We start from the raw sequence: 144179 nt of genomic DNA on the forward strand, positions 1-144179 counted from the left end.
AAACCCAATAAGCATGTATCGTCAAACAAGTTGCCACTCTGCCAGCTAAAGCTTATCTCTAAACTCTGGGGAATAAGTTAAAACACATAATCAGAGTTACTCTGACAAAGGGACAAGGGAGCTGGGGTACCTATACACCAACCTCCATCAGTCATTTGTTGTAGGCTCCTCTGAGAGGTGAGAGTGGGAGATTAAGTCCCCACCACCCATAGGCAGCCCCACAAACAAGCAAAGCAGCTTCAGAGAAAGCCCACTGGGAAAGAGTCACAGGAGCTGGTATCTGAAGGTCAAGTTGGCAACTAGGGAAATGGCATGTGAGGAGGGGAGATGGGCAGGGCACCAACAGCATCTCTAAACCTACTTAAATCCCTCCAGTAGCTTGCTCTTGAGTTTCGAATGAAATCCAAACTCTCAATCACGGTCTCCTAGGCTCTGTGTGATCTGACACTTGCTCGTCCTGGTCTCACCATGTGCCATTCCTTCCAGCATGGTCTCCCACCCAGGGTCAACTTTGGTTCTTTGCTCTTCGCCTGCTGGAACAACCCACCTAAATCTGTTGGCCAACTAGTCTTTGGAGCTGGAGTAAGAGGACTTTCAACCACCTCCAGACATATTACCCTCCTGTCTTCCTTTTTAAAACAAATATTCTTCTTCTGGAACCCCTGAAAACAAACTTGAGTCCACGTCTGTCTCTCACTGCCTCCGATATCGCCAGTGAGAGGCCTGCAGGAGAAGATGACACCTTTTGGCACGGAGCTGCGTATGTGGCTGGCCGATGACTCAAAAAAGTTGAAGGAAGAGATCTGGTGGGCATTGCAGGAGCTGTGATCCCAGATGCTGCCCAACGTTGAAGAAGCGAGCCAGCAGATCACTGAAAATGTGGGCAAGATGCAGCAGTGCCTGTTGTCCTAAGTGGAAATAGCTCCTGCTTCACTTCCATCTCTGCGTCTTTCAAATCCTCGATGATAACACTTATTCCTCCAAGATTCCTTCAGGTGGGTGGTATGGTTTTGGTTTACTATTTTGGTAGGTAGAAGCAGTCCTAGTAGCTTCTACTTGGTCTTTCCTACCTTAGTAACAAAGATAATTATGAACTCCAATGGAGACAAAAAGTTGTGAAAGAAAAGAATAACAATCATATACTATATATGGCTCAGTTGTTAACGTTTACATAGTCATTACAGCGAAAATGCTGGGGACGGATCTTTCAGAAGTACAATATAACTAAACTGGGGGGTGTCAGGACGTTGGGAGAAGTGGAAGGAGAGGATGTGTGAGAAAAAAGCTAAACTTTCACCTTCCATGGTAGGGAGTAAACTATTAATGCCTACAATGAAAAAATAAAATACCAATATAAGTATTTCAACCAGAGTTACGCAGTATATAGCAAAAGAATTGGTTAAAAGATTTGAATGTGCCTCTGGGCAAAAGAAATATGGATGGTCCAGCTGTAGGGGAGCTGCAATTTTTTATAATAAGCCCTATGGAACCACATATCTTACTCTTAACAAATGATTCCCATTTTATTGGTGTAAGGTCGGCACCGGGCATCAATATTTTTAAGTGGTTTTAATGTGCAGGTGGCTTTATAGATGGAGGTCTAGCTTAGGTAAAAATGAAAGGGTTTTTAAATAAATCAATTCCCTGGAGTTAGACTTGGATATTCTATAGGAATAGATATTTAGGGGAAACTTGTAAGTTACCTTTGAAGGAATTGCCTTAGTAGGAAGATTGCATCTGAATGCAGAGTCCTGAAGTGTGTCCTGTGCCCATACATGTGAAAAGTCTGAGCCCGGCACTAAGGGCAAACAACAATGATGATGATACACGCTCTGCCCTGCCAGGCTGACGCTCTTAAACAAAATGAGACATATTCAGAAAGAGCCACAGCACTTCTTGATAGGGAGGCATGCCTTAAGAGGTGTGCTGATAGAGGGTTCTGTGATAATTGAGAGGGGAAAAGATCAATACCTATTTCTCGGAGAATTCAGAAAGCTTCCCCCCAGACAGTAACCTTTTGCCAGTAATATTAAACAGTGTAAGTAACATCGAAATATGCTGAAGTGGGGGAAGAGAGAGATGACAATAGAGGAAGAACTTGCACAAGAAAGGGTAGCAAAGGTACTAACTTGGGAAAACAGACTGACAAGTGTGGATCCTCAGTAATAAAACTTGACACACAATTAGATTAATGGGGCAGGAGGAGGGGTAACAGCTGGGTTAAAACCAACTAAAAGAGCCCCTCTTTTAATTTTTCCATAAGGTTGATCCTTATGGATCAACATACAATTTGGCAACATTGTCAACTTTCCAAATTTTACGTTAGGAATTTATATGGTAAGATTTTGGTAATATTTTAACAGTATACCTAAATGATATTTGACCATGACTGATATGCCTCTCTCTTTGAATATTTTAGATGCTGGTTGAGAAAAACATGGCCCTTGCCTTTAAGAAAAATGTTCTAAAATATCTTAAGGTCATACTGAAAAAGAACTTATTTGAAAAAGGATTTTTTTCCTTCCATGACACAGACTTAATTAAGTGATGCTATAAATTCCTGCTCACACGTGTGCTTCATTTTCAGAGAACAGATTTGGAAATGAAGAGCCTTCTAGGCCCGGAAGCACTCTGGCAGCATTCTCTGGGAGTCACACTTGGGAAGAGCCTCTCCTAGGGGCTCAATCTGAGTCCTGCTGCCAAGTACTCAAGGCCTGGCAGACCTCAGGAGCACATGGTCCCCCCCTGTCCTACCGTGAAGAAAATATCACTATTGGGCCTAAATGTGATTTTAAGGAAACCTGTTGAGACGCCCTTCTCTTCCTTTGCTTCCAATCCTAGTATGTGATCAACCACCAGTGGACATTAATATTTCTTTAGGACTTAAATTTTTTCACATGGAGAGACAGAAAAGGAATAAAAGTTAATCCAGATGTTCCCAAACTTGGGGGAAAATTAGTATCACCTGGAAGAATGTTTTTAAAATGTAGATTGTTGAGCCCCTTTCTGACTCCGCTGAGAATCAGAATCTCTGTGGCCGCATGGGGCTGGGAGGAGAGCAGCAACTTATATTTTAGCAAGCTCCCCAGCTGACTCAGATGTCACCTGCTCAGCACCTATCCTCAGAATACTTGAAAACCACAATTCCTCCCATGTACATACTAGGAAACCGAGGCAAAAGGCTTTCAGGGTATGCCCTAAGCTTCCTTGTTTTTCAACAGCACCTTGAAATAGTTTTTAAACTTTTTTTAAATAAAGGAGAAATAAAAATCTGATGGAGAAAGAGCTAGTAAAAATTTGAGTGAAAAGTAAACTTGAAGATGAGGCTACTAAAGCAGGGATAAGAGATGTAAACAGAAGCGACCTGTGTATCGGTTCCGCGCAGAGCTGAGTTTCTCCAGATCAGAACTTCTCAAAGGAAGTGGTTTGGTTTGGTTTTGGTTTTGATTAAAGCCTTGGCGCCCTCTAGCGGGTAAACGGAGTAGACCAGAGACTACCGTGAAGCGTGTTCTCCGGAACTGTGCTCCCGCTTTGGAATCAAGATTGTTTCCGTTTCCCTTCATATGTTTTGGGCACCGCGGTTTCTTTTTCACTATGCTTTTTCTATCACCTCTGCTTTCAAGGCACAAACTCTTTATCTCTGTAAGTAAAGTCACGAGCTCTGCAAGAGTGAGGACAGTTACGCGTAAGATACTTTTGTTTCAGTTTAGTCCCGGACAGTTAGGAAAACATTTCAGATTTCTTAAGTTTATCCTAAGAAATGTACATTTTACACCAGAGCGGTTGATCTGGCATTTAAATAAACTTCAATTTAAGAAGTAATTCAAATGGTTTATATTGGTTCCCGTTGCCCAAAGGAACTTAAAAGATTCCTTAGAATTTACTTCCACTGGTCTGAAAAAAAAAAAAAATCACTGGTTAAGAGTTCTGATTATAATAGTAGTGGAAATAGGGGGCTGGTGGCCAAACAACAGCCTTATGAAATCCTCTATTCCAACTGCATCAAGGTAGAGTGTGGTTGTATATGAGTAAACAATCTGTTGAAGAGCTCTGGGCTGAGAGCTAAACATCTAATGTCTGTGAAGTCGGCGCACCAATTACATGCTCTGCTTCGCTTCAGTTCTCAGAATACACCAAGGCAGAGGGCAACACATGAACCCAGAGTTTTGTTATGTGAAGACGCTTTGAAAATCCTGACAGTCACAGACACCAATTAAAGCGGTCAGCTAATTAATAAGGGGAAGTGGAGCTGGCGTTTGTGTATTCAGGAAGAGCCTTCATCTTCTGATTTAAGGTCTGGGCATGATAAAAGAGGCCACTATCATTGCTTTAAAAAAGAAAAATGGGGGCTTCCCTGGTGGCGCAGTGGTTGAGAATCCGCCTGCCGATGCAGGCGACACGGGTCCGTGCCCCGGTCCGGGAAGATCCCACATGCCGCGGAGCGGCTGGGCCCGTGAGCCATGGCCGCTGAGCCTGCGCGTCCGGAGCCTGTGCTCCGCAACGGGAGGGGCCACAACAGTGAGAGGCCTGCGTACCGCAAAGAAAAGAAAAGAAAAGAAAAGAAAAATGGGCAAAAGATTGAGCATTTGGGAGTGAGAAAGAAAAAAATTCTAATAGTTATGTTTGAGAATAAGAAAGGAAAAGCGATCGCAAATCAAAGCCTACTTTCTCCAGCAACATAGGAAAATAAAGGGTTACGACCATTTCCTTTTGAAGCTGAAGAGGAAAAGGGAAATTGGCCGCTGGGCTCTTCCTGCCGCGCACCTCTCCCCGCTCCCCCGCGGCGGGCGCGGCGAAGTTCAGCACCTCGGAAAGCGCCCCCTCTCACGGCGCGGGGGTTACGCAGGCTCCTTGGGGGCCCGCGGCCTCGGTTTGGCGGGTGGGGATGCAACTCGCGGGAACGCTGCTGGCAATTCCCCGGGAGCTGACAACAGCGGAGAGACGGAGACGCGAAGCCGCGAGCGCAGCATCGAAAGCCCTGCAGAGAGTCAGAGCGAGGTAGGCAGAACTCTGTTCAGAAGCCTCGTCCACGCAACTGCGGAGGAAACCGACAAAGGTATTTAAAAGAGAAGGAGAGGGCCCCCAATAGCGGCCTTGAGCAGCAGGGCGGGTATGCGCTAGCGACCAAGTGACAGCGGGAAACGCAGGGGGCAAAGTCTGACTCTTACAGTAGGGACCCGGAGACTGCCACCTTGGCCGGAGAACCTCTAGACGCCGACCGCTCGCCTTAGATGCTGTGCTCCTAGGCTCTCGAATTCCCCTTCAGAACAGACGCTCCGCGCAACTCCCGCGCCCAAGGCCAAGCTCCGCTCCCCGGGGACGCGCCTGGCGCCCTGGTCCTAGGCGCTCTCTTCCGCGGCTGCTTTGAAAACCCCCAGGCACGCCGGAACCCCGGGAGAGCTGGACTCCCTTAGGGCTTATCTCCCGAAACCTGACCTAGAGGCACCTGCGCAGGCAGGTGGCCGCTGCAGCCGCGAAAGCCACCATGAATAAGGTGGCTGGCGGGGACGGGCTCGCAGAACTCTTCAGTCTGATGCCGGACCTTCCGCAGGCGACCAACACTAGCGGCAACGCGTCGCTGCAGCTCCAGGACTTGTCGTGGGAGCTGGGGCTAGAGTTGCCAGCCGGCGCGGCGCCAGGGCATCCCCCGGGCGGCGGCGGGGCAGAGAGCGCGGACACCCAGGCGCGGGTGAGGATCCTCATCAGCGTGGTGCACTGGGCGGTTTGCGCGTTGGGGCTGACGGGCAACCTCCTGGTGCTCTACCTGATGAAGAGTAAGCAGGGCTGGCGCAAGTCCTCCATCAACCTCTTCGTCACCAAGCTGGTGCTGACGGACATGCAGTTCGTGCTCACCCTGCCCTTCTGAGCTGTGGAAAACTCCCTCGACTTCAGATGGCCTTTTGGCAAGGCAACGTGGAAGATCGTCTCCACAGTGACGTCCATGAACATGTACGCCAGCGTCTTCTTTCTCACCTCCACGAGCGTGGCGCGCTACCACTCGGTGGCCTTGGCTCTTAAGAGCCACCGGACCCTAGGGCACGGCCGGGGTGACTGCTGCGGCCGGAGCCTGGGGGACAGCTGCCGCTTCTCCGCCAAAGCACTGCGCGTGTTGATCTGCGCTGGCCTCGCTGCCCAAAGCCATCTTCTCCACCACGATCAAGGTGATGCGCGAGGAGTTGTGCCTGGTGCGCTTCCCGGACAAGTTGCTAGGCCGCGACAGGCAGTCCTAGCTGGGCCTCTACCACTTGCAGAAGGTGCTGCTGGGCTTCTTGCCGCCGCTGGGCATCATCAGCCTGCGCTGTCTGCTGCTGGTGCGCTTCATCTCCGACCACCGCGTGGCAGGGACCGAAGTAGGAGCCGCAGCAGCCGGGGGAGGCCTGGCCAGAGCCAGCGCCCGGAGACGCTCCAAGGCCACCAAATCAGTGACCGTCGTGGTCCTATCCTTCTTCCTGTGCTGGTTGCCTAACCAGGCACTCACCACCTGGAACATCCTCATCAAGTTCAACGCGGTGCCCTTCAGCCAAGAGTACTTCCTGTGCCAGGTGTACGCGCTCCCGGTGAGCGTGTGCCTGGCGCACTCCAACAGCTGCCTCAAGCCCATCCTCTACTGCCTCGTGCGCCGCGAGTTCCGCAATGCGCTCGAGAATCTACTGCGGCGCCTCGCGTCGCCTTCTCTCACTAGCATGCGCCCGTTCGCAGCCGCCACCAAGCCGGAGCCCGGGGACCAGGCCGGCAGGCCCTGGCGCCTCTCCACCAGGCCGCGGAGCCCGACATGCTCTACTCTCCGCCCGGCGTGGTGGTCTACAGCGAGGAGCGCTACGACCTGCTGCCCAGCAGCTCCGCCTACTGACGCAGGCTGAGGCCCGGGGTACGCAGGAACTGCCAAGTGGCCTTCCCTCGGCGGAAAGGAGTAGAGCGGATTAGGGGATGCTGGGGGCCCCCGGATCAAGAGGTAGGAGGGACGAGGAGAGAGAGAAACACAAAAGAGCAGCCTACGAAGTGGCCAGGGGACCTTCTCCGGAGAGGGGAGGCTGCGAACCCAGGTGGAGAGAGGAAGGTGGCAAAGTGGCCGAGACCAGCCTCAATGGACCAAGCCACCAGCCTCCGTCCCCCTTGTCTCCACACACACCCCTTCCTCTCCTTATGCTGTCACCGCTGGGCTGTGTGGGGCGCCCAGAAGCCGAGAAAGGCATCAGGAATGTAAAGCAGTTCGGGGACAAGGAAGAGGGCCTCAGCCAAGTGGTGCGCAGACAACTGAGCGCACTTATTCCAGCGACTACCCACCCCCGCCCCAGCTTTTGAAAGGGTCCTCAAGGTGCATCCAGTCGGGTAAGCCACTCACAAAACCTTTGCACCTTGGCTCCGGGACTGCCCGGGCGCGAAGGCCTGATTTGCTGCTTGGCTGAGCGGAGAGCCTAGAGTATGGGACCAAGAAACTTCTTCGGAGTTAGAAGAAGGAGTGACAATCTTGTTCCGCCCTCAGGAGAAATGCACCGCGAGAGAGCCACCTCCCGTGATGCGTATGGTTTGTCACTTGGGATGGGGAGAGCGGACACACGCGGAGCCCGACTGAGACCCTGCATGGCCTCTGCGCTCATAGGTCGCCGAGACCAAAACCCTCCGGCGTGCGTGTGAGAGCCCCTTCGCGGGGGAGTGGAGTCTCTGCGGGAGGGAGCGGACGCAGTGTAGTTCGAGGGGCTGAATAGAGAGACCTCTTCAGGCTACGACCCCTAAAGGAGACAGGGGGCTCTCTGGGTCCCCCAGCAGCGACTGCGCCGCGCGCTGGAAGCTGGGCGTCTGGGTTCCCCTGAGAGCCGTGTGGGTACCTGGAGACACTCCTTGCGTTCGGATCTGCGCGCTGCAAGTGAGCTGTGCCCAGGAGCAACTTGAACAGGTCTGAGTAGACAGGCTACTGGGACTGGGGACTCCTCTGCAGCCTCTCCCCCTTCACTCTTTGGCAATCGGAATGCCGGTTTGATTGAGGCTCTGGGCCAGCGAGTAGGGGGATCTTTCGGCCGCGTTTTTCGTTGGCTTAGATGGAAGATTAAGAGATGCTGTAGAAATGTGGTTCCTGAAACCCAAATTCCTGGAAGCTGGAGTCTGATCTTTCAAGGGGGAGTTGTGGGGTGGGAAGGGGAATGGGAGACTCTGGTAAAATCTGTCCTTAAGGGAAAAGAGTGCCGAGAGTCTGTTTTGAGGGGATCGCCAGGATTTCAGGTGTGGGGTTTCTTATTGTTCATAACATTGAGGAGAGAAGGCAGGGAATCAGAATCCCCATAGGACTCTACCTTAACCAAGTTCCATTCATTCTAAGGAGTGCTCAGCACGTTGACATGCGTGATGAATCCTTCCTTAAGCCCCAGTGTATGGGACCATCTGAAGGGTGACACATTTCTCATAACAATTCTGTTCTGGTCACGGTACAGTAGTCCTTTCTTGAGGCTGCTCAGAGTGGGGATCGAACAATCTACCCATCCAGCTGCCAGTTTTGACCGAGGTGCTACGGTTGTTCTCTTTGGCGACCTAGTTTGGGATCAAAAAACAGGTAATGTAGGCATCTACCGGTGTGCTTATTTTAATACCATAAATAATCATTATACAAACATGTCTGCTTAAATAGCCTCTGGAACTGTCAATCGTTTTGTGATTTTGTTGGAAATTCCCAGTAGCGTCTGAGATTTAAGGCTCCAAATGGGAACTGCACGGCCCCAGCGTCCCTGGCCCTGCTTTCTGTTAACACACACAGTGCAAACACTCAGGCCTTGCCACAAAAACCAAAGCTGCCTAACGTCCTCAATCTTGAGTAGCCTTGAGGAGTTACCTTTTTCAGAAAACAGAAAAATGCTTTTCTTTAAAAGTAGTCAAATCAGTCTCTCTTTGCCCTTTAGAAAGAAAACTTACTGATATTGATATTGAGGACCAATGGGCTAATAAAAACTGAACTGTAAGCCCTCCTTGTCTCCAAAATACAAAATAAATGAACAAGTAAACACCCACAAAGAACAAAGAGTAGCATGGTAGTGTATCTATGTGTAACGCTGGTATTAGACATTTACAGAGAGATTCTCTTTATTAAAGCAACTTGCCTTTTCAATTTTGACGATAAAATAATGTGTGGGTAGCCCAGGATTTTGGGGGAAATATGTTGAAGTGTGTGCCTCTGGGCACCAGAAAAACAGAAGGGGCTGGGGGCAAGGACTTCGTGAAAAAACTCTATGAAACGAGTCACCTCGTCCCCACCCAAACCCGAGGACTCCTGAGAACACGGCTAGAGGGAGCAAAGACCAAGATTTCTGTCTGTCACAAGGACAAAAGCATCAACAAGGAAATGGTCAAATCCAGTGGACATCAGCAATTTATTTTTTGAATGCGTGTTGTGTGCCTAGCTCTATCCTGAGCGCTGGGATCACAAACACATTCCTGACATTTAGAAGGGGACAGCGCCATGTACACAAGGCAAATGAGTCATGGGACAGTGAGTTGAATGTCATAGTAAGGACTAAAAGAAAGTGCTATCTATAGGAACACAGGGATGGAAAGCTTGATTCTCCTGGGGGATCAGAGACTTCCTGGCCAAAGCAGTATTTGAGATGGACCTAGGAATATAGGTACACTTTAGATGGGCAGATCTGGCAGGTGAGACGGGGGAGTGGGCACATAGAGAGGGTGTCTGAGGCTGAGGAAATGCAGTGATGGAAGGCTTTGAGGTTGGAATGCCAGGTGCATGGTGGGGGAGGGAAGCAAAGCCGTGTGGCTTCCCTTTCTCCTGCAGGGTTTCCTAGGATTTCTGTGAAGAATGTAGATATCCCTATACTTGCTTTATTTGTCTGGGAATGAGACATTTTTGTCTCAGAGAGGATATGTCATTGGTACACTAAGAACAAGTACTTAGGTTCCCAAAGGTGGTTAAAGGCTTTTGAAACTGGATTCTATTCACTCATTCAAACTTCAATGAAGTTAAGGGAGTAAAGTATTTGAACATTTGAGTGTGACTCTGTGTGTGTGTGTGTGTGTGTGTGTGTGAGAGAGAGAGAGAGAGAGAGAGAGGCTGTGTGCTCTAGCTCCCTTCTTCATCCCATAACCCATCCAGTGTTCCATCTGAAAAGAGCTTCCCCTGTAATAAAGACCAGGCCCTGATGCCCTGTGGTTGGTCAGAGATGACCACTCTTGACTTCTTGGGGGTCCAGGTAAGAGGACCCTCAGCTGTAGGTCACCCTCCCAGCTCACCCAGTCATTCATTTCAAAATCTTTAATCACCTGAGCAGTCCTTGGAGAAATGATCAGGAAATAAACACTGAACTCAGCACATAATTCCATTTCCACAGCTTGCAGAGGTCAAGAAGAGGTAGGTGAAGCAGGAGAGGCGGCTGGGTGCTGTTTCTTTCGTAATGCTGGGTGCTGTGTCACGTGGGGTCCTGGAAGCCCTGGCTTCACCCACACTGTGGGGTTGGGTGCAGGTGTTCTCCCCGGTCACTCCTCTAAGTCAGTCATGACCCTGCTGTGCTCAGATGGATAACGTGAGGCGGAGAGGGAGGAAGGAAGACTGGGGAAGATGGAATATTTTTGCATGTGAATGTGGTAACTTCATTTGGGAGCGAATACACTAGTAGAAGGCAGGGGGACCCGACTGGGGGCCAGAAAATAAGTCCCGCTGCGGAGAGGAGGAAAGCAGGGCTCAGAGGTTGATAAGTGAAGCAACAGCACGGTCAGCTCTGAGGAGAAAGCTCAGCCCGGTCTGGAAAAAATTAATCTGGAGAAAACGGGATGAACTGTGGGAGCCCAGAGAGCCTGCTGCCGGATAAGCAAGCTGCGTGTTTTGCAGGAGGCAGGAAGGGGCGACCGCTGCGGTGTAAGTCGCTGCCTTCCTTCCCCCCCCACCCACCCCCACACACGAACCAGAAGTGCCCAGATCCACAGGGGTGCCCCCGATGTGCCGCCCCACACACGCTAGCACTGCCCCAGCCACGACCCAAGAGCAGCAGAGATCAGGTTCGTAAAACAAAACGGAGGCAACCAAGAGAACTGCAGCAGCCTGGAAGCCCACAGGTGGTGAAAGGAGAGTGAATGTGAGAAATTACAGCCCCAGCCTGAGACCACTGCAGCAACTGGGAAGGAGAGGGGGGCTGCCACGCGGTGACAGTGGATCTGGCCCCGCCCTTCGGCTGGTACTCTTTGGTACTCCCCTCAGACCCGGGCAGCCAGGACCCCTGCCCTGGCTCTGATTATTAGAGGGCACTGCTCTGTCCTCCCCTCCCACCTGTACCCCTTCCCACATGGCAAGGAATCCAGAGCCGCCTGGAGCCTGAACTCCACACCCACACCTTCTAGATTATGCTCCGGTACCCAAGACGTCAGAATTCCCCATCTGAGTGGCCCTGAGTCTACAAGGGCTCCGGGGGTCCTGTCCTTCGGAAGGTGAACGACACCGCTGAGCCTCTGCACACTTAGGTGCGAGGGGAGGCTGAGGGCGGCTGTTTGCAGGTGTGGTAGAGGCTGGAGGGGTTGGGAAGGCTGTGGGTGTGCAGCTGCCCAGGTGCACACAAGGGCCCTCACAGTGCTGGGTGGGGCTAAGGGTGGGGGGAGGAGGGATGGGCCTTCATCAGCGTTCTCACCCCGGGCCCCGGAAAGCAGAAGTTGGGAGTGGGCCTGCGCCCCTTGTGCCCCCAGCAGTTTTGCGAAAGAGAACCCAAAGAACCCCCAGCGCACGGTTCCTCTTCTCGGAACCCCTACCCCCAAATGAGCTGACACTGCAGGGGCCTGGCCACTCTACCAAACCATCCATCCTGCTACACAGGAGAAAAACCAGAGAACAGCCCAAATCCCCACGTTCCTGTCCTCAGAGCAGCTCGTTTCCTTTCTCCAAATACCCTTCGAACATGGGAGGTTTTGATAAGCTAGAAATTCACCTGAGGCAACGACTACGCTATCAGACTCTAAGATGAGGCAGGAGGAAGAACCACAAACATTTTTTTTAACTTGTAAAAACATGGGGGCAAATCATTCCGCACCACTCAGGCACATCCGGTGTTATTCAGACAAACACTTATGAAAGGCTGGGGATGGAAGGATCGAGGTCTGGGAGAGCAGGACGGTGAGCCTTCAAAAATAGTGACAATGGCTGTCATTTTTCTAGTGCAGAGACCAACTGTCAGCCCAAGCGCTGCTCTTACCGGAAACAGCAGAGCCGGAGTGCCTGGGGTCGAGGCCCAGCTCTGCCACTTAGGAGTTGTGTAGCTTCAGACGAGTTCTGTAATGCCTCTCTGCCTCAGTTTCCTCATCTGTAAAATGGAGATCAGTAACAGCAGCCTCTCTCAAGATTGCTGTGTTAACACAGGTTAAACGCTGAGAATGGTGGTAAGCACTCCGTAAGTGTTAACGTATTACAAATGGTCGCAACTCTCTGGGGTAGGAATTATTACCCCAAATGTGCAGATGAACGAGTGTGGCTTGGGTGGGTCTGTAGTTTGATGGGGAGCAGCAAAGCCAGGATCCCAAACCAGCCCGGCTCTAAAGCTCATGGTCTCTCTATTAAACCATGCTGACCTCTGGCTGAGAAAACGGCTTCACTTGGAGAAGAGAAATGGAAGGCAGTTCTTTGAAAGGCTTCCATAGAGACTCCAGCGGCTGGAACAAAAGTGCAGACTGGAGAGAAAGATTTTTACTGTGTCAATAAGATGAGCTGTTTCAAAAGTAGTAAATCCTCCAGCATGAGATGTTCAAGCAGACTTGTCAGGGATATTATAAATTAGCATGAATTAATTATGAGCGAGTTAAATATGAATTAAAGATGAGTGAATTAATATCTTTAAATAAATCATTGGCAATATTTTGAGTTACAGTGAATTTGACGAAAAATATTATTCCCCCCCGCCAACTATACATGGACACCAGGTTTTAAAAAAAATCACATCACAGCATAAATCCCAGCATCACAGGGACGTGCTAGTCTGCTTCTCAGGTTTCATCAAGGCCTGAAATGCCCTGTGGAAAACAGACCCTGCCTCTCCATTCCGCTGCACTGAGACGGAGGGAGAAAGGCCCGGGGAGGTGCCGTCACCCACACTTGCCATTTGCCCCCAGTGAATGGAGGCATAGCCCAGTCTCTCCTAAGACAAATGATGCCTGAAATAGGGAACCGGATGTGCAGAGGGCTGGCTGAGAGCGAGGAGCGGGCAGATCACCGCAGCGGAAGTCGTAACACGCGGCATCCAATGGGCAGATACAAACAGTGCAGAGCTAAGGAAAAGATCCATCTCCTGCCGTGCGCTCCACTGTGTCTGGGGTTAGGAACGATGTCTCTTTATTGACCTAATCCATATATCTAACAAAGAGAGCCACAAAACAACAGCCGATCAGTGACACCGCAGAGGCTGTGATCACCACGACGATGACGCTCCCGGCCATGTTGACCAGAAGGCCCAGGCCGCCTCCAACCAGGATCTGAGCCAGCTGCACCATGCAGGTGAGGGCGGCGCAGTCCACGCCCTGCCCTCTCACGCTGCCGTCCGGGCCCCCGCACCGGGCCTGCTGCCTCTGCAAGGGAAGCACAGGAACAGCGTTTGATCTGCACCGACTGTCCTTCAGCGCAGAAGGCAGCAAGCAAACTTCTTCTATAAAAAGCCAGGTAATAAATACTTGCAGCTTGTGGGCTGTCGATCTCAGTTGCAGTGCAAAAGCAGCCGCAGAACGTAAACAAGGTGGCCTTCCAACAGAATTCTATGACACGGGTATTTGAATCTCATGTAAGTTTCCCCTGTCACAAATATTATCCTTCCACTGATGTTTTAAAAATCATTTTAAAATTGTCAGAGAATTCCTAGAATTCCTGTCGTGCCTGTACACGACAGACTGTACAGAAAAGCAGGTGGCAGACCACGTTCGGCCAAGAAGACAGTTTATCAACTCCTGATTCAAGCTCCACCCCCCTTCCTGCACCGCTCTTCCCCACCTGCCACAAAGTCTTAAATTCCACCGTTCACACCCATGGGAGTTCAATGGTTAAGAACGCAAAATTATCTCTTCAATAAATCAATAAGTCAATAAATACAATGCAGTAGAAGCTCAGTAAATCTCCCATTCCTTCTCTTCCCTAGTGGTTACAGTTCAAACATTTTTAGAAGGATGTTGAATCACAGATATGTGTAGGGGTAGCAACATAAAAAAGCAATTCAACCTTTCAAAATATGGTTGCTTCTTGCTTAGTAGATTAAGATTAGTTTAATATTAAGATTAGTTTGATATTTGGTCGGAACTGGTTGATAACATTGCCATTTATTGGGTATCATATATGTGCGAGGCCTTGTGCAAGGCTCTTTCACATACCTTACTTCATTCCGTTCTTACCACCTCCCTAGATGCACGTATCGTAATCATTGGCCCCGTGATAACAATAATGCTACCATTTTCTGAGTCTTTGCCAGGTGCCAGGTAGGCATTATGCTAGGCAGATTACCTGCACTATCTGGTTTCATTTAATTTTCCGACAGCTCTCTAAGGTGGGTGTGTCATTCCCACTTCATTGATCGGAAAACTAAGGCTCTGAGAGTTTGAATGATAATTCCTATACTATTAAATGAGAAAAAATCATCGTGCAGGAAAACGCACATTATCCTTTGAATAAGAAAGGGAAAATAAGAAAACAGATTCATAATCGCTGGATTTTCATTAAAAGATGCTGGAAAAATAGACAAAGACCTGACGAGAGTGGTTACATGTAGGAGCCCAGGGTGGGGAGGCGAGGACAGGGAAAGAGTGGAGGGAGGGGTAGGCGGGAGCTACATGATGCACACGTACACGTATATCACTGTGGCTGTTGAACCACGTGATTGTATTACCCCATCTAAACGTGAGCTCATTTTGAGTGATATTTAATAAATAAATGAATAAGATCCCCAGTGTCACATAGCTGTCAAAATCAGGGGGGCAGGATTTGAATCCAGGGTTCTCTGAGTCCCAAGCCTCTGTGTTTTGGGCCTAGTACCATCCAACTCCCTCTTGGAGGGATAGTTCTTTATGATAGCTGTCTCTTTAGCAGCAGAGCACCTGCCATGCACTGAAACATTAGTGACCATGTCTGCCAGGGAAGAGGACAGCTACAACTCTTGTTTAAAAGGTTTTAACACCTGGTGCAACTCTCTCCTGCTGTGTTTACCAGATCAAATGATGAAAAAGAAGGCCAGCGCTGCGGTCACATGGACGCGTGTTCAGCGTTTTTGCTGTTTCCTACTGTGATGCATTAAGCTAATAGCCATCTCTTTAACTTTTACAGTTAAAGAAACGTAAGCCTATTTTCAGGGGGAAAAGTTGCATATCTGGATAAGAAAACATGGTAATCTTAGAGCAGAAATACCGACCCTAGTGCTTTTTTAGCGCAGCATGGGTCTTGCCCTCTGGCTTGAGTTCCGAGATGGAGATGGGGCGGGCCTCCCTTGAGGCAGCTGGTGAGATGACCACCTGCGACCAGCTTTCCTCCCTGCACACAGGGCATGACTTACCAAAACCCGGACTTCCAAGGAAAACGTTGCTCAACCAGTAACTCCCGGAAATTGCACCAGGCACCTCTGCAGTGGTTGAGGGCCTGGGCCCTCGTTGTGGCATCCAGAAGCACTGCAGGTACGCTGGACATGTCATGAGCCCAGCGTTTCCCTCGTTTTGTCTCTGTGTGATTGTGGGCTGGTTTCTCAGCATTACCAACCTCACCTTTCCTAATCTGACTAATGGGAGTAATGGTACCTGCCCGACTGCTCCCAGGTGCACAGGGTTTCAGAGTAAGGAGGGGGTGGGCTGGGAAAGTGGTCAGGCCTTGGCTAGACCATCGTTACATCTGGCTGGACATCTTAGTGCTGCTGTTTCAAGAAGCCCTGTTCTCCAGCTCTGCTCTACATTTTCCTAGCAAGCTCCCCCAGCCTCCCGGTGAGTCTGGACGTCACTCGGTGCAGAGGTTCAACAACACACCTGCTCTTCCTGCTGCTCACGGTGGTACGCGGTGAGGAGGTTAAAAGGCACGGTGTACAGGGTGCTGGACATCACGCCAAACAAGGTGCACATGACCAGGCTGGAGTAGACATTCGGGAAGAGCCCGATGACGCCCGTCCCCAGGCCAAACAGCAAATACCCCATGAAGTAAAGACCCTTTAATCCGATGTAGGGAACCAAAGCTTTCTGAAAGTCTGTGTGTGGGGAGAAGAGAGGGAGAAATTACAGCTGGCAGTGCCTCACATCATCTCATAATTTCAGACAACCTTTCCTTTTGAAGATTCACTTTTTTTGGCCTTCCTTTAACACTGAGTCAGGAACAGAAGAACCTCCTTATCTGTGCTTGAAAACAGCTGGCTTTTGGAATAAGTTTTGAATCCTTTGTGTAAAGAAGAGCTGGAGATTGCCTTGCTGGGTCGATTTTCTTTTCTGCAGGGAAGGACCAGGCACTGTGTACTGGGGAGCTGAATAGCAACGGGATGCAAAAGAGGCGATTGAAAAGCCCGCCTTGGTTATGGGACCCTGGGGCAGCAAGCCATGGAAGAAAACCGGGTATCTTTCCGATTCACAGAGATCTAGCCTAACAAGACCAAAATGACAATCCAGGTCTCTATTAGCCCCACAGCCCAAAGTCAGGCTGGAGGAAATTAACACAACCAGATTGCACAGAATGATCCAGCTCGTTCAGTTTCTTTGCCCCACCTGAATGCCATCTGCACAACCTGAGAAGGAAGTAAAGAACATACATCACCTGTAGATGCTCTCCCTGCCTTGCCAGCCCTTCCCAGGCTGGTCAGGGGGTCCTGCTGCACCGGACACCTCCCCCTCGCTGGCGCCTTCACCCTCTATGGGCAAGTTCCACAACTTCTCAAAACCTCAGTTTCCTCATCAGAAAATGGAACTAATAAAACCCTTCTTGGTGGTTGTTATCAGGATCAAATGAAGTAAAACGTCTAGGAAATCACCCAGCCCAGCGCCAAGCACACAGAAGACATCCAGTTAATGGTGGCTATCATTACTTCAATAAATACAGAGTTTGCTGAATATGGTTGACTTTTAACTGGGGTCCCCTCCCAGCGGGTAAACTTGGCTTGCTCATAAAGAACTCATGGTAGAGCTCATTTTTTTAAATTGGAAATTCAGCTTTAAAACATTTTACTATGTTTTCCACCACAGTAGGGAAAATCCCTAAAAAAAACCTTTATCTTCCTTTTTTAATTGGTTATTTTTTTTTTACTTTTTATTTTATATTGGAGTATAGTTGATTAACAATGTTGTGTTAGTTTCAGGTGTACAGCAAAGTGATTCAGTTATACATATACATGTATCTATTCTTTCTCAAATTATTTTCCCATTTAGGTTGTTACATAATACATGTCAATCCCAAACTCCCTAACTATCCCTCCCCCCTCCCCCTTCCCCCCCCCCCGGCAACCATAAGTTCTTTCTCTAAGTCTGTGAGTCTGTTTCCATTTTGTAAATAAGTTCATTTGTATCATTTTTTTTTTGGATTCCACATATAAGTGATATCATACGATATTTCTCTTTGTCTGACTTACTTCACTCAGTATGACAATCTCTAGGTACACCCATGTTGCTGCAAATGGCTTTTAATCCGTACTTTCCTTATCTTTCCTCTGCCCCATTCTACTGGAACACATGGACCCAGGGGATACACAAATGATAGATACTAGAAATGTGCCTATTCAAGAGTGAAATTTTCCATATCTATTCAAATAATTATTGGATTTACATTGCATAGACAAGAAACCTAATATTTATTACATTTGTATCAATTATGTATTACATTTGTATCAATTATGGAATTCTGAAAATGTTAAATGGGCAACAGTGCTTCCTCTATTAAATTCATGCCATGCTTGGAGGGCTGTTGTCAAGGTTGAGAATAAAAGCAGTATAAATTTAGGTCAGTTTCTGTTTGCTTAATGATTACATTTATGTGGAAAACGTAATCTAAGTTGTCTCAGTACCTAAAAGATAACCATCAGTATTCATTAGGGAAATGCTCTCACTAAGTGTATAGGCCCGCCAGGAAGGAGGCAAAAGAGGATAAAGAGATATTTGGAAACATAACTAACTTCACTACGAAGATGGAAAGTCTAGCAAAGAATGCTTTATTCATAAAGAGAAAGCAATAAGTTTAAGGGCCAAGTTGACTTGTCCTCTGCTGGGTCTGACGCCAACTCATACTGTACTTCTCCTTAGGATTGTAGGGAAATGATTGGTTTAAGCCCCAGCTATGGATAGTAGTGTATGATATGAACAATTGGCTATATTTCAGTACTCAGCGTGGCTATACTCATTGATCTAAGTGTGCCTGCTGTGCAAAGGAGCTTAAAAACAAGTCCCTTATCACCATTCCCCATGCCCCGCCCAGCAGCCAGATAACACTGCTAAGCTCTGTCTGGATAGAAATTCTGGGTCTGCGCCTGATGTTAGGTGATGAGTCCAGAATACAGGGTTATCTGGTGTGCTCTGGAATTGAGGGAAATGATTGATTCTACCCAGAGTGGGTTGGAGTGCAGAGGGAAAGACTTGAAAGATTGCACAGAGAGGGACATATTGGCGTTGGGTCTGGGTCGGGAGGTAGAAACAGCAGTTCAGGTGGAAGAAACCAAAAGCAAATACACAGAGGTGAGAACGTCTGTGCAGTGGGTCATTGGAGGAGTTCCTGCGTGGGAGTGACAAAGGTCCAAGTGTGAGCCCGGCCAAACTGTGAATCCCGGAGTGCCAAGATCAGGACTTTTACTCTATCTTATGGGCACGAGAGCCCCTGAAGATCCTTGGGTAGGGCTGGTTGGTATTTTATAAAGAAAATTTTAGTTCTAATTCACAGTGATAGGGATCCCATAGATTTATGCATTAATATAACTTTGGAAAATTATTCAAATAGTAGGTGTTCTTTATACACAGGGATTTTAACTGGAAAGGCTCTAAAAAATAACATGCTTTTGAATTTTCAAATGCCATGAAATTCATACAGGAACTCAGACTAGACTAATGGAAGGGTCCCTAGAAGGGATTTTTTTGAGGAAAACAAGTTAAACTTGACACAAAATTCAAATACTAATGACTTTTAGAAAAATGTTTTCCTCTTACAAGAATGAGAATAGTAGTAAATATTCCCCCCACCTCTTGAAAGCACAAAGGGATTGAGATGGATAATTTATTAAATCCTTTCAGTCTAACACTCCCTGATTCTAGGTAGTTGAAATCGTCCTCCTGGAGTTTTCTTTTCTTTTTCTTTCCTTTTAGTATATGTGCTGCCGAAGCAAGCACCCTGGAGTTTTCTTAATTCGTACACTCTAAGGGGGGGAAAATGGGTTTGCTGAGGAAATGTAAGCTTGAAGCCACCACTATTTGGTTACCATAAATTTGAAAGTAATGAGTTTTATGGTTTTATGATTATTGGGCTCATGAATATGCTTATGTTAGGTCCCCTTTTCCCAATTGTGCTATACTTTGAAGAGATTTTTCTTGATCTCGAAGCAGGTTTCCCACTGCGCTCTGGCTGAGCAAAGGGCTAAATGCCAGACTAGGGGTCATTATATATATTCAGCCTCCATCCCCACAAGAAGCACGGTTCAGTGACAGAATGATGCCCCTGAGAATGGTAACAGGGATTGTCCCCAACGCCTCCCCCCCAACCTCGGCCATACCCCTGCTGTCCCCTGGGCCTGTCCAAAGCCTGGAGGTCTGCCCTGGGGACCGGCTATTCTCCCCACAATGCTAGAGAAGCTCTCAGATTTCCACTCCAAATGGGGGACCTGCATACGTTTTATAGGCCAGAGTTTTTACTTAATTCAGTGTGTACAGCACTTGGAGACTTCCAAACAAATTAGCAAGCACAAAACAAGCCTGTGTGATGCCCTAGAGTTGGAGTACATCCGTTTGGACTTATTTAAAACCAATCCCAGAAATCCCTTTGTTTACAGTGTCCTCACAGGTAATCTTAGCCAAGGGGGGGGGGTTAATAGACTCCAGACCCCATGGAAAGCTGGCGTCTGAGAAGGTAAGCTGTTGTTCTCAATCTGGAAGAGCGGCCCTGTAACATACCCGCCCATCTGAGCTTAAGTTATTTTATATGTTCATTTTGTCACCTAGCATGTTAACCATCCCTCATTTTCTGTCAAGACTGATAAGCACATCTATGAAACGCTACCGATGCCCTTGTTCCAGCAGAACACAGACCTAGCGTTAATCAATAATCTTGGCCGTGGCTACCCCTCATCCATCCAATACTTCACCATATTGTTTACAAGATTTCCTGTTACTTTCCAAAGTATTTTGATCAGGATCCCACTGACTGCAAGTACAAAGTAATCACTGAGGAAAATGATACCCAGAATTCACTAGGGAAAGGGCTACTTGATGCGGTCCTTTCTAAGGAAATAGTTTTTCCTGACCTCCATATATATTTATCAAGAATCTGCCATCTTAGAGAGCAAACAAATAAATATGGAAATACAGATGTATAAAATCCAAGATTCCGCTAGCCCTTAGAAGACATCCTTAGGAGGAGGAGACTCACAAGAATAAAGTGAGGAAAACACAGAGTTGATGCACAAACCCCAACATCCAACCTCGACCCCTCTCTGGTAGATGAGGAACTCTGTGGAGTTGTGTGCGCTGTAGGGGTCCCCATGGTACACGATCTGCAAGAGAGATTTGGGGCCATGGAGTTACCAGTGCGGGGTGGTGAGGACCCCCTCTCACACGTTCTGCTTCTTCACCCCTTCCTGGGACTCAGACCTCATTCTCCCATGAGCACGTCACCCTTTCATCCTTTCACACCTCCATTCAAGGACCCTCAGGAGGTCTTAATGCATAAAGTCTAAACAACATCCCCCTGGATTTTTAACACCCCTCCTTCTGCCTAACAGCTGGCTCTACCCGCCATAGGCAACCCGGCCACCCATATTCTGGTACAACCAACAGGCTTCTGACTCATCTCTACACATGCCATTCCTATCCCTGCCTAGAATGTTTTCTCCTTCACCCCTCCCTCTCCAACTCCTTCTCACCTTTCAAGATCCAAATCACACTGCACCTCCTTTATTAAGCCTGCTGTGACCGCTACAGTTCACCTTGATTTTTCTTCCTTATTTGTTGTATTTGATCAAGTACTGGTCCCATCGCATAGTGTCCTCTAGTTGTGTAGGGTGTAGCAACTTCCCTCTGGAATCTGTCTGTAAGCCAGCTCCTTGAAGGTACTCTTTCCTACACCCTTACTGTGCCCATCTTAGAGGCTGGCTCAGAAGCTCCACAGGTGCTGATGGAGGGACTGGTGTGTGAGATAATGAGCGTGTGCACAGACATGCCCCTTACCTGGCCCATGAAGTCTGTGAAGAAGAGCATGTTGGACAGGAAGGCGGTCCATCCGATGAGGTGGCTGATGCAAAGGCAGCGGTAGTGGGGAGGCATGCTCAACGGCGCCCTCAGCAGTGACTTCACGGTCACTGCCCTCTGAGTCTGGAATAAAAGAGCAAACAGGTGTGACGTTCAGTGTAGACACACAGCCAGCTGTGGGAGCAAAGCATACGGCCATGTTACATATCCGTCAGTAGACTATCACACGAGGTCGCACTTCCTGGGCGCGGTGCCCAGGTTTCCGCTGAGCGTTCTCAGAAGAGGTGCTCTGTTAAGTGCGTACAGGTACTTAGCAGTTTCAGGTCAGGAACAGGGCTTTGGGGACATGAGGGTGAAGGGACTGGAAATAAAGCTTGCTTTGAGCCAAGATGTAAGACACATCTAGCTTCCTATCTTTGAACAACAGAACTACTGCCGAGGATGAAGCTCATAGATCGAAGCCAGCCCCTAGATGGTTAAATTCTTAGATTTCTTGACTCTTTTTTTTTTGGCTGCGTTGGGTCTTTGTTGCTGCGCGTGGGCTTTCTCTAGTTGCGGCGAGAGGGGGCTACTCTTCGTTGAGGTGCGCGGGCTTCTCATTGCGGTGGCTTCTCTTGTTGCGGAGCACGGGCTCTAGGCGCGCGGGCTTCAGTAGTTGTGGCGCACGGGCTTAGTTGCTCTGTGGCATGTGGGATCTTCCCGGACCAGGGATCGAACCCATGTCCCCTGCATTGGCAGGTGGATTCTTAACCACTGTACCACCAGGGAAGCCTCTTTCTTGACTCTTAAAATGTAGTAGTCTGAATTCCAAGATGGCCTCTATGATCTCCATCCTCATGATTCTGTTCCGTTACATGGCAAAAGGATTTTGCAGATATAACTAAGGTTGCGAATCAGTTGGCTTTGAGTTAATTAATAGGGAGATTACCTGGGTGACCCTTATCAAGTCACATCAGCCCTTTAAAAAACATAGAGTTTTCTCTATATTTCTCCCAGTTGGCTGGGAGCAGAAGGGGAAGCCAGAAAGTCTCAAAGCTCAAGAATTGCTGGCTGTGAAGGTGAAGGGGGCCACATGGAAAGGACCTGGGTGTGGCCTCTAGGAAATGAGAGTGATCCCTGGCCATGATCAGTTAACAAGAAAACAAGGACATCTACAACCACAAGAAGCTGGATTCTACCTGCATGAGCTCGAAGCTGATTCTTCCCCATTGGAGCCTCCAGAGGAGAAGGCAGCTTCACCAACACCTTGATTTCAGCCTTTTGAGACCCTGAGCAGAGAATGCAGCTGAGCCCACCCAGACTTCTGACCTACAGAACTGTGAGATAATAAATGGGTACGGTTTTAAGCTGCTAAATTTGTGGTAGTTTGTTATGTAGCAACAGAAAACTACCACATAGAGCCAATCAGCTCCCTGCTCTGAGCCAGGTACCTCCTCCTAATTTATTTCTCTGGATCCTGCCATCAGCCAACAGGTGTAGATGAGCCCTATGTCAAGTCAGAAGTGAGAACATTGTAGAACACACACACACACACACACACACACACACACACACACAATGACTACATATGCCCACAATTCTTTAATCTAGACTTAAATGATGTTAAAACCAGAGGCTATAATTTATTGGTATCAGTAGCCTTGAGAGAATGAAAAATTTTGAACTACTGACACAACTGTTTTGAAATACAAAAAATGGAAAGAGCCTTTAATAGCTTGTCATATGAGAGAAGAAAGAAACCTCAGGAATATTAAGCAATCACCTGCCCTGAAGACACTGAGACAATAAACATTAACCATGATGGGGCAATGGGTCTTTCTTGTCAGGTTTTTATTTATTCTGAGTCTTGACATAATGATATTGGGTCCTGGCTCATTTATTTATAAGACAGTCTCCTGAGATTTTCTCTTTTAACTATAATAGCAAATTGTTTCATAGCTCTTAACCTTATATGATAATGCTTTTTATTCTTTGATGCAGAAAATTACATTTACTCATTGTAGGTTCGTTGTACAAGTTGATTTTTTTAATTCATCAGTTTTGTAGTATTTATGACTATGCCTCAACTGATTTTTTTACACTTAATCAGTATTAAAAAGTATAGACATTACCTTGGAGTTAGGAAAAATAAACATTTTCTGCATGTAGAATATGGTATTTGTCAAAATAAATGGTGACCATAACAGAAATCCAATGAAGAACTATTACTTTTTTCCTTGACCACAGGAAGAAGCAATGAAAGGTATAGACTGGGAAACAACAGCCTGATTTTCATGCCTCAAAGTGATTTATCTTCACTTTCTTTCCTTTCTTTCCAAAAATTCAAAATTTTAAAAAGTGAATCTGACCAGCAAGTATTCAGTCTCATTCCAAACATTAATTTATGCTTCTGCCTTATACATAGTTTTCAGCCTGCTTTCATTGTTAACCTAATTTTTTTTCTTCCAAAAATAAATATGAGCTTCAAAATTGTGCCTAGTCTTTCTGTAAAAGCTGTGAATGTAAATACTTAAAGTCCCTTTGGGTATTTTAACTCAGAATGAAAACGCAGCTGGCTTCTTATTCACTGAGGCGTCATTTCCCTTTGTGAAGCCCTTGCAATGATTCTGAGCCGTTGGGAAATGTTTTACTGCATACGTTATGCACCTTTGTCAACTGGACATTGGGTGGTGATGGATTTATAAGTGAAAAAGGCACAGAGCCATCAGGGGGAGAGAGAACTGTACAAAAGTGCCACCAGAAGGAGACTAAATATTGAAGGGAGTAACTGATGGCATGGAGGAACTAGAGATGGATTTTATGGTATCCAGTTTGAACAATAAATGAAATAATTCAGGCCTCTTGCCATTAAAAAAAAAAATCCCAGTTCTCAAATTGCACAGCCACCCTCGTTTTGGAAAGTAATGACTTTGACAAACAAGATGGTCAGGGCCTCGGCCCTGACACCTCAGAGACACCCATTGCTCAGCTGGAAGCTCCCAAGATGCACTTTTGGAATAGAGGTATCAGATGCTTGGCTTTGAGCCTAAGATATGCTTCTCTTTTTTTTTTTTCTTATGTTGTTTTGCTTTTATTTTTTAAGTCACATAATAGAACCATTCAGAGCCTACAGTGTTGTGCGTGTGGCACATACTAATACAAGTTAATTACATTTGATGCATGTCTTAATGGTGTGGAGGGTTTTATGCCTTTCAAAAGACTTCTACTCACTTGATTTCATTTGATCATCACAACAGCCTCGGGGTAGAATAAGACAGCCTCTGCTGGGTGACCCTTTGAGGGCAAGTCATAATCTATCAATAGGGCAAAGAGGCAGGCATAATCTATAATAGCTACTGATCTTTAGTAAACCCTGCCTTGTTTTGTTCCTTAAACCCTGACATTATTTTTCTTTGTTTTCAAAGTAATACTTGTCTATTATAGAAATGTTGAATATACTGAAGGGTTTAGAAAAGAAAATGAAAAAAACCTGTTAGCCCATCACCCAGAGACAATAACTTCAATTAACATTTTGGGTATATATCCTTTCTATTTTTTCTCTGGATCTGCGTAGCTTTTCCCACAGTGGAGATCATTTTGTATATGTATGTGTGTTTTATCTGATATATTATGTCTTAAACAAATCTTCAAAAACACACAGATCCTTTAATGATCGAATGGGTTCCATCGTATGGCTCTTCCATGATTCCCGTGCTGCCTTGCAGAACTGCACAGCGAGGGGGCTCCATCCTAACTGAGATCAGCAGGGAGTGTGAGTGTTCTCCCCCAGGTAGCCTGGAGCCGCAAAGGTTTAAGCAGGTCTCCGGAAACCTATATTCTCATATTTTCTCTATTTACTGTGTGATCAAGATAAAATGAAGGCTTCATCCCAATAACCTCTTAGTTCCTCCAGTTCCCTACCCAGGGATGCTGTCATTTGGAATACAAATTTATAATCCTAATCTAAGAAGTGAAGATACTTCTTGTGTCCTGAGGATGATTCAAGGCTTCTCTTATGGCCTTACATTTTTCAACTGGCTTCATCTTCCCTGGTTTGACGGTCTGAAAAGAGTAAGAGACAGGAGGACTAGAAGAAAATGCACACATTTTTCTATTAGGTGCAAAGTTTTAATTCCAAGGGATAATAGCTGTTGGGGATTTGAGGATTCACAAGACTTTTCACATCAAATAAGCAAACAAAAGACAAAGAATCATTTTTAAATATCTGAACAAAAGGCAAGAACAAGAATATTTTTCCTAAGGTAATAATAAAAAAGAAGTGGCATCTTTACCTGTCCAGCAGGATTTTTGTTTTTTTCTCCCTGCAGCGCCAGCTCTGGGTGTACATAACCATTTTTAACTTTCTCAATAGACCCATACTCATACATTCTGTCTGATGACAATGCAAGGTCCTGAGGGGCTTGCTGTGGGGGAATGTCCTTGGCAACATCTCTAAGTGGGGCTTCAGGGATACTGAACAGATGGATAATAAAACACAAAGTGAGCACCGACGAGGAGAAGAAGAACATGACCTGGAATTCTGTGCCCAGCAGTCTTCCCAGTTCCAGGTGGGCCCAGTCGATGGCACCCAAAACGTAACCCAGGGCACCTCCCAAACCTGCAAAGCAAGCAAGCAAGAGCTGTATTAGTATTATTTAGAAGCATCTTCTCTTTCCATTTCCTTCCATGGGAAAGCTCCCTGAGGACAGCGTAGGCAGCCTGGTTATGATGGGAGAAGCTAAGACACCTTGGCCAGGAAGCATGGGTTCAAGGCCTGGCTCTAGCATGCACTTGCTGTGACCTTGGACTTCCTCACTTGTCATATGGGGATGATAATAAAAAAGCAACTTACTGGTAGGGTCACGACTGGAAAATGGACTAGTGCCAGACACGTAGTAAGCGCTTAGTAAATAGTACCACCATCTGAAGTCCTACAGCTTTCTAAACTGCTTAAGAACTAAAATTCCTGGCCCTAAAGGGCTCCAAAGAAAACCAGTTTCAGACTGCAATAAAATATAAGTATGTATTGTTGTTGATCTATTAATAAGCTTCTTAGGGTGACACAAGTTTGCAGAGACCTAACAGCCTTAGAATCTGTCTTCTTTCATCTATGAAAAGCTAAAGGTGTGGGTGGAGGGATAAATTAGGAGTTTGGGATTAACAGATACACACTACTGTATATAAAATAGATAACAAAGACCTACTGTACAGCACAGGGAACTATATTCAATATCTTGCAATAACTTATGAAAAAGATAAGTTAATGAAAGATAATGAAAAAGAATCTGAAAAAGTATATATACATGTATGTATAACTGAATCACTTGGCTGTGCACCTGAAACATTGTAAATCAACTATACTTCAGTAAAATAAAATAAAAAACAACAAAAAAGCTAAAGGTACTTGTTCCCAGTTGACAGACACAGAAAAATAAAAACAACAGCTTAAATATGAATTTTTTAAAATCTTATCCTCTCACAGGACCTGGACCTGAAGTCTTTCTGGTGCCTCCTTTACCTGCTTACACTTAAAGACAGTGTGACCTGAGGGAGGAAAGACTTCTCAAAATCGATCCTGCCCTTATGGTCTAATATTTGAAATTCTACCATTAGTGATTCATTCTTTTGGGTTCCTGTTTTAAAAAGCAAGTGCTCCTGGTACAGACAAGACATTGCATGTCTCAGCGCCCAAATACTAAGTGCTCCTCAGATGGTCCTTCTGGCAGCAGGCGCCAGTGATGTCTGAGAACAGCGGGCTGCAGCGGGGGTGTACCATGGGGTGGGAGGTTGTCCAGGGAAGTAAGCAGATGAGTGCCAGACACACCTTCTACCTACAGCACAAGCTTTCGTAGGGCTGATCCTCTGGCAAATACCTTTACATATCAACCTCCCATCATGCCTTAACAAAGACAAATATCTACCTAGTCAGATCAGCTTTCTGTTTGTTTTTTATTTTTCTTGTGTGAGTGAAGGCTCCATTTTATTTCCCAGATAAAGACAACATCCCCACAAATCAGAGAATCAAGGAAGAAAACAGAGCTTAAGGAATTCTCTATCTCTAACCCTAAACATTTAAACTTCCATAAACTCTGACCCCAGGAACACAGATCTGAACGCCAAATAATATGAATCCCAATTTATCCAGAATGGTGGGAGAATGGATGATTCTGGTGACTACACAGTCTGTCTAGTTGCAATTTATCATAGAGGATATTTACAGATAAACAACTGTTTAACCATTGAATTCCAAAAAGACGGCATCATTATCATGCCCTGAGTGACAAAGCATTTTAAGGTGGAATTATGGGAAATGGTGGCCAATGGGGTGCAATGAAAAAACATGTTCTCTGCCAGCAAGGAATATGTGGCCTAGTTATGGGTGATGTGCATATATATAAACAGATCAGTGGCACATACGGTGACCTGTTTGGACGGTGGGCACCCTGGTAGGCTCCGAGAACGGAAGGCCCTTGAGGGGGTCACACTGTTGCTGATTCAGAGGGGAGCTCTGGGACATATGGTGCGTCTGGATCGCCATTAGACAATGATGCTCTTTATTCAGTCATGGAGATGCCGTGGATGTCAGAGGTCGTGTGCTGAGTCAAGCACTCAACCGGAAAGAATGTACTAAAAACCCAGCATTATCTGAGGGCCTATCTAAACCAGGGTTTCTCAATCTCAGCACGACGGACATTTGGGGTTGGATAATTCTTTCTTGGAGGCTGTTCTGTGCATTGTAGGATATTTCGCAACACGTCTGGCCTCTCCCGCTAGATGCCAGTACAACTTCTCTACTGGTTTTGACGACCACAAATGTCTCTGACATTGCCCAATGTCCCTCACGGGGCTAAATGGGCCCCAGCTGAGAACCCCTGATCTTAATTAACCCTATGAAAAACTTACACATTCCATTTTCAAAACTATCATTTGTAACTAGATCAATGGTTGTCATACTGCCATTAAGTTCTCCTATCATGTATGCCTCTTTCCTTCAAACCTATTGTTCCACTGAGCAGAGAAAATATAGAACCGAAGACCCCTGCCCATTTGAAAGAATGGATGTGTGAAATAAATCCTCCACTGTGCAACAGAATGGTGGCTTTATTTTATGAATACAAACATGTGGATATAAACATAATGGATTTATATTAAATATTGACTCGAACACTTGAGTCCCACAATTGAAGGGTTTCCTAGTCTAGGTTTGCATCCACTAGTGTCGTGTACTTCAATAAATATTTACTGAGTGCTAAATATATAAGAAAACGCTACTAACTTCTGGGGATATAAAGGTAAATAAGCCACAGCAGCCCAGTCGTCTCCTCCTCAGAAGACAGTTACAAACAGAAGAAGCAGATAAGTAAACAGCTGCTTTAAAAGAAACTGTAATAAATGATGTGAGAACTGTGGGCTGGGTGCTCAAACGGTACAGAGGGGCTCTGAAGAGTTTATTTATTATTACAGAATTCTCTTAATCAGCATGAAGCTCATAAGAGTTCAACATATCAAGGAATCCAAAGATTTTAGAGGTAGAAGGATGTGTGTAGCTCGTCTAGTTGAATTAGATAAGAAAACCGCAGGCTACGGTGGGTAAGTGACAGGAGACCACAGAGAAGGAAGGGTTTGTAATTATGCTGATTTCAATTCCCACCTGTGTGTTTTCTAATCACGTGACCTTGGGCACTTCTCTGAAAATGGGGACAGTGACGCCTCCTTGTATGAGCCTTGTGAGGGTTAACATGATAATACGTGTAAAGCACCAGCACATACAGTGGCAGAACGAGGTCCCAAACCAAGTGCCCTGTTGACTTCCTACGGAAACCCTAATCCCAAAGCCTCATCCAGAAGCAGGAGAAGCTGACTGCTGCACAGAGGGTGACGATCTGCCTGGAGCTGGCTGAAAGGACTTTGTCATTCTAGGCCCAGTGACTAGAATCTGGGGCTCATTTGAGGGCTGAGACCTGGGCTAACCACTGACCTAGTGTGGCCTGTAGCAAGTATGGTGGAAAAAATATGTATCTCAAACCTGGAAAGAGAACTGTTTAAGAGCCTGATCTTTAAAAATATCGTTATAAAGCAGCACTTCTGAGACTCCACAATGTGCACATGAGCCACACAGATGTCTTGTTAAAATACAGGTTGTCTTAGTCCGTTCGGGCTGCTATAACGAACATACCATAAACTTGGTGGCTTATAAACACCAGACATGTCTTTCTCACAGTTCTGGAGGCTGCCAAGTCCAAGACCAAGGTGCCAGCAGATTTGGTGTCTGGTGAGGACCCACTTCCTCATTGACAGCCATCTTCTCACTGTAATCTCACTTGGCAGACATGGCAAGGGAACGTTCTTGGGCCACTTTTATGAGGGCACTAATTCCGTTCACGAGCCTTCACGACCTAATCACCTTCTAAAGGCCCCATCTCCTGAGAGCATCACATTAGGCATGAGGTTTTCAACATATGGATTCTGGGGGGCGCAAAAATTCAATCTGTAGCACAGGTTCTGATTTTAAACATGTAGGTATAGGCTGAGGCTCTGCATTCCTTTCACACTCCCCAGTGATACCACGGCTGCTAGTCCAAATATCACTGAGTACTCAGGTGATAGAGCAGTTTGCAAGCAAACTGCTCCACCCTCACCTGATATTCTTGGGAATGAGACTTTATTGTCATAGGATATTTGACCGACAAGCCACAATTGATAAAGCACAGTGATATGCAGTCCTGTAAAACTAAGGATAATTTGCATGTATTAATAGGTTTCTATGATTTGTAACCTGGTAGAACTATTACAGAGGAGTTATATTGCCTCATAGAAGGTTAATCAGATTTGTATCTAACCTAGTATTTTTTTTCTTTTGCTAAACACACACACATATACATTTATCCTGCAAGAACCTGGGGAAACTGTTCTTTATGTCTTCCCTGTCGGCTCCCTCACTAATCAGTGAAGTAAAACATGCTACAAGTATCTGAAAGTATTCCAATCCTCTCTTCTCTCGGGGAAGGGGGGAAAAATAAGCAAAATGATTTTGTTTGTCCCAAAGCTACTGTGAGACATAACTAAAAGTTAGAACATGCCTTGAAGGAATAGTAGGCCATTGGGGATATTATTTTACTAGGCACCATATTAAAACTCTGTATGGAAACATTTAACTTTATCTATTCACACCTTCAGTACGATGAGGGCCAGCGGAGGGCTGCGGGAACTTACTGAATGCTTTACTTTTTACTTCCTCTGCTTAAACTAAGAATTTTATCTTCAAAATAGTCTCCTGAACAAAGCCTAGTCGTCGCAGCTGCAACAGATGTCAGCATCAACTCCCACGTCTACATCCAGGTTACATTTATCTCTGCTGCCAACACCAGCCTCCCTGGGGGTCCTGGAGTCAATCTCCAGGCTACTGGCCAAATCATAAGCTGGAGCTTCCAACGGGCACCTGCTGCCACGTTAGATAACCAGCCTTTACGAGGAAGGGCCCCACAAGTGGTCCAGCCTTCTTTATAAAGAAGGCTCCTCCTTCACAGAGCCGGGCCGTGATGTCAAACTCACACCAGAGCCAACCCCATGAGAGTGAATGGCTCGGCAGACAGATATTGTATTTCATAACTAATGATACAGGTTGAACAACGGTTCCTCCTGGAAGAAGTCCAAGCGTATAGAAATATGTATTCCTTTTTCTTTTGTTCACAACTATAATAGGTAAAATAGGAAACTGGGAGAGTTTCAGGGCCAAGGAATCTAAAGAGAGTCTGTCTGAGTCAAACGCGGCACATACCACATGCCTGTAACTGCTTCCCTGCTTCAGGTGTGTGACTGAACAACCTCCACGCTGATGGAGAAAGAGCTCAAGGTGAGAGAGCTCGCAGTGTGCTGCCAGCTTCCATACCCCAGCAAGGTGACAGACGAAAGGCCTCCACATTCCCGGGAGGCTCATGAGACAGTCGTTCTCATTCTTTTCTACGTGCTCAGAAAATAGCAATGAAAGTGTCAGACTAGGTCCCTACCTACACCAAACACATACACACTAAATCCCAGAGAGCTAACATAAGTACCAGTTACTAGGTGTGTATGAGTGTGTGTGTGAGAGAGAGAAAGAGAGACCTTGACCCCATTTGTTTATCAACAGAAATTGATGGGGGACTACTCTCACCAAGAACTGTGCTGGGCACTGGAGGTACCGCAATGAACAACACAGACAGGACCTGCCCTCCTGGAGGCTGAGTGTACAAGGAAAATCAATCAAAAAGAGGGAAGACGCAAGCAGACCTGACACTCAGTTAGATTTACAAGGCAACTCGTCTCTTAAGAGATGTGAGATAATATATTTAAAGTACTGACAATGGTTTCCGTCCACCCACAACTACCCCGGTACTTCCCTGGGCCCTTCCTTCACATTCAAGCTGAGCCAGGATGCCTCATTGCTTGGGGCAAGGACATGAACGTAGAAAGCAGAGAAACAGGAATGTATCTCCTTGCTTCTGAGTTTCAAAGGCCCTCAGGCTCCAAAGGCATAGATGGTAGATTCAGTAGAAAATGTGACTGAAGGACAAGGCTTCCGCTAGGCCGAGGCAACACAGGCTCAGGAGTGACAGTGAGTCCTTCCTTCATGATGGTGGGTCTGAATGGGCATCACGGCGTCCACCGCAGCCTAACCGCTGAGCTGCTCACGTGGCCCCCTTGGAGGAGGTTCTGTGAGCAGCCCCTCCAGGGCCCCAGGAAGCTTCTCATGCTGGGATCCATCCTACATTCTGCTCAGCCTCAGCTACCAGCTCTGCTAGGCCCGGTGGATTACTGTGTGATGTGGCCCCTTCTCCGAGAAACCTAGGCCTTGTTCACCGTGACCATCTGGGGGCAAGAGTGCTGCACATGGCCATTTACCATCAAAATTGGGCAAGAGGGGACCTTGCTCCCCCATGTGGAGCAGCCCTCCCTCCTCCTGCGGACCAGAGTCAAGTGGCCCTGTCTGTGACCCAGGCATGAGAAACAAAGGGGCATCCAGAGATCTTAGGTCAACAGCACCTTTTTTTGTTTGTTTGTTTGCGGTACGCGGACCTCTCACTGTTGTGGCCTCTCCCATTGCGGAGCACAGGCTCCGGACGCACAGGCTCAGCGGCCATGGCTCACGGGCCCAGCCGCTCCGCGGCACGTGGGGTCTTCCCGGACCGGGGCACGAACCCGCGTCCCCTGCATCGGCAGGCGGACTCTCAACCACTGCGCCACCAGGGAAGCCCAACAGCACCTTTTTGTGTCACCTGAAGGAAGCTTTGGGAAACAGAACTTCTGAACCCACAGAGCCCAGAGCACCAGGGCCGGAGAGCATGAAGTCACCAGTGGTCCAGGAAACGACAAGAGGCAGAGCCGCCCAGTTCTGCCCTGTGGTCCTGGACCCATGTATTCTACCTACAGCCACACAGCACCTCATAAAGGCCTTTGACCTGCAGGCGAACTGGAGCCAGGAGGGGTGCCCACCCTCTGCTTGGTCCAGTGGGGTGGTAAGGTGTGGGACGTGACTGGCAGACCCAAGCTTGTGTTCCCATCACTGGGGATGACATGTGGCGTGGGCTCCTGTGCGGGGTCCGCGCTCCGAGCTCCTGAGGGGTGCGACTGAGGTCTGGGAGCACTGGCAACCACACCCAGGTACACGCTTCTCCTCTGGGGACAAGGGTCCAATGAAAGTAAGTTGCTTGCCGCTCTGCCCCTCACCCTGGTGTTCGGGCCACCCCTGAGTGGGCTGGAGTGCAGGCCCCATCTCCCTCACACTGAGCTGACCGATGGAGAACCGGGCTGGGAATTCTTCCTTCCCCATCACCTGGTCCCAAGGGGATGCCCCTGCAGCCCCAGGTGTGAGCCGGGGGACAGGCCTTGGGAAGCAGTGGTGGATGACACAGGGTCAGGACAAGCCGCTTGTCTGACCTGGAATGCTCCACGTCCATCCTTGAATGCATTGCTGCTGGACTAAACTGTCAACCGAAAGACAAACACACAATGCAAGAGCTGTGAGATTTGTAGGAGCCTTGTGATCCGGCCTGCTGAGCAAGCAGAAGAACAAAGAAACGCTATGCTTCCTTGAAGGCCAGGTGGCTCCAAGAAGTCTGCAATCTGCCTTCACCCTCTAATCCCAAATCTTCCCGCTTCCCCTTTTCCCTTCGCACAAAAGAAGCCCAAATTCTACCCCGAATTAAGATGGTTCTCTAGGAACCATCTTCTTGGGTTGCTGGCTTCTGAATAAAGTCACTATTTCTTCCCCATCAAAAAATAAATAAAATAATTTTTAAAAATTAAACAAAAAAAACCACAAGGCTTCCCAGGGTAGGCAGGGCATTCATTCATGATGGGTGTGCCTATATTGGCGAATCCCTAAGGCAGTGGTGGCTGTGCTCCTTCCTCCTTGGGCTTAGTTGGGGTGGGAGGATGGGAGGTGGGGAAACTCCTCAGAACCTCCTTCCTCCAGGTAGCTTGGGGGATCCAAGAGCAGAAGGGACCAATACTTTATTTCCTGGGAAGACCCCAGGGGGATATTAAGACCTCAAGAAAGAAATGGCTATGCGGTGGATGGAGATAGATGAGCTTGTGTGTCAGGCTCTGTTCTAGGTGCTTGACATTTACGACTCATACAATCCTCAGAACAACCCTTTGAGGAAGGTACTACCACTGATTCCTATTATTAGTGGTAGTTACGTTCTAGAAAGTCTCCACAAGCCCTGAATTCGTGAATAGTAAACTACTGCTCTGAGGGGAAATACAGTGTTAAGTTCCATGTGAGCCTCTAGTCTCGTTTTCATCAACTGATCAACATATAACCTTGTTTTACGTGTGTTTCTGCTTAAAGATATCTTTTTTAATATACAGCTGTTTCATTAACATGGAACCCATGGCTAACAGCACTATAACCCACACCTGAACAAAACTTATTAAACATATTTTCTCCATAAGACACATCACAACGTTCTTGCACTTATGAATCCGAGACAGTGCTGTCAGCACCACATTTAGGGCCGCTGTAAATAGTGAAATCACCAAAAAAAATGCAAAGAAAAAAATTGCCACTAAATATTCCAGTAAAGGGACATCTGTTTACAGTGTGAGAATCAAAACAAGAAGTCAGAGTGTCACCTTGATCGACCACAGCCGGGAACAAGCACATGGGATGACTCAAAAATTTTCTCCTCCACTCTGCAGATGCCTGCAGTGATCTCAAACAAGCTACAAGTATTGATTGTGACGGCAAAAATAAATTTTAGTGAGCAGATGAATTCACAAATACAGAATCCATGAATAGGGAGGATCAACTGTATTTTTATCTCTAATTTAGAGACAAGGAAATCAGAGCACGGAGAGTTTGCAGGTCACAGAGCTCCCCTCATACGGGCCGGCGTGGGAAGAGCAGAATGGCATTGGGGGTGGAGGGAGCTGAGAATCCCCGGGTTCTGAAGGGGCCCTGCAGACAAGGATGAGAGCGAATGCAACTGTGAGCAGTTGAGTCTGACCACTGAGACACCGGGGGACCAGGGACAGCCCAGTAAATGCCTGTGTGAACACACGATGCTAAAACCCAAATCCTCCCTGCCCTGAAACCTTTCTACTCTAAGCTCTCAGAATTTAGATGCAACCCCTGGGGAAAGGGGTGGGAGAATATTCCAAAGGGACTGACACTAAGTTTTCTCCATCCTGTGCCAATGGGGCTTAACACAGACGCAATTAAATTAAGTTTGGGGTTTGGGAATCACACCCATTTCAGACATGAAGATTCACCCAACATTTTCCACTACTGAGCAGCGGTTATACTGTTGGCTAAAAAATTTGCAGCAAAGCAATGCCAGAATCATATACTCCTTAATCAAACACACGCACGCAGAGAACTGGGGGAGTGTTTGCCACAGAGGGTAAGAGCACTGAGACCGCGTTTTGTGCTCCTGCGAAAGCTGCTGACATGTCTAATGCAATAATGGTTCCCATAAAAGCATTCACCTTATCTCAACATTTTCTAAAGGCAAGTTTCTTGATTTGAGTCTATGAATGACTACTGCTACCCTAATTCAGAGAAGGTTCTTGAAACTTCTCATTTTCTGACGTGACATGTAAAATCTGACTCCTGTTCTTGCTTAAAGATTAGAAATAGTCAAGTCATTAATGGGCCCGATTCTGGAGCCATTTGTGGCTTCCATGAGTTTTCTTTAAGCCTGCAGAACTAATATTTCAGTTCTGAGTTGCAACAGCTCGTTTTACTGTAAGGTAAATTGTTGAGCACTTTGCAAAATGCTTTAACTCCTACTAATGGTGACCAAACAGCACGGAGCACCTACGCTAGAGTGAGAAAGCTCAGGACTAAGTCATGAGCTGAATCAGGCAGCCCTTGTGGACACGGCAGGGCCTCTCGGTACCCCCATCCCAGTCCTTTCTCCAGCAGCCGCTGTGGTGACCAGTTCTAAGCTAGCCTTGGCCCTCTTTGCTCAGGTACCTTGCCTGAGGGAACCCACACTCAGGTGGGGCAGCACCCACACAAGGGAGGTTAAAACCCACGGGAGCACCCTTGGCCGGTGGAGACTGGAGCCAATGCATTCATCTCCCCAACTTGATCCTCCCAGCTGGAGAGTTCTGAGATGCACTTCATAAGGCTCCCTGGAGGGTCCTGGTGAGATAGAGGCAGCCACTGAGAACAAAGGCCAACTCTGTAATGCTTCCTGTATTGGCCTGCTCCACTCCCCCCGTTCTCTCAGTCTCAATCTCTGGAATCCTTTCCCCAATAAGCTATGTGCATACAGACCTTCTCTGGGGCTCAGCTTTGAGGTGAATCCAAACAAAAGCATGACCCAGGTCTCTGGTTGGCTGGCTGGCTGGCTGGTTGGCTTCTGCCCCTAGTCTAGTCTACCGCTACTCAGCTCTGTGACCTTGGGTTAGTCACTTACCTCTTGGCAACACAGCTTCCTCATAGCTAAAATGAGGATGTTAAAATAGAATATTGGTCTCATCAATATTTCTTCAGCATATTCCCAGAACTATTCTAAGCACTGGTGATACAGCAACAAACAGGAAAGATAATATTCCTGTCTTCAGAGAGCTTATATGTTGGCTATCGAGGCAGACAATAAACAACAAACAAATGAACAAATAATATATTATCAGGTAATCAGGAACACATCACTGAGGAGGGGCTATGCGACCAGATTGTAACAAAGAGTGAAAGCAAACCAAGCTGGCCAATTGGTATCTGGGGAAAGATTTCTGGCAGACAACGCAGTCAGCGGAAAAATGCCCTCAGGGGCTCCCTTCTCTAACCTGCCTTTGAGATTCTTTGAGAGGTAGGTGCTGAAATGGGAAAAGAAATGGCAGTTTGGAGGCATTAACCGTTTTGCCCTAAGTTATTCACGTCACCCTCAAAGCTGAAGTTCCTGTATCCTGGCTTCTGCTCTGCCCACATCCTTTCCAAGCTGCCTGAGTGAGGCGATATGAAAGTTCACCAGGGGCAGAAACTTCAAAGGGAACTCAGCTGATGAAAGAAATCCACTCATGCAGCAATGAGGCCTAAAGGAGAAGTTAAAACTGACTCTAACGTGAAACGTGGCTTCTTTCCACCTGTATAGGTTTGGTCAAAGGGGCCCATATCTGAAATTTATTTTTAGGACTCGTTCTGTTAGTTCTTAATTATTTCTAATCTGAGCATTTGTTTCACTAGCATTTTCATGCATACTTTGAAGTATTAAAGAAACAGAAAAAACAAAAGAAGCTGAGCCTAAGAAGTTACCCATTCTTCTTCCAAAGATGTACATGGGGCAAGTTTCTCACTGAGTCATTATATACAAATAAAACTTTCACAGGTCTGGCGGGAATGGAGGAAATCTAATACATATAAACATTTGGTGTTGAATCCTTTTAAATGGTTCCTTGCTCTGGACCTGGGACCGCTTGCCAGGATATTAATAACTAGCATTGTGTAGAGATTCACACCGCTGTGAAGAAACAAAAGTTCAGAAATACTACGGCGACTCAGCAGAGGAGGAGCCAGGATGTGACCTGGGACGGCCTTTACATGACCTGGGACGGCCATGTCTGGCCCCAGCCTCCTCTGGCGGGATGGAGCCCGCTGCTAAGGAGAGCAAGGCCTTGGGTTAATCTAGCAACACAGGCTTGGTTAGAAGCATTCTGACACAAGGGAGGAATCTCCTTCTGGTGAGTGTGGGTTCCACAGCCTCAGAGGCACCCAAAGGTGAAGGCATGGGGTGAAGGGATGAGGGTGGATCCACTAAACACAGCATATCTACCACATTTGCCAGGGATAGAGGGCAGATAGAGTTACCCTTAAACATAAGAGACAGAAGAAGCTGGAGGACTAAAATGTCCTTCTGGAAGCCAGTAGGTAGGGTCTCTTCTTAAAAAAAAAAAAAAAAAAAAATCAGAAATATGCTGGAGGGCTTCCCTGGTGGTGCAGTGGTCGAGAGTCCGCCTGCCAATGCAGGGGACACGGGTTCGTGCCCCGGTCCGGGAAGACCCCACATGCCGCGGAGCGGCTGGACCCGTGAGCCATGGCCGCTGAGCCTGCGCGTCCGGAGCCTGTGCTCCGCAACGGGAGAGGCCACAATGGTGAGAGGCCCACGTACCGCAAAAAAAAAAAGAAATATGCTGGAAAATATTTTGGCAGTGAACCCTTTGACACTTACTCACAAAGCATTTGGAATTGTTGGGCCTGGACCACAGCTCTGAAATAAATAGAAAAGAATTTCAATTTACTCGAATGATTGGATTCCTCAGGCAAATGGTATCTTGCTGATGCTGAAAACCAAAATGGGCCCTAAAACTGAACATGACTTTATTGTAAAATGCTTGCTTCAAGCAGAATGTTATAGACATCTCTTTGCCAAGTTCATGTAAATTCGGGAGGTCTGGCATGTATGCAAAGACTAAGCAAAGTGATAATGCACTGCTCATTATTTTTCTCTCCATTTTTTAATGTGGTCTACCATTCAGAGCAAGGACACCACAGTGGGGTCACACATCCATGTTTAACTCAACAGAATTCAACTATTCACACTTTTAAAAGAGGGAGAGAGAGAGCAAGAAAGATAAAAAGAACATTTTAAATAATATGGGTTATCCTATCTGTTATTCTGTTAATCGAGTCCATGTCCAGAAGTAAACACTAAAGAGGAGACGAATCTGCAGATATATTTACCTGTATCCATCACTATGCAGATCTATATACATAAAACAAGGTATACTGTATTTTAGAAATGATCTGAGAGGTGTTTTCAAATAATGTGGACTCTCTGTGATTATCACTTAAGCAGGGACTTTAGAATCTAAACTTTAAATAAGGTGAGACTTTCTGTTTTATAGGAGGAAGGTATTTTAAGTTGTTTTTTTCTAGTAGAGGATAGAACTTGCTTTGAGCCATCCGCACACCCTCGGGGATCCCCCTACAGCCAGAGACAGTTGACTGAGGTCCAGAGTTCATGCTGGTCAAGAGACAAAGCAAGGTAACTAAATGAGCATATTCATCTGATCGCTGCGATTTGTAAAACTGCCCGAAATACAAGCAGGGTTATAAAACCTAGAGTCTCTTTTTAAATAGCTAACACTTCTGAGTGTCTGCTAATGGCAAGGCAATGAGTTGGAAGCCATGGGAGTTTGCAGGTGAATCTTCATGTTTTTACAAATCTTGTAGAAGAGATGGATAAATCCACAGTGAGGAGAGAATGTGAATGTAACAAATGTGATCCGGTAAAACTGTGAATATGAGCATAACTTTAAAATGCAATTACCTCTTCATTATTCACTAAGAGACTGGGATTGGGAAGCTCTGGCTGTCACTTCCTTACAATAGTCTTGGTCTTTAATTGTTCTCATGAGGCTAATACTCAATTGTGTTTGTATTCTCTGTGGTAGCTACTAGTTTGGGCCTATTCAGTATTAATAATTACCCCTTCCTCCTGGCTAACAGAACCCCAATTTGATTCAGGGATATGCTCCCCACCCCCCAAAATACCCTCTCTTTTTTCCAACCTCCCAGGCCCCTCGGTGCTCATGTGACCTAATTCTGCCCCATGAGAAACAAGCAGAAGTCTGTGGGGTTCTAGGAAAGCTTTTGTTTTCTTCATTAAAAGACATATGTTGAAGCCCTAACCCCCAAAGTGACCACATTTGGAGACAGGGCCTTTAAGGAGGTAATTAAGGTTAAATGAGGTCATAAGAGTGGGGCCCTAATCCATAGGACTGGGGTCCTGATAAGAGGAAGAAGAGGTACCAGGAGTGCACGCACAGAGGAAAGGCTGTGTGAGACCACAGCGAGCAGATGGCCGGGAGCGAGCCAAGAAGACAGATCTCACCAGAAACCAACCCTCCTGGCACCTTGATCTTGGCCTTCCAGCCTCTAGAACTGCGAGAACATAATTTCTGTACTTTAAGCCCCCCAGTCTGTGGTATTCAGTTATGGCAGCCCAAGCAGACCACATAGGCCACAAGGGAAGTAAAATTCAGGATATGTGTATGGTGAACTGTAACCTCCACTGTCTCTTCCTGCTGGAATTATCCATTTCATTGATACCTGATGAACTTTTGTGCTTTGATTATGCTGTGGGTGGAGCCTCTGGCCAAATTAGAAATTAAGTTTGCCTGCAGTTTGGAAGAGAATGGAGGGGCCTTCTCTCCAGGAAGTGGGTAGAAGAAAGTTTCTAAGCAGCTTTGATTTCCAAAGGGAGAAGAGGGGGAAGGGAATTTCAGTGTGAGTAAAGCCCCAGAAGCTGGAAAGGAAAGGGCAGTCTCCTTGGTTTGTTCCATTAATATTCACTTTGAGTACCTACAATATGCCAAGCAGTGTGGCGGTACAGGGATACAGTGAGTAAAAGAGTCCTGGATTCTGCCCCTGGGAACACGCTGGGAAACTGCTCAGAGCACAGAGGATGTGGCGGGAGTAATGGGAAACAAAGCTTGAAGGGTAGGGTGGGGACAGATTGTGGGGAGTTTGAACCCCGTCCAGGAATTTGATCTTGATTCAGTAGACAAATGGGGAGTGATGAAATAAAATTCATATTTTATGGCAAGACGAGAAAAATTTAAACATAAAATGTTCTCTCTGCCCGTTTGGGCCTCCATCCTCCCCTTTAGTGTGCATCGTGCATCTGTATTATACATTAACCAGACCGCTGTATGAGACACAAGAATACTTGCTCGATAAGGAGCAATTTTCTCCTGGCACCAGCAAGGTAACCCCTTAGGAAATAACATTCCTTTCTTAATCCTGTAAGTGGTCACGATGACCCACTACTCACCTTGTATGTGCAGATCTGGACTATGTAAACTGTCAATATGTCATTTGATGTATAATCCTTTGTCTCAAATCTAACTGTGTTTTGACCTCTAATGGGAGGAACAGTTTTCGAGCTCTCTGAGAGACTGTCTCCTGGTTTATAATCTTCAGGTTGGCTTGACTAAAATTCTCTATTTCTTTCTTAGATTGACTGGCGATTAATTTCACAATTTGTCAGCAGGAGCCACTGCAGGTCATTGAACAGGAAAGTGCCCTGGTCATAGCTGTCTTTTAGGAATAGGAAGTGGAAGCTACGTGTTGTTTCCGTTGGAACAGGAAGAAATTAGAGACTGGAAAATCAGTTAAAGGATAAGTACGAAAGATACAGTGAAAGCCTAAACCCAGGTCACGTTTGCTTGAGACCACTATACGCTAATATCAGTAGAAAACTTCAAGACATTTTATCGAACTCAATAGAAATACTACCATGCGTTAACCTTGGAAAAGTTCCCAAAATACAGGGCTCAGTCTTCTAACACAGAGGAAGCAAAGCAGAGATTGTTTGGCCAAGACTAACACTGATGTAAGCCGGGAAGGAGTGGCCATATTGCCCAAAGTACTTAGAGCAATAAGACTGTCAATGTGTCAGGTTCAAAAGCCAAGAAGTCTCCCATGATGTTGCTGTAATTAATTTTCAGATTATGATAAAGCAGCAGGAACTGTGGGATTTCAGTTAGGAAGATGCAGTTTGAATCTCTATTCTGGGACCTTCTAGCTGTAGACAGGGGGCTCGGGGGCCCCACAGACGGGCTGGACTCCTGCTGTCTGTCTGCCCTGGAGCACGGAGGAAATACCCTCTGCTGGGCAGCCCCATCCTTCCAGGGCTCACCAACCAAATATTTGCTCTAACAACAAATTACTGAGCCAACAGCTTCCGTGCAGGTGCCGCTCTGGGCTGCAGAGACACAAACTGGACAAAACTCAAGATTTTGCTTCTCATGGGACCTACCTGGCCGTGGGAGGAGACAGAATATGTCAAAACATAAAATATATTGGCTGGGCGATGAAGACAATCAAATAGAGTCCCCACGAGTAGACACAGAAATGCTCCCAGGCCAGGATCATGTTGTCATCTTGTGCATGACACCCCAGTCCTATAAAAGTCCTAACTGGAGCTCTATAAATTCATGCATTGCTCTAAATCAAGGACCCAACAGCAACCAAAGGAAGCCAGCAATGGCCCCAAGAAACGTAGAGAGCCCCCCATATCCTCCTGGCATGGCCTTTTCCAAACCAGGAGGTTGAGGAAAGGCCAACTCTTTATACAACTAAGAAACCTCTAAGACTTGGGGCTTTTTATTTGCTTGGTTTATTTCTATTTTTGTTTTTAAATGTGATACTTGCCACAGAATCATCTGGGGTAGTCAGCAAAAATGCAAATTTCTAGGCCTCACCTCAAACCTACTGAATCAAAATAACTGGAGAAGGGGCCCAAGAAGTTGCATTTTTAACAAGCTCCTAAGTAATGCTGATGCTACATATTACTGATTCAAAAATAAAACAAAACAAAAAATAAAGTCAAGTCTACAAGGCCTCTTTTCATTTTAGTTGTAAAGGTCTCCACAAATGGCTCTTCAGAAAGCTCTTGTATAAACTTCCTTTGCAAAAACCCCACAGCCTGGTCACAAGAGAAACGCACTGGAAGACAGAGCCCGCGTGATGGGAGCAGTCCATCAATGGATCCATTCATTGAAAAAGTCTGAGTGCTGAGACACTGGATGGCTTCAGTGGAAGGGCCTCCCTATCTGGGGAGCTGAAGGATAGACTTTCTGGAATATTTCCCTACCTGTGAAGAGGGCATGGTAGTGGAGGCCCCTTTCCTTATCTCGATGGGTGCAGACATCAAATAAGTAGGCTTTGATAGGCCCATCAATGAAGTCAGCAGCAAAATCAAAGAGAACCACACCTATCATGGTGACGCTGATGGCCCAAATCAGCTTCTTCCTTGGGTCAGCAATCAAAGCTAAAAGAGAAACAAACATTGGTCTCCTAAATCCTGGTTTAGAATGATCCGCGTTTCTATTTCCACCCAGACTTCCTGTCATCAAATTATTTCCCTTTACTTTCATTTTGCTTTGCTTTTCCAAATAAGAAATAGCTCCATTATTTTCTCAAGTTTTAAAAATGATGCAGTCAATGTCCAGAAAAGGCAGCTCTCTAGAGACAGAAAGTAGACTGAGCAGTTGCCTAGGACTGTCAGGGAGAAGGAAATGGGGAGTGACTGCTAACAGTTACCAGGTTTCTTTCTGGTCTGGGGGACGAAAGTGTTGTGTAATTAGATAGTGATGGTGGTTATGCAACCTTGAGAACATATGAAAAAGCACTGAGTTGTACACTTTTAGATGGTGACTTTTATGGTATGTGAATCATCTCTTTAACTAAAGCTGTTTAAAAAATTATACATGCTGATTGTAAACCATTCCAACCATATAGAAAAGCTGGGGAGATGCTTCTAGATCCCAGCCCCTAGATCTGGTCATCCTTCAGACATCCCTTTACACACTACTGTAGAGAGGTGTGCACCTGTGCCCTTATGCAGTGCTTCTCAAACTTCAGCGTGCTTAACCACCACCTGGACGACTTGTTAAAACAGATTGTTGGGCTCCACCTTCTGTGAATCTCCTGTGAGTCATCAGTAGGTGGGTGGTGGGGCCTCTAACAGCCCCCCACTGAGGCTAATGCTGCAGGCTGGCCCCAGGGGCCGGTTCCATGGATGACAATTTTTCCACGACTGGGAGTGGGGGGTGGAGACAGTTCAGGCGGTAATGCCAGCGATGGGGAGGGATGGTTCGGGGGGTCACGGGAGCCACGGGGAGCGGCAGATGAAACTTCACTCACTGGCCCCCCTGCTCACCTCCTGCTGTGCGGCCCGGTTCTCGACAGGCCATGGACCAGTACCGGTCCGTGGCCCGGGAGTTGGGGACGGGATCGTGTTGTACATGAGCATTTCAGGTGATGAAGAGCAACTTCACAGTGTTAACAGCTAAATAATATTCATCCTATGGCTATGCCACAGTTCACTGACTCACTCACAACTATTTCCCTTGCTTTCAGTTTATTTTTTAAACCTAGTATGTAATATATGCACCTGTTATTTTTAACATCTTTATTGGAGTATAACTGCTTTACAGTGTTGTGTTAGTTTCTGCTGTACAACAAAGTGAATCAGCGTTATGCATATGTATAACCCCATATCCCCTCCCTCTTGCGTCTCCCTCCTACCCTCCCTATCCCACCCCTCTAGGTGGTCACAAAGCACCGAGCTGATCTCCCTGTATGTACCTGTTTTTAAAAATACAGTAAAAAAATAAGTGAAAAATAAGCCTACCCTCCCCCTCTCACCCCAGCCCTTTAGTACTCCTTCCCTACTGGCAACAATTCTTTTCAGGTTTTTTGTAATTTCTTCCAGAAATACCCTACATTTATAGATTTATGCCCTCTTTTAAATATACAGAAATGATAACTGATTATCCTGTCTCATTATCATCCATTCTGCTAGCCTGAGAGTTAATGCTCAAAAAATGTGTGCTATTTTTAAGTTTAACGATTCTTTTCTCAATGCAATATGTACTACCACCAATTACTGACTAATTGGTGGTGGCTGATTAACGGCTAGAAAAAGTGCTCACCGTCAGGTTTACGTCCACAATTTGCAGTGCAAAAATGTCCCCTTGAGCTACCAGGCTGATGCCCTGTACCTATTAAAAGACTCCACAGAAAGCTGTGAACATAATTAACTCTCATCTGGACACAAAGTTACATTTATTGTAAAAATTTATGGAGCCATTTGGCAGCTGGTTAATTTGAGAAAGTACTAAATAAGGTATAATGGGCACAAAAAAAAACCCATAATTGATAAACATGTAAAAATATGTAATTTAATAAAATAGGTAAAAATATAATCCTATTTTCAAATTCTCACAATTGAAAAATAATGTATCCTGATGTTTCTAAAAGTAAAGGTGCCTAACCACAGAATTTGAGTCACTCAAAGGTGAAAACTCAGTGTAACTTAGGAGAGAGAATCAGTTTTAACCGATTTCTGACTGTGGCGTAAAGAAATCTGCATTCTCCTTTCAGCGAGCTGCATAACAGGACCCTTCTCCCGGCCTGCCCACCTTGTGCTGCCCACTGACCTGATACGATAGCGTCCCCGTTAAGGTACATAGCCATGCCCAGGAGCATCACGATGCCCAGCGTGAGGATGTAGGGTCTCCGCCGTCCCCACCGGGCCCGGCAGTGGTCGCTGGCCAGTCCCACCACGGGCTGCAGCAAGAATCCCAGGACAGGGCTCAGGAGCCACACCATGCTGTAGAGACTCCTGGGCAGGCCCACGCTAAGCAGGACTGGGGTCACGTAGGCCGCCTCCACCGCGTAGCAAAACTCCCGGCCGAACATGGCCATGCTGTGCATGACCAGGCTCCCTGTGGGTCTTTTGGGCGGCTCCACAGAGCCGAAGAGGCCCTCCTCAGCGAGGGATTTGTAGGTGTGGATGCCAGGCTGCCCACTGCAGTCGCCCATGGCCACTGGGTGAGGAACCTGCCTGCGAGCCCACCACCTCTTGCGTGGCCCTGGGGTTTGCGCTCCCAGCTGGATTTGAGGTGCAGCCCGGCTGAGCGGCCAACAGAGATGGTCAGGCTGGGGGAGGGGCTCAAATTCTTTCATGCCTCTAAGATCACAAGTTATGATGAGAAGGAAGGGGGGTGGGGCCTGGAAAGCATGATGGAGATTAGCTGCTGTGAGCCCTCTGGCTCCTTAGAATGTTTTTCTAAGAGTCTTCCTTTGTACTGTTCTCTCTGCCTCTCTCTCTCTCTTTCTCTCTCTCTCTCTCTCACACACACACACAATCTGTGACACACAATCACACACAGCTTTGAGACAATAAAGCCCTATAATCCAGATGTTAAGTATGAATGAGTCGATATCTTTTTTCTAAACTTTTTCTAGGTATAAATATTCTGTCCTCTCCTGAACACAAGTTTTCTACACACACACACATATAGTCAATTAACTAGACTTAAAACAGTGGGAGGTTGCCCCTTCCCCTAAATCACTAGCTCTCTCACAGCACTGTGATAGTTTCCTTCATTGCACTTAACACACTTCAGATAGTTCGTGTTTATTCTCCTTCTCCTATGTTGGTCTTTGATCCCCTTATGAGCAGTGATCTGGTCTGTTTTGCTCATTATGGCATCTAGCATGATACCTGGCACCTAGCAGGTCCTCAATAAACATTTGCTAAAGGAATTATAGAATGAATAAAGTGTATACACAACATTTTGTAATGCCAGTCAATTGCCTGTTTGCTCAGATCCATTCTCTCCCCCTCATACTATGCTCCATACCATAAGGGACTACATTTCCCAGGTTCCCTTGCTCTCTGGCTTCTAGGTAGATTTGTCCAATCAGAGGCACTGGTGGGAAGACTCGGGGCAGGAGAAATGAAGAAATCAGGATACTTCCTCCCCTCTCTTTCTCCATCCTGAGATGTCTCTGGCAGTGGCTGCATCTCCATTGTGGGTCCAGCTGCCAACCTTAGCTTCTGGGTCCCTATAACACTATCTTTCCCATCGATCCTGCAGATATGGGAGTGAGCCTGGCTTCCTGTGGTTGCTCGTATCTGAGTTGCCTCACTGTCCCCTGGGCTTCTCATCTCTTCTATCACCAATGTAATTCTCCATAATAAATTTCCTCTGTTTTAAAGACTTCGAGTGGGTCATATTTTCCTTGTTGAACCTTGAATTCAAATGAAAATCTGAGTGGCAAGGGAAACATGATCTCATAGGAAAGGCCCTAAAAATGGTTTAACAGCAAGACTTGGAGTCAAAATATTAAAGTTTAAATTCTGGCTCTGCCTCCTTCTACCTGTATTTCCCTGAGCAAATCACTTAAAGTGGTAATTCCCAAACTGTGTGCCAAGGTGCCCCAGGGCACCACAGTGAACTCAAAGGGGTATCTCAGGAGATTTAAAAATTTAAAGAGAGTAAACTCAGAGAAACTCAACATCTTTCAGATACTACATGAAGTAAGAATGAAATAGTTCGTACTCACAACGTAAGACTGTACTACAATCCTTTCAATGACTTTAGATTTTTGTGAGGCTGGGTTTTCCACAGCCATGATAAAAGGCAAGTATTGTGGGACTTCCCTGGTGGCACTGTGGTTAAGAATCCGCCTGCCAATGCAGGAGACATGGGTTCGATCCCTGGTCCGGGAAGATCCCGCATGCCACGGAGCAACTAAGCCTGTGCACCACAACTACTGAGCCTGTGCTCTAGAGCCCGCAAGCCACAACTACTGAAGCCCACGTGCCTAGAACCCATGCTCCGTAACAAGAGAAACCACCTCAATGAGAAGCCCACGCACCATAACAAAGAGTAGTTCCTACTCACCACAGCTAAAGAAAGCCCGCACACAGCAATGAAGACCCAACGCAGCCAAAAGGAAAAAAAAAGCAAGTACTGTATGAATATCAATGTGGAACAGAAAACGAGGGTAGTGACATCCAATCTGATTCCAAGGCACGAGAAGCTGCAGTGTCCTACAGGTGCCTATGACCCATTAGTGACTAAAAATGAAGTAAGGAGGGAGATCAAGATGGTGGAGTAGGAGGATGTGGAGCTTAACTCCCCACACAAACACATCAGAAATACATCTACATGTGGAACAATGCTCACAGAAAAGCAACTGGAAACTGGCAGAAGATCTTCTATACAACCAAACCTGCAAGAAAGATCTCCATGTAACCAGGTAGAATGAAAAAAAAAAAAAAGACAAAAAGGCAGAAAGACAAAAAAAAAAAGACAAAAAAGACAGAAAGGAGAGAGAAAGAATTCCTCAGACAAGGAAAAACTAAAAGAGTTAAGTAATACTAAACCTACCCTAAAATAAATACCAGAAGTTCTTCTCTAAATAGAAAAGAAGCAAGTATCTATAGGAAAGGGGAAACACAATAGGAAAGGCAAATATATTAAAGGATTGAAGATCATTTTAAAAAGCCAGTATACAGATTAAAAAAATTTTTTTAAATTCTGTAAAAGCAATTATAACTACAATGAACAGCAAAAGGATAAACACGAAGATTAAAATAGGACATCAAAATCGTAAAATGTGGGGGAGTGGAGTAAAAAACTGTAGATCTTTTAGAATGTGTTTGCATTTGCATGACTATCAATTTAAAGCAAGTAGATATAGTTATGGGTCAATATACTTGAACTCCAGGGTAACCACCAATCAAAAACATAAAATCGATGCACAAAACCAAAAAGAAAGGAACTCAAGCATACTACAAAAGAAAACCATCAAACCACAAAAGGAGAAATAAAAAGAAATGAAGAATTCCAAAATCAATTGGGAAACAAAGTTTAAAATGGCAATAAGTACATACCTATCAATAATTACTTTAACTGTCAATGAACTAAATGCTCTGATCAAAAGACAAAGTGGCAGACTAGACTAAAAAAAACAAAAGCCCACCATGTGCTGCCTGCAAGAGACTCATTTCAGGAAGAAAGACACAGACTGAAAATGAGGGCATAGAAAAAGATATTTCATGGAAACGACAAGAAAGTGGGGTAGCAACACTCATATCAGACAAAATAGACTTTAAAACAAAGGCCATGAGGACAAAGAAGGACATTATATTATGATAAAGGGATCACTACAAGAAGAGGATATTATACTCATTAGCATATATACACCCAGTATAGGAGCATCTAAATATATAAAACAAATACTAACAGACATAAAGGGAGAAATTGACAGTAATACAATAATAGTAAGAGACTTTAACACCTCACTGACATCAAGGAACAGATCATCCAGACAGAAAATCAATACGGCAACAGAGGTCTTAAATGACACAATAGACTAGTTGGGCTTAATACAGAAAAAAAAAAAAACAGAATACACATTCTTTTCAAGCACACATGAAACATTCTCTAGGGTAGGTCACAAAACAAGCCTCAGCAAATTTAAGAGAACAGAAATTATTTCAAACATCTTTTCTGACCACAACGGTACGAAATTAGAGATCAACCACTGAAAGAAAAACGAGAAAAGAATGATTACATGGAGACTACACAATATGCTACTAAAAAGCCAATGAGTCAACAATGAAATCGAAGAAGAAATGAGAAAGTATCTCAAGACAAATGAAAATGACAACACAACCTCACAAAATCTATGGGATGCAGCAAAAGCAGTTCTAAGAGGGAAGTCAACAGAGATACAGTCCTTTCTCAAGAAACAAGAAAAATCTCAAATAAACAACCTAACCTACCACCTAAAAGAATTAGAAAAACAAGAACAAACAAAACCTAAAGTCAGCAGAAGGAAGGAAATAATAAAGCTCAGAGAGGAAATAAATAAAATAGAGATTTAGAAAACAATAGGAAAAAAACAATTAAACCTAGAGGTGGTTCTTTGAAAGGGTAAACAAAATTGACAAACCAAGAAAAGAGAGAGGACCCAAATAAAATAAGAAATGAAAGAAGAGAAATTATAACTGATATTACAGAAATACAAAAACTTATAAGAGAATACTATGAACAGTTACATGCCAACAAATTGGACAACCTAGAAGAAATGGACAAGTTTCTAGAAACATACAGCCTACCAAAACTGAGCAAGAAGAAACAGATAATTTGAACATCACTAGAAGTAAAATAGAACCTATAATTAAAAAACAAACAGACAAACAAACAAAACTCCCTGCAAATAAAAGTCTAGGACTGGACAGCTTCACTGGGAAATTCCACCAAACATACAAATAAGAACTTACACCAAATCTTCTCAAACTACTCCCCAAAATTAAAAAGGAAGGAACATTCCCAAAGTCATTCCAGGTAGTCACCATCACCCTGATACCAAAACCAGACAAAGACACTACCAAAAAAGAAAATTACAGGACAATACCTTTGATAAATATAGATGCAGAAATTCTCAATGAATATTGGCAAACCGAATCCAACAATACATAAAAAGGATCATACACCACGATAAAGTTGGATTCATTCCAGGGCTGCAAAGATGGTTCAACAAACACAAATCAATGTGATATACCACATTAACAAAAGAAATGACAAAAACCACAGGATCATCTCAATAGACACAGAAAAAGCATTTGACAAAACTCAACATCCATTCATGATAAAAACTCTCACCAAAGTGGGTATAGAGGGAACATATCTCAACATAATAAAAGCACTTAAAACAAACCCACAGCCAACATAATACTCAACAGTGAAAAGCTGAAATTTCTTTCTCGCTAAATTCAGGAACAAAACAAGGATGCACACTCTTACCACTTCTATTCAACATAGTATTGGAAGTCCTAGCCACAGCAATCAGACAAGAAAACGAAATAAAAGGTATTCAATTTGGAAGGGAAGAGGTAAAACTGTCACTATTTGGAGATAACATGATACTCTATACAGAGAACCTTAAAGACTACACAAAAACTATTAGAACTAATTAATGAATTCAGCAAGGTAGCAGGATATAGATACAGAAATCTGTTGCATTTCTTTACAGTAACAATGAAATATCAGAAAGAGAAGTTAAAAAACAATCTTGTTTAAAATTGCATTTAAAAATACCTAGGAAGGGCTTCCCTGGTGGCACAGTGGTTAAGAATCCGCCTGCCAATGCGAGAACACAGGTTCGAGCCCTGGTTCGGGAAGATCCCACATGCCACGGAGCAACTAAGCCCATACGCCACAACTACTGAGCCTGCGCTCTAGAGCCCACGAGCCACTACTACTGAGCCCACATGCCACAACTACTGAAACCCGCACGCCTAGAGGCCATGCTCCGCAACAAGAGAAGCCACCGCAATGAGAAGACTGCGCGTCGCAACGAAGAGTAGCCCCTGCTCGCTGCAACTAGAGAAAGCCCGTGCGCAGCAACAAAGACCCAATGCAGCCAAAAATAAATTAATTAATTTTTTAAAAATACCTAGCAATAAACTTAACCAAGGAGATGAAAGACCTACATGCTGCAAACTATAAAACATTGATAAAGGAAACTGAAGATGATTCAAAGAAATGGAAAGTCCATGCTCTTGGATTAGAAGAATTAACATTGTTAAAGTGGTCATAATAACCAAAGTAATCTACAGATTTAATGTGATCCCTATCAAAATAGCCATAACATTTTTCACAGAACTAGAAAAAAAGAATTCTAAAATTTATATGGAACCACAAAAGACCCAAAATTGACAAAGCAATCCTGAGGAAAAAGAACAAAGCTGGAGGCATAACCCTTCCAGACTTCAGACAATACCACAAAGCTACAGTTCTTAAAACTTCACACTATTGGCACAAAAACAGACATGTAGATGGAATAGAATAGAGAGCCCAGAAACAAACCCACACACCTACAGTCAATTAATCTACGACAAAGGAGGCAAAAATACACAACAGAGAAAAGACAGTCTCTTCAATAAGTGGTGTTGGGAAAGGTTGACAGCTACATGTAAATCAGTGAAATTAGAACACTCCCTCACACCATATACAAAAATAAACTCAAAATGGTTTAAAGACGTAAATATAAGATGTGACGCCATAAAACTCCTAGAAGAGAACACAGGTAAAACATTCTCGGACATAAATCGTAGCAATATTTTCTTAGATCAGTCTCCCAAGGTAATAGAAACAAAAGCAAAAATTAACAAATGGGGTCTAATCAAACTTATGAGCTTTTGCACAGCAAAGGAAACCATTAACAAAATGAAAAGACAACCTGCGGAATGGGAAAAAATACTTGCAAATGATGCAACCAACAAGGGCTTAAGTTCCAAAATATACAAACAGCTCATACTATTCAATAGCACAAAAACAAACAACCCAATCAAAAATGAGCAGAAGACCTAATAGACATCTCTCCAAAGAAGACATACAGATAGCCAAAAGGCACATGAAAAGACGCTCAACATCGCTAATTATTACTGAAATGGAAATTAAAACCACAATGAGGTATCACTTCACACCAGTCAGAATGGCTATTATCAAAAAGTCTTCAAATAATACTGAAGACAGTGTGGAGAAAAGGGAACCCTCCTACTGTTGGCGGCAACTTATACTGGTGCAGCCACTATGGAGGGTATGGAGGTTCCTTAAAAACCTAAAAATAGTGCTACCATGTGATCCAGCAATCCCACTTGAGTACGTATCCAGAAAACACGAAAACTCTAATTCAAAAAGATACATGCACCCCAATGTTCATAGCAGCATTATTTACAATAGCCAAGACATGGAAACAACCCAAGTGCCCATCAGCAGACAATTAGCTTAAGGAGATGTGGTATACATATACAATGGAATACTACTCAGCCATAAGAGAATGAAATGTTGTCATTTGCAGCCATATGGATGGACCTAGAGGTTATACTTAGTGAAGTAAGTCAGACAGAGAAAGACAATTATATGGTATCACTTATACATGGAATCTAAAAAATAATACAAATGAATCTATGTATAAAACAGAAGCAGACTCATAGAAAACAGATTTATGATTACCAAAGGGGGAAGGGGTGGGGGAAGGATAAATTAGGAGTATGGGATTAACAGATACAAACTACTATATATAAAATCAACAACAAGGATTTACTGCATAGCACAGGGAACTATATTCAATACCTTGTAATAACCTATAATGGAAAATAGTCTGAAAAGTATATATACATAACTGAATCACTTTGCTGTATACTAAACACAATATTGTAAATCAACTATACTTCAATTTTAAAAAAGAATGAAATAAAAAATATCTTCAATGTACATGTATTATATTTTTCAAACAGCTGATAAGTTGTCAGGACATAAATACTTCAGTTGTTGGGACCTGATTATTTATAAGTGGAATAGTTAGGTATTTCTTCTGACCTAGGGGCACCATGGAAAAATTACTAAGACACTAAGGGAGATGTGAACTAAGATGGTTTAGGACCATCTGAGGCTTGTGTCCACATCTATAAAATGGAGAAACCTGCCCTACCTTCCCCTTGTGATCACTGAAGAGCAACTGAGATACTGTATGTCACAGATGTAATATCTGTTCTCCACTCCTCCATCCTGATGGAACCTGGACTAGCTTCAGGAATCCACCCCTCCCTCAAATACCCACGTGCTTCCAGGAAGTTGAGCCCAGGGGAGCTCCAGGAGCAGGTTGGCTTCATCTAAGGACAAGCCTATCCTCTCTGCCAAAGACTGGTGCAGGACTGGCTTGTGACTTATCTAGATTCAAGGAGACACAAGACAAGGTTTGCTGAGGGCTCCTGAGACGCTCTCTTCTTCTGGATGTTGCTGTGTGTGGAAGTGAGATCCAGAACTTGCTACGTGATGTGGGAAAAAATAAAGGTGAAAAGCTGGGTAGGGAAGTTGAACAGTAGTCCAGGGAAGAGGTAACAGGGGTCTGGATGAAAGCAGCAATGGGAGATGGGCACAAGGACGGATATGGGAGCTCTGAAGGTGGAACTGACAGCACTTCACTGTTGAGTTTCATTCCTTTAATAAATATTCACAAAGTTTCCAGTCATGGGCCAGGCACTACTCTAGGAACTGGGGACTTAGCAATGAAACCTAGGAATGAAACCTACAAAGTCCTTCATAAAGCTTCCGCTCTAGCCTGCACTGGTTAAGGAATGAGGGCTGGGGTCAATCAGCATGTCAGCAGTGATACACAGTGTGAAGGAAAATGAAATAGGGTGAGGGGAGAGCGAGTGACAAGGCAGCTGCCATCCTGGACAGGGGTCAGGAAAGGACTCTCCGTAAGGGACATGTGAACAGTGGCCAAATGAGGTGAGGCGTAAGCCGTGGGGGCCTACTGGGGGCAGAGGGAGACAGCACAGGAGTGGAAGCTGGAGGCTGGTAAGAGGAGGAAAAGCCTAGTTAACACTTTCAAATGCATGATGGTGGAGTTTACTGATCAAGAGACACATTTGGATGATACCAACAGGCAGCTACACACAGGAGCGGGTCTCGATGGAGAGTTGGCAACTATCTGAAGGAAACCTCAGGACATTTTCTAAAATTCCAGTTCCAAGACACCGGCTGAATGATTTCCTTACCAAATTAAAAGGATCAGACTTTTCTATCTAAGGACATTCATTCTGGTTAACAGTAGAGACTAAAATATTTCAAGGAGTAACAAAAGGCGATTTTAGTGCTATTTAAAGAACTTTCTTGAAAGTTTTTCACAAACTTAAAAGCATGAGTAAACTTTGGGGGGAAAAAAGCTTTATTTAATAAAAAGCATTATATTAATTCACTTAAAGTATATTATAAATATATGAATATTTTAAATCAACAAATATAACCAATCAAGTAAATTGGAAGGCAGAAAAACTGCCACAATTTAGTATAGGCAAACTAAAAATATTCCTAAATCAAAAGCCATGATGTTAACCGTTTTCAGAATTCAATCATCACTTTACAATCAGCCTTGTTTCCTGATCAGAATAGTTGGACCACTGTGATATTGTTTCTTCATGTTTCCATGCATACAATTTTTTGCATTATTCTATACTGTAAATGCAATATTCAAATTTATTTGAGTTGTGGGGCTTAGAAGTTAGAGATTAGCTCTTGGTTTATTACTTTCAATAATTTTATCTGACTTAAGCTGACTGATCTCTTCCTGGCTGAAGCCAAACTCTTTGAGTATCTCTTCAGTGTGTTCTCCTACAAAAGGATCCCTTTTGGACGAAGGGAGAGCTGGGGTGTTGGACAGCTGGGGTGCAGGGCGGGGACTCACACCCTGCTCACTATCAATAATAAATGAGCCCCGATCTTTGTGGTGACCACAGTGGGTAACCTCTTCAAAAGTCAGAACAGGAGTCACGCAGGCATCTGTGCCGTCAAAGATCTGACACCACTCTGCCTTTGTCTTCTTTGCAAATATATCTGCAAATTTCTTCTTCATTTCTGGCCAATCAGTTATGCTCATCTGACTGGGAAGTTCATCAGACTTTAGCCCAAGTCCTGAGAGAAAAACACAATTTCTTAAATTAGTATGCTTTGGGTAGAGTAAATATAATCAGTGAAAATGAGTTTTGAACTCACTATAGTCACCCAAAATAGGATGTTCTATAGGGTTTCTCAAATGAGTCAAAAGAAGAAATTCAAACTCAACTTGAAGTTGGAGCCAAAGGCTGGAGAAGGTAATAGGGGTAACAGGATTCAAAACAGACTTTCCAAGTCTTTGCCAAGATTTTATTATTTACATTTCAGCCAAAATAGTCTATTTTTAATAGTCTAGTTTCCAGAAACTGACTTCTTCCTTCTGAGTAGGTTTTTAAAAAGAAATTTCCTCATGATGTTACTATCTGTCATATTGAATTAAAATAACTCCATGTGCTTCCCTGGTGGTGCAGTGGTTAAGAATTCGCCTGCCAATGCAGAGGACACAGGTTCAATCCCTGGTCCAGGAAGATCCTGCATGCCGCAATTACTGAAGCCCGCGCACCTAGAGCCCGTGCTCCGCAACAAGAGAAGCCACCGCAATGAGAAGCCCGCACACGGCAACAAAGAGTAGCCCCTGCTCGCTGCAACTAGAGAAAAGCCCACCCGCAGCAACAAAGGCCCAACGCGCAGCAACAAAGACTCAACGCAGACATAAATAAATAAAATAAGTAAGTTTATATAAAAAAAAAACCATATTTCATATAGTGCTCCCAAACCCTAAAGCTAAAATCTAAACACTTTATACAAGACTACAGGCAGACCTCGTTTTATTGTCCTTCACTTCATTGCACTTCACAGACACTGCATTTTTACAAATGGAAGGTTTGTGCCAACCCTGGGTGGAGCAAGTCTATGGGTGCCATTTTTCCCAACAGCATTTGCTCACTTCGTGTCTCTGTGTCACATTTTGGTAATTCTTGCAATATTTCAAATCCTCCACCAGCAAAAAGATTACAACTCATGCAAAGCTCAGATGATGGTTAGCATTTTTTGGCAGTAAAGTATTTTTTAATTAAGGTATGTAGGTTGTTTCTTTAGACAATGCTACTGCATACTTAATAGACTACAGTATCATGTAAACATAGCTTTTATGTGTACTGGGAAACCAAAACATTCATGTGATTTGCTTTATTCAGATAGTCCCTTTATTGCAGTGGTCTGGAACCCAACCCACAAAGTCTGTGAGGTATGCCTGTACCTCTGTTTTCAAGGAAGAAGTATAAAGATAAATGATTAAATTCAAGATTGCAATTTTATAAATAATGTTCATTTCTCTTTATTTTCGTCAAATAAAAGAGCTCTAGGAGGGCAGTGATATTTGACTCATTACTCTCTTACAGCCCTGCTGTGACCTAGGAACAAAGGACTTGTAAAGTAACCAAAGACACGTGCAAATTGTTCCCACAGCAAACAGGACAGAAAACTTTCAGCCAGCCAATCAACAGCGGGCACAGAGACTTTTTTGCTCTCTCAAGTATGAAGAACCTTGAAGGGCCCATCAACACAAGGGACAGAGAGGATGAAAGCATCCGCCAGGGGATATCACAGGAAGGATGGCTTCTCTGCCCCATGACCTGACCTGTGCTTCCTTTATTGACTACAAGCACCTACCCCTGTAGATACAACCAAACTCCCGTGCTGATTAAATTATACCCAAGGGGACACTTTGTTGGGGTTCGGTGTAACTGTCATTTTTATTCCCTCTTGTAGAAGAGGGTTTCTAAATTTAAATTACGCATAATATTTTGCATAAGTTTGGCCAAGTTAATCAAGTAATTGTCACTTTTATCATCCTTTCCTCATCTACCATGTTGAAAAACAATGACCAATTGTAAGCTGCTCTGAAGATGCAAAAGTGCCTATGGAGGTAAGAAGACATGAATTCTGCAGGCTCTTCTTAGTGTTTTGAGGGATATGAGGAGAATTCACATAGTTCTGAACAGCTGTGAAAAAACACCTGTGGGATATACAAGTACATTTTTCTCTGTAGCCACATGTCCCATTCAAAACCAGGAAAGATATGGAGCCATAGTTTCAGGTTTATCACTAAAACCTATAAGGAAATGTTTCTAAGGGTGTCTTTCACTTTGCTTTCTCTTTCCTGATAGCCCCTAACTCTGGGATTAAAAAACACATAAAACGAGCAGTTGGCCAAAAGCATTTAAGTAGACCACAGCTACTGCTGGAAACATATTTGCATGCTTTTTTAAACAGTTTTTTAAAAACAAAACATCAGAATGTGATCAGAACCATAAACTAAGTAAAATTGGAGTCAATAGGTCTCCAACAAACACTATACTTGAGATTACACAGATCATACTTTGTATACTGGAAAATACTAGAAATCAAAAGACCCCAGGCTCTACCCCTAACTCTGACACGCCAGCTCTTCCATCGTCCTATCACCCTTTCTCAGCCCACAATTTCCCAGCCAGCTCAGGACTCCTCATCAAGGCCCCAGGACGAACTACCAGTGCTTTAGAGTGGGCTGCTTCCTGTGCTGCTGACAGCCTATGCGTAACGCTGAGTCCATTTCCCCATAGAGCACAATGATCGATTGTGGCTAGTTTTTATAGTACAATCAATATTCAATTTCTGCTATTATAAGTCAAACAGACGTTCAGAGACTGACCTGGGGATTCAGACACCATTTAAAACTTGAGAAAATATGTTTTGATTTCCAAAAAACTACCTTATACGTACATGTATACACACACACACACACACACAATTATACAAAATATTTATTGTTTTAAGTACACGTCATAAACTTTCTGCTCTGTAACACAATATTAGGCACATATGAAGCAGTCAAAGCTGTATGCTGCAAGTATGCAGTGACATATGTACAAAGATTAATGCTTATTAATAAACAATAAACATTATGTGTTATAATGTAAACCTGGAAAAAACGAAAATTAACTTGAAAGGAAGTGGTTAAATAAATTTTAGTACAGGTATACCACGGAATATGATATGGCTGCTGTATAAAGAGGGTGAGGCTGAAGATCTTTGGTACTGACAAAAAAGATGTCTTTGCTATATTTTTGAATAAAAATAGCTATTAATTATAAATTTATATAATTAAATATATTATATATAAATTGTAAAAGAATTTTAATTGTGTTTGTATGTGCACAGGGAAAGTTCTTCAAGGCCACATCCCAAACTTTCCCAAAGCAGAAGGACAAGGGAGAATTTTTACCTCTTACTTTACAAATTCTGTATTGTTTACATTTTTTTCGTTAAAAAAATACATTATTTTGAATTTTTTTCATTTTTTTTTAATTGTGGTAAAATACACAAAATATAAAATTTACCATTTTAGTCACTATTAAGAATACAGGGGCTTCCCTGGCGGCGCAGTGGTTGAGAGTCCGCCTGCCGATGCAGGGGACACGGGTTCGTGCCCCGGTCTGGGAAGATCCCACATGACGTGGAGCGGCTGGGCCCGTGAGCCTGTGCTCCACAACGGGAGAGGCCACAACAGTGAGAGGCCCGCGTACCAAAAAAAAAAATTCTCTATTGCTTATCTGATTTACTACAGGAGTCTCAAGAGGTCATGAAATTCTCAGTACTTTCAGATTTCTTTGCCCTGGAAAGCAGCAGGGGCATAGCACAGAGGAGTCGGAGCCTTACAAAAACCTTGTGTATTTATGTTCAGATACTGAGAGCTAAATGAAGGTATGTTCTCAAAGATCTCAGTATATAAGGTGAAATAAATAAATTAATACTACCTCAAAAAATCATTACAGATATGGGGGTTTGTCCAGTTAGGCCTGAGAGAGAAGTAATGTGTATGGGACAAGTAAAAGTACTATTTTTGCAAATCAATACTGTAGAAGAAAGAAGATGCTGAGGCATTTCGGCATGGACTATGTAGATTAAACAAAAGCTGAACGAACTTGCTAAGTCTGCCGAAAGCACAAGCCACCTGCCAGCTAAGGATCCTTAGTGAACTTTAAAGGGAGAGAGGACATGAAAGATACCACAAAAGGCCGCGACTGCAAAACAACTGGAGGGGTTACAGAGTTTAGACTCAGAAAGAGGAAACCCGGGAGAAGATTATCACAAGTCAAGGGCTGGAGCAGTCTGCCTGCTATAAAATGAGGTGGAGTGTGGATGTTAGACATGATCAGTCTAAACATGTATGTTTTTAAGAAAACAACAAAATACATCACAGAGAGGAGTTAAATTCTGAAATGACAGAGCAAGGACCTTCAAAACTTGGCTCCTGCATGAAAGCGACAAGAACACTGGCACAAACTGTCAGAATCAACATTTTCGTTACTCTAGACATTAACTAAAAGCTTGCAACAATCTAAGGAGCATATTTAAGAAAAAAAATGACTGAACTCAGTAAGACCAGTGAGCTTTGTGGTGTTATAACTTAGGCTAATTTCATCCCTCTCTCCCCAGCTCTGTGATGGCCTTGAAAACCAACAGGCTCTCAACAATGGTAGTCGTGAAAACCAGTAGGTTAACAGCCAAGGAAGAGGAGGCAAAATGAGTTTGAAGCTCCCACAAAATCCTATCCCCAGAGAAGCGCCAATGTTTGGCCTGTCTGACAGCTCCCTGAAAATCCCCACCCTCAGGGCTTGTCTTTAGTTGATCTGACTCAGAGCTTACACTGCCCTATTCATGAGACATTTGTCAAAAAAAAAAAAAAAAAAAAAGTCAGTTGCAACTGTCATTTAGAATTGCCTGTGCATGGTGATAATAAAATTTCACTGAAGATTAATTTTATTATTATATTTAAATTCCCTATAGACAAAAACACAAGGTTTTTGTAAAGCACAGACTCCACTGTGTTATGTACCTGCTGCTTCCTAGGGCCCTGCACCCCAGGGTGGGAGTGTTGTTCCCACCACTCAGCCCCTCGTATAGCATTGTTCTGTCCAGAATTTTGAATTGACCTCTAGTCTTAGTCTTAATTTCTGGACGGAAAGGCATCCTCTATGATCTAGATAAGCCATTTTGTTCTATGGTTTCTCTAACTTATAGTTAAGTTGGTGAAGTTAATATAGTTGATCAGAGAATGCTTTCTGAGGCTAGCAAAAACAGTCATTTCAGCGATACACAAATAACTCTGAGTAGCACTGCGCATCTGAAAAGCTACCAAACACGGCGATAAAACTCCAAACTTAAAGCTGAAAGATAAATGTGCTGCAACCAGCCTGTCACACTGCTTCAGAATACATTCTGAAACTTCTTAGATACTAAATTATCTGTAAACTTTAAATTCACATTTCACAGGAACAAAGTAACTTCAGTCCAATTGTCAATTAGGGAAGAGGGGATCCCAAATTTTCCTGCTAACTTGTGGCAACATGTCAATAAGACAAGAATCTGCAAGAAAGGTAAACTACAGAAGCATCAAGTGATGGTAACATATTGCAACAAACTCTCATTCACCAAAGTCTCTCTGTGCTCTGGTGACCCCGTCACTGAAGTACCATGAGGGACATCTATCAGGGAACAAAAACTGGTAGAACCAGTAGATCATTTCTAGGGAAGAAAAGGATGTGGGCACACATGGGCAAGATAAATATCCAATACTACGGAGTATGAAATGTGATAAAAACACTGAACTACCACAAAAAGGATTATTATTTTTTTAATCTGAGCTATTTTACAGACTTGTAAATTTACTTGTCAATTTAAAAGATGGGGGAAGTGCCCCACAATATAATGATGGCTATAATTAGGTAAATTATAAAGTGGATATATAATAAAAGACATCATGAACTTCAAAAGACTCCAAAATAGTCCAAAAAACATCCACAGAAAAGAGGTGCTCACCCCTGAGCAGCAGCTCATAGAACTGGGGCTCCAATGCTCCAACAGCCATGAACCCACCGTCCGCCGTCCTGTAGGTTGCATAGAAAGGCGCTCCACCATCTAACATGTTCTGTCCACGAGGCTGTCCCCACAGTCCTGTTTGTTGGGTTTTCCACAGAAAAGAACCGAGATATGCTGTTCCTTCCACCTTTGAAGAAACAGAATACAGTATGAATCCAGACAGTTCAACTATAAAAAGCACGATTTCTACTTGAGTTTTTAAAAAATATTTGTATAAAAATGTTTATCTTAGAATATAGGAAGATTATATCTAATTATACAACTTCTTTGATATTTCAAGAAAGTGAGTTAGAGCAGGCTTATGATAGAGTGAGTTTCTGCACTATTCAGATCAGGGAATGCTGTTCAGAAAAGACTTAAAGGAATACTTTTGTTCTTCCTTTCAAATAAGATTGGCAGAATGTTGATAATTTTTGAAGCTAAGTGAGGGTACATGGAAGTTCATTATACATTCTCTTTACTTTTATATATGTTAACAACTGTCAGGGTAAAAAAGTTGAAAACAAAGCAAAAAGGTTTTTTTTAAAAATCTATCATGTGATCTCAATACCTACAAACACATACACACAGATATATGAAGCATATCACATTTTAAAGGTAAATCACATGACAGTTAAATTTAGTTTGTTCTAGTTTGACTGCAAGCCCAAGAAAACAAATTTGAGTATTTAATATATCTTAACTTTAATAATCACTAGAAAGTTACAAAATAAACATAACAGTATGGGTGGCCGGTATATGGGTTTTCAGAGTACAGACAAACTAGTTTGGGAATGCCAACTTCCCACTAGTCCTAAAGTAACGGGAATGGATTCACAAACTCAGGTATGATTATCACAAGGCTGGATGCACTGGGCTATCTAAAGAAGACTACTTCCCTATCCTTATGGCTTTCTGATCCTAATGATTCTGGCACCACAGGGAGAAGGCCATCAAAGCATCCTTGTCTCTGAGGTTACCAACGGAGGGGCCCCATTCCAACTGTGAGCATGGGACTTCTCACAGATTCTGGCTGTAATAGAACAAACACAAAATATATCTTTAGATACATCCTAGTTTTCCCGTTTAACTTGAGGAAGCTCATGCACACTTCAATTCATGGATCTGACATTTGTTGTCACCAAGTAGTGGAGTTTGTATAAGTGGCCTGTGGTGGTGCTTTTTTTTGAAATGGGGTTACAGAGATCTTAGAGTGTCCCCACATTTAGACACACACACACACATATAGACACACACATATATACATATACATATATAATCTCTTTTACACACTGGATGTACTGATGACTCTATTGAAAAAAGATGTCCTAACAGTGTTACGGGGCTGGTCTGGCTCACTCAGGATACAAACAGGCTCTAATTTAATTCCACCTTTACTTGGTGTCATAGGAGGATAGAGGACAAGAGACACAGCAGTTATAATCCTCATCTCATCATGAGGCTTCTCTTCTCCCCTCACGCACATGTAGCGTGTGCTGACACAGACCAGAGCCTTTGACACAGGGAAACTGCAGCCTCAATTTCCCAACCTTTTATATTGTTCTCATCACGTAGGCCAATGGCCTGCATGCCAACACACAGCCCCCCAGGTCAGATGAGCACTCCCAGATCAGGAGTAAACACAGTAAAACGGACTGCACATTCCACAGTTACCTTAACTCTAGTTTCTAAGGCAACAGTCTGATGAAGAGACAACTCCAGGTCATCACAGGCAGGCCTGGATCAAGGATTCTGCTGCTAAAGTCATTTGGAAACTACTGGCCCAAAAGAATAAGGTATCTGGGGACTTCCCTGGTGGCCCAGTGGTTAAGACTCCATGCTTCCAACGCAAGGGGCAAGGGTTCGATCCCTGATCTGAGAACTAATATCCCACATGCTGTGTGGCACAGCCAAGAAAATTTAAAAAAAAAAAAAAATTTAAAGAATAAGGTATCTATTTCCCCCAATCAGCCTCTTCCTTCAGCAATCCTCCCCAGAGTGCCAGGGCCACGATCCACCGGGTCTTCCAAGCGAGAGATGGGGGAGCCATTCTTGATTCCTCCCTCTCCCTTCATTGCCAATATCTCATCAAATCCCAGCAATTTTACATCTCAAATGTAAATCCTTAAATCCAGACCCATTCTACCATTAACCATTTTAGTTCTCACCTTTTCTCTCTCCATCCAATCCATTCTCCACCCTACCGCCAAAGATCTGTCCAAACGCAAAGGTATAGTGACACTGGACTGGGCTCTCATCAACTAGCTGTGAGAACTCGGGCAAATTTCTGTGCTTTAGTTTCCTCTTCATTAAAATAACAATGTATTCCAAGTGAAATTGCTGTTTGGGGGATCAGGAGAAATCACACAGGAAAAGTGCCTAGGATAACATGAGGCACGTGTATGAGGGTAAAAACACTGAAGCATCATGACACTTGAGTCTCCCCTACACAATGCAGCAGGAAGGTCTAAACTGGTCCATTTTACTTGAGCATCATTAAGAATCTTCTCTACCTGCTAAGGGAGACTTCCTGAGCCCAGTTTTGAATGAAGACTTCTTGAAAACCATATCCTAAGCACAAGAGACAGCACGGGGAAAATTGTTGAAACACAACATAGAAATCAGGTGAGTCATGAAACGTTTAGAAGACTCCACAAACAGATGATCAAAATATGACATTCTGACACATGTTCAAGATATGGAGCTATTTTAAAGAAAAGGCCATCCTTGGTAACTTGTATTCAAATTTCAAATCTCATTTATCTCATCTTGTTCAGAAGAGGATTTGAGGCAGCCATATATCGACCTCAGGAACAACTAGTAGGCTTATCATTTCCCCTAATCAACACTTACCATGTTTGCATCAACGACCTGACCTTTGCCAGAGCGTGTGCGTTCAAATAGCGCCATCAGGATGCCCAGTGCGCACATGAGGCCACCACCACCAAAATCAGCCAGGAGATTCAGCGGGGCATATGGAGCCTCACCACTTCTGCCAATTCTTGATAAAACACCTATACCATTAAAAAAAATTGGGGAACACTAACTGTAAATTTAATGCCTCTTTTAAATAAATACATGAACATCTCAGGGGGAAAACCAATCTCTCTAGTTACTGTTGTAAGTGAAAACTAGTAACTAATGCTTTTCTAAACCTAAACCTGCTCAGCATATTTATAAGAAGGCTTTCCGGGCTTCCCTGGTGGCGTGGTGGTTGAGAGTCTGCCTGCCGATGCAGGGGACACGGGTTCGTGCCCCGGTCCAGGAAGATCCCACATGCCGTGGAGTGGCTGGGCCCGTGAGCCATGGCCGCTGAGCCTGCGCGTCCGGAGCCTGTGCTCCGCAACGGGAGAGGCCACAACAGTGAGAGGCCCGCGTACCGGAAAAAAAAAAAAAAAGGCGGCTTTCCCTCTAACAAGGTTCCTTGTTTGATTTTTTTGTTTTCTCTAAAACTTTATTCCAACTAACATTTTCAGAATTCTGTTGCTAAGTTTTTATTCACTGGGTTTTGGGGGGGAAATGGTTGCTATCCACTTAGCACTTCATGGCTTAACAACAGTATAATGCACTTCCATTCTTATTAGAAAGAGATGCAAGAAAATAAACACAAGAAAAAGAAAAGAAATTAAATTTTTAAGTAGATGAGAAAAGCCAACTCTACACTCACTTTTTTCCTCAACCTTTAAATGTGTACACACAGAAAATTTGAGACTTCCTTGACTCAGCAATACAGTTCTTAGAAATCTAGAATTAGGCCATTCTATGATATGTTCTTTTTTTTTTTTTTTAATTTATTTTTGGCTGAGTTGGATCTTCGTTGCTGCATGTGGGCTTTCTCTAGTTGCAGTGAGCAGGGGCTACTCTTCATTGTGGTGCATGGGCTCTTGGCATGCGGGCTTCAGTAGTTGTGGTGCGTGGGCTCAGTAGTTGTGGCTCGTGGGCTCTAGAGCGCAGGCTCAGTAGCTGTGGTACACAGGCTTAGTTGCTCTGCAGCATGTGGGATCTTCCCAGACCAGGGATCAAACCCGTGTCCCCTACGTTGGCAGGCAGATTCTTAACCACGGAGCCACCAGGGAAGCCCTAAGATATGTTCTTACAGGCAAAAACTCTAGTAAGGTGATATTATGACCTGAAAACCATGGGCTTTTTCTAGTATTCATAGAATTTCTAAAATCATGACTCAGTCAATGATTCTCAATAAAGTGAGGGAGGAGGGGTATCAAAATCAAACTATATCTTTGCAAAATATAGAGCAACCATTTCTACTACCAACAAGTCTCTTAATTCCTAGCAGGGGCTTGCTGGAGAATTAACTTCACAAATGTAGTCAGTAAATGTTATTAGTGAACACATTACCCCTTCAATGTGTTAAGGCAGGGGGAGGATGAGAATGACTGTTCCAAGACAAACCAACCCTTTTTAAACAACCACATGCTCTTTATTGATTCCAGCAAATATTTAAATCTTCACTTTAAAAAAATTCTTTTTAATAAGTGTAACTGTAGATCTTGACTGGGAACAAAATAAAAAGTGTAGAGAAATTATTGTTTTCAACATACCTGACAAAGCCAAGTAGTTGATGTCATGTCCTGCTACCCTAGAGAATCTTCCTGATTGGCCAAATCCACTCAACCTGGCGTAGATAAGCTTTGGATTCTCCCTCTGCAGAATCTCTGGGCTGAGCTGGAGTTTTTCCATCACACCTTGAGAAAAGTTACAATTTTTTTTTTAAGAGAGCATGAATTGAGGATGGGTATAATCCCTTCTTTGTGGCAAACATAAAACAGCACTCTTGCAAGGAAAACTAGTAACATTTGTTGCAGGTTTATAGGGTATTGCCAGTAATTAAGGACCCAGAGAGTGAAGCCCCCATTTCTGGAATGTGTGGCTTCCCCCCGACGCCCAGAAAGCTATTTCCCTCCAGCACTGCCCTGCATCCCTTCAGGCATACCCAAGCATCTTCAGTCCTCAGAGTGGACATTTCATCCCTTTATTCAGGCCCTTTATAGTTCCCCAAATTCTCTCCTTAGTAATTTATTAGAAATGGTCTGTTCTTTTGGAAGTTACTCTGGGTCTTTGACCAAAAATTCACTTTTGGAAGCTGCTATTCCTTTCAGGACCTTTTCTATGTCTATATCCGCATCAGTGCCTGCTATACTTATTTATGTATGTATATATTCCATCTTCCCTATCAGCTCAGAAGCTCCTCTGGCAGGATCCATGCCTCATCTCTTTCCACAGGCTTATAACGTGCCTCTGCCTCCATAAAGCTATGATAAGTTACAAAAGAACTCTATTCCTAGAGTGGTGGTTGCCAAGGGGTAGGGGGTTGGGAGAGGGATGGATTGGGAGTTTCGGATTAGCAGATGAAAACTGGTATATACAGAATGGATAAACAACAAGGTCCTACGTATAGCACAGGTAACTATATTCAATATCCTGTGATAAACCTTAATGGAAAAGAATATGAAAAAGAATGTATAAATATGTATAACTGAGTCACTTTGCTGTACAGCAGCAATTAACACATTGTAAATCAAGTATACTTCAATAAAAAATAAAATAAAAAGAACTTTATTCCTCTACCTAGATAAACATCAGCCACAATCCCCTCCCCTGGCAGCTATGTCTGTATTCACAGCTCTACCCTCCTCCTAATTCCAAGATTGTGGACAAGTTATTTAACCATGCTGAACCTCCTTCAACTTCAAATACGGTATTATTAAATTATGACATAATCCTAATTACTCAATTATTATTGTTATAATCGTCAAATCTGAGGGTAAATGAACTGACACATTTAAATATGCCTGGTGCCCACAGACATTCAATTCATTCACCAAACATTTACTGCCTTCCTGCTATATACCAGGCAAAGCTCTGTATTTGTACTTGAGCAAGATGACGGTGGCAGTTGTCTAAGAATAGATCGGAGTGGTGCTACACCCAAACATCAGCTTTAAAAAACGCTGCCAAGGAAGCTGCAGCAGGTATGAAGAGAAAGAATCCTGAGTCATAGGAAGGAGGAAGAATGATGGGATTGGTGATAACTGAAAGCTGGCAGGGGGAAAGGGAGATTTGGAGTCCTGGTTGAGGTACAAGTTTCTGATTCAGGCAACTGGGTGGACATTGGTTCCATTCACTGAAATAAAACACAAAGAGGAGATGCCGTTTTAGTAGGAAGATGATGAGCTCAGTCTGGAATACGTGGAAGCTGCAGTGCCCGGGGGAAGGCCAAGTAGAAATGGACAGGAGCTGGGTATTCCGGAAGTCTGTGGCTCTAAAAGGGGGTACAGTTATAGATTTGGCCAACAGCTGCCTGTAAAAAGTAAAAATAATAGGAATAGATAAGGTGGCTCCAAGAAGCAGAGTGTAAAGGAAATTGAGCAGAAGCTGGAACTTGGGAACACCAGCATTTAAGGCAGGGAGTTGTCCTGGGTCCGGGGATCGCTTTATGAGGTACACCAAGCTCCAAACGGTAACAAAATGACTATGTACCTATATGCAGCTTTCCGGGGAGAGAATCTATGGCTTTCGATCGTTTCTCATAGGGTTCACGATCCTCAAGTAATTAAGAATGGCAACTATAATAGGGTGACTCAAAAAAAGAGAAACTGGGAAGGAGTCAGAGAGAGGTATGAGAAGAGCAAAGGCAACAACAGTATCTCGGAATCCAAGTATGGAAGACCGTCTCAGTGGGCGAACGATCAGCAACAATATCAAATGCAACAGAAAGGTCTAGACAGACAGGGACGGAAAGGGTTCGGGTGGCAACAGGGAAAAGGTGTGCCGGGCCCACCCCAAATGCCCGGCGGCCTCCCTTCTTCGGGGAGCGTCCCTCGTCCGGTCTCGCGTAGCGTCGGGATCTGGGGCTCACCAGGGCGGAAGGACTCCAGCACCACATCCGCCCGGGCGCACAGCGACCGCAACACCGCCGCTCCCCGCGGCTGCTTCAGATCCACGGCCAGCGAGCGCTTGCCCCTGGCCATCCGGCTCAGGTCGCCGCGGGTGCCCGGCCGGTCCACACGCACCACCTGCGCCCCGAAGTCCGCCAGGACCATACCGCAGAACGGGCCCGGGGCCAGGCCGGCCAGTTCCACTACGGAGACGCCCTGCAAAGCCATGGGCACCCGCATATCCTTCCGAAGGCGTAAGAAACGGAACGGCCCCAACGTCGGCCACTGGGGCCTGGGGCCCCCCTCTGTCACACTCTCCCTCCGTCCCACTCTCCCTCCGTCCCTCGCGGCCCCGCCCTCGTGGCCTCTCCCTTGTGCGCCTGCGTGCGGCCGCGGAGTCTGCGCACTGGTGCGTTTTCTGGCCCCGCCTCCCGGGGCCGCTAGTGGGCCGGCGGAGAGTTCACTTTTTGGAACTGCGGAATCCTAAATCGTGACCGGGCTTGACCTGGGGACCCCGTGGCTGGTCACCGACGTCTCCGGACGCTTTTACTCTCCATGTTGCGATCCCAGCTGTTGTGCGCTTTGGGTTCGTAAACCTCTCCGGCCCTGGAGAAATTAAAAGTACATAAATATTTAAGAACAATGCTAAAGTATTTTTTTCGGTGGGCTGCAGACTGTCTTCTTACTTCTTTCTTAGCCATCCGATGATTCACCCACAGATGGCTTGCGTATAGTGGAATATCAAAAGAACATCTGAGAGGGCGGTGCTCATCAGAGGCAAATCAGAGAGGTTTAAAAATATTTAGTTTGTCACCTGCCATTTCTACAGACAATTACGGCTTGGAGTTTTAGGTTTTAATGCACATTTTTTAAAAGTACAATAAAATAATTCCAAATAGGCCTACGCCTTTCAGTTAGGGGTGCTCCAGGAACTAAGGAGAGACTTTTATAGAGTAAAGGCAAAGCAAGGAAATTATTCATTGGCTATAACGTTAAAGCCTAGTTGGCTGTTTGGGTTTGGTTCTTACCTTTGATTTCCGAAATTTGAGGCATTTACAGAGACTGCCAAGGGCATTAGAGCCACATCAGTCTAATGGCTTCCTTGTTTAATTAATTTAACACCTTTTTGTCCCCCTGTACCCCATGTTCCTACCTTTGCTCAAGCATACGTTTCCTTACCCCCATCCTCTTGTTTTATTTTTATTTTGAGTAACTTAAAGAAAGCGAAAATTACAAAAAATGCTATAACAGACATGCAGACATCCACTAATATTTTTTCACAGTGGCTCCTAGTCTATTTTTCTAAAAAGTAAACAGTACAGGTACAGCTGGTGCTAACACCCAGGATCAGATTCACGTGAATCAGATATCTTACCAGCATCAAGCTTTACTAATAAGGTCAAAGATGCAGATCATGGAGATGATAAATGGAATATCACCTGCCTTACCGGTAGACAAAGGATGTCACAGTCATCAATGATTACAGCCGCTGCCAGATCTGGTGGCCCTGAGGGAACTCAGGAAGGGAAGAATACCTGCCATCTAGCAGCCATCAGGCTGCAGCCACTCTCTATGGTGAGCCCCAAGGAAACTCAGGATGTAAAAACACAGGTTACTGGCCCCAGATAGCTGAGGTGCATTTCAAAGGAATGATTTCAGTGAACCCAGACTCTTGCATCTTCCCATACATAGAAAAGCGCTAAATTCCTTAACTCCAGATATCTGGTTTTCTTTAATTAACAGTAATCTTTTGATGTTCCGACTACCTGCCCCTTGTTGCAAAACTGCTATATATCCTAGCTCTCCCCTCACCTCCTCAGAACTCCTGAGCAGTTCTCTCAGGGTTACTTGAGATGCTGCCTCCCAGGCTTGAAGTCCTCAAAATTCCTGTCAAATGAAACATAACTCTCAACTTTTAGGTTGTGAATACTTTTTTAGTCAGCAGAGACATGATCAGACAAAGCAGAGGTCTGGGAAATCTCACTTGACACTACAGGCCTTTCCTTCCTTCATTGGACACATACCCCCTGTTACAAGCTGAATTGTGTCCCTTTAACATTCATATATTCAATTCCTAATCCTAGTACTCAGAATGTGACTGTATTTGTGTTGCAGCAAAAATAGAAATGAAGTTTTCCTTTTCCTGAGAGCAAGGAAAACAAAGGGAACAGTGAACAAGCTAGAGAAGAAATGTAACCTGGCCTGAAAGAGTTAATCACTCCTAGTTTTATTTTAACCGTCACTGGTCTGTAGTATCTGTAACTAGATTTGTACTTCACAAAATTAACCTCATTCCCTGACACTATGTAAATTACATTCTGCACCTATCACCCCTAACTGCGTGAGTTACATCCTGTACCTATCACTCCCTAACCTTATTACATCCCAGGGTTTACATTCCCTATGCCCCCTTGTAACAAATCACCCCCTGTAGCTTTTGCATTTCAGAGAGAAGGTTGCTGGCCGATAAACCAGAGACAAATGAACCCAATTACCGGAATGCCGGACCCCAATTACTGGGCTGCCTGACTGTCAGCTATGACTGTTTTGAAATAATGCAAAGGAAAAAAATGCAAGACCTTCACTACTTTGATCCTTATCACATACCCCCGGACTGCGAGCCCCACGTATAAAATCTCCGATTCCCCAAGGAGGAGGGAACAGTTCTTGAGGCACTAGCCTGCTGTGTCTTTCCTTCTGCCTGACAGAAAAATAAAGCTATCTCTCTCATCCTTCAAAATCTCTGTCTCTGTATTTCTGTTTGGCATCAGTGCACAGAGAAGCCGAGATTTCGGCAACATTTAGAGATAGGGCCTGTAGAGGTAATTAAGATAAAATGAGGTCATATGGGTGGGTCCTAATCCAGTAAGACTGGTGTCCTTATAAGAAAAGATTAGGACATAGAACACACAGACCAAGGGACAATCTTGTGAGGACAGAGCAGAAGGCAGCCATCTGCAAGCCAAAAAGAGAAGCTTCAAAAGAAACCACACCTGTTGACCCTATGATCTTGGACTTTTAGCCTCCAGAACTGTGAGAAAATCAATTTCTGTTGTTTAAGCCATCCAGTCTGTGGTATTATGTTATGGCAGCCCTAGCAAACTAATACACCCTCTGACCCATGATTATAGATGAGGTCTCTAATGAGGTTCTCATGTCACCAAACAGACTATATCCCAGAGAGTTACTTAGCTATGGAACCATGCTTCCTAAATTCTGGATTTATTTAGCATAATTAATCCTGTGGCCAGGGATGATGCCAAAAGCTCAGCTTCTCTGTACACTGGTGCCAAATCAAATATCGGAGACAGAGTTTTGGGTGAAGTAGAAAAGGATAGCTGTATTATTTTGCCAGGCAAAGGGGGACACAGTGGGCTCCTGCCCCCAAAAATTATGTGTCCCAACCCAGGAGGATTTGATAAGGAGTTTTATAACAATGCTTCCCAAGGGTGGGGTTGCTGGGAGCCCCTATGGGGCTCCCAGGCATGGAGGCCTTTTTGTCCCCCATTTCTTGTAGGCAAGACTCCAGCCTCCATGATCTTCCCTGAGTTCCAAAGGGCAGATTCGAACAGTTGCTAATCAAGGGAGGAGCAGCTAGGAAACCACTTGAGGTGAGATTAAAGGGACCAGAGAAGCTCATCTAGATGAGCTTCTGAGACCCTGTACACACCCTGTACACACCCTAATCTTGTCAGCAACGGCACCCTTTTGAAACTCTGCAGAAGAAAGAAGAATGCAGGACTGTTACTGTGTTGATCCTTATCACATACCCCTGACCAGGAGCCCCGACTATAAGACCTCTCCCTATTCCCAAGGGAGTGGGGCACAGATCTTGAGGCACTAGCCTACTGTGTTCCCTCATTGTCTGGCAAAGAAACAAAGCCACTCTTTCTTTTCCTCCATAACTCTGTCTCCATATTTCTGTTCGACACCGTTGCACAGAGAGCCAAGATTTTGGCATCAGGAGTAGTCCCCCGTATATAATTCCATAAGGGCTCAATCCTAGCCCGCTTCTAGGGGCCACCAGCATACAGAGAGCAATTGGCAAGAACTTGTCCCATTTTAGATGTGTTTTCTGGCATAGCTTTTTTAGGGGAACCACTAACAAAGCTAACCACCTGCCCTGGTCAGGCAAGATAGTAGCCACTTGCATGAGTTATCTTACAAAAGGAGGTCCTGGGAAGGAATGTGGAACTAATAAGCTACCACCAACCAGAAGAATTTGGGAAAGTTCAAAAGGAGAGAGGAGTCGCCAGTCCATATGTCCTACCAACCTCCCAGAATCCTTCTTGCTGGAATCCATCTTGGCTGAGTGATGGATGCGCCACCAGAAAGGCCCCTGAGTCAGAATGATTGGTCAGAGACAACCTGGAAACTAATCCCATCACCATAAAACCCGAGACTGAGAGCCTCGTGGCAGAGCAGTTCTCCTGGGTTCCCTTACCCTGCTGCTCTCTGCCCTTCCCAATAAAGTCTCTTGCTTTGTCAGCACGTGTCTCCTCGGACAATTCATTTTTAAGTGTTAGACAAGAGCCCACTCCCGGGCCCTGGAAGGGGTCCCCCTTCCTGCAAAAAATGGCCACTCTGGCAGGATCTCTTCTTCTCTACGACTGACATCCTGACCACTCGGAGTACTCAGGGACCAGTTTGCCTGCTGACGGACCAGACTCAGAGGCCGCAACCAGGACAGTTTTATCCTTGGTCTCTTCCTGACTCAGACGACTGGCCAGAGACCCCCAACAAGGAACTCTGGGTAAGGAACTTTATTGACCTCTTTCCCCTTCCCTCTCCCTTTCCTCTTTTCAACCCCTCCTATCCTACCCTTTTTTCTTCTGTCCTGGTCCTGGACGCAAGAGTCTGGTTGAAGGGCCTCAGCCTGACCTGAGGGATGGAGCCTGATCACCTCTGGTGGGCAGAGAACTCGAATTCTGGTCTGGTATCTGGTTTCTAGTTTCTAATAGGGCTGAGTTCCCATCCTCCCTTCCTAGAAGACTGGGGGAAAGTCCCGTAACACCTGGGCATCTGCAGGTGACAGGTGCCTTTGATGTGCACCTTAGCTATCTGGGGCCAGGATCCTGTTTTTCTCCATCCCGAGTCCCCTCACAGCTCACAGCTGCAGTAGCTGATGGCCTGATGGCTGCGATACCCTTTGTTTACTGATGTGGCAAGTGATATTCTGGTATTCCTCATCCACACATCCATGCACTTGCCCCTTTTTACTTATCTTCCTTCACTGAGTTGAAAACTCATGGAAGGTAAGACTTGTACTTTAAATGCTGAGTCACTCCTGGAATACCACAGTACCTTTGCACAGAGTAGATGTTTATCAATTCCAGCCAGGCCCTTTGTAGTTTACATTTGATCATTCTATCCTCTGTTTGAATATTATTGACTTCGGCTTTCACTCACAATATGCTCAATAAAATTCCTTCAGTATAAGTTATTCGTTGTCCAAGGTTCAAACGTAGCCTTTTCTACACTGGAAAATCACCCAACCTAATCATTATGAGAAGCTATTCTACCCTGTACTGCATTTCTGCAGCAAGCGTACACCCATGTGTTTCATTTGTAGAGTCTGCCTTCATTGGGGGTTTAGAATTTTAAAGTTGGTTGCTTAGATGATATATTTAAATTTCCCATGACACCTACCTACTATCTCCTTTTCAGAGCCTCAGGTTTAGGAAGACTCGTAAAATCAGTCTTCCAGATATAACTCTGGTCGTTGGTGAAATTATGAATCTATGATAATTACCTTGGCCTTCTCCCACCATCCGTACTACCCACTCTTCTTCACACTTGGGACTTATTTGCCAGCCCAAAGTGCTTTCTACCTGCCCGCAACAAGATCTTGGGTGTCTCTACCAAGGTGAAAACTGGAATTTAGGCATCAACATAGAAAGACTTCAAGTGTGTGATGAAGGTCCCTTCCCCTCAGGGATACTGATTTCATCACAGGACCCTCTAAACATCGGAGTCTTAAAGACCCAGAGGGCTGAAGTTAGAACAATAGAATAACTGAGAAGTAGAGTTTTTTGTAGACAGCGACCCTGTTCTGTGCCCACACCACCGATTGTATGGCTGTTTACACCATCTGCATGAAAATATTTTAACTCTGTGTTAACAAACCACAGTGACTTATAATTGTATGACTATTCAACTTTATTAAAAACACTCTAGAAACATTTAACAAAAGTGGGTTTATTTCCATATAATGCTTATTACAGTTTTCTTGCTTCAGTTTTATCTAAAGCCAGGCCAATATCTCACTCTAAGTCACTTTATTAGTAATGCATGCTCTTTAGATATGAAGTCCTTTTGGGCAACATGCAATATTCAGTTATCTATTGGCAATGCACTTCTAGGAAAGTTATGACATTTGGTAAGAGTAAACTTCAACCCCGTGACCCTATACCGAGGTGGGGTGGGGGAGGGAGAATAGACACAAACCACAAAAACATTACCAGTCAAGCACATTATAGCTAACATCCATTCACTTTAAAATAGCATTGTATATGGATTCAGGAAGAGTTTCAAAATATTTGTAGATCAAAAGGAAAGGGTCAAAGACTGGCATGAATGTGGAACACATTATTAGCTAAAAGGGCAGCTCTAATTCATTATCTCTGCTTCTAGCTATAGGGGGTAATCAATACAAGATACAAGTAAACACATAGTTAAAAAGCCTTCGTGGAAATTCAAACTGTAACAGAAATTAAGGGCTCATTACTTCTAAGGGAATTCATTATGTAATATTTGTTAGATGGACATCTCTGTAGTGCATTTTAAATATGATTCAACGTCAAGGTAAACGCATATTCCAATGATTCTTTGCTTAAAGTAAACCAATTTGGGGTACTGTCATCAGAACTTATGGCACATTCTCATGAGTATCTTTTTGGTGGCAAATTTAATCCTTTGAGAATTGATTTTTGGGGAGGTATAGGCAAAAGTCAAGTGGCACAGCTGCTCTGTGAATATTGATTAAATATGGTAATCAAAGAAGTCACATAATTTTTTTTAAAATATACAGACTTTTTTTTTATTTTTTGGCTGCGCTATGCAGCTTGCAGGATCTTAGTTCCGTGACCAAGGGATTGAATCCGGGCCGTGGCAGTGAAAGCACCGAGTCCTAACCACTGGACCACCAGGCAATTCCCATATAATTTTTTATTTTTTAAAAAGATTAAGCAATTTTATTATATGTCTCCTAAGTGAAATACCCTTATATTTTGTATACATTAGTTTGGGTTTACAGCTCCTTAAACATGCCATGTCAGTGTGTGTATAGTATACTAGGGTAATTTCTAAGCTGATAGAAAAGTGGGTGATTATATCCGTACTGTATGGACCTATACTCACTGCAGGCCAAAGTCAACAAAGCTCTGCTGTAATGTAAGAGATGCAAAGGAAAAGAGTCAATCTGATAATCCAGATCTGGTAAGCCCAATTCTGGATCACAGGAAAATTCTATTTCCAAAAATATAAGCCATTAGAAGTCAAGATTTAATTATAGCATTATCCTTATAAAAAAAGGAGTCGTCAATTATTTTTGAGAATTGTGAATACTTCTGCTATCTTAAAGCTATCTGGAATTACTAAAAAATATCTATACTTTATCCATGAATATTGACCCACTGGATCAAAGTGTTACTTCCCAGTCTAGACTTTACAAGTATTTCTAGTACCTTGATCCAGGCAAGTGCCCCCTATTCTTTCCTTGGCCCCATCATAATCACTGCATCCTGTTCTCTGAAACGTTGTAAAGAATGAGGAACCCAGGGCTCCCCTGGTGGCGCAGTGGTTGAGAGTCCGCCTGCCAATGCAGGGGACGTGGGTTCGTGCCCCGGTCCGGGAAGATCCCACATGCCGCGGAGCGGCTGGGCCCGTGAGCCATGGCCGCTGAGCCTGCGCGTCCAGAGCCTGTGCTCCGCAATGGGAGAGGCCACAACAGTGAGAGGCCTGCGTACCAAAAAAATAATAATAATAAATAAAAGAATGAGGAACCCAGACCCTCAGGGGTTCCTGAATGTTGCTATTAGAGCCGCCAATACTCTTTGCAAATGACTTCTCTGATGGGAACAATTATTTCCAACCTGTATCAAGAAGGGAACTCTCTTTTAGGTGCCTAGGAAAGAGTGATAAAGGTTGCTGGGTATATTAGTCAAGGTCACTTGGGAAGACTGTTTTGTGGTTTCTTCTGAGCTCCTGAGTCATCCCACATTACTGATGTACCTGTAGTATGATTAGCAATGTAACCAATAAAAAATTTTTTTAATACAACATGTAGAACCATCAAATCTAAAGTCCCTCATCATGACAATACCAGCTCAGCTATAAGTCTTCCCCAAAGTGGAGCTGGTCTATTCATACTTTTACTTAGTTTCAAAGAGCAGGAAGCCTGCAAAGGTGGAGAAGCGCTGGTGGTCCCCGTGAAGAGCGCCATTGCCCATTCTCAGCCAAACCTCATCCCCTTTGGCCAGTTTCAGCACTGCATGGTTGCTGGATGTATCTGATTTCCCCTTTGTTTCATAACTAGAAAGAAAAAAAGGCACCAACTACTTAGTCTTTGCAGTAAACAGCCAGCTCTTTACCAAAATCCGTCCTCCCTTCTCTTCCGGAGTCTCATACAATTACGTATAGTCCTGGGATTAAATTCTCTAAATGCCATGTGAACAGAAATGACATGTGCCACTTATATATAGGATTCACCAATACAGCTCTCACAAACAGCCCCCCTGCTCCTTCCTCATTATGACTGTGTGGAATGCTAATGACAATGACCAGCGTGACCTTGGAAGCCATCTGTTGAAGCCCGAGTGTTTGAAGACAGTGCCATGAGAAGAAAAGGAATTTCTATCATGTTCAAGCCCTTGGACCAATGTTATAGCAGTTCAGTCCACCTTAACTAATTTAGAATTTGGTTCTAAAGAAGGGTGCTGCCATAACGCAAACTAAAACATGTTTCATCGGCTCATGGTCAGGCAGAGAGCGGTGAGGAAACAGATATTGTGGGCTTGAAAGCTGGAGATCCCTGTCGTGCTAGAGCAAAACATTTAGGAAAACGTGATGACTTGGAATAGAACGCCTGATGCATAAAAATGTCCACAAGCTTGTTGTTCTTTCCTCCTTCTGACTGTGGCAATGACAATGATGTGAGAATTTGGGAGTCAGTTTTATAGATGGCAGAAATGCTTTCACCAGCCCACATCCCTCAAAAACCTGGTGGAGCAACCCTCCTTCCAAACTCCACACAATTCCCTCCTCCACCCTTTCCACCCCATCCTTCCCCAACCTGAAACCAGGCAAGAAAAATGGAGTTCTAGTGTGTTCGAGCCACAATATTCTGGATCTCTTTGTTGCAGCATTTCACCTACCTAACTCATCTTTTTCTCTTTTGGCTTTTCAAAGCCTCTTACTAGAGGCCAGGGTCCAAAAGAGAAAAATATGGCAATCCCCACAAGTCATCAAAAATAACTGAGAAAAGATAACAACCACGAAGTTTTTCACAGTTTCACAATACCCATTTATTTAATTATGGGAAAGGTGTTGGCCTCTCTTCCCTACATCTTAAGCTTATATCAGAGCAAATTGCAATATTTCTTTTTTAAATGAACTTTTTTCCAAGGTGCCTAAGGGCCAGGTTGCTAAGGTAAACATCAGAGCTACAACACTGCCTAAAGAAGGAAACCAACTCGCAACTCTTGAACTGCAAGCTCCAGGGATGATAGAGAAGGCCATCAAAAGGGCTAAACTCTAGGCAAAGGGGGCGGAGAGTAGGAAAGGAGAAGAAAAGGCTGAGAGGGAAGGAAAGAAAGAATGAGTTGAGAAAAGAATACAAATGACTAGTTATGGGGAGTGTTGCTAGTAATTAGTTCAAGACCTCTTATCAACCTGCTTATGATCAAGTTTATCAGATTCACTGCTTCCCAAACAGTAATGATAATCTGGCCATATATTGTACATGGGAGGTCTCAACGACAACAGGGTTTATGCCAGTCTCTGCTGATTCCTATATACCCGCTGGCATTGGCCATCCTTTGAGCGAACAATGGCACCATGGATACCTATGATAGAAAAGGCCACTCACCTGTACATGCTGAAGACCGTGTTGCCATTGTGCATGAGGTACACATACACTTCCTCAACGTCCTCATGCTTCATCATGCTGAAGGTGAAGAAATACACACCTGAAAGAGGCCAAAATTTATCCACATTTATATTAACTATTGTACATTGAGGACTGGGAGATAGTGGGGAGATATGTCACATGACTTCACACTTCTTTTGTTGCTATCCTATGTGGTATGTAGGTTCTTCTTGGCCTTTATTTCTATGAGTGTCCCTTTACCTGCTCTCACCTTCAAACTGCTTTACATATTATTGAGACTTCCTCAGTGTGTAGACCATGTTTCCCTAACAAGAATACAAAGTCTTTAAAGCAGGATTTGGCTGTATCTCATGGCCTCTCCTTGCCCCTTACAAAGTGCAAAGTATGTAAACCCATCCCTAGGTTTAGATTAACCATCATTCACACCTTCTTCAGGACACATATGGACAAAGTAGAGAGCCCTGCATGGAGGCACCCGTGGTCTTCTGTGGCCTAACAAAATGACCCAACAGCTTCCCTGGTGGCGCAATGGTTGGGGGTCCGCCTGCCGATGGGGGGGACGCGGGTTCGTGCCCCGGTCCGGGAGGATCCCGCGTGCCGCGGAGCGGCTGGGCCCGTGGGCCGTGGCCGCTGGGCCTGCATGTCCGGAGCCTGTGCTCCACGGCGGGAGAGGCCACAACAGTGAGAGGCCCGCGTACCGCACAAAAAAAAAAAAAAAAAAAAATGACCCAAGTGCAACGTTGTCATTAGCCAAAGATAAGAAAGTACTGTAGCACCGTGAAGTGTTCATCAATTCTAACAGCTCCAGCAATTTCTCATGTTATTCATTGTAAGCAGGTGAAATTATGTACAATAAATAAAAAGATTCAACTTTGACTCAGCAGCATGACCTTGCTACTAAAAATATGAATCCTTTTCATTAAAATAACACCAACATATTTTAAAATATGTTAGTTTTCTTGTAAGAGTCTAGGGCTCCTAATTGAAAGTAACTTAATATACCTGATACACTTTAAATGCCAGTGTAGAAAATACCTTCACTGAAAGATTAAGAAGAATCCAACAGTAGAGAGATGAGCGAAAAGGAAAATCTTCCTAACTCTAAACGGTCTTGGTTTTGAGAGTGCATTTGGGAAAGATGAATGAATATAAATCATCAACCTCTTTTTGATTTCCATGCTACATTTTTAAACTAATGGCCTTGTCTTAATCCATTTGAGCTGCTATAACAAAATACAACAGATTGAGTAGCTCATAAATAACAAAAATTTATTTCTCACGGCTCTGGAGACTGGAATTCCAAGACGCGGTGAGGGCCCTCTTCCAGGTCACAGACTTCTGGTTGTGTCCTCACATGGCAGAATGGGCTAGGGAGCTCTGTGGGACCTCTTCTATGAGGGCACTAATCCCATTCATGGGAGTTCATGTGATCTAATCACCTAATTCCATCACTTTGGGCATCAGGCTTTCAACATGTGAGTTTCAGGGGGACACAGTCAGACCATAGTAGACTTTGTAAAAGAAAAACCCAGAAACATCTAAAAAAAAAAGAAGCACATAGTTCTATGCTGTTTTCCAAAGGTGCAATCAAGTAAAATAGAAGCTCTAAGGCTACCATGTTGATCCATCTGCCTCTGAGTCAAGTTGAACCAAATAAAGATGTATGATTCGGCTTCCCCGGTGGCGCAGTGGTTGAGAGTCCGCCTGCCGATGCAGGGGATACGGGTTCGTGCCCCGGTCCGGGAAGATCCCACATGCCGCGGAGCGGCTGGGCCCGTGAGCCATGGCCACTGAGCCTGCGCATTCGGAGCCTGTGCTCCGCAACGGGAGAGGCCACAACGGTGAGAGGCCCGCGTACCGCAAAAAAAAAAAAAAAAATGATGTATGATTATGCTTAATTTATTGCCAGGCTTGCATATTCAATGTGCTGAGAATAAAACATACGATATAAAAATAAGTCATGTTCATTCATATGCCTAAAGATTGGTCCACAGATGAAAAGTAAAGGCAGATAGAAATTAAAGACTCAAAGAAAGTAATTTATATGTGTGCAGTTTTTCACATTTTACAAAACTTCTTATTACATGCACACACAACAATTTTCAATGCCTCAAGAAGATTAAGTGGGAATCAAAATGACAGAAAAAGGGACTTTCCTGGTGGCGCAGTGGTGAAGAATCAACCTGCTAATGCAGGGGACACAGGTTCGAGCCCTGGTCCAGGAATGATCCCACATGCCACAGAGCAACTAAGCCACAACTACTGAAGCCTGCCCGCCTAGAGCCCATGGTCCGCAAGAAGGGTAGCCACCACAATGAGAAGCCCACATGCCGCAACTAGAGAAAGCCTGTGTACAGCAATGAAGACCCAATGCAGCCAAAAATAAAATATAATAATAATAACAACAAAATGACAGAAAAAGATATTACTTTTCCTGGAAAAAATGATGACTATTATAAAAAATAGTTGCAGAAGCATTTTAGAAAGACTAAGAAACCAAATGGTGAATAACTGAAATGACTATAGAGTTGGAAATATAATACAAAAGTGAATCTATATTATATCCACACATGGTTTTGCTCTGCAAGGGAAGGTACTAAAACCAGAGGTAATACATTTGAACTCTGTTTTTCAGGTCTTTGTGCTGCATAATTGTAAAATTCAGCCTTCTCTGTCCCATCACTCTCAGAGTTAAGAAGTATGAAAAGGTAATTTTATAATCTATTGGATGAGGTTTAAACAGTAAAGTGGGAGTCAAATGATGGTTGTTATTGTCTGAATTATGTCCAGCTCAAGAGAATTCTAAAAAACAACTAAATCCTTGAGCTTCAATTATAAAGTCATTGAAAGCAATGGAAGCATTCATTGGGCATATCTACGCACCTATATAATTTGTGGCACAGACAGTGTTTAACAAAATAGTTATAGGAAAATTATAACATAAGCCTTCAGAGCAGAAAATCACATAAGAAGATTTAAAGCTGATTGAAGCATGATGAAAGATTGCTTCTATCACTTCGTATGTCAGTTCATTTCTGACTTCAGCTGGGTAGAAAAATAAATCAAGGCACACATTAAAAGCATTTGTGACAGGACTTCCCTGGTGGCACAGTGGTTAAGAATCTGCCTGCCAATGCAGGGGACACGGATTTGAGCCCTGGTCTGGGAAGATCCCACATGACGCGGAGCAGCTAAGTCCATGTGCCACAACTACTGAGCCTGTGCTCTAGAGCCCACAAGCCACAACTGCTGAGCCCACGTGCCACAGCCACTGAAACCTGCACACCTAGAGCCCGTGATCTGCAGCAAAGAGAAGCCACCGCAATGAGAAGCCCGTGCACTGCAATGAAGAGTAGCCCCCGCTCGCCGCAACTAGAGAAAGCCCGCACGCAGCAACGAAGACCCAACACAATGAATAAATTTGAAAAAAAGAAAGCATTTGTGACAAATCTAACATGGCCATTGCACCCATCTGAATTTTCTTTTTTTTTTCCTTCTCAATACCATATACAGAGACAAGGAAAATTGACAACAAACACCAAAAAAGTATCCATTCTCTGCAAAACTAGGAGACTGAAAAAAAAATCAATAAACTTAAAATATCAGTTAAGTGCTGTCACATGTCACTGACCGCAGGCAGAGTCATGGGGAGTCAACATGGAGGGCAAGGAGTTTTGAGGAAGCCAAGTGGCAGCAGATCTCAAATGGTGCCCAGAAAAATGCACTCCCTGATGCAGAAGGGCCACTCTGAAATACAGATGCTGAAAAGAAGCTCCTGTGAGCAGGGCTGAGATAAAGCAAAAGTTATGTTTGGGGAGAAGGTTGCTAGATAAAGTTCAGAAAGTGTGGAAAGCCATCCTGCGGTGGCGGATCTCAGAATCTGCCAGCAAATATAAGGCTCCTAAAGGCAAAGGAACCAGCAAGTGCAAGGCTGGTTTTAGAAGTTTTCCTAGACCCAGTGCAGTCTGGGGAGACAAGAAGTGTGGCCACACAGAGCGGCTGTAGTTAAAGGAAGTGGCGGGGCTTCCCTGGCGGTCCAGTGGTTAGGACTCTGTGCTTCCACTGCAGGAGCGCAGGTTCGATCCCTGGTAGGGGAAGTAAGATCTGGCAAGCCCTGCGGGGCAGTCAAAAAAGAAGTGTAGAGTGCTCGCTTCGGCAGCACATATACTAAAATTGTAATGATACAGAGATCAGCATGGCCCGTGTGCAAGGATGACATGCAAATTTGTGAAGCATTCCATATTTTAAAAAAAAGGTAAAGAAAGAAAGAAAACAAAGAAAGAGGGAGTCCCCTGGCAGCAAGGTAGGAACCAACAAGCCACCAAGCCTGGAAGTGTGCTGGGGTCCCTCCCCTTCCCCAAGAAACTACTGCATAGAGCTGATCTAGGAAAATTCTTCAACCATCGGTTAATTTTAGAAAGTAGAAAAGAACAAAAATTACTCACCAAGAAGAAATTTTATCATGTGGTAGATGAAAAATGTAAGCAAAGATTCCATCATGGGTTTGAAATATATTAATGAAGCAAATCCCTCTATGAAAGAACATTGTAAAACAGAATGCAGAAATCCATGGTAGAAATGACCAGACAAGAGGAGGAACTGAAAACCAGGACATCATGACTAACGTAAAACACAGAAAACATAAAAAAAAAAAAAGTATCACAGAAACAAGACGGAAGAAATCGGAAGAAGCAAAAAAGATAATTAACCCCTAGGAGATGCAATTTTAAGCATATGCAAGATAGCAACGGAAAAAGCAAACAACATGAGATGGAAGTAAAGAGCCCCAAAAGATTAGAGAAAATAATACATACAGAAGACAGACTAAGACAAGTCAAAAAGAAAACAAATAAAATATACTTGGAGTTCTTAAAAAGGTTAACCAGTGGTGTGCTACGGTGCAGGGGGAGGGGTCAGGGGATGCTTGTGAGCGGTCTACCCCACGGGGAGGAGTATTTTATCCCTGACATGATGCTAATAAAAACATCTAGCTAACTTTCATTGGCTTTATTACAGTTTTTAAATATTCTATAGACAATATATCCTGTTTGCCTAATTTCCTAACACAAGTCAGACTGCTCCCAATGCCACCTCACCTTAGTACAACAAGAAGAAAAAACTTTATGTATGTTTTAAAATATAATTCAAAGAAGCTTTCCCAGGCAAAAAGAAGGCTTACACACACATATTGAAAGGACACAGCAGGAAAATTTGACCCAGAATGATTAACACTTCTTCTAGAAAACTCACTGGACTTTGAAGATAGAGAAAGAATTCTTTGGGAAGTCAAGCAGAAAGATTGTCACTTATAAGACGAACAAACTCAGACTTATGTCAGAGTTCTCCAGACCAAATGCCAGAAAACAGGACCAAAAAGTAAGCCAAGGTTTTATTTGCAGCCAAGGTTATAACAGTTTAGAGCATGTAAAGTCTCAGGGAATACTGATGGCATAAGCTTTCTTGAGAAAATTGAAGGATAAAGTTTAGCTAATAAAGAGATATCTGGGAGACTTTGGCAACATGACTAGTGGTGAACATTGAATATATTTAACTGCAAGATAAGTCCAAATCATAGGAGGGGATAATGTTGACAAACTAAAATGTAATTGTTTTATACCTTGACAGTGTATAAATGATTCAACCACCAAAAGTTAAAAATTAAGAAAGAGAGAAGGTGGGAGATATAATAAGCTCATTGATTGGCTTATTTGTAATATTTGAGATATAGATAGATAGATAGATAGATAGATATAAAACACTATCCAAAAGAAAGCTGGGGAAGCTATAATATACTAAACATAGGAGACTTCAGAAATATTATCAAGGATAAAGAGAAACATTATATAATGACAAAGGGTCAATTCACCAATAGTCTAAATGTCTTTTAACTCATGAGTGGATAAACAAACTAATACATCCATTCAACGGAATACTACATAGCCAGAAAAAGGAAAACACTATTGATTCATACATAGACATGTGTAAACGTTAAATGAATTTTGCTAAGAGACATATTGTATATATTGTAAGATCCATATATATGACATTTTGGAATTCTAAGGTTGGAAAACCGATCAGTCGTTGTCAGGGGTTGGATTACACAGGGGTTGACTACCAAGGGATAGCACAAGGGAATTTGGGGGATGAAAGAACTGTTCCATTTGATACTATGGTGGTGGAGATATATCTCTATGCACTCGTCAAAACCCATAGAGCTGTACACCACAAAGAATAAATTTTGCTCCTTGCAGAGTTTTAAAAACTCAACTAGAATATGAGAAACTCAAGATGAGATTATGACAAATGAATCTAACTGTATTACAAATTAATGAAGTAACAGAACTGAAGGGCATGGGGGAAAAAGATGATCTAAGGGCTTTTAAAGACAATGTTTTGACTGGACGGTAAAAATTAAAAAATTGGACACAAACATTACACCCTAGTTGGTAACTTTGTTTCTCATGGCACACGGGTTTGCAATTTTTTAACTACTTTATTTGTATACTAAGGTTCAACAAATAAGTAAATATATTATAGATTAAGAGAGCCAGGGTTCACATTGTCAAAGAAAGAAGTTACAAATAAATAAAGAGGATGCTAGGATGAACTCAGTGGTGCTGGATTTGAGGCAGATGTATCAGAATGAACTCATGTTTTTTCGTTTGTTTTTTAACACACAATATAGATTGTATCAGAATGAACTCATTTTTTTTTGTTTTTTAACACACAACATAGATAGATAGATAGATAGTAGGAAAATAAATACAGATATGTATGCATGCATGATTAGTATACATGTGTATTTCCTAACTCTGTCCATTGACAGGACCCAGAGGCAGTGACCTCCTAATAGCAATGAGTACATTTAGCACCCAAGTTTTGGTTTCTAAATACTAGTCTCCCAAGACTCCTTGGGAAAATGGGTATTTCCAGAGCTAGGACAGGGGAAAATGCAATATGAGCTTGAAGCAGCTTGTGAACTAGAAAGTAAGAAAGTGGTTGGGGACTAAATAATGGCCCCCATGTATGCTCATGTCCTAAAATCCCCAAGATCCGTGACTGTTACCTTATATGGCAAAAGAGATTTTGCAAGGGTGATTAAATTCAAGGTTTTGAGATGGGGAGATTATCCTGGATTATCCAGGTGGGCCCAGGGTAATCACTCCGTCCCTATAAAAGACCAAGGAGGTCAGAATCTGAGAAGACAAAGTGATGTGACAGTGGAAGCAGAGATTGAGGTGATGTGGCCAATAGGCAGGTAATGGTGACAGCCTCTAAAGTTGGAAGAGGCAGAGCCCTAGAGCTCTCCAGAGGAAACAGTACTGCCCATACCTGGACTTTAGCCCGGTGAGACTGATTTTGAAGTACTGACCTCCAGAACTGTTACAGAGTAATTTTGTGTTGTTTTACGCCTAGTTTGTGGTAATTTGTTACAGCAGTAATAGGAAATGAATACAGAAGTACTCAAAACAAATTTTTTAAATGTTTTTAAAAAAGGATACGGCCTTCCTTGGGGTGTGGCAAAGGAGAGGGGATGAACTCAGTTATGACACATTTAAACTGTGAGAATAAGGGCTTTTCAAGGCAGAGGTAACTATGCCCTTAAGGTTTATTTGGTTAGTTTGAATGAGTTAATAATCTAAGTAGCCCACGGTCGTCATCATTTTTAAAAATGTCTCTGTCTTGGGGCTTCCCTGGTGTCGCAGTGGTTGGGAGTCCGCCTGCCGATGCAGGGGACGCAGGTTCATGCCTCGGTCCAGGAGGGTCCCGCGTGCCGTGGAGTGGCTCGGCCCGTGGGCCGTGCCCGCTGGGCCTGCACGTCCGGAGCCTGTGCTCCGCGGCGGGAGGGGCCCGTAGCGGTGAGGGGCCAGCGTACCGCAAAAAAAAAAAAAAAAAGTCTCTGTCTTCTCATGTATATATATATATATATATATATATATATATATATATATATATGTATGTATGTTTTAACCAGAACCACAAGGAACTCTTAATTCCCTTAGGGTCTTTCTTTCTTTGTTCCCTCCCCCTTCCTTCCCTCCCTCCCTCCCTCCCTCCCCCACTTCCTTCCTTCTTTCTCTTGGTTGCTTAATTGATTAATCCAGTCATTTATTTTTACCTCTCACCTGATACTGGGGCCCCAAATCTACCGGTCATGACATCGAAGAAATTTCCGATGTTGGTTTCGACACTGCTGAAGATAATCCCACTGTTCTGATTGCTGAAGTGAGTTGCCAGAGAAGCCATGAACGCAATCTAAGCAAAGAGTTGGGGGTTAATTAAAAGGCAATTTATCTTAGAGAAATGAGGTTTCGATACAAGTAAGTTTATTTCACCAATATTTGTAACAGCAAGATTGGAAATAATTTAAACATTAATCTATAGAGAAAAATTAAATCATGGTGATTTCTAACATTTTTATGCTATGCATCATTAAAAGTATATATCAACAGTTCTGAGCATGTGTTTCAATGAACATTAGACTTTAAAGTGCTTTCTGAGATATTAAAGTTCTATTATCAAATAATACTGGAAAATTTGGATGAAATCTTCTACATATAGCTATTAAATGTCCATTAGCATATACTAAAGGACCCGAAAAGTCCTGCAGCCAACTTTTTAACTTTGTTTGCCCTGTGTTATTTTCTCCAAAAAGACACCTGTGATATTATGATTTATAATAAATATATATTTAGTATTCGCCCCCAGTTCTGGCAGAGAACTCCGAAAATCCTCAGAATTTCCTAAGTGTTGAGGGCAATCAAGGTGTCTTTTGTTATGTTAATCAGGTAACTTTGGAAAAACCCCTCGGGAGGGTCTGGTTGCCTGTGGAGCCAACCATGTGATTAGAGAGCTTTGAACTCTCAGTCCTCCCCCATCCCCCCTTTCTCAGCCCTGCACCCAAACCTCCGGAGAGGAGAGATAGGGGCTGGACAGAGAATCGGTCACCAATGGCTAGTGATTTAATTACTCTTGCCTAAGTAATGAAGCCTCCATAAAAACCCAAAGGACGGGGCTTCCCTGGTGGCGCAGTGATTGAGAGTCCACCGGCCGATGCAGGGGACACGGGTTCGTGCCCCCGTCCGGGAAAACCCCACGTGCCGCGGAGCTGCTGGGCCCGTGAGCCATAGCCGCTGAGCCTGTGCTCCGCGACGGGAGAGGCCGCGACAGTGAGAGGCCCGCGTACCGCGAAAAAAAAAAAAAACCCAAACGACAAGTTTTGGAGAGTTTCCCAGTTGGTGAACGCATGGAGATTTGGGGAGAGTGGCGCTCTCAGATAGGGAGTGTAAGTTCAGTCCCCTTTCCCCACACCTTGCCCTATGCATCTCTTCCATCTGGTTGCTCTTCAGTTACATCCTTTTACAATAAATTGGTGAGCAAATAAGTAAAATGTTTCTCTGAGTGCTTCTGTGAGCCGCTTTAGTAAATTAATCAAACCCAAGGGGGGGGGGGTCATTGGAAGACAGAAGCACAGGTGATAACCTGAACTTGGATTGGCACCTAAAGTAGGGGAAGGGTGGGGCAGTCTCGAAAGACTGATCTCTTAAGTGTCAGAAGTGAGCTGAATTGTAGGACATCCAGCTGGTATCCGAGAATTGCTTGGTGGTATGGGAATAGCCCACACTTGGAAATTGTACCACCATTGGAGAGTCACATTTGAAAGTCAATGCCAGTCCCCTGTCCAAATGAGTCATTGAAACTGAGTGCGAATTAGATCAATAAATTCTTTAACTTGCTGGGATTATCCATCTTGAATGAATGGAAGTTTTAAGGGAGAGGGGCGAGAGAGGAGAGAGCAAATAATTTGAAGTTCTGGAAGACTTGGGGTGTGGACAGGGAGGCAGGCCTGGGAGAATCAACACAGAAAGGATTGGGGCAGTCAGAGGACAGTGTGAGGGCACTGGACACAGAAGGATGAAGAAGGGGTGACACCAGAGGACGAGATTTAGAAATGGGGATGAAGGGGCTGGAAGTCACTCTCCATTACAATCTGCCCAGGACCAATCTTGTCTCCACTTTAATGCCTCCTTCAAAACATGTGAAAGTAGTTCTCCCTAATGACCATAATGTGTTTTTAGGGTTAAAAAGCTGATGGAGCAAATGTAATAATTGCCCAGGTGTTCTCCATTAAACTGGCTACTACAAGGCCCCTTAACTAGCATATAACAATTCACAGATTTGGGTTAGTTTCTAGCTTTGAGAACCATCCATCTTATTAGGTACCTATAACTTGGGCGATGGCATCTGTCTCCTTTTCTTTGTAAATTTATACTGGCACACAGACCGCAGGTTGCTAAAATTATTAAACAGCAGTCATTAAAAAGTTACGAAAAAAAAAGACGTTACGAAACCAAAAAAGCAGGTTGAGTAACACACAGGATCTCTTAGCTTACCCTTAAAATAACTTGATTCCCCCCAAAATGATGGAATTTATCCAAGGTCAAACAACTACCACATGTGCCCAAATAAAGGGTAAAGTTTTCCCCCACTGATATTTCAGATAGAGTGGCTGTACCTTATAGTTCTTTGAAAGCTTCTCGTGTTATAGTATTGTCCATGAAAATATTAATCAGTAATCAAAGACAGAAATTGGAAAATTTTATTAGAGCCAACCTGAGGATTATAACCCAGGGGACCGTCTTTCAGAAAGCTCTGAGGACCGTTCTGAAGAGGTGTGGGGATAGGGGGAGAAACCAGTATATATATGTGATTTTGGTGAAGGGGTCCATACAATCAAGCACACATCTTGGTAGAAGGTTACTGCTATTCACAAGGAACAGATATCTTAGTTAATGGTTTCAGTGCTTTTCTAAGTAATGGTAAGATGCAAGAAACTGTGTTCATAAATTTCTCTCCTGAAAAGATCTAACTGTCTGAGGGCCAGTGCTGTCAGTTTTCCCAGAGCACAGAATGCCTCATCCTGATCTCCGCCCTGATTTCCTTTCACAGTGTATTGTAGGTCAACGACTGCCGTGGTAATGACTTGGTTCTTATAGAACTGGATGGTGGGCAACATTCTTTATTTTACCAATCCTCTCCCTTTTGTTCTTAATTTCAACCAAGGTTTGGGGAGCATTTTGTGACCAATTTGTCCCACTGCACTAGGAATGCTCATTCCCAGGTCAGGAGAGGATTTCCTTGACAGGACACTCCATGTGCTATTACTGGACCAGACCCAGTTAACAGTAGCCAAAAGCCTCTGGACCACCTGTCTTACTAGTCTGTTACGGTCCAGGAAATGGCTCCCTCTTGTTGCTTCTTCCCATATTCCGAGTTACACTATTACAATCATTGATCTTATAGGACTATATATTTGGTCAATTGTTTCAAGTCCCCAAGTCATCATTATTTTTATTGGAAGCTCAGTCACACACTGGTAATGAAAGAAAAAATAATCTTAAAATAGGCAGAACACAAGTAATATAGCTAGTAACATTAATAAGGTTGTAAGTAAGTAATGTTATCTTCTAAGGAGTTACACATCTGGTGTCAAAAGAAGAGAAATTGATCTTTATGGTGGAGCAGTTATTTCTGCCACTGGGGAGGTCTGGTTAATGCAGATGCACAACGCACACTAGAGGGGAGGGAGGAGGCCAAAATGGGCAGAGAAAAAATTATGTTTCAATTTTTCTTGTCTTGCCTTAAAATATGAATTTGATTCCATCAGTATGTTCTCTCAGTTACTTAATTTTAATCACTAGTTACTGTTTCAGGAACACATACCAGCCAGAAACAAGCAATAAAAAAATGCTAGCTTTCGATGTTGATAGGAGTCCCTTGGAAGAATCCATCTTAAAAATATTAGCCAAATAAATAAATAAATAACCCAGACTTAGTAATTTTCTTGGTGTGACCTAACCTCACATCTCACATTTGCAAGTTTTAGGTGTTACCGACAACAAGAATTTTGAAGATGACTTAAAAGAGAAATAAAGAACAGATAAATGGGGGACTTCCCTGGTGGCTCAGTGGTTAGGAATCTGCATGCCAGTGCAGGGGACATGGCTTCAATCCCTGGTCCGGGAAGATCCCACATGCCACAGAGCAACAAAGCCCATGCACCATAACTACTGAGCCTGTGCTCTAGAGCTTGAGAGCCACGACTACTGAAGCCCGTGCACCTAGAGCCTGTGCTCCACAACAAGAGAAGCCTGCGCAACGCAGCAAAGAGTAGCCCCCGCTCTCTGCAACTAGAGAAAGCCCACGCACAGCAATGAAGACCCAACGCAGCCAAAAATAAATAAATAAATTTATATATAAAAGAAGAACAGATAAATGGGTAGTGGGCTTGAGATAAAACGTCCAATGATAGCCTCATAAATGAATTAAAAAAACTTTAAGCTGAAATGAATATGGTCTCATGACTCAAAATAAAATGCCTCCAGTAATAAAGAAGATACTGATGAGAAAACCTTTAATAAAAATTAATGCCACGAAATCTGATTTGATAGATTTACTTGTATATTAATATTCATATATGTAATTTAAATATGCAAATGTAACAAAATTGATAAATAAATGGAATGGTCAAATATCTACTTAATAATATTTTATCCATCTAAAAGTTTACATATTCGAGTCGCCAAAAACCTTTTTATTGAACATGTCTCCTCATTTGGAAAATGGAGATTAGCTGATGTTCAGGGTTGCTTTGTAATTTGGTCTAATGAGGGTGTTGAATTTCACCCTTCGTACATTTCTCCCTAAGAATGATTTCAAAGCACTTTGACGGCATAGGTCTTCTGCAAACACCCTGTGGTGGAGATGAGCAAATTGAGACAGGTTTACTCAACACTGAGGATGAAGAAGCACTCAAGCCTTCTGATTCCTGGACCCTGAGTGAGGGTCATCTGGAGACACGCCAAGACGATTTACCTGCAGTTCTGGTGGGATCCCCGGATAGCCCTTCTCTCCTTTGGGGCCATGCTGCCCACGCTCCCCTCGTGGCCCCAGGTCACCTTTGTCTCCTTTCTCTCCTTTGGCCCCTTCGTGGCCAGTGGCTCCGTTATTGCCATTGTTTCCATGGTTTCCTTAAACAACCAGACATCATCACGTGAGAAAGCCCGGTCACTCATACTCACCATCTATTTTTATACAAATGCAGCTCCTTTCTTCAAAAATGACAAACTTAATTGTAAAAGGGGACCATCTGAAACAAGCTCAAACACAGCCATGGTGACGTCATCAGATGGGATCGCTTTTAAATGGGACACTGAAAACAGCCTTAGATACTCTTAAGGCTCCAGGCTCCAAAGCCTGTTTTACCTATAAAGCAAGACTTGGATGAAAAATTGCATAGAGACATTATAAAGCATCCTTTATAAGAGCAAAGATTTGAAACCACCTAAATGTCCATCAATAGTGAAAGGGCTAAATTAAAAAATGGTACATCCCAGTAAATGATGTTATATAGTCACAAAAAAAGAATGCTGAAGAAAAATATTTAATAGCATGATCTTTTTAGATAAAAAAGGTTATGAATCAATCAATAGTGATAGCATGATACTATGTATATGTGTATATATATGTATATAATACAAAATATGTACATGTTTTATCCAAAGGGGAAAAAGACTAGAACAAATTACATAAAAATATTTTGCAGTGGTTATTTTTTTCTAAGTGGATGAAGCACAAATGATTTTTGTGTCATTCTATACACTTTTCTGCATTTTTGAAATTTTCTACAAAGAACACGAACTACTTTTATAACTGGAGGAAAAGTAAAATCATTGATAAAAAACTTTAACAGTAATCTCGAAAGCAAGACTTGGATAATGATTTCAACTCTTCACTTTACTTTGCTAAGAGATAATTTCTATACCTCTCCCTTTATTTTTATATTTGTTGAATTCCAGGCCCTTTTGTTGTTTATTTTGTGTGCCACCTTTGGTCGGGTTTCATACCGAGCTTGCAATTCTTCCAGATTAATGAACTTTGACTGGGTTTACAAGTTAATGTGCTAATGACAAAACTGTTCCTGATGGGAAGCACGTAGCCAAGGCCAGCCTGTCCTGTGACCTCAGAAGAGTTTAGACCTAAGAAGATTTTAGAGGGATCTGAAAGTCCCCTACCCATAATCACTGTATGGGTTGCCTGCTGCCCTAGATGTTCAGTGACATAGATTCCAAGCTACTGATCATAAAGTCTAACAGAGCACTTTCTCATTCTAAATTTGGTTTCATTTGACAAGCCACTCAAAAGTATTAAGAAAAATTAAACCTTATTTGTTAAATATTAACATCAATGGGAGTAAGTCAGAGAAGAGCAAGCAGACATTTGCCAAACCCAGAGAAAATGTTCTATCCCCAGGAATTGACCTGGAGACAAGAAAGTCAGTTAAACGCCCAGATAGGTTTGGAGGTCCTGGGACAGAGGGCACCTGGGCTGCCCTTTCCTTGGCTGACCCAGGAGACTAGCAAGTTCCCCTAATGATCCATGTCTGGGGTGCCACTCAGTAGTAGAGATGGCTGAACAGTGGGTCTAGAGGGGCCCAGTGTAGCTCTACAGCATGCCCCATGCCACCATATGGTGCTGGAGCCCAAAAATGTCCCCAAGAGGCCAAGAGAGGCATGAAGGTCAACTGAGAGACAGCTGAGCATGGAAGGGCCTGGGGGTTAAGGGAAGAAAAACTCAGCTAGACCTAGAATCAGACAGAAAGATGTGTAGCTCAGTAAAAGAGACTGTGAAGATGACTAAAACCCAGACCAGCAAGCTCTCCTCCGCAATCTCACTTCCCAAATCCCCTGAAGCCTAGATCTAGTGCGCTGTGTGGAGCACACGGTGGCAGAAACACTGGAACAGGGGTATAAACCTGTTCAGCTCCAGTGGTTCCAGACTCCACGCTGGGGAAGGGCCTCCTGGCCGGTAAACTGGGGCCCCGGCATGCCTAATGCCTATGGGATTCTGCAAGCAGTATGGGTAATAAATGCTATAGTTTATACAGTTCCACCTCATTAACTCAATGAGCCCAGTTCCCCACCCAACTCTCTTTTGGATTTTCCATGCATAAGCTTTGGATCACACACAAGTGATCCCAACTCACTGAGCTTCACCCCTGGCTCCTGTTTAGGCACAGTCTGCAATTAGACTGGAAACAACGCATCTCTCTCATCCTTACCTGGAATGCCAGGGAGACCAGGAGGTCCAGGGGGGCCTTGGTAGCCTCGAAAGCTGTAGTCTCCATGACAACACTTGCTGCAGTCTGGGGGCAGTCCTCCAGTTTGTGGAGACTTTGAAAAAATACAAAGAGAAGCTTCAGAGCAAGGTACATATGAGTAATTAGAACTTTTGAGCTTCCTCTGGCCACAGCCCCTAGGTAAGCTTAATTCCAAACAGCCTATGACAACATCAGAAAAGAAAGTGTGGGGTGACTTATGTCATCTTATGTCAATGGCAAAGGAGTCAGGGAGTAGCTAAGGTGAGGTGATGATCAGAAAGGCAAAGGAAACAGGAGAGTCACTAGAAGAACAGCCTCTTTGGAAAGTGGGAGTGGGAGTGGAGGATTGGGGCTGTGTTTCTGGGAAGCATGTTCCTGCTGCTACAGGAAAAGAGAAAGCTCCTCAGAAAGAGAAAGCTCCCTTTCTCTTCCAACTGCCAGCAGTCTCAGATGTAGCTAGATTGAGTAGATGACCCTCAAATGATAAAAATTACCAACCTCAAATATAGCTATTAAGTCTATCTATATTCATGATACTGGGTAAAGAGTTCTTAGAAATTCTGAATTGTATCACAACACACATAAATTGCCTTAGAAAATAAAGGAAAGAAAGTATTCATTAGTCCAATAAATTCTTATTAATTATCTACATCCTGAAACAACTTTAACTCCCTTTTTTTAAACTTCTACCTCTAACATGCTGTTCTGTTTCATATTCCACTTGAAAATTTAAAGTGATTAACGCATTATTTGAACCGAGATTTCATGAGTACTTAATGGATATTAAATGTATTCAAATATGACACTAAGTTCAACGCTTCTTTATTCAATGATAAATTTCTAAAAAAAGCTTGTGCTTACTGTCAAGGAGCTAGAGATTTGGCAGAAGTTGAATGGCAGAAGAGTTAGAGTTGCTCATAAAATTTGGAGTCTCTTCTAAATTGGCAACTTTTTTAAAAAAATTATTTATTTATTTACTTTTGGCTGCGTTGGGTCTTCGTTGCTGTGCACGGGCTTTCTCTAGTTGCGGCGAGCGGGGGCTGCTCTTCCTTGCGGTGCACGGGCTTCTTATTGCGATGGCTTCTCTTGTTGTGGAGCACGGGCTCTAGGAGTGCAGGCTTCAGTAGTTGTGGCTCACGGGCTTAGTTGCTCCCGGGGCATGTGGGATCTTCCCAGACCAGGGATCGAACCCATGTCCCCTGCATTGGCAGGTGGATTCTTAACCACTGTGCCACCAGGGAAGTCCCTTAAACTGGCAACTTTTAATGATGGCTTACAAAAGACTCATGGAAACTTTCCTCGACACCAATTATAATTCAAAAGTTTTTTGAAAATAGCTTACTGTTGCTAAGGGATTCACTTTTTAAAAGGAAAGGATGGGGTGAGAGAGGAAGGACGAGAGAGAGAGAGAGAGAGAGAGAGAGAGAGAAAGGGAGAAAGGGAGGGAGGAAGAAGTCATTCAAAATTGAAGTTTTCTCTATCATTAGAAATCCAAGCAGAACAATGCATCAAGGCTTCACACAGCTGCACCTCTAGACTTTTATAGCACAGGAAACTCTACTCAATACTCTGTCATGGCCATGGAAAGGAATCTAAAAAAGAGTGGATATATGTATATGTACAACTGATTCACTTTGCTGTACAGCAGAAACGAACACAACATTGTAAATCAACTATACTCCAATAAAAATTGTTTAAACAATTAAATTAAATTAAAACAAACAAGACAAAACATAAGCTTGGGCTTTTTTCCTTACTCTCATTCCTTTTTCCTACAGGTTCCCACCTATAGCTATTAAGAAAAAAATGCAGAACAGCATCTGTAGTCCAAGCAATTGCCTGCAATGGCTCAGAGCTCAATCTCAAGTTTTCAGTAGCTAGGATTTGGAGCAATCTCTTAGTCCAGTCTTCTGTCCCCCAGACCCAACCTTGGACAGGTATGGGAGTCTATGAAAACCTTTTATAAAACTGGCAGAGGAAAAGAAAATCAGTGAAAGCAATTGGTCTGAGACAGGGGATTTCAGACACTTGGAAAGTCAGACACCACAGCACCACCCCACCTTCTAATCCAAAGATGCAATCTGAGAAGTAGGTATTCTGCAATTTCCTGGTATGATTTTGCTAATATGAAATACAGATGTTTAAGCTCCAAGAAATCCTAAGCCCTGCCAGTAAGAAATTTTAGGGAAGGAGAAGGGTGGGGAGGGAGGGATAGTACTGAAGTGGAACCATTTGTTTAAAAATAGAATTGAAAAACTGAGATGCTAAGAATGTCAGAAAAAGAAATGGACTGGAGCCAGAACTCCCATCATAGGTCTGTGTGACTTTTGTGAAGTCATTTTCTCCCAGGCATCATTTTTCTTGTCCACTAAATTAGAGGATAGGGTAAAGATGGTCATGATTTTTCTTTCCAGCTCTATAATGCAAACAAGGATACTGAAGTCTTTTCCAAAGCCTCAGATGGTGACTTAGAAAGATGTTGTTTTGAAATCTAGTGTCTGGGTATGAGGCGTTAGCGCCAGGAGATGGGGTGCATACCCAACCACTTTGAGAGCGTAGCGCTGCCGCCAAAACAGGGAGAGACTTCTGGTCATTAAGTGGGCCCCTTCCTGAGAACTGTCCTGTGACATTTCACAACATGGTGCTCCCTCTGGCCTGGTCTCTCAGAGTTCAGTCAAATGGAACCATGTTCATGAGCCTTAGAACAAGTTGGACAGGATGTGTTCATTGAGAAGTTTTCTCCCAGGTAAGGGAAAATGACATTCTAGGTAGTTCTCTATATTACCCTCTCAAGTTTATCAACTCCTTTCCCCAAATTTGGTCAAATTTGAACACCAAGTTCATGCAAATGGACAGCATGGGAGGAAGAAAGTCCCTAAGACAAGTTCCATCCATTTTGTAGATGGAGGCCTAGCGGCAGCTACTGAGAATGAAGCTCTACTATTGGGAAATGACTTCAGGAAAGACAGTCCACAGCTCCTTCCTTAACTTAAGGAAGAGGGAAGAGAAAGAAGGTGAAGGGAAGTGGAAGAGGGAGAGATAGGTGTCCAGGAAGAGAGGGGAGCTGGATAAAGGTGAACAATAAAGAGCTACAGAGAAGAAAATGTCAGGAAAAGAGAGTGCAGGTCCGCTGAGCCCACCTCTACACATCTCCGCACAAACGCTATGGCCAGAGTCATCTTTCTAGAACACACACTTGATCACCTCACTGCCCTGCTATGCACAAACAAACAAACAAACCTTTGCTGGCAAAATAAGGTCTAAGCTTCTTCACCGGCCAACGGAATCCATCAGGCGGCACTAAAATCACTGGTGTCTTCCTCCTATGGCCCAGCTCTCCAGCCACACCCACTCCTCAAGCCCCTCTCAAGGCTCTTGCTGTGGCGCATGCTTGTTTATTTCATTTTTTCCGGGGATGCCCACGCTTTCGTCTCATCATTTGAGATCTGACTCAGCGGCCACCACCATTCTGACCCTTTTCCCCCAATAGTCTTTTGTGTCATTACTTTGTTTATCACATGGTACTTAATTACCTGTTGATTTATCCCCACTAGAGCCCTTCAGCATTGTTCAGAGAGAGAAGCTTGAGTGTATTTATCCCCATCCTAAAGCATGACTCATAGTAGAAGCACACAGATTAATCGGTAAAGGGATGAATGAGGGAAAAGGAGGATTAAAAGAAGCAGTGTGGGAAGTGAGGCAAGAGGGAGGAACACAGAGCAGTCCTAAATTCTATGTGGGTCTCCATATCCACTGGCAGAGAGTTCTACTGAAACCTCTAGAATACCAGTGGCTAAATCTCCTCACTACCTCCTGTTGGGGTCTGGTTTGGAAATACTTCAGGAACCCAAGGGAGTTGGAAAGCCCCCCGGCTTAAAAAAAAGAAAACCTAGAAAGTGGCTTCTTTTCCCCCTCATCTGATTTCAACATGCTAGATGCCTAGAGGCACTAGAAGGTGGGGTGGAATAGAAATGTAATTTGGATTTCAGTGGCCTGTCAAGAATTGATGACCGATGACAGCCTACATCTGCCTTCTGCTGCCTCTGGGGGCTCACATGCCATGACCAGGAAGGATCCAGCAAAGAGCCCATTTTTTGAAGTAGAAAGTCCAGATCAAGGCTTGGACAAAAGCACAAATATCTTTACCACTGAGAAAAACACAAATGAGTATTATTCATTCTTCAGCCAAAAGATTGTCAGATGAAAGAACAATCTCTAAAAGTGGCTTTCAAAAAGCAGGATTGGATTTAGAGGTTATCATTTCTTCCACGGCTCTGCAAAGGAGCAATTTTTTCTTGACCAGGCCCCACAGAATAGTTAGGGCAACTGCATTTGTGGTCAAGTTAGAAGTCCCAGGTTTGTCCCAGATCTACAGATGCTTCTGCCTGTGATCTTGGTCTGATCACACTACCAGTCTCAACGCAAACTTTCAATCTGTGGTCAGAGGGGTTTAGATTTCAGCTGCATGGACTTTGTCAGGGCCTATTCAACGCAGAGAAGCAGTCAATTCTTGTAGTAAAACTTATTTGTTCAAAGATCATATAATTCAGGGGGCTTCCCTGGTGGCGCAGTGGTTAAGAATCCTCCTGCCAATGCAGGGGACACGGGTTTGAGCCCTGGTCCGGGAAGATCTCACATGTCGCAGAGCAACTAAGCCTGTGTGCCACAACTACTGAGTCCGCGCGCCTAGAGCTGGTGCTCCGCAACAAGAGAAGCCACTGCAATGAGAAGCCTGCGCACCACAACAAAGAGTAGCCCCCGCTCGCCATAACTAGAGAAAGCCCGCGCGCAGCAACAAACACCCAATGCAGACAAAAATAAATAAATTTTTTAAAGTGTTTAATAATAATAAAAAAAAGATCGTATAATTCAGAATAACTCTCCTTGCCCCTCATCTGATTTCAACGTGCTTGACACCTAGAAGGCAAATCAAAATCTGCTTCTTCCTTATGTTGCACACTTGAAGCTAGCATGATGTTATACGTCAATTGTACCACACTTAAAATGCTTCAATTTACAAAACTAATAAAGGCATACTTGAAAACCTGTTTCTTCCTGTTCTTAATGTTTTCGATTAAAATGAGTTTCATCAATTTGCCATTCACTACACTGAAACCTTAACTCACTCCCGTACTACCCTGGAAGAGTTAAAGATGTTCCCTTAGATGCTGTGCTTGTATTCAGCATCTTACACAAGTCCTCTGTGATTATCGGGCATTAAATCATACAACAGAATCAAGTCTGCATTTTAAACACAGTGCGCTTTTGTTTTAACTCTTTGGTCCTTTTTTAAACAGAGTGAACGTAGAGACGTAGCAACCTAGAGGGCTGTAAATCAAATAACCAAGCCTGGCATGAAACGTCACAGTAAGCTCGCAAATCAAGTGAAAAACTCAAAGGGCAGCTTCTCTCTGCTGGGAAGAATTAACGAAGTCCAACTTACGATCTGAAGATGATTATCTCTAATGATCTATCTGCAAAGGTCAGCTCTCCTCCTTTCCGCACCAACAGAGCAAGAAAGAAACCAAATCACAGCAGAGCAGGGCTGGCTGTCCCTGTTCCCCTTTCTGATGGGACAGCTGTGGCCTCTCTTTATCTCAGTCCATCAGTGCTACCTCTGCTGATTTTCTAACACAGACCAGCCTCGTCCCCAGTATCCCACAGCAACCCAGAGAGAGAGACCCACAAGCAGCTCAGCCAACTTCTGGAAAGCATCGATCCTAAGAATCATAGCTGAAAAAAGAGCAAAAACAACAAAACTCATTAAGCTTTGACAGTAATCCTTAAAAGAGAATTCCGAGTACCTGGCCCCAGAATGGGGTGATCTGGGCTAGGTCATCTACCTCGGGGTGCGGTAGCTCATCTGGTCTCAGGGGTTTTAGGTCTGTAGAAGTGTTATTATCCACAGTCCCAGTTTTAGGATGGCTCCGCTCTCTCACTTTCTCCCTCTTGGAGCCGCTACGGCCAGTCTGCTGATGGCTTTGCACTATTCTCGCCACCACTTTATTAGCTCTTCCGCTCACCTCCATGTATTCATCTTGACACAGGCAAAAAGGGAGGAAAAGCAAAGCCAGCAGGTGCCAACAGACGAGCTGCCTTCCGAGCATGATTCTCAACAGAGCCACAGAGCCTCCCGGAGAAGACGGCTAGGGCTCCAGCTGCCGTGGTCTCTTCGGGCAAGTGCCAGGGCTGCAGATGAGACATGCAGCCGGCCAGGCGGTTTTATACTTCGGTATGTAATAAATAAGGCTGCAGGCCAGAGGAAGAGCGGTGCTCCTCCGCGGGCGGAACGGCCCCCATTCATTACTTTCCCACATCACAGGCAAAACGATTTGTGTGACAGCTCCCAGTTGGTGGGTTCATAAATGTCACACCTTGGCACGTTTTTTGTTAAAGTGTGAAGAAAACATGCACAACCAGCTGGAAACAGGCAGCATGTGTCCAGTGGTTTGCTTTTGCTATTAGACATGGAAAGGCTGTGCCTTTGCAGTCTAAGATGCCTTTTGGAAAAACCTCCTCCCGGGCTTGCCAGGAAATTCGGGCTTAACTGCATCAATTCCGTCTGAAATGACAGTGGGAACGTGTTCAGGGCCATCAAGAGAGCTCTGCACTCTCGTTGCACAGCTAATATTTCCCCACTGTAGCCGCCCCTTAAAGGTACTCATTTCTGCCTCTGGCACTGGCAACAGAAGGCAGTTGGGTGACTCCAGAACACTGAGCTGGATTCAGGGGCAGAGTCTCTGGGTTTAACAAAAGCATTTCCCCATCCTAGGTTTCATTTCCTTTTCCCTGGAGTTCCCAAAAGCCAAAGTTAGATCAAAGTGGACCAAGTCGCTTTATTGCCAGATGAAGATACGACATCCTGCTTCATATTAAAAGAAGGTTGTCTGTCTCTGGCTCCTCTTCCTTCTCACATATTCTTGTTTAAATTGAAGAAATCGAGGGACTTCCCTGGTGGCGCAGTGGTTAAGAATCCGCCTGCCGATGCAGGGGACATGGGTTCGAGCCCTGACCCGGGGAGATCCCACATGCCGCGGAGCAACTAAGCCCGTGCGCCGCAACTACTGAAGCCTGCGCTCTAGAGTCTGTGAGCCACAACTACTGAAGCCCATATGCCACAACTACTGAAGCCCCTGCGCCTAGAGCCCGTGCTCCGCAATAAGAGAAGCCACCGAAGTGAGAAGACGGTGCACTGCAACAGAGTAGCCCCTGCTCCCCGCAGCTAGAGAAGGCCTGTTGCACAGCAATGAAGACCCAACACAGCCAAAAATAAATAAATAAATTTATATATAAAAGAAGATGAATCAGGTTTTTAAAAACATAAATGAAAAATAAACAAAATTAAAGAATTGGAAAGCATCAAACCAAACAACCTCCCTCAAGTAGATCAGGATGGAGAGAACTATCATTTCCTTTAGGATACTTGCTACATTTTTAAGAATTCAGCCAAAGAGAAAATGGACATTCCTAACCTCTTAGTGACAATAAAGAGAACTTATATAGCTTTGCCATTAAAAATTGCTTCTAGGGCTTTCCTGGTGGTGCAGTGGTTGAGAGTCCGCCTGCCGATGCAGGGGACACGGGTTCGTGCCCCGGTCCGGGAAGATCCCACGTGCCGCGGAGCGGCTGTGCCGTGAGCCATGGCCGCTGAGCCTGCGCGTCTGGAGCCTGTGCTCCGCAACAGGAGAGGCCACAACAGTGAGAGGCCCGCGTACCGAAAACAAAAAAAATTGCTTCTATTTCCATATCATTTTATTTAATATTACTCACTCACTCACATAACAAAAAGTCACTGCCCTCCTCCATGAGGACTGAAGACACCCTGGGACTTAAAAGGCAGTGAGTGACCAGTATGTGATGTTCAGAGGACAAGGGTGGCAGTGTAAGAAGCCGAAGCTGGGGAAGCCAGGTCTGATGCTGAGGCGACAGAGCAGCTGGAGAGAGGAAAGTGGCGAGAGGGCTGCTTACAGCTGCTGTCCTCACTCAGCAAAGGGGCCTGGGAACCAAAAGCCAACTCTCGATGCAAGATTCATCACTCCTGCCACTGCCAGAGCAGCTGCTTCTAGACCTCACACTTATACATAAAAGGGCTTGGTGTGGAGGATGGCGTGAGAGAGTGATTCAGTAAAATAAAAGCTCTTCAGTTCACAAATGCAGGGGCCTTGGCAGTCATGCTTCTTCTAAGCAGGCAGCTCCCACCTAGCGGGGTGTAAGAAGCTCTGCCATCCCCATTTCATAAGTCTACCCTTAGGTGTCCAGGATTTCCCCACTGGAGGATTTTTTGAGTTCTGTGATGAGCACTCTTGGGCAGATATCCCTGAGGAAGGTAGCGCGTCAAGTGGTTATCTGGCATCAATTCTTACTGAGGATTTTTGAACAGACCTGGGGCAGGAGACTGGGGAAGGACAGCTCTTAGGTATCCTTGGACAAGCAAGTGGATGGGATATTGCTGTGGCTCCATCATCAGGGAAGCCTGGAAAATATTTTACAGGGAGACCACAAAGCAAGAAACGTCTCTGAAATCTAGGTCACCTCATTCACGAGTTTTCTAAGAGCTGTTTCTGGCTGCTCCCACCACCTGGACCATATGGATAAGTAACTCCAAGTCAACCTCTTCTGACTTTCAACTGTATTGAGAATTTCCATTGGTATTTTCCACCCTTTCATTTATTCTAGTGGTTCCCAATCCTGTCTGCATAATAAAATAAACCAGGGAGCTTCTAAATATATCAGTGCCTGGATCCCATCCGAGACCAATTGATTCGGAATCGCTAGTGGGGCCTGGGCACTAAGAGTTTTTGAAAAGTCCCTGAGATGATTCTAATGTGCAGTCAGGGTTAGGAATCACTGACCCATCCTTTCCTTGACTCAGTAGGAATAAATAACAATAATATCTCTCATTTGTTGAGCACTTACCATACATCAGCCAAGTACTTCTTTGCTTTAGCTCACTGACTTCTCTCAGTAAACCTATTGTTCTCGTCTTATAGATGAGGAAACAGAGGCTCAGAGAAGTAAAGTAACTTGCCTGGTATTGAACCACTGGAAAGGGGTTATTAGGATATGACTCCATCTGTCTTCCTCCCTTCTACAGCAAAGCAGAGGACCAATGTCAGGCTGACTGCAGAGAGAAGGCCAGCTCCGTAGTGGCCAGGACAAGAATCTGGAGTCCGAGTGTTATGTGTTGAATTGTAGCATCCAAAAAGGCATTGAGGTCCTAACCCCCAGTACCTATGAGTATGACTTTATTTGGAAGTAGTCTTTTCAGACAATCAAGTTAAGATGAGGTCATTAGGGTAGACCCTACCCAGATATGACTCTGTCCTTATAAAGGGGAAAAAACTAGACATAGAAACAGACACGGACACAGGGAGAACACCATGTAGAGATGAAAGCAGAGATGGGGTGATGCACTTAAAACTCAAGGAACGCCAAAGATTGCCAGCCAACCACCAGAAGCTAGAAGAAGGGCATGGAAGAGATTCTCCCACACAGCCCTCAGAAGGAACCAACCCAGCTGACACCTCCATCTCAGACTTCTAGCCTCAAGAACTATGAGATGATAAATTCCTTTGTTTAAGCCACCCAATCTGTGGTAGTTTGTTGCGGCAGCCCCAGCAAACTAATACAGAAAGCATGTAAGGAAGCCTTAAAAAACTCCAGACCTCATCATCTTACAGACAGGGAGATGGCAGTCTAAAAAGATCTAGCCAATTGCTCAAGTTCGTGGACAGAGAATAGCAAACCTGGCCCAGAGAAGAGTCCCCAGCCCCTTAGTTTGTGTTCTCTGGCACCTTCCCATGAAATGCATTTTAAACCTTGGCTTATTATGAAATCTTACTTGGGGTTATCATTTCATAATGCTCTGGCAATGTCCCTTGCTCAAAGCTGTGAATAAGCTCTGTGGAGACCTAAATGGGAAGGAAACCCAAAAAAGAGAGGATATATGTATATGTATAGCTGATTCACTTTGCTGTACAGCAGAAATTAACACAACATTGTAAAGCAACTATACTCCAATAAAACTTAATTAAAAAAAAGATTCTCTCTTGAACTTTTGAAAAAAAAAGATATGAATCAGAGTTGGGCATAATTTCTTTTCTTTTTTTGGTAGGGGGAATGTGGGCATAATTTCTTAATTGTATGCTGAGGGTTGAGAACATCTACACCCAGCAAACTCATGGAAGGTACCAGAGCCCCAGTTCTGCACAGCTGTCTCTGGCTATGAGAGCCCATAGCAAATGACTGGGGACATCTGGCTGCTATGATGTACCGGGACTGCCACTGAATCTTGCTTGCTTGATTGGCTCCTAGGCTACAGCCAGGACGTTGGCACAGATACCACCATGAACCACAGAGGTGCAGACACTGCGAATACGTGTGAAAAGTCAGCTCCGTAGATCTGCTCTGCAAGCGAGAGGCAAATATTTGTTTAGCTTCACAGAGGAGGCTGTTATGTGATGTGTAGGTGCCCTGTGGCCTCCCCCAGGGCACTCCACTGTGCCCTTGGTCAAAAGGAGATCAGCTCTGGTGTGGCAATGGACAGTCAAGAACTGTGTGCGACAGAACGTGTCTTTATATCAGTGCCAACTGAAAGGGTAGCTGAGGAAGGCATGTGTTTGCGTCATTTCCAGAAAGGAGCAGCTGGAGTGTGACCCACCTCTCTCCTACCCCTTCCCACGGAAAAATTCTCCCAACACTCAGCTCAGCGAATTCTGAGATTCTAAACTCAAGGCTTGATCCCTTTCATTGAAACTTAAAATGCAAATAAAATTAAAATACTTCCTGAGATGAGATAGTTTAGCTATACTGGTCATTTACATCTTGATGTTGAAGACCTTTTCAGATTATTTTCAGAGAAGTTTTGTTTGAGAAGAATTTACAAAAAGGAATATAGTGCGTTCAGAAAGGGTCCATTGTCTCTCAATATTAGCTGGTGCTGGGACTTCCCTGGTGGTCCAGTGGTTGAGAATCCACCTTCCAATGCAGGGGACGCAGGTTTGATCCCTGGTCGGGGAACTAGGATCCCACATGCCACAGGGCAACTAAGCCTGTGTGCTCTAGAGTCCACACACCACAACTAGAGAGCCCTCGAGCTGCAACTACTGAGCCCACGCTCTCTGGAGCCTGCGCACCACAGTTAGAGAGAGGCCCACAGGCCACAAAGAGGAGCCTGCGTACCGCAACAAAAGATCCTTCATGCTGCAACTAAGACCAGGTGCAGCCAAAATATATAGATAGATAGATAGATACATAGATAGATACATACATAGATAGATAGATATTCGCTGGTGCCATTTTAAGAAAAATAGGTTTGTGCTTTGCACCGACGTGAGGCAAAGTCAGGAGAGGAATTGGTCGGCTAATCAGGGTGTCATCACCTTGGTGAAATTACACATTTTAGGGTCTGACCCTCCTTAGGCAAGTGCAGGAGACCCATTGCCAGTGTCCCAGGAATGGATGTGTCTTGATGGCCAAAGGAAGGCTGTCAGAGACTGATGTTTTTTTGTTTTGTTTTGTTTTGTTTTTTGGCCACACTGCATGGCTTGCAGGATCTTAGTTCCCCAACCAGGGATTGAACACTGGTCCTCAGCAGTGAAAGCACTGAGTCCTAACCACTGGACCACCAGGGAATTCCCCAGAGACTAATGTTTAAAAACCAGCATTGGGCTTCCCTGGTGGCGCAGTGGTTGAGAGTCCACCTGCCGATGCAGGGGACGCGGGTTCGTGCCCCGGTCCGGGAAGATCCCACATGCCACGGAGCGGCTGGGCCCATGAGCCATGGCCGCTGAGCCTGCGCGTCCAGAGCCTGTGCTCCGCAACGGGAGAGGCCACAACAGTGAGAGGCCTGAGTACCGCAAAAAAATAAAATAAAATAAATAAATAAATAAAAAATAAATAAAACCCAGCAATTCAAACATTCTCACTTATAATGAAGAATATAACTCTCAAATGGACTATACATGTTGTACGTGTTTGCTGGACAACAAATGTTCACTGCAGGAAATCTACAAAGGAAGCCAAATTCTAATCTGAGAGGTGTGTGATAAGCATGAAATTGTGTGTGTGTGTGTGTGTGTGTGTGTGTGTGTGAAATGAAATTTGTTATTTAATATTAATGGCTGGTATCATCATGCATTTGTGTCAGTAGTTAGGGTCCAAACAGAATATCAGAAACCATGCCGGATACTTAAACAGAGAGAATTTAATACAAGGAATGGGTTAAACACAGAGATAGTAATGACAGGAAGCAACCATCTCTTAAGGCTGGGAGAACAAAGGGAAGAGGGTGATGGTACCAGAATTCAGAAACTAGAGGAAAGGGCCCTGCAGAGCTGGAACTCAGATGTCTGAGGAGGGGTCACTGCCCAGCTAAAACTGGTACCTTTATCAGGGTACAATGAGGTTCATTCTGGGAATATAGAAAGATGCTGGACTGGAGCCAACTACAGCTACCAGGGTGAAGGGCCATTGCTCAGATGACACAAAAACATCAAGCAAAAGGAAAGAGTATTTACTCTTTCCTTTTGTCTTCTGGGATACTCCTCCTTCCAGCACCTTCTTCCAGCACCTCCTACTGGTTGACAAAGGAGAAGAGTAATCTGCAGAGTCACAGTCCCAGCATCACAGGACAGATTATTTGAAGCTGGGTTGGAGCCAGGAGACAGCTGCATGGCTTGAACAGAGGAGCTGCACCAGCCCCGTCTCTAAGAATGGTCCTGCTACAGGAGCAGAAGTCAAGTTATTGATGCAGCACTTGAGACCCATCACTCAGGCGGATCTGATTCTCCCTTTGTGAATTTTATTCAGACCATCTCATTTTTCCTAATAATTTCTTTCTGCAGGCAGAGACAATCAAAAGCTTTCTTATTTCCCCTGGAGGCTGCACCCAGGACACTTGGATTGGATTAGGGTATTCATAAATGACCTTTGGACTCTTTCTCTTTCAGGGAATAGTGGACACTGACATAATGACCTCCCCCAGGACTGGTCAGCCCAAAGTCGTTTTCCTCATTCAGAAACTGGGGTTTCACTTCTGCCAATGGAGGCCAAATGAGCTTGATCCAGATGCTGAAGAAGCCTGAGGCAGAAGCAGTTGACACTCAGGAACTCCATTTCCCAGCAAGGGCCAAGCCATGCCATCCTCCTGGTAATTTGAGGCAAAGGACAGTCACATAATCAAGGTGAGACAAGAGTTGATTTCTCAGAGATCTTGCTGGGCTAAAGCAAGATCCTAACAAATGGAATATACATATATATATATATATATATATATATATTCATATATACATATATATGTATACATACATATGGAGAGAGAGAGAGAGATTTGGTTGCATATACACATAAAGAGAGATTTACTTTAAGGAATTGCCTCATGCAACTGTGGAGGCTGACAAATCTGAGACCTACAAGACACACCAGCAGTCTGGAAATTCTAGCAAGAGTCCATGTTGTAGTCTTGAGTCCAAAGGCAGTGTGGAGGAAGGATTCTTTCCTTCTTGCGGACCTCAGTCTTTTCTCTTAAGACCTTCGGCTGATTGGATGAGGTCCGCCTGCATTATGGAGGGCAATCTGCTTTACTCAAAGTCTACGGATTTCAATGTTAATCACATCTTTAAAAACACCCTCACAGCAACATCTAGACTGGTATTTGACCAAACAGCTGGGCACCAGAACCTAGCCAAGTTGACGTGTAAAGTTAAGCATCATAGGTGTCATTGTAGAAAGTGAATAGATAGCTCAGGAGAGCTGAGTACATTTGGTAACCACAAAGAATAATCCAATAATACTTGAGAGTCTGGAAGAGAATTTTCCCATCCTGAAATATTCCAGGGAGGATTAGCGCTAGGGGACAGGCCTGTGGAGATCCCTCACTCTCCCTACCTTCAGTGTCTCTAAGCTCAGCCTTCCTTAGGCTTCCATAGATGTCCCTGCCCCGACCCAATCCTTCCTTCCGTTGCCCATCAGTCCTTATATGTTCCTCTCTCCTGGTCACTATCTCCTTGCCTGAAAAGCCTCTCTAATGCCAGAGTCCCTCTTCACACTGTTTTGTCAGGCTTATTCAGGTGACACCGCAATGGGTTCTCTTGCTGTTATAATAAATGTCTGAACACTCATTTCACACTTAGCGTCATCTCCATGACAGACACTGTTTTGTTTAGGGACTGACAACTATTCTCTTTCTTCCTTGTAACAAAATCTTGATTTTGTTCTTCTTTCTGAGGAAGCAAGTCTCAGCCACAGGGAGTAAATCAGGATTGGTGTCATCTTTTTGCCAGTGATTATCTGGGGTGTTGACTTTGACATAATCCAGTGGGAAAGGAATCTGCTAGGGTACTTAGGGGAAGGACTCAAGACTCCTCACTCTTAAAAAGGGACATGCAAGATGGAAATGTACATTTTCTGTCTCTTCTTCCGCTTAATCTTATCATGTTTACAGATGAAGTGTAACACTACAAACAACCCTGAGGACGGCAGAAGGGAAAGATATAAAGAATCTGATCCTTGAGGGCATCCAGGAGCCATTGATTCTAATCTCCAAGCCACTCAACTGTCTTGCTCTGTGAGAGAATACCTTATGTATTGTTTATGCCTTTGATAAACGATACTGTCATTATTGTGTTATTACTTAATAATCTCTGCACATTTGCCTTTTTCAACTAGACTGAAGATCCTTGAGGGAAATAATAATACCATGTTTATTATTATATTTACAGCTTTCACATAGTAAACACTCCATAAATGCCTTTCATTGATAGAATAAATAAATGGAAAATATAACCCAAATTAATAGATTATGTATGGGTTGATTAGTTAAAGCTCCCCTGAGCTCAAAAAAGAAGCCAAGGGATTTAGAGGCTGGAGAATTCTGCCCCCATTTGTGTGTCCCTCAGTACTTCCTGAAGAGGCAGTGTACCCCCTCCTCGTGTCAGTCCCTTTTTTCCTCACCAAAGCCTTTTATGACTTTTCACAGCAGAAACGGTGCCCTGTATTGCCATTTCCTTGTTCTCTTCCTAGACATTTCCCAGCTTCCTTTGCAGTTCAGCTGGGACCAGGTGACTGGATTCTGGTCAGTGGACATGGGTGAGGTGAACCACTTCTGAACTTGGCCTTGAAAACCTTCAGTGAGATTATCCTACTTTTCTTCTTCCACACTGACCTTGGAGGCCATGTGTTCCAGATGGGGGCTGTGATGGCAGAGCCTCTGTCAGCCTGGGTGGATGGGTCAGTCCCTGAATGACTGGGTGGAAGAGAACGCTGCTGACCCTTATAAATCATATACTCCAGGTAAGTGATGCACTTCGTTGTGTTAAACCACTGTGCTTTGAGGATGAATTTATTTTACAGGCAGTCTATATCCTACCTCACCTAATAGGCATCCTTAACTAGATCAGTTCCTTCTCTCTTATGCTCTTGGAGCACTAAAATCTCTTCTTTGTACTTTCCCAGTTAATATTTGTGTTTGTTTGTTGTATTCTTTTTTTTATTGACGTATAGTTGATTTACAATGTTGTGTTAGTTTCAGGTATACAGCAAAGTGATATGTACATATATACCATATCTTCTTTATCCATTCATCTGTCGTTAGACATTTAGGCTGCTTTCATGGCTATTGTAAATAGTGCTGCCATGAAATGAACACTGGTGTGCGTGTATATTTTTGAATTAGAGTTTTTCTCTTCCAGATATCTGCGCAGGAGTGGGATTGCTGGATCATATGGTAACTCTGTTTTTAGTTTTTTAAGGAACCTCCATACTGTTCTCCACAATGGCTTCACCAACTTGCATTCCCACCAACAGTGTAGGAGCATTCCATTTCCTCTACACCCTCTCCAGCATTTATTATTTGTAGACTTTCTGATGATGTTGTATTCTTTTATTAATGTTGTTCTCTTCACTAGACTGTGTATTCCATGTGAGATCATTTGTTTTCTATTATATTTTTAGTATCTAACATTGTACCAGGAATATAAGTGCCAACAAATATTTGCTAATGACGGACAGATGGATGAGTGAATGGATGGGCGATCGATGGATGGATGGATGGGTGAGCGAGTGAATGGGTGGATGACGGATAGATGACAGATGGATAGAAGGGTGGGTGGTTGTATGGATGAAAGGATGGACAGATGGATATTTCTTTTGGCTTCAGAGTCAACTTGAGTTTGAGTCCCAGCTCCCAACTTTCTAGCTGTGTTTCCTTAGCCATTCTAAGTCTCAGGTTCCCAATTAGTAAAATGAGACTCACGATATTTGTCTCCCATGGTGGTGGTGAAGATTAAAAGACATGGTTCTGTAGTGAGGCACTGTCTTCCCAGCACAGGGCCTGGCACCCACTAACTATCATTGTAGCTCAAAAATAGAAAAAAAGGGGTGGAGCTGGAGGAAATGATTAGAAAGAAAACATTTGGTCAATGTAAACTTTTATTATACTTCCTGCTAGTGAGTAAGCAATTAAAAAGAGCATTTGAGTCATTAAACCTATTAAGAGGTTTCAGATCAATAAAAACTATTTGTTTCTTTTGTGTCTTTTTTTAAGTGCTGGGAGAAATTTTTCCTCTATTGAATTCAGCTTGTTGGTGTCCAAGAAATAGTTTGGGAGCCCCGTGTAATGTATAAGATATTTCATTAACTTCTTTTATTTCTCAAAGATGCATTTGAGAAAATAAGGATAGATTTCTTTTCTTTGCAGAAACAGAGACAAACCTCCAGAAGGAGTAAAGCTCTACAGATATATGAATAACTCATAGAAAACTTTCAAACCACCTTGAAAATTAATCATTTGGTTCAGCAAGAAATAGGGCTGCCCTGTCTTGCCTGCTTTCGTGGTTTGCCACAGTTCGTTCCAGGATCTTCTGGAGGTATTAAAGAGCAAACTGTTTCCACATGAGTCATGCTGATTCCAGTCACTCCACCCCAACCACAGAGGGGAATAGATCTGGGGTTGGCGTCCCAAATACATTTCTTTATTCCAAGCCTTAAAGTAGGCCATACAGGAAAGGCATTCTTGGATTCTAAACCAAGAGTCTGCCCAGCCGTGTCCGCTAATGAGTTTCCTCATCCCATTGGTTCCTGTCTGCTGGTGTGACGTGGTGCTCTCATCTTGCAGAGCCATTTGTCCCTCTAGGCTGCCGGACTTCCAATGAAGCCAGCTGAATGCTCACGCCCTATGACTGCATCCTTGGCTGGCCCCACTGAGGATGAATTTGGGTGCAAAATCATCCAGTTTTTATGCACCTAGCTGGGATGTGCATCCATGGAGAGGTCACGTGTTTTATGAGCAGCAAGAGCATCCCGGCCAAGGATCTTAAGAAGAGCAGAGCCAGCTACAGCTCATTTCATTTAATTCCCCCACCCTGTTAGGTCCGAACAGATAATGGCCTGGGAAATGAGAAGCAATGTGCCCAAGGTAACGGAGCTAGTTAGTGGCAGTGTTAGAACAGAAACATGGGTCTGCTGACTTCTAGACTGGTGACTTTCGGGCTTCATCATGAATGATGTGGTATGTTTCTAGCACAGTGAAATGCTGCTCTTCAACATTTAGGTACTGAAGGAAGATTAAATAAGGTCTTTGCTTGGCTGGATCTCACTCAGGCTTCTGAGGGAGACTCCACACCCGCCACCTCCTTTCAGGCCTCCCTGATGAGATAGAATGGCAGCAGAGAGAGCGCTCGGCCAGGTATAGGAAGACTTGGCTTTGGGCCTGTTCTCCATTACTAACCAGCCTGTGGTCTTCAGCACTTGGCCTCCCCATGTTGCCTCCAGAAGCGGCCTTGGAGTCCCCAGAGCAGGGCCCCTGGGGAGGGAGGACATGGAGCTGCTTCCATCTTCTCTCCCTGTTTTGTTCCTGTCCTCTAACAACACAGATCCCAGGCCACTGAAATAGTGCAGGCCCATTGGGTTAACCTTCAACATGGTGAAAGTTTAGCTAGGAAGGTTGGACATCTTGGTAAGGAGTGAAAAATAAGAAGAAAATATATTTCTGTACTTCATTTCCCAGAGATTCAGATGTTCCGTTCTAGGGGTCAGCAATCTTTTCTGTGAAGGGTCGTGTAGTAAATATTTTAGGGTTTGCTGGCTGTTACAATCTCTTTCTCAACGACTCAGCTCTGTCATTGCAGCTTGAAAGCAGTCAGAGACAATACAGGAATGAATCAGCATGGCTATGTTCTGGTAAAACTATTTCCAAAAACAGATGGAAGCCCTGAGGTCACAGATACCTGGTCTATTCTAAGCCTGGTCTCTCCAGGGTCTTCTTGACTGAATTAAGGAACAGATTGCTCTCTAACTTACAAGGAATATTATCAGTACATGGAAAGATACAGTAAAAAAAAAAAAAAAAAAGACAACAAACGCTGCTTCTATAAAAGAGCTGCGGGAATCTGAATTTTTCACCTGCTTCATAACCTTCCAATTTGTCTTCTTTTTTTTTTCCTTTTTGTCTTCATCTATATCTTCATGATATTTTTATCATCTCCTCTTCCTCTTCTCTCTCTTCCTCCTCCTTTTTGATCACCACTGTCACCGTTCCCCACTATTCAGAGACCAAAAAGCATGTGTATCAATCAGGGATGTGGATGGAAGCAATGGAAACCATCACAGGATGTCTTAGGCAGAAAAGGCTCACATTGGAAAGTTGTGAGATGCTCATACAACTGACTGACAGCTAGAGGACCAGACCTGGAAAACATGTTAGAAAGGCAGTATAGAGGGTCCTATACAGGAAGTTAATTGATTATTTTGCAGGAAGAAACATAAGGCTGTAGTGTCATTGTCCTGGGGTCCGATACTGTGTACTCCTGAATACCCATGAAGCCACTATGATTAAATATTAACTGACCCTTTGTTCTTTGTCACTTACTCCAAATCTAAGTCCTGCCTGATTCTAAACAACACACATACCCACTCCGTGGCTAGCAGAGGGTAGGTAGGAGAGGAAGTCTCTATACTTCAAGGGTTATAGTGGACAGTACAGCATTCAGCCCCACCAGCACTACACACAGTGAGGACTTCTTCCCATATGGACAGGGTAGAGACATGGGATAGCCAATACAATGACAAAAGTCAACTGGCACAAATGAGGAATTCAAAGCCAGAGTTGACCCCTGGGTGAAATACCCAATTCACATCTGTGGACTGACATACGAGGGGTGGATTCTAAACTGACCAGAGTACTGTTCCATGTGTTCTGCCTGTGGGCTCAGGCACGAGGGGGAGGTATGGATTGTCAACGTAATCAGACTCACATTCCCCTGCTGTAGAAGGATTTTCAGTTTGTGGCAGGAAGCTTAAGGCTGCAGATTAATCACTGACATGGGTTTATACCCCTGTTGTTGCTGGGTGGTCCACATCTGTTTTCTAAGTCTACAGGGCCTTTACCAATAAATCGAAGCCCCAGAGACAGACACAATGCTCCAGCAGTTATGCCCATGAAAATCTCATATTTTCCAATGTGCAGTGGGAAATCTGCATACTTGCATCTGTCTTTAACGCTGAAACACACAGCAGCTGGGAGACAGCTGCTCAGCCTTGGGGTAATAGAGTTCATTGCCCCCTGACAGCCACTCCACATTATCTCGTCAAATGGTCCTGGTTCTAGGTCATAAGCTACTCTGGGGATGTATCACCTAACCTGGTCATTGTCACTAGAATTTCCGGGACCGCTCTTCTCCAATTTAAGGGCAGCATTCATCAATTTTACCCTGAAATGCATGATTTAACACTTGTTCCCAAAAAATTTCATTCGTTTACCAGAAAAGATTCTCTGCTTTGATTGAAAATTACACAAGGCTTTGATGAGTTCCAATCCATTACTCTGTGGTTTCACAATAGACAACACACCGGAAAGGGAGAGAAAATGGGGACTGAATGAATACAGAATCAACAAAGTACAATTTGTAGGTGTTCATAATGTTTCAGCCTCTTTGTCCTTCTCTTAGAGCTGCTTGTGCATATTTATCACACTCATGGTTTTACCTATCCTGGAACACACACATTTATATCCAATATTTACACGGAAGTCCTAGTTCACCTTTTTACAACTTTTGACTATTCTGGGTTGTAGAATTTTGCTTATTAATCTTTATCATGACTTTTATATTCTAGTGAACCAGTCCAAGTAATTGATGCATTTTTATCATTGGGATATAATATAGATAAAAAAGAAACAATGAAAAAAATGCAAATTTGGGACTTCCCTGGTGGTCCAGTGGTAAAGAATCCCTCTTACAATGCAGGGGATGTGGGTTTGATACCTGATCATGGAATTAAGATCCCACATGCCCTGGGGCAACTAAGCCCGTGTGCCACAACTACTAAGCTCGTGAGCCTCAACTAGAGAGCCTGTATGCTGCAAACTACAGAGACCACGTGCCCTGGACCTCACGCCCCACAGCTGGAGAGAAGCCTGTGTGCCACAATGAAGACCTCACATGTCACAGCTAAGACCCAACGCAGCCAAAAGTTAATAAAATAAATAAAAAATAAATCTTTTAAAAATGCAAGTTATCAAGCACCAGCAACAACCTACTAATGCCATCAGCAGACTCCAGCCTCATCTTTAACTGAAACTGAACAGACCAAGACCAACCTTGGGTTCCCTTACAAAGTATAACACTTATTAACAATGCTTTGGTATTTCTGGGCTAATACTCCATCTTACATTTCAAAATCTGTGAAATTTTTGTACACCAACTTATTTTTTTCTGAAACGGCCACACCACCTGGTAACCATGTGATGGAGATGTGACAAGCGGTGGTCCAAAGACCACACTTTGGAAAGTACTTAGCCTTTCTTGTTGATGAAATAAAATTTATATTTGAAGGCAGGAGAAGAAAAAATTAAACATAAAATTCTCTCTGAGTTTGTTTGGGCCTCTTCCCTTCATCCCTAATGTGCAATATGCCTCTGCATTACATTAACCAGAGCTCCTCATAGATGGTAGTGCCTGCTTGACCATAAAGAACAATTTTTATTTTCTTCTGATTTTAGCAATGTGACTTCTTAAAAGAATAGTTCTTTTATGGGGAGGGGGAAGGGTGAGCTGTGACAAAGCGAGAGAGAGGCATGGACATATATACACTACCAAACGTAAGGTAGATAGCTAGTGGGAAGCAGCCTCATAGCACAGGTAGATCAGCTCGGTGCTTTGTGACCACCTGGAGGGGTGGGATAGGGAGGGTGGGAGGGAGGGAGACGCAAGAGGGAAGAGATATGGGAACATATGTAAATGTATAACTGATTCACTTTGTTATAAAGCAGAAACTAACACACTAAACTAAAGCAACTAACTAACTAAAGCAATTATACTCCAATAAAGATGTTAAAAAATAATAATAATGAGATCCAAAATATTTCCAAAGCCTTGTATCATCCAGATTGAAAGGTCAGAATTTTTTTAAAAAGCCATTTATAGCTAAAGCATCGTAAGGAGCTGAACATATATTTGATTGCTGGAAATTCTTCATTTGTTCCTTTGGTCAGAAAGTCATTCTCCTTTTCCAGGCTCCAGTTGACATTATCCCTGCACTCAAGGAGTGTGCACTTAGGTGGAGAGATAGATATTAAACATCAGCTCGAGTACAATTGCAAATATATTTATACAGTCCAATGTGTATGCATACACACTTTTAAGAAAATTGGGGCCATGTTTTAGTCATTTTCTATTCATTCTTTTATTGAGTTCTTTAAATTGGGGTGCATTTATGTCTCTATAACTAAGAGTTCTTGCAATGATGACAGTCAAATGCCTCTATGTCTATGGAAGTCATTTAAAACATGTCTACTGCACAGCCCAGGGGTCCCCTTTCTTGTAATGGCCACCTGGAAGATGCTGGTACATGGCTGAGTTCCGTGATAGCAATGAACAGGATCAGAATATGCTGTTCCAAATATGTCACATTGGCTGAAGGATTATTTTGAGCTGAAGGCAATCGACAGACTGCAGACTGACAAAGAGTCTCTCCTTGACCAAACTTTAGTTAGGCGCCTCTGAGCCCTCTCCTCTGCTAACCTCGACTTTTGGACGTGTGTGTTGTCTCTATATTGCCGTAGGTCAGTTTAGCTAGAATCCCCACGTTCGATATCTGACCACCGTCGACAGATATCTAGTCAGGTTCCTCAGCCTCCACCACTGTCCAGGTGATGTCTGATGACTCTGGCTTGCCTGCAGCAAGAATTGCACCCCCCGTGTTTCCTCTTAGTACTTTTCCTTCCACTGACCCCCACCCTGCCCCTTGGCTCTAAATCTCTTCTTGCCCCTGCTATATTTGAAACTGAGCCCAGTTCTATATTGAGGTCTCTTTTTCCCTATTGCAATAGTCCTGAGAAAAACCTGTTTTTATCACTTTACCATCCAGTTCTGAAATTTCTTTAATGAGACACAGAAACGCTCTCTATTTGCCTAAAAGCAGGGCATAAATTTCCCCTTGTGGAAGGATCCCCCCCCATCCCCTCTCTCATACCAGGAAGGGCAGAACAACTCTGAATCACCATTAATCCCCAGAGAAGACTCTAGACTCTTATCAGTCCAGAGACACAGGAGAGGAATCCGCATAACAAATCTTACTAATCAACACTTATCTTCCATTACTTTCCTCCATGTATTTACTTTTCCACAATTTACTGCCTCTAAAAGTTCAAACTCCTTTTCCTGTCTGTCACCTGTCCACAATTTTATCTCTTTTTGGTAAAAATGGTCTATAAGCTCTCAGGCCTAACCTCCTCTGAGGGTCTTTATTTCTTTTATATGAAGGCTTCCACGCACACATAAAAAAATTAACGTCAAATAAAAAGTGTATGCCTTTTCTCCTGTTAAACTGCCTTTTGTCAGTTTAATTTCTAGGGCTCCAGAGGCAGAGCCTAACAGGGCAGGAAAGTTTTCTTTTTCCTCCTGTACAGCTTAACAAGGGTGAAAATCTGCAATGGAATGAGGAAGAGAAAATGCTCTGAAAGGGAGCATCATTCCTGGCATCAGTATCATCTGTGAGAAGAGAGAGTTTTGCTGCGTTGCGACCTAATGGTTATTTTCAAACTGGACTCTTTCTTAAATAGACTCTGACAGTTGAACGTGAGAATTGTCCTTAAATGTATACTTTTTTTCTTTCTTTTTTTTTTTTGCAGTACTTGGGCCTCTCACTGTTGTGGCCCCTCCCGTTGCGGAGCACAGGCTCCAGACACGCAGGCTCAGCGGCCATGACTCACGGGCCCAGCCGCTCCGCGGCATGTGGGATCTTCCCGGACCGGGGCACGAACCTGTGTCCCCAGCATCGGCAGGCGGACTCTCAACCACTGCGCCACCAGGGAAGCCCCAAATGTATACTATTGATGTTGGTTGAACTTTGGGTTGATCTGCCCATAAGACCCTGGAAACAGGTGGCCGCTGATTGGTTGGTTTGAAAGTTTCTTTGACCGCCGTTTAGTAAGATGGGTCTGCCATAAAATACACAGCCCCAGCATCCATTTGTCTCTACTTATTAAGGTGATGGCTATTCCCAGAGTCATCATGGACTAACTCTGTAGAATGTTTTATTTATCTGGATCCCCCGAGTTGAGTCCTTATGGGTTAAGGGTCCTGCCGCCTGCATCCTCCCTGGATTCCCACTGCCTGATCACCAACACCAGGATTAGAGAAAGCCAAGCCCCACCACTTTACTGCGACAAGGAGGTGCTCTTATCTACCCCCTTTGTCGCTTGCAGGCTTTGTTATAGGGGAAGCACCTTCATTGCAGTTTGTGAGGGAAGGCTCTATGCAAACAGGCTTTCTGGCTCTCTGACTACAGCCGTGAAGTTAGCTTTCAAATGAGATTCCCAGCTGCTCCCTCTGACTTGACCCTAGGCCACATGGCAACTGGCTAACCCAGTATCAGAGCCAAGCCACTCTCGGCGGCTCATGTGTGAATCTTAATCTCCTGGGATTATAGGAACATCTGCAAGGTTCATTTTACTCTGCAGAGTAAGGAAAAGAAAAATGCCACATACTGGCTTGTTGGTTAGAAAGGAAAGACTTTCCCTGGAGCTGGGCCGTTTGCTTCTGAATAGCAATGTAAATGAAGTCATTCTGCAGCTGGGGCATCTGAAGCCACTGGCCCCAGGCTCAGTGACAAGGATGTCTGGCCAGGTCCTATCCTGGCAGATGGGAAGATTTAAGGGCAAGCATGCCGAGTCATTGGTGTCTGTTCTGAGACCCCTACACTCAAAAAAGTGGGATTGGGACTTCCCTGGCAGTCCAGTGGTTAAGACTCTCCGCTTCCACTGCGGCGGGCACGGGTTTGATCCCTGGTCGGGGAACTAAGATCCCACGTGCCGCGCAGCATGGCCAAAGTGAATAATTAACTAATTTAAAAAAATTTTAAAAAGACACCTACATTAAAAAAAAAAAAAAAGTGGGATTAAAGTAAAGCAGGAGACATGTGAAGGTCCGAAGAACTCGCAGACAGCACTGTAAAAGCCTGAAACAGACGGCGAGTTAGGAAGAGCCCTCTACATCCTCAAGAATTAAGGACCCACCCTGTTCTCCATCCAGAGGCAACACACTCCCCTAAGACATTCATCTCTACATCACAGCCTTCTTCTTGGTTCTTCTCTGGGAGCCTTTCATTTGGGGTTTCTGAATTTTATGATACGTGCCCATTCTCCAGAAAATTATGGCAAACATAATAAACAGGTTTGAACTGTCTAGAGATGGAAGCTAGCCTGTGGAAGGTGGTTGCAGTCATCTGGCGGATAAAACTGCCAGTGAAGGATTTGCTTGTCATTGACGCAGAGTCTGAAATGAGGGCTCTCTCCTGGTATATACTGAAGAATGCGTCCTGTACAATTATAAATACACCTGAATTGTGTCTCACGAAAAGATAGGTTGAAGTCTTACCTCCCTGTACCTCTGAATGTGATGTAATTTGGAAATAGGGTCTTTGCAGATGTCGAGGAAAATTTAATTAATAATCAAAAAAAGACATGGAGGGCTTCCCTGGTGGCGCAGTGGTTGAGAGTCCACCTGCCGATGCAGGGGACACGGGTTCATGCCCCAGTCCGGGAAGATCCCACATGCTGCGGAGTGGCTGCACCCATGAGCCATGGCTGCTGAGCCTGCACGTCCGGAGCCTGTGCTCTGCAACGGGAGAGGCCACAACAGTGAGAGGCCCGCATATCGCAAAAATAAATAAATAAATAAATAAAAATTATAAAAATATAAAAATAAATTTAAAAAAAGAAATGGAGAATGTTATTCGAGCCAACCTGAGGCTCATAACCCAGGAGACAGTCTTTCAGAAAGCTCTGAGGACTGTTCCAAAGAGGCAAGGCGGGGGAGGCCAAGTATATATGTGATATTGGTGAAGGGGTCCATGCAATCAAGCACACAGCTTGGTAGAAGGCTACTGCTATTCACAAGGAACAAATATCTTAGTTAATGGTTTCAGGGCTTTTCTAAGTATGGGAAAATGCAGGAAACTAGGTTCATAAAACTTTCTCCTGAAAAAATCTAACTGTCTGAGGGCCAGTGCTGTCAGTTTTCCCAGAGCAGAAAGTGCCTCGTACTGATCTTCACCTTAAATCCCTTTCAGGGTGTATTGTAGGTCAGTGACTTCAGTGGCTAATTCTTTTAGAACTGGATGGTGGGTAACATCCCTTATTTTACAATCCCCTCCCTTTCGGTCGTAATTTTGACCAAGGTTTGGGAGGCATTTTGTGACCAATTTGTCCCACTGCACTAGGAATGCTCATTCCCAGGTCAGGAGAGGATTTCCTTGACAGGACACTCCATGTGCTATTACTGGACCAGACCCAGTTAACAGTAGCCAAAAGCCTCTGGACCACCTGTCTTACTAGTCTGTTACGGTCCAGGAAATGGCTCCCTCTTGTTGCTTCTTCCCATATCCCGAGTTACACTATTACAATCATTGATCTTACAGGACTATATATTTGGTCAATTGTTTCAAGTCCCCTAGTCATCATTATTTTTATCGGAGGCTTAGTCACCCATCTGGTAATTCAAGAAATAATACTCATAAAATAGGCAGAATACTACTGGCATAAATATTTAATCTAAGAACTTCCATTAGGTGTGACCCAATATCTCCCCAGGTCATCTGACCCAGTCCGTTCCTTACCAAACACTATTTTTAAGGGAAATTACATATTGGACATTGCACGTAAAGTTCACCAGAGATTTCTGCATGTACATGGGGAGTAGTGGGTCATCATGACCCCCCTTACAAGACCAAGAAAGGAATGCTATCTTCTAAGGATTTGTAGGGCCAAAAGAAGAAAAATTGAGCTTTATGGCTGAGCAGATAGCTCTACGGTTGGGGAGGTCTAGTTAATGCATAATGTAGATGCACAATGCATACTAGAGGGAAGGGAGGAGGCCCAAACTGGCAGAGAAAAATTTTATGTTTAAATTGTTCTCTTCTTGCCTTAAAATATAAATTTTATTTCGTGACAGATATAATTAAAGTGTCAGTTAAAATGAAGTCATCCACTTCCTCCTATTGAAGTAGGGCAGGCCCTAACACAGTGATTGATGGCCTTATAAAAAGAGGAAAATTTGGACACACTGGAAAATGCCAGGTGATGACAGAGGATGAGATTAGAATGATGCAGCTACAAACCAGGGAAGGCCAAGGAATGCCAAGTATTGACGGCAACACCGGAAGCCAGAGAAAGGTGAAGAGTGTTCTGTCCAGAGACTCAGATGGATCGAGGTCCCACACACACCTTGATTTTGGACTTCCGGCCTCCAGACATATGAAAGAATACATTTCTGTTGTTTTAAGCCACCCAGTCTGTGGTACTTTGTTTCATCAGCCCTAGGAAACAAATACAGCACCGTACTTTTTCTTTTCCTCTTTTGATAGGAATCACGTGAAATAGAACTTATCAGAATTCCTGTGCTTGTGGACACGAACCTATAGCAGTCCTGGAAGCAGTAAATGTATGGAACCACATATTCTATGCAACCTATCAATCATAATATGCACATTTAAATAAATCATGATGGAGTAAACATGGATCTTCTTTCTATTGTCTCTACAGAAAATGAAATTATAAAATCATTGTCACATGGAGAGGCAGTCAAATGGTATACAGCCAAAAATTTTCAGAAAAAGTATTCAGAAGTGTGAAGTATTCAGAAAAGTATTCAGACAGTTATTTAATAAAAATGTAATGTTATCTTCCTGACATTTGTGATGTTTATGGTATTTGTCAGTGTAGTGGGTTGAATAGTGGCCTCCAAAAAGAGGTCCACACCCTAATCCCCGGAACCCATGAAATTTACTGTATATGGAAAAAGGGTCTTTGCAGATATAATTACGTAGGGCCTTGAGATGAGATCATGCTGGATCATACAGATGAGCCCTAAATCCAATGACAAGTGTCCTCATAAGAGACACACAGAGGAGCCAAACAGAAGAGAAGGTGGTAACGTGACCACAGAGGCAGAGACTGCAGTGATGCGGCCATAGGCCAAGAAAGCCCGGGCCTGCTGGGGAAATTCCCAGAAGCTAGAATAGGCAGGAAAGGACTCTCCTAGAACCCCTGAAGGGAGGGAGTGTGGCCTGACTGAGAGCTTGATTTCCAACTTCTGACCTCCAGAACTGTGAGAGAATAAATTTCCCCTATTTTAAGTCACTAAGTGTGTGGTAATTTGCTATGGCAGCCACAGGAATCTAATACAGCCCATTGTTGACATTTCGTAATTTGTTGTGATTTCTGTCGTTCTGAATAAATGATCACTTCCATGCCTATTTGTGTATTCATAGCCTGGTATTCTTTTTCTTAAAGAACGCTCTCCAAGTTTTCCAAGCTTCAGACTCCACAAACCTGGACTTGTGTGTTGTTGTATTTATTTAAAGGCGGTGGGAAATGCAACCCCAGGCATATCTGGGGGAACCCTTCCCCCTTTCCAGGGTCAGATAAGTATCCAAAGAGCTAACATTTGGAAACAGGAACTCTGTGGTTCCTTCCTGGTCATGCTGAGGGGTGGCCTATTTGAAGTCAGGAGAATTGGGTGGCTTCATGTCCTCCGAGCTAAGCAAAGAAGCAGGAATGTTTTGCCTCAGTCTCTAAGACCACCATGGCTCTTAGCTTTCTTCCGTACTCGATCCCTTCAGAAATCCCACACTTGTCTCAGCCAGCTGTGTGGTAACAGGGCACAGGCCTCCACCATTCTCAGAAACTCCCCAAAAGCCAAGTGACCACGGCCATCACTGGGAGGCTGTCCTCTCTCCACTGGGCCACTTGCTTCTCCACTCCCAGCACCCACCTCTTCTCAAACAGAAGGCTGCCTGGCAGTTTTTCCTCGCCACGTTATCATTACTTTTTCAGCTGGTGATGCTGAGGTTTTCGAGGTAAAGCAGCCAGGTTGAGATGAGATTTAAGTGGCCTGGCCCCTCGCTGGTGGTAAGCACAGTGCTATGGCGGAGAGGAGGGGACCTGGCCGTCCTTCCAGGAGCCCCTCCTCCCTCCCAGGACACCACCTCTGCCCTCACAGGAAATTCAAACTGGAAGAGCTGGAGTCCACCCTCCCTTCCTTTTCCAGACAAATCTCCCCATCGTGTACAATGCAAGAATGATGGCAGGCATTGCAGCAGCTTGGACACCTCAGAATCTTCCCGGCATCCAGAATGAAGTCTGAAAGGGCATGACATTTGTCAGCAACATCAACTACCCTGGGACACATTGTCTCCTACCGGCATTTGCCCGGACATTTTGAGGAAAAACATGTCTCAGGCGTAAAAAGACAAATGTGCATTGCTGGAAGAACAGTCATTGGCAAGCTGCCTGCCTGAGTAAAACTCTTTCTTCCCCTGAGGAGAGGGAAGCAGTCACCGGACAGAAGTCACCAGTTACTGGAAGTTTCTGGAAGCCGTAGAAGAATTCTTCGAACGCTCTTTTAAAAAATGGCCCTCTATTAATCCTGTGTGTGTTTCTGTTATTTCACGTAGGCAAGAAAACAAAAACCAGGAGACTTCCCCTTCAAAATATACGTTAGTCCCTTTCACCTCTTCATCGCCATTTTCTACAGCTTCATTTAAGCCCTTCAGGGTCTCAGTCCAGATGGCTGCTGGTATGTCCAAATAAATCCCCTGTCTCTAGGGCTTCCCTGGTGGTGCAGTGGTTGAGAATCTGCCTGCCAGTGCAGGGGACATGGGTTCGAGCCCTGCTCTGGGAAGATCCCACATGCTGCAGAGCAACTAAGCCCGCACGCCACAACTACTGAGCCCAGGTGCCACAACTACTGAAGCCCTAGCACCTAGAGCCCATGCTCCACAACAAGAGAAGCCACCGCAATGAGAAGCCCATGCACCGCAACGAAGAGTAGCCCCCGCTCGCCGCAACCAGAGAAAAGCCCACTCGCAGCAACGAAGTCCCAACACAGCCAAAAATAAATAAATAAATAATTGGGGGAAAAAAATCCCCTGCCTGTCTCTCCTCTGCAGTCCACACTCCACAGGGCTCCCAGGGGGCTCTTTCAACACCTCCACTTTCAAAATGGCTTTCCCTGCTCAGGTGGGGGACAAAGGGCCAAGGAGTCAGGCCTCTGACATCTTGGCCAATTAAGTTGGGGATTCTTCGACAAAACACATGCAGTTCACCGGAGAAAACTTCTTCTGAGTCTTGCCTTGGACCACCCCCCTGTTCTGCACTGTGAATTAAGAATGATTCGTGAATAGTTTAATTATGATGCTAGTGGCACAATTATGCTGCATTGCACTTTTCATGTTACAAGCATTTAATTCATAAAAGATAAATATTGGAACGTATTGTATTAGATCCCATTTGGCATTGCTCTTGTTTCCAATATACCCTTTTTTTTTTTTTTTTTTTTTTTTTTGCGGTACGCGGGCCTCTCACTGTTGTGGCCCCTCCCGTTGCGGAGCACAGGCTCTGGACACGCAGGCTCAGTGGCCATGGCTCACGGGCCCAGCCGCTCCACGGCATGTGGTTTCTTCCCGGACCAGGGCACGAACCCGTGTCCCCTGCATCGGCAGGCGGACTCTCAACCACTGCCCCACCAAGGAAGCCGCCCAATATACCCATTTTAAATACCTCAAGATAAAAGCCTCGTGACTCCTGAGATACTCGGCCCCAAATGCTCAGCACTGGAGGGATCAAAGGGCCTGATTTTCAGCAGTGCTCAGTACTGCCGTGTCAAATGAGTGAGGCTGAGGAATCCCCAGCTGCATCCCCACCCTCCCAGGTGAGTGGGCGCTGGTTCAGGAGGCTCCTATCTGGGCCCAAGGTAGTCCTGGCTCCCGGCTCCGGGGGTATATGGGGCTGAGCTGTGCTCGTTTCCTCAACCTTTAGTTCTTCTTACCTTTCACTTGGGTGTAACCTTTCAGCGTTTGCAAAGTGCCTGCAGAGCTATTCTATTTTATTCCCCCAATAGCCTTGAAAGGGCGGAAACTGACACTCAGAGGGGATAACTGGCTTCCTCAGGCGCCCCTCGCTGGCAGGTGCAAAGCAAGACTGGAATCAGGTGTCCTGACTCCAAACTCAGCGCTCAGCTACTAATAGTAACGGTGATCATTTACGGAGTGCCCACTGTGTGCTGAGCATAGCTCTCAGCACTGACTGCATCAATCCTCATATCAACCCTAGAGGGTAAGTTCTTGGATCAGCTTGGGTTCCCCCAAAGAAGACCTTGACATGAGGACTCAAGTGCAGGCTGTTGGCAAGGTGATCTTAGGCAGCAAGCCGCGGGGAGCTGGAAAGGGAGACAGGGAAGGGGGTGCCACTCGCCGAAGGGGTTACAGGAGCTCATTCTTTCTGAGGAAACTCTGGAATCCGTGTAGAACATAGAGCAGATTTAGTCACAAAGGGGCAAGAGAGCTGGAGTTCTGACACACCCATCCGAGCAGTCATTGTTTGGGGACAGCTGTCATGTTAGGGGGTGAGGATAGGACACTTGGACTCAGGAAGCAGGCTTTGACATCCAGAAAGAGCAAAGATGTCAGGGAGGAGAGCCCTGAAGGGACTGAGTGGCATTTGGGCAACGCCAGCTATACTACTACTACTTGCCCCGTGAGAATTTTAGAGATGAGAAAACGGAAGCATAGAGAGTTTAAGCCTCTTGCCCAGGTCACACACACAATAGGCGGCAGAGCCCGAATTTAAGTAGTCAGATGAGAGCCTGTGCTCTTAGCCACCAGCTGCCTCTCTTCCTTAGCCCGGGAGTTCCCTGTGCTTTCCACCTCCCACCCTCCAGGCCCTCCCTGACGCCGCTTCTCCAGCCTCCGGTGAGCCCAAGCTACACATGCTCCTCTGTCTCTTGACCCCTACCTTCCCACTACACAGTTGCAGGACAGGGGTTCAATGTGACAGGGATCAGAATCCCCAGGGGCTGCTCAATCATAGCCTGAGGGTCCCCAGCTCCAGTCGGATCCCAAAGGTCTAGGGAAGGCAGGGAACTTGCGTCTCTCTCAAGTCCCCAGGTGAAGCTGCTGCAGGTCAGAGCCAGGCTTTAGGTACCACCCTCAGGGCGTGACTGCTGTCTCCTGATCCGCCCCAGGGTGTGTGGGTCTGAGAAGCAGAGGAAGCTGGAGATGAAAGGGAGCACGGAGTTCCTGGGGTCGGGTCTCAGGTCCCGGATGAGGAAACCAGGTCCATGCGGGCTAAGTGACCCCCCTATGGTCCCTTCTGAGGTTCTGAGCAGTGTAACAAAAAGAAGTGATGGGCTCCAGGCAGAGGAGGGAAGGGGTCACTCTTGCTACCCGCTTGGTGCCGGTCTTGGATGTGAGAGGCAGGAGGAAGAGACTAGAGGAGCAGAGTGAGGTCCCCTCCGGGGGGCAGGACCCACCAGGCACTGGGTAAAACACTGGGCGGCTTCAGTCCCAGCCAGGTCCAGGCTCACAGTGACCCATCTTCACGGGTCCCCGTGGGGAAGAGAGTCAAGTAAGGAGAATGGGAGAGTTTCTGGAGAGCTGAGGGGGAAAGGGTAGTGCTTGCTCAATACGTTTATTCACTTCATCCCTGTGATCTTCAAACAAAGAGCCGATTCAGTTAGCTGAGTTTCAAAAAGCTCAGTTAAAACAGTTAAACATTATTTAGTGCCTCATAAGCTAAACAGCCAGTGGACCGAACTTCTCAACAAATTTTGACATTGAATATATATCAGTTATGATTCAAAGGTATTTATAGGCACCTACTATGTGGAAGGCAGGGATGCCACAGGCCCTGGAGAGACGATGGTAGACCAAAATCCCTGACCGTTTTGACCAATTGAAAAATCCTGTGTGTGTGTGCGTGTGTGTGTGTGCGTGTGTGTGTGTGTGTGTGTGTGTGTGTGTGTATACCCCCTTTGGGTTCTTTTTAGGATGTACAGCCCTCACTGTTCTACTGCCTCCACTGTCCAAATTCCCTTGGCATTCTTGCAGTGTTTGCAGACTTGGTCTCCTAAACACAAGAATGACACGCATTCTGTGTGCAAACAAATAATGCTGCCCAAACTGTCATCTTAATGTGTCTCTTTGGGCTCCACCAGGATGTTGAATTACCCAGTCCATACAGCATGTGTTCAGCAGAGATCCTGTTGAAAGCAAACATCTCCACCACAGCTGAGCAGGAAGCTGAAAAAATAAATTCAGTTTGGGATTGCTCAAAAAGATGAATTTTCATAGACTGGAGTGGGAGGGGATGATATATTAGATTGGAAAATGGTTCAGCAGTACTTGAATGTAGTTTCCGTTGGGCGACAGCGCCCTCTGTTCGTGCCTTTAAGGAAAACAGGCAGGGTTTTCATTGACAGCGTGGTTAGGAGAGCTGTACTGAAAAGGTCCTGGTGGGAGGTTGCCAGTGGTTGGTTTGGGGACTTGTCAGGGTGTTTGTCTCCAGGACATTCTCTTATTCACTCCAACAGTTGTGAGAACCACCGCATCACTCGGAGTCTGCCTACCCAGGTGTGTTATTCTCAGGCTGCTCAGAACTCCCAGCCAGGGCTGCTTCCCTCTCTTGTTAACATCCATACTGGCTACCTATCTCCCTTTTGGAACCTGCCTGTACCTTATCCTCTCAGGATGGTAGTCCAAGGCCTTTGGCTTCTGTAAGATCATTGTACTATGGGACTGATGGATACAAACAAGACTAAAGACCCCCCTCCACCCCATTATTGGTCCAAAGACATTCATGGGCAACTCTTGAGACAACAACACAGACTTTGCTGTCTGGCCGGAGGCTCTGAATAGGAAAGAGATTTCAGTCCAGGAAGAAGGGAGAGAGATATCATACATCATAGACCCAAGGGGGAAACACTTCTATATGGTTTCCTCAAATTAGAACTGTGGGCAGCAATGACTTTATGGTGATGGGGCAAGAACGTTTCAGAAAAACATCTTGTTTGTGAAGAGTGGTAATTAAACAAGAAGGTGGCGCTAATGAGGTGGTGGACTACTTAAGCAAACCAAAGTCTAAGCCTGTAAATGCCTCAAGGTTGCAAATCAAAGCACTAAGGACAACGAATCACAAAGAGCCAACTAGGCTTTAATCTACAGCCAATCAACAATTTCCTTGCTTTGATTCTGCCTTTTCTTTATAACAGTCTCTCTATAGGGGCTTCCCTGGTGGTCAAGTGGTTGAGACTCTGTGCTTCCATTGCAGGGGGCACAGGTTCAATCCCTGGTCGGGGAACTAAGATCCCACATGCCATGAGGCGCGGCCAAAAATAAATAAATAAAAATCTCTGTATAGGTCCAATCGATGGAGCGCTCCTAACCACTTCTGGTTTTGCACTGCCCTGTGTGAACCAGTTTTTGCTCAAATAAACTCAAAAATTTTAATACTCCTCAGTTTATCTTTAACAAGAGTCAGAGATTCCTCTTTCATAAAACTTCCGTCTCTTGAATACATCATCATAATATCATGTCTGCATGAACTGTGTAAAGCTGGCTTGACCAAACTCCCTTACACAGATGTTTTAATGGCTGGTAGACACAAACCCTGTCTGTAATTCATCGCTCAGCCTAACTCCTGTTGAAATGAGCACCTTGCCTCAATTAGAGCTGCAGGTTTAAAAGAGTAAAGACTTGCTTGTAAAAATTTTGTTGTACCTTCACGAGTCCCCAGGCCCTGCACTACTAGAGATCAACAGCTGACCTTCCTCCACACAGGATGCTGTGCAGACATCTTGCTGGGGGCACATGAAGACCAAAGCCATAGCCCCATGAAAACATTGCTGAGAATGTGCCTCAGCCCCCAAGGACACAGCTCATCTTCCTGGTTTTGTTACTCCATTGCTGACCTTTAGCATCTTCACGTGAGGTCCGTGAATGGGAGGTGGTTTCCAGCTTTTTGGTGACTCAGGGGACCTGAACTCTAATTTTTTTTAATGAATAAAAAAAGGAAGAAAGGGTAAGAAAACGTTCCAATCTTTTTATTTTTTTTTCTCATTCAGTAACATTCACGTGATATTTTCTCCTCCGCTTCCCACTTGCCCAGGAAATTCCAACCTGGGTAGCTCGGGTGGCGTCACTGAAGCCTTGGAATAGAAGCCAACGACACAATTAAGGTCCATTTGGATTCGTGCTGGGGTGAACCTGCTTAAGCATCCCTTGTTTTTCTGCAACTCTCCTCAGTCTCACAAATGTTTTCTCTCTGGATACCAGCAATTCCCCTGAGCCGGAAGTGGATTGGATTTTATTCTTATTCCCAGTTCATAGTCGACGGGAGGGAGAATCAGAGGGATCAAGGGATCTACTTGAAAGTGGTGGATAATAATGTCGCAATGCCCCTCGTTTGGTTCTCTTCCCACTAAACAATGCAATCAGGTCCACCTTACAGATTAAGACAATCAAGGCAAAATAACTTACTCAAGAAGTCTGTCAAAACTCCATCTTTACTTCAGTGATTTCACTGTTGTGTCCTCTACCGTTGCGGAGCACAGGCTCCAGACGCGCAGGCTCAGCGGCCATGGCTCACGGGCCCAGCCGCTCCGCGGCACGTGGGATCCTCCCGGACCGGGACACGAACCCGCATCCCCAGCATCAGCAGGCGGACTCTCAACCACTGCGCCACCAGGGAAGCCCTGCTTCAGTGATTTTTGATGCCACCTTTATGATTTACTAAATTTCCATATGCAGTTGGGTCCGTTTCTGGACTTTCTATCCTATTTCTTTGGTCTCTGTTCGCATGCACTAGTACTGCACCGCTTTAATTATAGAAGCTATATTAGCTGTTTTAAAGTCTGGTAGACACCCACCTATAGCTTTTCTTTTTCTGTGTTTTCTGGCTATTCTTGCACATTTATTTTTCCACATGAACTTCGGTATAAACTTGTCATTATATTGCATAACAAAAGCCTGCTGGTGTTGTTTTTTTTTTTAAATTGGGATTGAGATAAATTTACTAATGGGGAAATGGCATCGTGATAATGTTGAATCTTTTTATTCAAAAACAAGGGATATCTTTCCATGGGTTTAAGGCTAATTTTGTATCTTTCAGAGAGGTTTTATTATTTTCTTCATTTTGACTGCACATTTCTTTTTTTTTAATATACATTTATTTATTTATTTATTGGCTGCATTGGGACTTTGTTGCTGCGCGCGGGCTTTCTCTAGTTGTGTTCAGCGGGGGGTTACTTTTTGTTGTGGTGCGCGGGCTTCTCATTGCGGTGGCTTCTCTTGTTGCGGAGCATGGGCTCTAAGCGTGCGGGCTTCAGTAGTTGTGGCTTGCGGGCTCTAGAGCGCAGGCTCAGTAGTTGTGGCGCACAGGCTTAGTTGTTCCGCGGCATGCGGGATCTTCCCGGACCGGGGATCGAACCCATGTCCCCTGCATTGGCAGGCGGATTTTTAACCACTGCGCCACCAGGGAAGTCCCTTGACTGCACATTTCTGATTATGTTTATTCCTAAGTGCTTAATGTCTTTTGTAGCTATTGTTCATGGTGGGACTCTATTCGTGTAAGTGGAAGCTATTTATTCTTTTTAATAAAATTTTAATTTCAGAATATTTTAGAATTACAGAAAAGTTGCAAAATAGTACAGAGTTCGCAGTTTCCTCTAAGATGAACATGTTACATTTGTCTAAACTTAGAAACCAACATTTCTACATTACTGTCAAAATCCAGACTTTATTCGGCCATCATCAGTTTTTCCACTAATATCCTTTTTCGGCTCCAGGATCCCACCCAGGACACTACACTACATTTAGTGGTTGTGTTTCCTTAGTCATCTCTGATCTGTGACAGTTTTTCAATCTTTCCTTGGTTTTCATGACCATAATAGTTTTGAGGAGTACTAGTCACGTGTTTACAGAATGCCCCTCACTTCAGGTTTGTCTGATATATTTAGAGTGTAGGTTTGGGGGAAGCATATCCCAGAAGTGACATGGCCTTCAAGGTGACTGATTTTTGCACATGTTAATTTTACATCTTGCTACATCGCTGAATTCTTTCACTGTTTGCATTAGTACTATCATTGATTATTTCGTTTCCAGTTATATTGTCATGTTAGCACCCCAAAAGGATAGCTTTACTTCTTCTTTTCCAATTCTCATGCCTCTAATTTTCCCCTTCCTTTCCCCGACATTCCTTTCTTGAAGTCTTTCTCCCTGGAAGCCATCTTCTCCAAGGTTTCTGTCTCTGGTCCCCTCGGTTTCAGGGCCCTTCCCTCTGCCTGATGTTGTAAGACCCCCAAGTACTAGGTGGGGCTTCAGTACTCCAGCACTTAGAGCCCAGCTTTCTCCTTGTGGGGCTGATTTTGTCTAGGCTTCAACCACACCCTTGCCCCTCCTCGTCTCCCCGCTCCACCCCGACATCCTGGGATTTCCCTCCCTACCCAAAGGCCCACATGGCAGCAGGAGCTCCCGCTGCATCTCTGTTGAAATCAGGTGTTTATTTCTCTTTCTTCAATTTGAAGTTTGTGATAGACCTGTCTCCTAGAAATGCAGCAGGTAAGATTTTGTCTGTGTTCCATGTTGACTTTATGGCTGGAGGGAAGGATGTGTGAAAAGATTCAGATTCAAGCAGTCACCATTTCCCTAGGGCCGATCAGAGCTCTTCCAGACATCAAGTCTCAGGGGTCTGGTCTTTGACTAACTGGTTTCTGTATTTTTGAAACCAGTTCAAAATGGATTAACTGAATGGAGGGCTACATTATAACCTCTGAAACCAGATGCTTGGGTAGAGAGGCAGCTTCCTTAAGCTGATTTCTGGCCATGGGCTAGCTTCCATGGTCTGGCAGAGAATTCTTAATGGAAGATGCTAGAACCTCAGTTTGCACTACAGCCTTTCAGAGTGCAGTAGGTAAAACTTTAACTAAATGTCTTGCTGCTGCAAAACAAAGATCCCCATGTTCTCAGTCTACAGTATCTGAGTCCTCACTGCCCTCTCTTTTACCACTTCCAATAGACCATTACTAATACTTTACTTTCTGTAACATGCAAAAAGCCATTTCTAGGTATCAACTGATGTATTAAACAAAATATAAATTTATTTCTCTTCCATATAAAGTAGGTCTGGAGATAATCTGGGGTTGCCATGGCAGTTCATCAATTATCAAGGACTCAGGACTTCTATCTTGATGTTCTGCCAACTTCAACAAATTCCTCCATCTCTTGGTTCAAAAGTGGTTCCTTGAACTCCAGCCATCACACTCACATTCCAGCTACCCAGAGGAAGTTGCAAATAAGGGCAGAACTGAGTCATAGAATCTTACCAGCAAGAGAGGTTGAAAAATTAGATCTTTATCTTGGGATGCCATGTGGCAACTAAAAATTAGGGGATAAATTTCTTAAAAAGTGGAGAATAGATATTGGGGAATGCCAGATCACAAGCATGAACTCTTAACGCAATATTTATTATACAACACCTCACTGCCCCCTCCCAAGAGTGTTATAGCAATTCTTGCCTGGCGATTATAGGAACAGGGTTGGTGAATTGTTTGTTAATTGAGGTGATTTTGTAAAAAAAAAAAAAAAAATCCTTATTCTGTAAACCTATTAACACATCAATTTAAGTACTTCTGATTTCTAGAGGGGCTGGGAGACATTAGAATTATAATGCTACCTTATTGCCCAGTTCCAGCCCTTTTTAGAAACTCTGTTTTTGGAATAGAGTATCTTTCACATGTTTGTTATTTTATGTAGTATATTTCTATTGTATTTCTGCAGGAAAGAGCAAAACAAAGAATACTGAGCCTTAGGTCTGTGTGCAAGTGCTGTTATGCTGTATAACCACTAGATGGCGATCATGTTCAGGCTGTTGGAACTCATCCTATCCTTTGAACACGCTCCCTCTCCAATCTCAAGAAGAGTTTAAAACCAAATCTCTTTCTGAAATAATGCAATGGGAATAAATCTCAGACCCCAGACTCTAGGGTGTGAGAAATACTAACAGTCTTTATTTTCTATAAATCATCTCATGTACTACTTCAAGATCCAAGGAAAATTAAACTTCAGTCATTCTTGGGGCTGTTCCCTCTTCCACTCAACCCCAGGAGAGGGCAAAGGTACCAACGTTTAGGGTTCCACCAACACACTGGGGGCCCCCTGCTGGCATTGGCATATGTCCACACTGAGGATCACTGAGAGGCCCTTTGTTCAGACTCCCATAACCCTGTCTGGCCCAGAGCTGCCTTGTTTTAGTGCCACTTTTGGAGCCCAGGCACATTGGGGAATTTGGGGACCCATGAACCTAGGATAAGTCTCTCTGATGCCCAACTGGGCCCATCCCTCTGAGCTCCTTTCACATACTCAGGGTGCTGTCATGGACCAGGGCACGAATACCTTCTACTCACAGGACCCCAGGCCTTCTCACTGCCCTAGGTTGCACTTGAATCCCCACCTCTCTCTCCAGGCTTCCTTCAGAGGTTCTTTCACTCTCACACCCTATTCTCCTCAAAGGATTTAGGCATTTGGAAACAAATCTAAGAGGAGATGGTTTGCAGGCAACACTTCCTTTCAACCTGCTATAAAGCTTCCTAAAAGCAAGGAAGCACTACCTACAGAAGAAGTGAAACATAAATTTAGAACTCTTAAATTTAAGCATCCTGCCACACCAATTAAGCATGCCTCTGTAACCAGCTGATAATATATGCCTCTAAAATAATTTCCAATGCAAAGCCAAAATACTAAAATCTTCTCCTTACTAGAAAATGCCTTCCTTGGCTGCCTCCTTTCTGTATACCATCTCAGTGATATAGCTCAGCATATCAAGTGCTCAGGATGACAAGTGTCAATTCCACAGACCAGATTTGTCAAAAAGTAACTGATCTCAGGGCAGCCCTGCTTATGCAGAGAGAAACTTTTCGCAAATCATGCTTCAATTCACCTTAGCAACTATTCATTGAGTTTTCCCACACGTAGAACAAACAAATGACCACAGTGTTCATGTTATAAGATTTACCCCTAAAACTCACAGATACAGAGAAAAACTAGTGGTTACTAGTGAGGGCATGGGGCAAAATAGATGAAGGGGATTAAGAGGTATAAACTACTAGGTATAAAATAAGTAAGTTACAAGAGTGTAATGTACAGCACAGGGAACATAGTCGATATTTTATAATAACTTTATATAGAGTATAATCTATAAAAAATACTGACTCACTATGCTGTTCACCTGAAACTAATAGAATATTGTAAGTCAACTATATTTCGATTAAAACAAAAGATTTACTCCCAACCTACAGGAGCTTATGATCTCAAGGGAAGACTGAGACTCACATCCCTAATTGTGAGAAGGGCTACAGTGTAGGTTTGACAGCTCCAAAAGGATAGCTGATGCTATAGGAAGTTAGACTCGATGGATCCTGCTGTCTCAGTATTTCAGCAGTGGCCTCCAAGGGTGAAAACAGCAAGTGCCAAGTTTAGATCAAGGCTAAGAACATTCACACAGGACTTGCCCAGGAGTTAGCACCAGGTTGGCTTTGACGGCTGCTGTGGACTGAATTGTGCCCCATAAAATTCATATGTTGAACCTCCAATGTGACTGCATTGCAGATAGAGGTTAAATGAGGTCATCAGGGTGAAGCCCTGATCTGATAGGATTTGTGTCCTTATAAGCAAAGACACCAGAAAGCTCCTTATCTCCCCCAACCCAGCTTTCTTTATCTCTCTCCCTCCTTCCCTCTCTTGCCCTTCCTCCCCATATGTACACTCAGAGGAAAGGCTAGAGCTCTCACCAGAAACCAAACCTGCTGGCACCTTGATCTTGGACTTCCAGCCTCTGGACTTTTGAGAAATAAAATTCTGTTGTTTAAGCCACGCATCCCATGGTATTTTGTTATGGCAGCCTGAGCAGCCTAAGACACCAGCATTACCTTATCCCTCCCTAGAAGGATATTAAAGGGTTGAGATTGGTGAGTCCTGGGGTGAATATTTATGCGGAAGATTAAGAGGGAAAGTCACCAGAGATGAATGTCCTTGGCATATATCCCTGGAGGTTTAGAGGACGGTAGGGATTAGTGTCACACCCACCTGAGACAGCTATCTTTAGGGTCTTCTTAGAGCAGAAGAGAGAGAAATGAAAGCACTGGGGGTGAGCTGGGCATCCACCAATGATGGGACAAATGTGCACACCTCCTGGGGGATCAAATACAACATGGTAAAGCAGAGCTCCTCCAAAAGGCCTGCATGGGGTGCGGCACGGGACCCCAACAGTGGGACAGACAACCAAAGCCCAGAGATGGAGGGAGGACTCAGAATCAGGCAGAGGGGAGAGGCGTGGCTGCTTCAACAGATCTCTGGTGAGGGTCTCATATGACTGCCCATGAGAGCGAGAGTCCAGTCTGGACATCTGCTGTGCCCAGAGGGTGCCAACCCAGATGCAACTCTTCATGCACTTGTTATGGTTGAATTGTGTCCTAACCCCCAGTACCTCAGAATGGGACTGTATTTGGAGATAAGCTCTTTAAAGAGATAAAGAAGTTAACAATGAGGCCATTATCCAATCTGATTGGTGTCCTTACAAGACGAGGAAATCTGGATGCATCAAGAGACACTGGGGTTCACGTGCACAGAGGAGAGACCACGTGAGGACACAGTGAGAAGACGCCCGTCTACAAGCCAAGGAGAGTGGTTTTAGGAAAAAAGCATGCCTCTGACACCTTGATCTCAGACTTCCAGCCTCCAGAACTGTGAGAAAATAAATTACTGTTGTTTAAGCCTCACAGCCTGTGGTACTTCATTATGGCAGCTGGAGCTGACTGACACACAGCCCTGCACACAGCTCTGGTGGGATGAGCCATAGTAAAACTGGGAAGCCAGGCATGTCCCTTCCCCAAAGCAGGTTGCTCAGACAGAGAAACCTGGGACAAGTTGGTGAGCATTTAGGATTTTGACAAGTGCGCTGATTCTGCAAGAGTGATATGATTCTTAGACCAGATTGGACTTTCGTCAACTAAAAGGACCAGAAATATGAAAGAACTGCCTGATCTTTCATCAGCAGGGCAGGGAAGCATGACTCTCCAGGGTGGCCCTGTAGGAACAGTTAGAAAAATAAAGTGCTGTCTCCTTGTCCCTCACCAATCCAGCCTACTTCACGAAACAGTTAAACTAACATGGACTACGTGCTTTCTTCACCAGGCAATTTTCTAAATCGTCTACGTGAATTAATTCCTCACTCCTCATTCACACGTGAGGAAACTGACACACAGGCTGTCACCCATTTTGCCCTGGTGAGGGGTCAGTGTCAGGGTGCGGACAGCCTGGCCCTCACTACACTGACTCCAGGCAATGGGCCCAGGAGGAAGGGAAGGATTAAATCCATCTGGGCCAATGGAGCAAGGCCTTTGGAGGAGGTGAGGTCTCTTTCACTGAGCCTGGAAGGGCAGAAGGATTTTGACAAGCAGATAAGAGGAAGAAAAGCCTTCCAAGCTGAAGGAACTGTTAAAAGGTGAACAGAGGCACATGAAAACGTCTAAGAGGGTATTGGAACGAACATGGATTGGAACCAGACAAGGCTAAACCGGAAGTGAGGAGGGGGACACCCCAACCAGGGGCAAGACATTTACAGAGAAGACCCGGGAAGGGAAGCAGGGACATTATTATTATTATTATCTTTATACATCTTTATTGGAGTATAATTGCTTTACAATGGTGTGTTAGTTTCTGCTTTATAACAAAGTGAATCAGTTATACATATACGTATGTCCCCATATCTCCTCCCTCTTGCGTCTCCCTCCCTCCCACCCTCCCTATCCCACCCCTCTAGGTGGTCACAAAGCACCGAGCTGATCTCCCTGTGCTATGTGGCTGCTTCCCACTAGCTATCTATTTTACGTTTGGTAGTGTATATATGTCCATGCCACTCTCTCGCTTTGTCACAGCTTATCCTTCCCCCTCCCCATATCCTCAAGTCCATTCTCTAGCAGGGACATTATTGAGTGGCTATAGTTTCAGCTGTTACCTTATCTGGGAAGGCTGGATGTCTGTGCTTGGTTGTCCTTAGGTTTCCATTTCATGACCTGGAGGCATTTACAGGCGTAGGTTTTGGTTTACTTACATTGGCCAGGATGGCTTTAGAGCCCATCAGTCTAGTGGCTTCCTTGTTTAATTAAACAGAACAGTTTGAAGCAAAGACACAGAGATGCGAAAGAGCAAGGTTTATTCCAATATGTCTCTGAGGGGCATGGAAGTAGGGAATCTAGTGAGACTGTTGCAGGAGAATCACGGGATTAGAGGGGTAGGAAGCGAAGCCAGTATTCCACGCGGGAATCACTCGTTTTACTGCACACACTCACACAGCACAACATAAGTTAGTCATGCAAATAAGGAAGAGGGAAGGGAGTAAGGAACCACCCAGAAGAGGGATCCGGGACGGAGGCCTCAGCACGAGCATCGCCCCAGGTCCAGCAACGGGTCTCAGGACACACGTGAGCGGGAAGTCACCCTCTGTTCCTACGGAGCCTCCGCAGCTCCGTCTGGAACAGCTCCTGGACCACATGGAGTCAGGTCCTGGGAGGCTGAGCTTTCAGACCACCCCTCTCAATGTTATTTTAAGGGGTGCACCCGAGAGTGTAATGGTTATGCCCCAGGGGTCTCCTATCAGTCTCCCGTTCTGCTCCCCGGAAGTCTATCCATGGATGTGGAACGTTCCTTATCCCTAGTATCACTTAAACATTGGATGCTTCAAAACAATCATTGAGGTTCCCATTGGCCATTATGACTCCATTTTGAACTACTTGACACAGCATACAGGAGGAGTAGGAATCACATAATTAAAATTACATCATAACAACCCACCCTTTGATTCTGAGAATCACAGTGAATCTAATACCTTCAACACTGTAAACTGCCCCAGTTTAAAAGCTTGCTGCAGCTCTTTGCAAGCCGTGCTTGCTGCAGTGTACTTCCCCCCTTTTTCTTTTATTTCTTTTCACTTAAAAAAAATCACACAAATTTCACACAAAAAAATTATTTTTCCATTCAAGGTCAGTATTAACGCTTTTATTTTTTGACAATTGCAATGTATGGCATTTATTTGGATTTTTATTTGAACAAACTAATTTTTATAAATGTTAGGCATTTTTTCAGACAACCTCAGTGACGTTTTTGTGGTTATTAGATAATGAATATGATTTTATTCTCAAATATTTTTCATTGCCCAACTTTCAAAAGTTATATTTGGTGCCTTTATTGTTTAGAATATCACCTTATTTTGTCCCTGTACCAACATTGCTTTCCTTCCTTATAATGGGAATTTCTTTCACAAGCAACGACTAATTAGAGATGTCTGTCATCTCAAAGTGGTCTAAGTAATTTATTGAGAATTTAATTTACTGAGAAAAGACAGTGTTAAAAACGGCCTATATAATAAAAAAGATAAAAATAGAAACTTATTTCTATTTTTTAAGAATCGAAACTTATTTATAAAAATTAATTTTAGAAAATTAATTTTTAATTTCTTAAAAATAGAAACATCTCTAATTTTTAGGAATGCTATTGTTTTACATTTTTAAAATTTTATTTATTTATTCATTTATTAATTTTTGGCTGAGTTGGGTCCTCGTTGCTGCGCGAGGGCTTTCTCTGGTTGCAGCGAGCAGGGACTACTCTTCGTTGCGGTGCGCGGGCTTCTCAGGCTCTAGGCACGCGGGCTTCAGTAGCTGTGGCACATGAGCTCTAGAACGCAGGCTCAGTAGTTATGGTGCACGGGCTTAGTTGCTCTGCGGCATGCGGGATCTTCCCAGGCCAGGGCTCGAACACTTGTCACCTGCACTGGCTGGCAGGTTCTTAACCACTGCGCCACCAGGGAAGCCCCTTGGTATACATCTGAGGTGGCTCAATGTTATTATTATTTGTATTGAATGTGCTTTGCATAATAGGTTTTTTTTTTGAAAAGAGCAGAAAATTATTTTTTTCCTGTTTAAATTAAAAAAAAATTTATTGTAGTAAAGTTGATTTACAATGTTATGTTAGTTTCTGCTGTACAGCAAAGTGATTCAATTATAAATATACAGATATCCACTCTTTTTTACTGATAGATTCTATTCCCATATAGGTCATTACAGAGTACTGGGTAGAGCTCCCTATGCTATACAGTAGGTTCTTATTGGTTATCTATTTTATATATAATAGTGTGCTTATGTCAATCTCAATCTCCCAATTTATCCCCCCCCTTTCTCCTTTGGTAACCATAAGTTTGTTTTCTACACCTGTGACTCTATTTCTGTTTTGCAAATAAGTTCATTTGTACCATTTTTTTAGATTCCACATATAAACGATATCATATGACATTTGTCTTTCTCTGTCTGACTTAACTTCACTCAGTATGACAATCTCTAGGTCCATCCTTGTTGCTGCAAATGCATTACTTTGTTCCTTTTTATGGCTGAGTAACATTCCGTCGTATATATTTACCAGGTCTTCTTTATCCATTCCTCCATTGATGGACATTTAGGTTGGTTCCGTCTTGGTTATTTTAAATAGTGTTGCAGTGAACACTGGGGTACATGTATCTTTTCAAATTATGGTTTTCTCTGGCTATATGCCCAGGAGTGGGATTGCTGGATCATATGGTAGCTCTATTTTTAGTTTTTTTAAGGAACCTCTATACTGTTCTCCATAGTGGCTATAGCAATAACCCCTTGATTTTTAAAATTTACTTCTTTTTTTTTAGTCCAGCAATGTATATGATATATATTAGGTTTTTTTACTGAGATAAATCTCAAATATTATAGCAAGTACAACAGCTAGGCCTTCCTTAATAAGGCAACCAAACCAATTATTCCATAAAGAAAAGTTGAAAAAATTCCAAACTTTCCACTTTTTAAACCGTGAGGATTATGTGCCATGGAAATTTTTATGTTTAACCCATGTTCTGGATTGCCAAACGGAGCATGTGTTCTCCTTGTTTGAGTCAGTCATACTTAGAACGTCTGCATTCATTATGGCTACAATTTTAGGTAAGTTAGTGAGCTCGGTATCAAATCTGTGTAATGCTCTTTTAATCTCATCTTTTTTGGTTATTCTCTGGATCAAATGGGATAGTTTATGTTCAAGATGAGATGTATTGATCCATGGTACATGCTCTGGTCTAATCTCTGAGTGAGTAAAGTGTCTGGGAAGGACTCTGGTTTCAGTGTCATATATGGCATTAGAGTATAGTTTCGTTATTGTAAGTGATGTTCATAACGTGTTCAAAACATACACTTCTGCTATTCAAAGTAGGGTAGCCCTGGGTATAATTCCCCAGTTACAGTGTGGGTATTGCTATAATGTCAAAAGCAAATATTCTTTCTCCTCCTTCTTGTGTAAGGATATAGAGTTTACACATTCCTGCATAAGTACATCCACTATTACCCAGAGGGTTCAACATTGACCTAGTAGGGTTGGCTGAGACAGTGGGTTCCCAGTATTTCCCTGTTATAATAATAAAAGTGCAATTCCCAGTGTGCATATTGAAGGTGATGTTGGCCTGATATCATGTCTAGCATCGTTTCTAAGAAAACCCGTCTTTGCTGTAGGTTATTTGCCAAGTCTGTCGTAGGTACTGTAAAGGGTATTCACATCTGAAATGATCGTCAAATAGACAGTGAGTCCTTTTAGGGAAGTATGGTGTATAAAGTTGGTTGCTGGAGTTAAGTATTAGGTAATAGTTCTTTTCATGTAACTATGGACCTGCCTTTATCAGAATATGGTTGGTTAATAATACCAGGGGTTGTTTTTGTTTGTTTGTTAAAAAGGAGGTGCTGGTCAGGGGCTGGCGCTGACGGAGGAAGACTCCTTGTGCTTTCATTTCCTAACAGTTTTGCTGAGTATCAGCCCTGGTGATTTTTTTTTTTTTCTCCTGCACTATGCGGCTTGTGGGATCTCAGTTCCCCTACCAGGGATCGAACCTGGGTCCCCGGCAGTGGAAGCATCTTAACCACTGGACCACCAGGGAATTCAGTTATCAGTTGGTCTGATCTGCCATATGTTATATTGTTGTAGGATTTATAAAGTCTGTTTCTTAGTCAAGATTGAGTATCTCAAGCTGTTCTTCAAATTCCCTTGTGAGGGTTGTACAAGAGATTGCTATAAAAATTGCTATTAAAAAAAGAGATTCTGGAGATAAGCACAGAGACGTCCCCAAGATCCCAGGAGGATGTTATTGGTAGCAGAATGCTGAGTAGTATTGGAAACAGGGTGGCAGTAATGAAAAGTACCATCCTCATCGTCCCTATAATGGGAAAATATTATCTTTCTTAATCTATTGCATCTTATTTTTACCATCAGTTACCCATATTGCCTTTCCTGAATTTTCCACTGATATATCGCCTTTGACAAATTCTCTAGAATTGTCTTTGCCTTTTTTTCTGGTATAATATTTTAGTGAAGGGTATCGTTGTATTTGTACCTGCATTTTTTTGGTTCTTCGCTGATATCCCACTTGTGTTGTGATAATTCCCAGGTTGTTGTGAGATTAGCTCTAATTCTACCATTTGGGCGTATGATGACTTCCCAAAGTGGTGGGTGCTATCCCTTGAGATCTTGTCTGCTTGTGAGTAATCTTAGTTGTTGTTTAAATGGCCAATAAGTCTCTCAATAGTGCTTGCTGCTATTGGGTTATAGGCTAAGTGATAATTCCATTGTATTTCCTTGTCTACACACCATTCCCTGATAGAGCATCTGATGTGTAGATACATGTGTGATCTGCATATTTATTAGTTCCTTTGCCTTATCTAATTCTTGTCATAATTCTTTAGACCGTATGTCCTTTCCACTTATTTTCCAATCATTTTTCTTTCATTTTCCTGACCAACTTGCAATACCATTTGCAATTGCCCATGAATCTACAGAAATGAATATTTCTCTGCCCTTCCTTCCGTGACTGCCTAACTGCTGGACAGACTGCATGTCTGCATGCTGCATGCAGTCTGCAGGCATGCTGCACACTCTTTGTCTGACCTTCCTCTACTAGAGGCAATGGTCACCCATTCTCAGGACTGCTGCTTTCCAGGAGGCAAGGCTGGAGGTCACCAAGGCTGATCTGTCCGTAAACCAGGCATTTTTTTAACCCACGTGACCAAGAAGAACCCCATTTCCATATGTTAAGGTCATGGGTTTGTTCCTCCCTCGGAAATTCCAGCAAACTAATCAAGGCTCCAAAGATATTTCTTCCATTAAATGTCTTGTTTGACCATTGGCCTTAAGGTTCCTCCCCTGTATGCACATCTCCAGGTGAACATTTTTCTCTCTGTTGGCACACGCTTGGTTTCTCCAGAGACATGCTAGCCCATTGTAGAGCAGGTATTTTGGTACTAAGTACGCCAATTCGGTTCCCCTGATGGGTTCTATGTGTAGCAATGCCTCGTATATTGTTCATATTACTGTTTCAATATAAGGATCTTTTTTATTCTGAATATGGGAACCTTTCGGTCCAGAATCCCCTTGGTTACCTTGGGTGCGTATCATCCTTTCCCCAGGGGCTCCAGAAGGCATAATTTTTATCACAGATTACTTCTAGTCTTAATTTCATTCTTTCTGTAGAAAATTTTAGATGATCAAAGGTCATTATCTGGTTCTTGAGATGTTCAAATACCTTTTGTTGTTCTCTTACCCATTCAAATTTGGTGCTTTTCCTAGCTATTTTATACGTGGGTGGTGATGCAGTGCCTAAGTGTGTTATGTGCTATCTCCAATAACCAAATAGGCCAATCTACCTCCGTGCCTGTTCCTTGGTTTGTGGTGTGGGAAGTGCATTGACTTTATTTATGATTGGGTTGGGTGTGCTCCTTCCTTTATTACTTCAGATCACTCCTAAAAATTTGACAGTGTCTGTTGGTCCATGTACCTTGTCCCTATTTATCGTCCATCCTTTGTCTGTCTGGAATTTGATCAGATTATTCTTTGTGGTTTCTAATTCATTCATATACTTCCTGCTGACTTAAAAAAACTGCACAACGTTGACTGAGTTTCCCACTCAGTGAGTTAGCAGTTCCAGGGCTGTAGCAGAAGACTGTGGATAATCCATTAACCTCCTAGCAGGCAGCTGTTGAAGACAAGAGGTCAGTTGGTACTTTGTTTCCTCATTTGTTGGCTAAACTCAGGGAATAACTCTTTTTTTTTGTTTTTTGCGGTACGCGGGCCTCTCACTGCCGTGGCCTCTCCCGTTGCGGAGCACAGGCTCTGGACACGCAGGCTCAGCGGCCATGGCTCACGGGCCCAGCCTCTCCATGGCATGTGGGATCTTCCCACACCGGGGCACGAACCCGCGTCCCCTGCATCGGCAGGTGGACTCTCAACCACTGCGCCACCAGGGAAGCCCAGGGAATAACTCTTTAGTCAAGCAATGTTCCCACCATGTCCGATCTTCCTTCCTGGAGTCTGGGGAAACGTATGGGTTAAAGTAAGCCATTGGGTCCATTTTGTATTTCTTCAGGATGCTCTAAAGGAGGTTCTAGTTTTTTGGTAATATGATGCCCTGCTCAGAAAAACCCGAAGTCCGGTCAAAATGCCCCCAAAGACTGACCAATGGAAGGGTGGCCTTTGTAAACCTGGAAAATCAGGTATTGTCAAAGAAAATTCTTTTATTAAAAAGTCTTCTGTTCCTTTAGAAACAACCCTTGGAAGCCCTGACAAGCTGAAGGTAGAATATTTAATTCTCCAGACTCTTAGAGAATGTCAGTAGGGATTCAGATTATGTTATTTGGGTTCTGACCAAGAAGAGGAACAAGAAAGTTGAATAGATAAGCCTGAGAGTTCTTATCCAATAGTCCTTTATTTCCCATGAGCACCGCAGGATGTGGAGTTGGTGCAAGACTGTCCTTCCATCAAATGCAATTCAAATCTGCTGCTGGGGACAAATTCATCTGATTGGAAAGGGTATGTAGGAGGATTGAGTAGAGACACGTATGGTGAGGGAGGAGGGAATGGAGAGGCAAACAGTTTTATCAACTTTCCTGACACTACACAACTAAGAGAACCAAAGCATTAAACAGGCAAAGGAAACCACGCCAAAATTCACTAACCCATTTGGCTTATTTTTTTAAGGTATAAAAACATCCTTTACCAAGTTTAATTTAATCAAGAATGACAGTATGCTTAGAACTATTTCATCAACTGCTTGCTATCTTCCAGAAGCCTGGAAGGAGCCTGACTTCAGAGAGTATGTTGTTTTTTTCGTCATCCATTAAGGGTCACCAAAATCCTAGAAATGGCCTTCAGAGAGCCCTGGAAGGTTTCAATCAGGGTGAAGGGGATGAGTGAGGTGGGTTGTCCAGATCTGAGCAGTGCTCTAAAAGTAACAGCGTCCAGTGCCTGAAGCCCTCCACAACAGTCCCGTCACGTGGTCACAAGAAGTGGTGTGGACATTTGCACTGGGGAGTGACTCTCTCAAAGCACCTCTTGCCATCTTCTAGTTCTGCCATCTGAGGCCTTGTGGAACGAGTCTTGTCCTGCCTTTTCCTGCGTAGACCTTCAAATGTTAGCCCACAGTTCTCACATTCCTTCAGAGTCTTTTCTCCACCATGATAGCTCCCACATTTTTCGTATGTATTAGTTAAGGTTCTTTCTTTTCTGTTGCAAGTTGTGTAACCGGGCTCTGGTTAGCTTTACCTGAGATGTCTCATAGGCTCAAGAGAAGAATGAGACACCTACGGCCTGGGAAAGCAGCCGCTGGGAGTTCACAGCAGGAGTCCGATTTCAGTTCACACAGCTCGGATCAGTGGCTCTCACCTCCTGTGTCTCTCAATTCCAAATTTCATCTTCCATCTGGGATCAGAGGCCCAGCCCTGGATCAGTCAGCCTCGGACAGGGGATGTGTGTCTACAGTGGAGATATGGCTACTGAGTTCTAACACAGAGGAACGGAAAAAACACAGGTTCTAGTTTTGTTATTCTGATCTTGATACTGAGCAGGACCCTGGTTCCCCATCAAGGGATACACATAACAATATCTTTGAGCTGTTTTGCAGATACTGAAGCCCCCACCAGGTGGGAGAAGTTAAAGGTATGGTGCCCACAAACACATAGACCCCAGAGCGGTTGGAACCAGAAGGTTGGTGATGCTGACTCCCATTCACCTCACCACCAACCAATCAGAAGAATGTCCACGAGTTGACCACACCCTCTTTGAACCATTACTACAAAACTTCTCACTACCCCTTCCAGGTCGGGACACACAGTTTTGAGGGGATTAGCCTGCTGTCTCACCCTTTGCCCGGCAAAGCAATAAAGCTCTTCTTTTCTACTTCACCCAAACCTCTGTCTCCGAGAATTAGCCCGGTGTCGAGGTACAGAGGCCAGATTCGGCTCCAATCTCTTCTCTGCAAAAGGATCATTTGTTAATGTTCTCTTTACAGTGTGAGGCCAAGTGCTGAGGGTGGATCGGGCCACGCAGAGTAAGGGAGTGTCACCCTCCGATTCCGGGCTCCTTACTTCTATATTACTGTGACCTAAGATGAGGAGCTTTTTTTGATTCACAAGACTCTTCTCAGCTGTCGTTATGTCACCTCCATCTTGTTTTTCAGCTATTTGTTCTGGTGACTTACATGCCAGCTCATTACCCCAAGGATTTTCATCTGTAACATCTGAGTTACTCTTCCAGCCTGCCAACATCTTTTGCATTTTGATTCTATCACCCATTGGTGTTCCTGGTGAGTTTGAGGTTCTTGATGTCTCGTCGTAGAAAGAATTCAGCAGGCAAGAAGGGTATGTATTTAGAGAGAAACACACTCCACAGAGTGTGGGCCATCTCAGAAGGCGAGAGAGCCCTGAAATATGGCGTGGTTAGTTTTTATGGGCTGGGTAATTTCATAGGCTAATGAGTAGGAGGATTATTCCAACTATTCCAGGGAAGGGGTGGAGATTTCTAGGAATTGGACCACTGCCCACTTTTTGATCTTTTATGTTGGCCTCAGAACTCTCATGGTGCCTGAGGGTGTATCATTTAGATGCTAATGTATTACAATGAGTGTATAATGAGGCTCAAGGTCCACTGGAAGTCAAATATTTCACCATCTTGGACCTAGTTGGTTCTAACCAGTTATTGTCATGTCCTATGGCTATGTCATTCTTTTAAAGGTGGTGTCCTGCCCCTTTCCCTCCTGTTTCATTAGGGCAGAAAGTTATGCCAATATTACTTTTGGCCGTTAATTTAGCAAAGTTTTGTTTTTTTTAAAAAACTGAGTTTGGCAGGAGAATGAAACAATAGACTCACTGAGCTACGC

General features: G+C 44.0%; 4 protein-coding genes and 1 non-coding gene across 7 annotated transcripts; 2 read left to right on the top strand and 3 right to left on the bottom strand.

The window, feature by feature from the left end:
• Positions 1-5432: 5432 nt before the first annotated feature.
• On the top strand, positions 5433-7076 carry RXFP3 (relaxin family peptide receptor 3). The gene is given in 3 exon segments (XM_089908746.1): positions 5433-6114; positions 6116-6729; positions 6732-7076. Coding segments are annotated over 3 exon segments (1362 nt in total). The 5' UTR covers positions 5433-5485; the 3' UTR covers positions 6851-7076.
• Positions 7077-11596: 4520 nt separating this feature from the next.
• Positions 11597-52746, bottom strand: SLC45A2 (solute carrier family 45 member 2). 2 transcript variants are annotated; one of them, XM_089908747.1, is made up of 7 exons: positions 44764-52746; positions 42414-42590; positions 25857-25942; positions 21325-21468; positions 20528-20651; positions 15955-16169; positions 11597-13533 (listed from the first exon to the last, which is right to left on the bottom strand). In XM_089908747.1, the coding sequence occupies exons 1-7, from the start codon at positions 45290-45292 to the stop codon at positions 13309-13311; spliced, it is 1500 nt and encodes a 499-aa protein (XP_089764873.1). In that variant the 5' UTR covers positions 45293-52746; the 3' UTR covers positions 11597-13308. The 2 variants fall into 2 exon arrangements, with proteins under 2 accessions (XP_089764873.1, XP_022455402.2); XM_022599694.3 differs by having other exon boundaries at positions 11601-13533; positions 25617-25942.
• Positions 52747-53848: 1102 nt separating this feature from the next.
• Positions 53849-67690, bottom strand: AMACR (alpha-methylacyl-CoA racemase). Of its 2 annotated transcripts, none has more exons than XM_022599662.3 (5): positions 67232-67690; positions 64992-65135; positions 63286-63446; positions 60394-60580; positions 53849-54609 (listed from the first exon to the last, which is right to left on the bottom strand). In XM_022599662.3, the coding sequence occupies exons 1-5, from the start codon at positions 67566-67568 to the stop codon at positions 54200-54202; spliced, it is 1239 nt and encodes a 412-aa protein (XP_022455370.1). In that variant the 5' UTR covers positions 67569-67690; the 3' UTR covers positions 53849-54199. The 2 variants fall into 2 exon arrangements, with proteins under 2 accessions (XP_022455370.1, XP_022455378.1); XM_022599670.3 differs by having other exon boundaries at positions 67310-67686.
• Positions 67691-74250: 6560 nt separating this feature from the next.
• C1QTNF3 (C1q and TNF related 3) lies at positions 74251-98759 on the bottom strand. The gene is made up of 6 exons (XM_022599677.2): positions 98401-98759; positions 92558-92669; positions 90313-90467; positions 85563-85692; positions 77416-77515; positions 74251-75860 (listed from the first exon to the last, which is right to left on the bottom strand). Exons 1-6 carry the CDS (start codon positions 98701-98703, stop codon positions 75701-75703), a joined length of 960 nt encoding a protein of 319 aa, XP_022455385.1. The 5' UTR covers positions 98704-98759; the 3' UTR covers positions 74251-75700.
• On the top strand, positions 81580-81683 carry LOC115801666 (U6 spliceosomal RNA). Its single transcript, XR_004021981.1, has one exon. It is a non-coding gene; the product is annotated as a U6 spliceosomal RNA (small nuclear RNA).
• Positions 98760-144179: the final 45420 nt, after the last annotated feature.

This window comes from Delphinapterus leucas, chromosome 3 (genome assembly GCF_059928025.1).
Source record: "Delphinapterus leucas isolate spDelLeu-1000000601 "Yukka" chromosome 3, BTC_Dleu_Yukka2, whole genome shotgun sequence".
NCBI classification, from domain to species: domain Eukaryota; kingdom Metazoa; phylum Chordata; class Mammalia; order Artiodactyla; family Monodontidae; genus Delphinapterus; species Delphinapterus leucas.

Bases quoted from the DNA above. Each gene is read 5' to 3' on its own strand.
- SLC45A2 (XM_022599694.3), bottom strand. From the start codon at position 45,292: ATGAAAGAATTTGAGCCCCTCCCCCAGCCTGACCATCTCTGTTGGCCG. The intron at 42,591-44,763 runs GTCAGTGGGCAG...TTTCTCTTTTAG, and splicing joins CGGGGACGCTATCGTATCAG to CTTTGATTGCTGACCCAAGG. The intron at 20,652-21,324 runs GTAAGGGGCATG...TCTCTCTTGCAG, and splicing joins TCACAGACTTCATGGGCCAG to ATCGTGTACCATGGGGACCC.
- AMACR (XM_022599662.3), bottom strand. From the start codon at position 67,568: ATGCGGGTGCCCATGGCTTTGCAGGGCGTCTCCGTAGTGGAACTGGCC. The intron at 63,447-64,991 runs GTATGTTGAAAA...TTAATGGTATAG, and splicing joins CAACTACTTGGCTTTGTCAG to GTGTTTTATCAAGAATTGGC. The intron at 54,610-60,393 runs GTGAGCACCTCT...TTTTTCTCTCAG, and splicing joins CTATGAGCTGCTGCTCAGGG to GACTTGGGCTAAAGTCTGAT.
- C1QTNF3 (XM_022599677.2), bottom strand. From the start codon at position 98,703: ATGCTCGGAAGGCAGCTCGTCTGTTGGCACCTGCTGGCTTTGCTTTTC. The intron at 77,516-85,562 runs GTGAGAGGTAAA...GGCCTCTTTCAG, and splicing joins ATTTGGGGCCCCAGTATCAG to GTGTGTATTTCTTCACCTTC. The intron at 75,861-77,415 runs GTGAGTGGCCTT...TTTTCTTTCTAG, and splicing joins ACGGTCTTCAGCATGTACAG to TTATGAAACAAAGGGGAAAT.